The sequence below is a fragment of the Myotis lucifugus genome, unplaced genomic scaffold (assembly GCF_000147115.1).
Source record: "Myotis lucifugus unplaced genomic scaffold, Myoluc2.0 scaffold_265, whole genome shotgun sequence".
Classification (NCBI taxonomy): domain Eukaryota; kingdom Metazoa; phylum Chordata; class Mammalia; order Chiroptera; family Vespertilionidae; genus Myotis; species Myotis lucifugus.
This window is the reverse complement of record NW_005871313.1, coordinates 35,242-179,420: the sequence shown is the minus strand read 5'-3', so window position 1 is coordinate 179,420 and position 144,179 is coordinate 35,242. Positions and strand designations below refer to the sequence as shown.

The 144,179-nt window shown below is 42.1% G+C and overlaps 1 protein-coding gene across 3 annotated transcripts; it reads left to right on the top strand.

The window, feature by feature from the left end:
- Positions 1-39,223: 39,223 nt before the first annotated feature.
- Positions 39,224-141,391, top strand: WLS (wntless Wnt ligand secretion mediator). 3 transcript variants are annotated; one of them, XM_006099225.3, is made up of 13 exons: positions 39,224-39,571; positions 80,186-80,458; positions 107,216-107,340; positions 112,884-113,045; positions 114,294-114,430; positions 117,300-117,468; positions 119,045-119,142; positions 119,718-119,781; positions 122,602-122,745; positions 124,003-124,086; positions 130,805-130,958; positions 133,571-133,635; positions 140,390-140,538. In XM_006099225.3, exons 1-13 carry the CDS (start codon positions 39,466-39,468, stop codon positions 140,396-140,398), a joined length of 1,590 nt encoding a protein of 529 aa, XP_006099287.1. In that variant the 5' UTR covers positions 39,224-39,465; the 3' UTR covers positions 140,399-140,538. The 3 variants fall into 3 exon arrangements, with proteins under 3 accessions (XP_006099287.1, XP_006099286.1, XP_014320240.1); XM_006099224.3 differs by lacking the exon at positions 133,571-133,635 and having other exon boundaries at positions 39,225-39,571; positions 140,390-141,391; XM_014464754.2 differs by lacking the exons at positions 133,571-133,635; positions 140,390-140,538 and adding an exon at positions 132,495-132,638 and having other exon boundaries at positions 39,225-39,571.
- The last annotated feature ends 2,788 nt before the right edge of the window (positions 141,392-144,179 follow it).

Below are 144,179 nucleotides of genomic sequence, written 5' to 3'. Positions count from 1 at the left end.
AACTCACTCTGTAAGGCCCAGCTCCAATGCTTCACTTTTCCTTCATTTGGAGGAGTTCTCTCCTTCTGACTGTCCAGGAAATTTGCTCATACAGTTGACCCTTGAACAACATGTGTTTGAACTGCGCAGGTCCGCTTATATTCGGATTTTTTTTTTCAATAAATTCAGTTGACCCCGGGCTTTGCAGCTACAGGTCCAACCAACTGTGGATTGAAAACAGTACTTTCGCATTCCCAACCGCAGATTCCCAGCCACAGTTACTCAGCCAGTTTCCCAGCCACAGGCTCTCAGCCGCAGATTCCCAACTTGATCTGCTAATGCAGAAGGCCCATTGCAGACTCAAAAAGTATTCGTAGCCTGGCCAGTGTGGCTCGGTGGTTGAGCTTCAACCTAGGAACCAGAAGATCATGGTTCAATTCCCAGTCCGGGCACATGCCTGGGTTGCCGGCTCAGTCCTCAGTGTGGGGCATGCAGGAGGCAGCCCATCAATGATTTTCTCTCATCATTGATGTTTCTATCTCTCCCTCTCCCTTCCTCTCTGAAATCAATAAAAATATATTTTAAAAAATTATTTGCAGATTTTCAGCTGCTCAGAGATTAATACCCCTAACCCGCATGCTTTTCAAGGGTCAACTGTACTTTTTCTTTTTTAAAAGGAATCCAACCTATGAGCCTTCGTTGGGTGGGCTGATGCTCTAACCATTGAGCACACCAGGCAGGGTGAAACTCATTGTCATGGTGATTAGATGAGCTATCTCATTTAAGCATCTAGCATGGTGGTTCTCAACCTTGGCTGCACATTAGAATCACCTGGGAATCTTTTTAAAATCCTGATTTCTGGGCCTCATCCTCCGGGAAATTCTGTTTCTTTGTTACTAATGTTGTGGCCTCACCCCATAACAAGAAACAGAATTTCCAGAGGATGAGGCCCAGAAATCAGGATTTTAAAAAGATTCCCAGGTGATTCTAATGTGCAGCCAAGGTTGAGAACCACTGATCTAGCAGAATGTGTAGGACATCAAAGACTATCAGGTGCGTTCCTCTGCTCCCTCAAGCCTACTTGATCACACATCTGAACACTGAGGAAGCTCAAAGGTCTTCATATTTGCATCCTGAGTTTTTCTTTCAAGAACCAGCCATTCTCTCTCCTGCGCTGGGGAAAATCCCCCAAATAAGAGTTTCTCCTAATAGACAACAAATGCTGGGCAAAATTTCTTCCAGGCCCATAGAGAGTCAAAAATGCCAGGACTTCTGAACGCGGCCATGGTCTTGTTCTAGGCATACTGTTCGGTAGCTCGTCAGTAAGCTTAGTGTCTCCTGTGGCAGCTGAGAAAAAGAGGCTTCAATAGGGGTAGGGGTGGGACTGAGCAGATAGAATTGGGCTTAGGAGAGGGGCGGGGATGGAAGAGGTTGCCACACAAGATGGCTAGGCCAGCAAAGGGGGGCCTTCTGTAATGAGAACAATGTCCTCCTCTCTGAGAGTATATATGAACTTGTGTGATTTTTTTTCTTTAAAAAATGTTTTCAGCCCAACGGTCCCTGTGAGGCTGAGACGGTCCTGTGAGGCTGAGATGGCCCCTATGAGGACATCTACACAATGGAATACTATGCTGCGGTAAAAAAGAAGGAACTCTTGCCTTTTGCAACAGCATGGATGGAACTGGAGAGCATTATGCTAAGTGAAATAAGACAGTCAGAGAACGATAAATACCTCATGATTTCACTCATTTGTGGAATATAGAGAACAACATAGACTGTTGAACAGGGACAGATCCAAAGACAGAGAAACAGCGATCAGACTATTAATCCCCAGAGGGAAAGTAGGGGAGGGAGAGGGCAAGGGGAAGAGATCAACCAAAGGACTTGTATGCACGCATATAAGCCAAACCAACAGACATGGACAACAGCGGGATGAGAGCATGAGTGGGGGGCGGGGAAGAGGATGGGGGTTTAATGGGGGGGTGAGGACACATTTGTAATACCTTAACTAATAAAGAATTTTAAAAAAATGTTTTCAGCCCTAACTGGTTTGGCTCAGTGGATAGAGCATCAGCTTGTGGACTGAAGGGTCCCAGGCTTGATTCCAGTCAAGGGCACATGCCTGGGTTGTGGGCTTGATTCCCTAGTGTGGAGTGTGCAGGAGGCAGCCGATCAATGATTCTCTCTCATCATTGATGTTTCTATCTCTCTCTCTCCCTCTCCCTTTCCTTCTAAAATCAATGAAAAATATATATTTTTTAAAAAGTATTTAAAATTTTTTTTCAATTACAGCTTACATTCAATATTATTTTGTGTTCATTTCAGGTGTACAGCACAGTGGTTAGATAATCATGCTCTTTACAAAGCGTCCCCCTGATGCTTCCAGTATGCAACTGGCACCACACATAGTTACTACAACAGTACTGAATCTGTGTGATTTGTCCTCTGTGTGAATCCATGCTTCATGTGTGCGCAGGAAGAGATCCGTGTACCATTCGTTCATTCTTCTGTTCATTTTCATCCAATTAAATAAGCCTTTCAAAATGCTCCAGGTACTGGAGGGTAAAAGATGAATCAGATAACCTCTGCCTATGAGGAGCCTGACTACAGTCTGTTTACCGTCTGTTGGAGACCAACAAGTAAGTGCTTTACACGTGCTGTTCTGTGACAGGTTAGCAGGGAGCACCCGGAAACACCCGGGAAAGAGTGCTGGGAAAAGGCAAAGTGGCACTAGGCTGCAGCTTTTCCCTTCTCTGCAGGTTCTACAAACACATTCAGCTTCATTATGCTCCATCCCAGTCCCTCCTATCCCAGGACTTTGTTTGGAAATAGAAACAAATTTAATGAGGCTTTCCCCCTCCTCCTTTTGACACGTGCTGAAAAGCCAGTACGATGCAGCATTTCCTCACTGGTTTAGGGGCCACTCTTTTCCTCCATCATTTTCAAGTGAGCAAAATAAAAATGTGATATTTAGTTATAGCGTTTCTCCTTGTTAGTTGTGGTAGATTGTAAGCTCTCTGAGGCAGCAGCATAGGGCCTAACACATAGAAAAGGCTCAACAGATGTTCTCCAAATGGTGAGTGAGTGAGTGAGTGAATCAGTGAACAAATAAAACTATGTCTCTTGCTCAGCCGGCGTGGCTCAGTGGTTCAGCGTCAACCTATGAACCAGGAGGTCACAGTTTGATTCCCCATCAGGACACATGCTTGGGTTACGGGTTCGATCCCCAGTTGGGTGTGCAGGAGGCAGCCAATCAATGATTCTCTCTCATCATTGATGCTTCTATCGCTCTCTCCCTTTCCCTCTCCCTCTCCTTTTCTCTCTGAAATAAATAAAGTATATATTTAAAAAAATAAAAAATAAAAAAAATCTATGTCTCATTTGTAAAATGGAGCTATCTCCTCCTGTTTCTCATTGCTGTTGTGAGAGTAGCATGGCTCTGGGCCTGGCCCTGGAGAAGCACTTACAACATGGTGGGTATTATTGTTATTATTAGTGTCAATAAGTACAGTTGAGTGGATTATACCAAAACATTTAAAATATTTATTTTTTTCTTTTAAAGTAAAGAGAGAGGGAGAGAGAAGGAAAAAAAAATGTTCCAGCCATAATTAAAACCGCGTGGGCCTCTGCACAGTTCTGTTTGCCAGACCTCCGGGAGAACACTACATATTGTTTCCTCTCAGCCACATTCCAAGATCTGAGAGTTACCCTCCGGAGAGAACGTGCCATTCCCGGGGCTGTGGCCATTAGGGCTGTGGCCATTATATCTAAACAAACTGTCTCCTAGGCTCCACCGGATGAGTAGAGAACCACACCTGAGGGCAGTCTGCCATCTACCTAAGATTCCAGTCCCCGGGGCCACAGCCTCCTGCCTGAGGAACCCAAGGCCTGCCTAACTCAGGACTCAAGACTTTCATTCCTTTGCCTCCTAGGCATTTGTCAACCACAGGCTTCTCCACTGTCAGGGTGCCTGGCCAGTGTGCAAGCCAGTGTGGTTCCCAGATCTGATCAGAACTTTCTCTGCTGAGATCTAGTTCCGAAAGGCAGAAGGACCGAGTCATCTACAACTGCCACCTTTGGAGTTGTTATGGATAGGCGAAGTGGGTTATTCATTAGCCTTTGTGAGAAATGCCTGCAATGCCACCTCAGACATGGCAACAGATAACTTACTCTAGCTACCTGGATTCTCATTTTGAAGGACTGACTTCTGCATCTGGTGCTACACTTCTGCTCTCAGTACAAAGATATAAAGTGCACAAGAAATATTTCAATTAATGGAGAAAATGTCATTTGGCTCTTAACCGGAATGAGGACATTTACCTTGTCTGGATGGAGAATTTTGCTTTGCAGGATAGTTAATCTCTCAGGCTCCTTTCAGAGAGAATACCTCTAAGGAAATTCCACCTGGCATTAGGCACTTTTTAAATGTTTGCTTCACAATGGTTGGGCTGGAGGTACAAAACAGAGTATGTGTATCTATCTATCTATCTACCTATTTATCATCTATCTATCTATCTATCTATCTATCTATCTATCTATCTATCTATCTAGATCTGTGTGTATTACTGTATAAGTAAAAATTTAATGTAGACCTGGGTGTCGGGGGGGGGGGAGGTTAGGAACAGGGAAGAGGGGGGTAGGGGAGAAAATGGAAGATATCTGTAATACTATCAACAATAAAAAATATATTTAAAAATGTGTATTTAATGCATGAAAAAAAGACTAAAGCAAATATGACAAAATGCTAACATAAATTAACGTTACCTGTTGAGGGAATATATATTATCTATGTTCTTTCCTCTATTCTATTTCTATATAATTGTGGATGAAAAGGGGGTCACGTACTAAACCTGACAAGCTTGGAGGAAGCCTTTATGGTGGCCTTACAAACTCAGAGACCAAAAGTAAGCACATAGGATGGTCTGAAATTAAAACTTCCTAACTGAAAGCGAGTCATGGTGGGTAGTCATGTCCTAGGCTGGTATCTTTCTCGACAAAGGTCAGTCTTTACCTTAATGCCTGTCTATTGTGTTGTTGTTGGTTTTGGGGGTTTTTTGTTTTGTTTTTGTTTTTCATCTAAGATAACATACCTTTGGGATGTCTGAATAATCCCTTTTCCAGACACCTCAGGTCACAATTTCCCACCAGAGCCCAAGACATGGAAACCATCATTGTTGTCTTGTTCCCCATACCATCTCTACGTGCTATAAATGTTAATTGTCAACTGTCCTATACCCACTAATGTAAAAGAAGTATTTGTCTCTTTACTTTACTCTTTATCCAATCCTAGAGATTTCTCCTCTTTGCTTTCTCCCACCTCCCTAAACTATCACCAATGGAGTTCATGTAATCCCTCCATCCTTTGATAGTAATGCAGAAAATAAGGTGCAAAACTGCTATTATCTGGAACATTTTCTCAATCCATTGAGATTTTGTTTCCTGGAAATTGTCTCAAATAAACTCATATCATTTCTTACAGGCTTGGACATTTCTTACATTGACATAATCTATATTTTTCAAAATTTTCAAAATTTAAAAGAACAGTACGTTTACCTGGATTTGGACACCTACAGGATGTGGATTAAAGGGCACTGGAACATTCACAAAGGTGCAAGATGCTCCTGCTGACTTTTTTTTTAATGTAGGTCAGACCCTCATCCCTCACAACAACCTTAAATTCCAGGTATTACAATATTCATTTTATAAATGAAAAAAATAATAGGCACAGAGAGGTTAGTTAACTAAGTCAAGATCATGCAGCTGTATAAGGTTGATCTGGGCTTCAAACCAAGCAACCTGTATCAGAGCTCTTCTCTTTAACTATGACCATGATGAAGGACCCACCGAAATTGCCAGCATAGCATGGGGCACCAGGAATAGTCTTGTCTTCTGTCACCTGTCATCTTCCTGGAGTCAAAAACTGAGCTGGAGAACTTTATGCTTTCCAAGACAGTATTTCTCAACATTTTTTTTCATCACTCCCTTAAGAAACTTTTTTAAGACTTCTTTTTCCTAATTGTTCTCTTTTCATGAGCCTAGAATATCACAGATATACTGTATATCTAGTTATGTAATGCGAAGGATCATAAACCAGTGTAGTACCTGGTTTTTCTCACCCTCTAAGAACCAATGTTCATCTCCTTGGAAACATTGTCTTCCATGAAGAATGCATGTTCTAAGCCAATGTCAAGGATTCCTGTAAGACCTTTGATATTGCCATTGTTTATGCACATGTTATAAAGAAACTAGAGGCTCAGTGCACAAAATTCGTGCACTTGGGGTGGGGGGTCCCCTCAGCCTGGCCTGTGCCCTCTTGCAGTCCGGGAGCCCTGGGGGCATATCTGACTGAAGGCTTACTGGGCGGCTGAAGCCATCAGTCAGACATCCTTAGCATTGCCATGGAGGCAGGAGTGGCTCCCACCACTGCTGCTGTGCTCGCCAGCCGTGAGCCCAGCTTCTGGCTGAGTGGCGCTCCCCCTGTGGGAGTGCACTGACCACCAGGGGACAGCTCCTGTGTTGGGTGTCTGCCCCCTGGTGGTCAGCACGCATCATAGTGACCGATCATTCCACCATTCAGTCATTTGCATATTAGCCTTTTATTATGTAGGATCTGTATGGCCTGAAACAAAAACTCCCACATAGGCTGAGGTCACAGGGAACACAGTCATGGAAGAATTCAGTTATTTCCCCCCAGTTTCTGAGATGGTGTGTTTGAGAGGTGGCTGCTGGTGGTTGTTTTCTTTTTTTCCTTTAAAATCATTTTTATTTGTATGGGTGTGGGTGAGTGGGCTTGAAGTTATGGGAATAGAGGTAGGAGGCACCACCACTGCTTACTCTCTATCTGAATGTGCACATGGAGAGAAATAAAAAGGGTGTTTTAACTGGTGAAGGAGGTCGGAAGGGGGAGGCTAGAAGGAAGAGGATTTAAGTCTGCTTCCCACCAGAGCCTTCATTTCTTCCATTAGCAGAAATGATGCTGTTAAGCAATTCTGTCATGAAATCATTGCATGTCAGCTCTGATGTAGAACAACCATGTCTAAGTAGTCTGTCTTTATGACCTTGACAACTCTTAAATTCTTGACAATGACACAGCTTTATGTGAAAGGTGCTTGGATCAATAGGATCCTTTTCAGACCATTTTAATGTTGGCTGCAGCTGAAACAAAGTACTGAAGCTGACATTTTATCCGTTCTTCACCCTTGTTTAGAAGTTTGGAAGACTTCCCCATGCCCCCAACAGACATTAAAACACGGCAACAGATTTCTTAACAGGGATGATGACATCATAGACCAGGCAACATGGTTTTTTGAATTTGTCACATTTGGCAGAAATATTTGAAATAGAGTGTTTCTCTGGCTCAGGAACTGTTTTCATCAGCTTTAAGTAACTATTCTTCCCACAATTGTTGTGAGCTAATAGAGCACTCAGTTAAACTTATCTCACTAACTTTTCATTGTTAAGCATTGGAAAAAGAAATACCTTTGTAAAATCTCCTAAAATACATAAAGAAAAGATAAAGTAAAAAAATCTGAAATTATGAAAAGCGCAACATTAGTGGTGACTTGGATGATAGTGCATATTCAAATATGCAAGTAAATTCAGAATGTCCACATAAAAATGAATTAAGCAAAGTTTTCTTTTCCAATTATGCTTTTTTGAACCTTGGAATCTTCACTTACTATAGAAAATGTGTGACTCTACTAATATGTGGAAGAAGTAACTAATTAGTAAAATGATGGTTTAATGATGATTTTAGTACTCTATCAGTCTGATCCAATCAGAAAAGAGAAATCACATTGTAATTGGAACAGGAAAAGTCTTAATATAGTCAATTCTTATTACTGTAAGTAGTTATGTTCTATAAAGTCACTATAAACACTAAATTAGCAAACATTGAACCATTACTCTAGGGGAAATTCAGGGTTATGTTCCTATGAGCCTTTGGTCACACTATTTCATCAACTGATCAATACATAAGTGTGCTTTGTGTTTCTGTTGAAGGGTACCTGTTGATTCATTAACATTGCACTCTCAGCCAACCTTATAACTCATGCCTGAGCAAAGCTTATCTAACACCAATATTTTCTCCATAAGGCACCCCGCAACCTTCTCGCACTAGGAACACTAGACCGTACTTCAGAATGATGCTTGGGGGCCATTTTAAACAGAGAAATTTTTAATAAAAAGCACAAAAATTTGGGAAATGGGGCACTAAATAGACTGTGAAAAAAATACTTGTTTACAAGATGAGAGCTGCAACAAGAAGGCAGAGTGTTGCCTTGTTCAATTGCAGTTGGGAACATGCAAGTTCCATGTGTTAAAAAAAAAAAAAAGACAAATTCTGCCCTGCCTGTGTGGCTCAGCAGTTCAGCGTCGACCCAGGAACCAAGAGGCCACCAGTTCAATTTCCGGTCAGGGCACATACTGTTCCTCTCCCATCAATGTTTCTATCTCTCTATCCATCTCCATTTCTCTCTCTCTAAAAATCAATTTTAAAAATATATTTTTAAAGGGATTAAATAAATAAATAAAATCACTTAAAACAAACACAATCTAGCCAAGTAAATTTGAAGAGGTAATTGGCTTTATTAAGTGATTCTCAAATCAGTCAGCATTCCGTTTCTAAGAGATTGTACCACATAAAAGGTGTTTGCCATGGCCCGCATAGTTCAGTGGTTAGAGCAGTGGTTCTCAACCTTGGCTGCACATTAGAACCAGCTGGGAATCTTTTTAAAATCCTGATTTCTGGGCCTCATCCTCTGGAAATTCTGTTTCTTTGTTATGGGGTGGGGCCACAACATTAGTAACAAAGAACCAGACTTTCCGGAGGATGAGGCCCAGAAATCAGGATTTTAAAAAGATTCCCAGGTGATTCTAATGTGCAGCCAAGGTTGAGAACCACTGGGTTAGAGCATCGGCCCTCAGACCTAAACAGCTGTGGGTTCAATTCCCCACATGTACCTGGGTTGTGAGTTTGCTCCTGGCCCTGGTCCAGGGTGCATGTGGGATCTCTCTCTCTCTCTCTTTCTCTCTCTTTCTTTCTCTCTCAACACTCCTCCCGCCCCACACACACACTCCTGCTAGTGGGTTTGGGGAGAATGGGGAATGAGTAACACCAAAGTAACTGCCTCCCAGCTGGAGGTTCCAGTTGTCCTTATTATACAGAGTCAGTTTTCAATTACGTGTGCTAATGAGGTCCAGCAATGGGATGGGTAACTGAAATCCACAAAGAATTCCCAAACCTCATTTAGAAAACTATTTCTAGCTCCTTCTGTGAGCCTGTGAACATGGAAGAACCAGGCTGGGATAACTGTTCATTTTCCTCTATTGTTTCCAACCTCAGATGGAGTGGGAATAACAATCATGCCATGTTCCATTTGTATTCACTTGCTCAGGCCCTTCTCCCTACTGGGTGCTTGGTGAGGCCCCTTCTCTGAGGTGGCCATTTTAAGCCCAGAGGCTCTATATGGGGTAGGTATCATCCTTTCTATTGTAAAGATGTGAAAAAGGACTTGCCCCATGTGCTGCCAGTAGGAAAGGGCAGAGTCAGGGTTCAGACTCAGGTATTTCTAATTCCAAGTACGTTCCTTTGTGGTATCTTCAAAATCTTATGAAAAAGCTAGGAAGACCAGGAAAATGTTCAATTCAATTGAATTCAGTGTACTTTGAATTGGTAATCAGTTCAAATGTTAATTATTTTGATTTTAAAGTTAGACAAAATGGATTTATTTCTTTCTAATCATATGTCCACAAGCAAGTTTTTTTCCTTTGTTTTAAAATGTATTTTTGTTGATTTCAGAGAGGAAGGGAGAGGGAGAGAGAGATAGAGACATCAATGAGAGAGAAACATTGATTGGTTGCCTCCTGCAGGCCCCCTACTAGGGATAGAGCACACAACCCAGGCATGTGCCCTGACCTAGAATTGAACCGTGACCTCCTGGTTCATAGGTGGATGCTCAACCACTGAGCCATGCTGGCCGGCCCATAAGCAAGTTTCTTAATGGTTCTTGTGTTTCACTCATATTCATCCCAATCAGTAAAACTGTTTTGTAGGTTGGATTAAATGAAACAATATTTTCAAGTACTAATACAGCATCTGCATCACAATATCCTGTTTTTTCCCCATCCATGAACTTAGTCCTCAAATCATTTATTTGGCTCTTGTCCTATGGTGCCCGGCACTGTTACCTGTCATTTTACAGTATCTTCTGGCCTTCTTAGCTGAATTATAAGAACTTTAGGATCATGAGCTGTTCTCATAAAGGTGGTTCTTAAGTTTTCATATCTGTATCTCTTCAAGATATGAAATTGTATACATTGCACATTGACACTCCAAATAAGACAGTTCTAAGCTAATTTTAGACTTCTATATATCACCCAGTGAGCAAGAATTTAACTCTCAAATGGTGATGCCTTTTGTCAGGATGGCAGCAATTTTTATTTGTTCTATTATGTGAATAGTTTATTGCATTTGCCCTTCTAATGTTCTGAGTGAAAAATATTTACAAAAAAAGTGCTAAATAAAATTGTGCAATGATAGAAGATATCCTTTAAATGGCTGATCGATAGCCTCAAATGGACTTTTAATGGGTTTTATTTAGTCTATATCCGTGTTCAACTTTGAAGGATAAGAATAAAGTGAAAAGTCATCCATGAGACATTGGGAATCTATTTTCTGAATCTGCCTCTTAGGAGACTGGCGGTGGGAGACATGAGAAATCTCTAGATTATGACTTGTGAATCTGTATAAAAATTATTACTATGATTCAAATGCCCAGAGGAGTTCAAGGCTGAGAGAGATAGTGCCAGGGATAAAACTCAGATTCTTCACTCAAGGAGACAATGCCAGAGTTCAATTTCCTTTGACAAAAAATTTAAAGGATGATTATAAAAATTTTCATTATAAACTCCTGCTCAATCTCCTGCACAATTGCACTTGCAAATCCTTTCTCCCCACAGTGAAATGATTTGTTTTTTTTCTCTGTACAAGCTACCATTTTTAGAAAGTTAAGTTCCTCATGGGTAGGAATACCTGTTTTGTTCACTTATCAGTGGTTCTCAACCTTCTGGCCCTTTAAATTCAGTTCCTCATGTTGTGACCCCAACCATAAAATTATTTTCGTTGCTACTTCATAACTGTAATTTTGCTACTGTTATGAATTGTAATGTAAATATCTGATATGCAGGATGGTCTTAGGCGACCCCTGTGAAAGGGTCGTTCGACCACCAAAGGGGTTGCGACCCACAGGTTGAGAACCGCTGATTTAGGTGCTCCAAGCACACACATCAGTACCTGGTACAGAGTAATCACTCAGTAAATACTGACTGAATTTAATTCAAGTAAACTAGTTGACATACTAGTAAGATAGTATGTTAGAAAATTATTTGCTATATTCAATTTTCTCTGTGTTTACTAGTAATAATCATGTGAGCCAGTATAGCCTAAATATTTAAGAAAACCTAAAATGGAGCATACAATTAGTATTCATTATTTTAGCTATCCTGAGTTCAAAAATGTTAAGTACCAGGTCAGGTTCTGACTTGCATTAAGCAGGTAATATTGATCAAGTTACTAAACCTCCCTGAACCTGATTTATGATAAATAAAATATATATATCCACCTCGCAGCATTAGGAAAACTTATAAGAATACATACAATAAACCAAAACAAGTTAAATAAACCAAATAAAGAAATACATAAGTACATATAAGTTCCAAAGAAAAAAAGTTTAAATGAGAAGATATGATCAAGAAAAGAAGCCTCAGTTTTTTCAGTTGTAAGTTGACAATGGCACTAACTTCATGGGTTGCTATCTCAAATAACTTAATGTGATATTAACTTGTTAAAGTTAACACATTCTAGACCTTTCAGTTTTAGCAGTTGTAATCATAATCTTAAAGGTGAGTAGGGCAACTTCATGTTTTCTGCCTACACAGTGTGTGTGGCATTTCCTACCCCTCTCCACTGCAATCTTCGTGGGGGTGTGGATACTCAGTGGGTTGTCAGTGAGTATTGCTGAGGGTGACACACAGCGTGTGATAGGCTATATGCAAAGATGCCACCAAGAACCCCTCTCCTTCCTACATGTCTGCTGGGCCTCTCATCTAGAAGTGGAGTCTATTTTCTTTTCCCCTAAATCTGGAATGGCTTTGTGACTTGCTTTGACCAAGAGAATGGAACAGAAGTAGCACCGCACCAAGCTTTGAAAAGCTCTGAAACTTGTACTTTTACTCTCTTGGGAGCCTTGGGACACCATGAAAAGGAGTCCATCTATTCTGTTGGACAGAGGCCATATGGAGAGAAACAAGCCTGGCATTGCCTGGCCATTCCAGCCACCCCAGCTGGAGCTGCTGACAGGTGACTGAAGCCCTCTGAGATCCTCCAGCCCAGATGAGCTGCCCCAGCCAATACCATCTGGAGCAGAGATGAGCCGCCCCAACAAGCCTCACCCAAATTGGAGAATTTGGGCAAAAATATGGCTGTTGTTTTTTTAAGTGAGTAATTTGGGAATGGTTCCTCATGCAGATCAACAGTGTGGTTTTCTCTGGGCTTCAGAAGTGCCCTATTCAATAGTAGTTTGTTTTATTTGTCTCACCTTTTATCTCCTGTCTTGAGCAACTTCTTCTTTATTTCATTACCTAGTGGCCCGGTGCATGAAATTTGTGCACATTAAAAGGGAATAATTAGAGGAAATATTTTAATATTGCTATTTGACCTTTCTCTATAACAGAAGTGTCAGAGATGAAAGAAAATTAGTAAAATGTATATGAAAATCTCCCTCCTGTCAGAGTCTGGAGCATGCCGCAGGACCCAGAGTCAAGTCCCCACCCACCTGCGTGCCTCAACATCACGCGAGGACCAGACCTGGCCAGTCCCATCCCTGTCAAGCCCCACAGGGCAGGGGGTGCAGCCTCAGGTCCCCCAGCCTGGCCTCAGGTCCCCCGGCCCCAGCGCGAGGGCACGAGGGTGCGAGGGTGCAAGGAAGGGCATGATGACCATTTGCATATTGGCTCTTTATTATATAGGATCACAGCTCCACTGCCTGACCTATTCACTATCCCTGGATTTTCAAGTAAGATCACTGATATTGTGAAAAAGGCCTTGACCTTTGATTGATGCCTCAGAGAAGACTACCAGGTGTGAGCACCAGGTGAAAATAATATTTAAAACTCAGAATTGTTTGGTAATACAGAAATGGAATCAGGGCTTTCTATAGACCAAATACCAGAAATCAGATGTTTCAGTGGCATATTTGCCTTAGGCAAGAAGGAAGAAAATGACGCTGGTCAGTCCTGGTAGAGCCCATTGTGATGTTGGTATTTCACAGGAAATGCAACCTCACTTCCCTTCTACAGTGATAAAGAAGATCAACACACAAACATGCTCTTTTATTTATTTATTTTTATTTTTTAAAATATATTTTATTGATTTTTTATAGAGGGGAAGGGAGATGGATAGAGAGAAACATTGATGAGAGAGAAACATCGATCAGCTGCCTCCTACACACCTCCTACTGGGGATGTGCCAACAACCAAGGTACATGCCCTTGACCGGAATCAAACCTGGGATCTTTCAGTCCACAGGTCAATGCTCTATCCACTGACCCAAACTGGTTAGGGCCAAACATGCTCTTTTAATGCCCATTTTTAATGTATTGTACAATCAATATTTTAATGACACGGAAAAGAACAAAATAAGCCATAATCTTACCACCAAATGCAACTGTTTTTATTTTGCTAAGTTCCTTTCCAGCCATTTTCCATGTACCTTCACTGTAAACCCTTATTCTTCACTGGGTAATTATCCAACTTCTCTTGCATAGGTACAAAGACCAATATAAACACAAAGCAATAAGGGAGGCAGGAAGGGCAAAATAAGGCAACTGTGCTCCTTATCTCCTTGGAGGCTTGGAGAGAAGGTGTTAATGGTTAATTTATTTCTTCATTTATTTGGGCAATGCACATTCTTAAAAGTATTTAAGTTCTTTCCATTTCTTAGCATTATTCAGCTTTGTAATTACTTGTTATTTGTCTTCTGCCTAATTAGACTGTAAGCTATATATGGTCTGATCTGCTTTATCTTATTCACTATTATTTTTCCAGCATATAATATAATGCCTAGTTCCCTGGAAGCACTAAGTAAATATGTGTTGGACTGAAGCAGGGGAATTGCAAATCTAGAGAACGCATTTACCAAACTAGAGATAGAAAGGAAGGAGAAATGACTGTTGTTAAATTAAATAATGGGTGAATCTATACATTAAAAACAGAGCATGCATGCCCTAATGTACTTTTTTAAAAATTTTATCTTTATTGTTGGAAGTATTACAGATGTTCACCCTTTTCCTACCATTATCCCCTACCCCACCCCAGCTATCACCCCTCCCTCCAGGCCTTCACCACACTATTATCTGTGTCCATGGGTTATGCATATATGCATATAAATTCTTTGGCTAATCTCTTCCCACCCCCCTTGTCCCCCCTAATGTACCTTAAAATAAGTGTGGTTTATTTGATTAATGCTGATAGTTAGGATTTGGGTCTTCTGGAAAGAATAATGATGAAACCACCTCCGGAGACATTGTGTATTCACTTCATTTAATATTTATATCTAGTTTCTTAACTCAGCATCCTCAAGGAGACCAAAAATGATCATTGGAATGTATAGCACAATGCCCAGGAGGATGAGGTAAGAGCACTCCCCACTGTCCCAGTCGCAGGTAAATCAACATAGGTTGAGTTCAATTTAGGTCTTCTACTGAAGTGTGGAGGGAGTACTCTTGAATATTTGGAGGTAACATCCTTTCTCATCTAGTCCTCCACTAGACTCTGGCAGAGATTTAAAAAGTAGGTTTGTTATTACAAAAACTAAAGATCACATAGGTTAGGGTAGAAGTAAAAAAGTGACTCCAAAACTCAATGGCTTAAATGAGATAAACATTTTATTGTGCTCTCTCATAACACCCCACAGTGGCCAGACCAGGCCGGCAGATAGCTCTGCTCAACAAGATAATTGAGACCTAGATTCCTTCCATCCTGTTGATCCATCGTCCTCTCCTAAGGCAGTACTTCTCAGATGTTAATGTGCATTCGAATCACCTTGGATCATGCTAAAATGCAGGTTCAGGCTTAGTGGGCTGGAATGGGGCCCAAGATGCTGCATTTCCAAAATGCATGGAGGTGCTACAGATGCTGCTAGTCCAGGACTACACTTTGTTAACAGGGTCCTAGAGCACTGTCGTTATCTGCATGGTCAAAGCTGGGTGGTGACACATCTTGAGTCTAGTTCCCAGGAAGGGGAAGGACAACAGTCAAAAGCAGGCAGTTTCCTTTAAGCAAACAGTGTAGAAATAATATACACCTTCTGGTCACATTCAAAAGTCAAAGACTTAGTCAGATGGCCATGCCTGATTTCCCTGGGCTGTCAAATATGCTTACTCTCTAGTTTGCAGCATGTTACCCAGAAAAAAAAAAGTGGAATGGACGGAAAAAGCACCGTTACCATAGGAAAAGAGAGAATGGATATTGGGGAACAGTTAGCCATCTGCACCACAAAAACAAAGGAGACAAGAGCTTATTATAATTAAGCCATAGAGATGAAATGAAATGTGAAGAAGTAGGATGTGTCAGCTAGATGTTACTCTGAAACTTATGAAATGGGCTTTAGCAAATAGCTATTGGATCGCAAGGGCATTGATAGCATTTCATTCTCAGTTTTCAACTCTTGGCATGCCTGTCCTCTGTGACTTGTTCTTGGGGGGTGCTGACAATATGACAAATAACGGGGATGACTCACACTATTTTAGAGACACTGACTGGACTCTGACATCTGCCTATGGTTTGAGAAAATAAATGTAAACAAAAATCACGAACTTAGCTTAGATTCATTAAAGACATTAGGCCAAGTATTAAGGTAATCCAAGCATAAATTAGGAACTTCTAGCCTTTTTCTGATATCCACATTTCATTTCAGCATTTAATTTTCCTCTGTCTCACAATTAAGATCCCTTTTGCATCTAATTACTTCTGAGATTAAAAGGAGCATTGTTAATTATGCCTGGACAACAGGTGTAAACCAGGACTGCCCGGGTAGCCTAAAGGATATATATCTAATCTAGATAATACCTATCATATATATATATATATATATATATATATATATATATATATATATATATATATATGATTACTTTATATTACATGTTTTATATATATTGATTAAGTAGAAGTGGGAAACATTAATTGCATTTCTAAGACTCTTTAAGATTGCAATGAATAGTCAGTTGCAGATTGCCTTAGGTAATGAGACTTTGTTCCAAATATTTTAGGTGATAAAAGTAACCTGGAGGTGCGACTGGAGAACTATGCATTAAGTCACTGTTGACTCTAATCCTGTACTTTCAAGAGGGGGATGTATAACAGGTTAGAGTTCAACATCATTTAGGATATAGTCTGGGGTCCACTGTCTCCCCCTCTTCGTGTGCCTTTGTTGGGCAGAGATATTACCAAGTCCTCTCAAAACACTTGGCCTCCCTAACATCAAGACCAGCCACTTATTCACTGTGCATTTGCAATATGCCAGGCTCTATGAAGGATGCTACAGTGGATTTAAAAATGAACAAGATGCAGGTCCTTCACTCAAAGAACCTCCTGTGTGTTTAATAAAACATGTGCACAAATTAATACCTGGCCGCCAAGCAGCCATAGGAGCAAGCTATCAGTCATAACTAGGATGTGCTCAGAGTTTATAATTGTGATTTCCTATGGGACCACATGTTTGTTTAAATCCACAGAGAGTTCATGCCAAGAGCAGACAGAGTTAAACTAGGGAATTAAAGAAAGGCCAGATAAAACATAGTTGGGGAAGTAGAATAAACCCAGTTTTCTCTTGCAATTCCAAATTTCAACATTGCTAAAACAAAAACCCAACTCATCAAAAGTAGCTTAAACAAGATAAAGGAGTATTTCCCGCTCTTAGAACAGTCTAACAATTAGGGAAAAGGTAGCTTTATAGTGTTAAAGGCCCAAGTTCCTTCTATATCTGCCATTCCTGATGGTGTCGCCCCTTCCTTGTGGTTGACGGTGGATGGCCAATACATCTCTTCCATCAGCAAGCAGAAATAGGGAAAGGTTCAAGGGAAAGATATGCTTTTTTCTTTTTTAATTAAAAAAGTTGACAACTTTATTTTCACATTTCACAATACAAATTAAAATTACTTTTTTTGTGTCTCACTCTTGCCCTCCAAAATGATTCTCTCTTAGATAGGAAGAGGGAATGAGTCTTCCTGGTCATGCTGTTAGAAAACACCAAGTCACAGCACCATGGTCTCCTGGTGAAGTAGAAGAAGTAATAGCAACCGGTAGCAAGAGGCTCCCTCTCTCCTTATCTGTCTGGTCGAGTCATTCCGGGCCCAGTGGACTAGCAGCATAGGATGGGCAGGAGGTCTCATCATTGATGCCCAGGCATCATTGGCATGTGCCCTCTCATAGGCAGCCTCATTCCAGGAGCAGGTCCCACTGGCACCATCCCAGGAGGAGGACCCATCATTGGCATCATGGGAGGTCCCCCCATATAGGGGGCTGGCATCAAACCAGGGTGAGGAGGACCGGGAAGACTGGAGGGGAGATGGGATCATTGCCCCTGCATGAGGAGGAGCAGAGGATGAAGTGGGAGGTATCTCTCCTTGTTGAAAGGCTGCGATTGTTTTGTTAGTCAGGCTCTGAGCCTGCTCTTCCATCCATTTGTGACAGTAGTCTTTCACATTCTCTTTGTATCCTATCACTGCAGTGTGTCTTTCTTACCGGTTTGTAGGTCTGGGAGCCTGCTTCTGGCTTCAGATCACTGTGGGCTCATCTAGGTTTGTCTGGGTTTGCTCCAGACTATAGTTTGGGGAGGCTATTCTGCAGTTCTCATTTTTTTAGGATCATGGTTCCCTGGGAACACTCCCCCATGCTGAATTATGGAAAGGTCTGATGCAAGCCCAACCCAACCCCCACAAGGACATTTAAAACCCCTGCTCTTAACACCTCCACTCATATTCCATCAGCCAAAGAAAGTCATATGACCAGGTCCAAAATTAGGGAAATACATATATTTCAGGAGAAAGTAAGTTAATCATTTCTGTAACATATTCAATTTTATTATACAAATGAACAATTTCTTCAGTAAAACATGAATATATTCACATTAAGTGGAATAAATACAAATTATGAATAATCTTACAGTAATTTGGTTTTTAGAGCTTATTGGATTTCATATTTATAGGCAAGACATTGTGGATCAGTAATGTAAGCGTTATCAGCAGTTAGACAGACATGAGTAGAGCAAGGATGATGGGCCAGGTACAAAAACTCTTCAGGGCAGAAAGCCTCAGGTGTCTGGCAAGGGGCAAAACTGGGAGAACAAGAACCTCACCCTCAGGGTAACCTTCCATCCCATAGGATATGTCTGGTCATGCACTTTGGACCCTCTGACTTTTCCTCCCTAAAGATAACATCTAGGCCTCAGGTGTATTTCAGCTCCAGGCTCAGAAAAGTAGCAAAACCAGACAAGTGACGCATGGCTGCCTCAAGACCAGATGCATCGATTGATGACCCCCTGCCCTGATGATGACCAATCTATGGAGACCACAACCCTGAAAGAACACTCCTAGAAAACTGATGAATATTCCATTGAAACACTCCCTGAGATCTTCCTAAGATTTCCACCTCCAAGAGAGAAATAAATACACTCAGGATGAAGGACCCAGGGTATACTCTCCCTCAGGGGAGAATGCCCTCGCCATTTCCTTCCCCCTTTCTTTCCTCTAAGGTTCTACACGAGACTTGCAACCAGGGGAGCAATGGGCAGTGGCAACCTGTCCCAGGCTCACCCCCTGAACCTGTCTCCAAGGCCCCCTTTCCCCTGACTTCCCAGTGAGCCAAAGCAGCCCAGCCTAGGCTCTCCTGATGCTTCTTTTATGCTTTTCCTTGTTTCTCTATCCTAAGTGTATTTTTGCTATGGCCAATAAATTCTTACTTTGCTACACGTTGTCTCTTGATTGAAATCTTTCCTGCAAGAAGACAAGAACCAAGACCTCATCTTCCCACCAGTATAATATTCAAAAAACTTAACACAATGCTGATAACAGCCTTTTTCTGCGCTCAGGGATGTTTTATAATCTGAAGGTTACCTAGAGACTCTTAACTATTAAAAGCTTTCCCCCATGTTGTGGCAAGCCTATTAAAATGTGTCTCTAACCCTTGTAGATTTTGTTCAGTGTTTAGAGCATCAGCCTGCAGACAGAAGAGTCCCAGGTTTAATTCCTGGTCTGGGTATGTGCGGGAGGCAACCAATCAATGTGTCTCTCTTACATCAATGTTTCTCTCTCTCCCCCTCCCTTCCACTCTCTCTAAAAATCAATGGAAGAATATCCTTGGATGAAGATTTTAATTAATTAATTAATTAATTAAAAAATGTGTCTCTATTCCCTCTTGAGTATATGAATAAAATTAAAACTAAATTGAATAGATGACATAATTCTAGATTGTAATGATTCAAACATTATTTTTAGTTCATTTATTTTAAATTTTCTTTTTGAATGTTGAAACCAGTATGTTTCTTTAAATTTGAAATACATACATGTAAATAAAACATAGTGCTAACTATGAGTCAGGCACTATTAAACTTCACATGTAAAGCTAAATTAATCTTCATAACCACTCTGTGAGTTTGCACTGTTATTATCCTTATTTAATATCCTCTGATAAAGAAACTTGGAGCAAAGACATTCTAAAACTTTAACCAACTTCACATACTTAGAAAGTTGCAAAATTGGCATTCAAATTCAGGGGACCCCCCACCCTCCATTCTCTTCTCCTTTCTTTTAACCTTGTGCTAAGCATTTTTATAAACACAAAGAAGCTCATAGTTCCTCAACATTGAACCAGGAACCCACTGTGGAAAAGAGAAAAGTCACTGTTTGAGCACGAATCTAGGACTTCTCCTAGATTTGAAGATTTGGAAAACCTAGTCATTAGCTTACTTTTTGTCAAAGCCATTAATCTGCAGGCTCCTGGACGTCAGAAAGGTCATGTGACATATTATGATATTCCAAGGGTCTGGCATAATGCCTGACATATAACAGGCACCACATAAGTATTTGTTGAACAAAATGAATGACAAAATGATTAAGCTACATATAACTAATGCATCCTAAGCATGGGCCTTTAAGGTAATAGTTTGTAAAACCTCCATCAAATTATATGGTATTTCTTCTCTTGTCCTGTTAATTTGCAATTTTTAGTGCCTTGTCTAAGTGTTGCAGTAAGACTGGCCTCCCCTCAACTCACGGCAGGCAAAAGCTATCATTCGTGCCTGTTTCCAAAAGTTCTCCACTGGGCCTTGGCTGTTTCAAATTTCACCTACTTCTTTTGTTGCCCTCACAGGATCTTAACAGAAGCTTCAGGCCCATAGGAGGCCTAGAAGAGAAATGCTTATTCAATTGGATTATAATGTCAGTAAAGTATAGACCCCATGCAAGCCGATTGTGAGAAGGCTTGAGGAGTTAAGCCCCAGGGACATTCCAGTCTTTCAGTTAGTGCATCTCATCCACTCCTACTCTGTAATCTCTGCTTAAAGGACATCTGAGCAATTTGCAGGTGTGTTAATTAAACTTTGCATTCTCCATTTATTAACTATTTCATACTAACATGTTTTTAACCAGAGTTACTTAGATTCTACTTTTTTTTTTTAAAAAAAGGTTAGCATTAGAGTTATACTAACATCTAAGGCTGACTAATAATTAATGACTATACCATTTTCCTAATCCTCTAGTTATCCGAGAATCACATTTCTCAGGATATTTGAAGTAAGGCCATTGACTTGTGTTTAAAGTGGAGTATTTCCCAATAACATTGCTGTCTACTATATATTTATCACTAGCCCTTCTGGCCTAGCTTATAATTAAAAGAGAGGGTTATTACACTGCACAGTTATTATTTATTTCATGTTACAGTAGATTGCTTGATTTCTTCTTGAAAATAACTTTAAATTGAGAAATTTTTTCTAAATACCCCAGTGTAATCCTTGAGTATGCAAAATTATGATTTCTCAAGTTTTGGAAGAAGATGAAATAAATCCAAATATTTATGAAAGAAAAAACCATTACAAAACAATACTGCTGATTTTCTAGCAATTGAACCAAACAAAAGAATACAAATGAATTGCATTTATTTTTTGAAGCTAGATCACGAAGAAATGGCAAATTAAAGATAAATAAAACAAGAGAAAAACATTTTATGCTCTCAATGAAGGTTTCTGGACATTTTTCTGGAAAATTGACACACACAAACACACACAAATTAATTCAAATTCTTCATTGCTTAAAAAATTAACTAGTTTATTTTATCTTAGCAGTAATATAGGTTCAATACATAAAAATTAACAGAACAGAAAGGTATGAGGTAAAACAGAAAATTTCCTGTCTTCTGTCCTCCCTATTTTGTAATTCAACTTTCTGGAAGTAATCACTGGTAACATTTGCTTCCTTTTAAGCCATTGAAAAGATTCCACTTTCACTATTCATCTTAGTTTGCTGGTATTGCTATCACAAAATAACAGAGACTGGGTGGCTTAACAACAGAAATTCATTTTCAAACCGTTCTGGAAGCTGTAAGTTTGAGATCAATGTATCAGCAGGGTTGATTTCTTTTGAGGCCTCCCTCCTTGTAAATGGTTGTATCTTCCCAGTCTTCACATGGTCTTCCTCTGGGAATCTCTTTTGATTGGGATACCAAGCAAATTGGATTAGCACTCAAACCAACAGCCTCATCTAAATTTAGTCACCTCTTTAAAAACCCCTTCTACAAATACAGTCACATTCTGGGTTCCTGGGGTTATGAATTTGGGGGAGACACAATTCAACCCCTAACTCTATTAAAAGTTATGCCACAACAAAACTGTGGAATTCCTCTACATATATCTTTGAAAACTTTTGCAGGTATATGAATAGGATAAATTTCAAAACGGAGGTCAAAGGATATGCCCATTAGCAAGTTAGAAAGATACTGATAAATTTCCTATAAAAGGTTTATAATAATTTATACTATCAACAATACATAGAAATATTTATTACTTTTCAGCCTTGGGCTTACCTAACCTTTTAATTTTTTAATTGGATAGAAAAAAAAGTCCACTTATTTTTGTTTTAATTTCTATACTTTAAAATATGAATAGGGATGAGCATCTTTTATATGTTAATTATCTATTAATATTTTTTCCATGAATTGCCTTACCCATTTTCTCTATTGGGTTATTTATTTTTTAATTTGCCTATTTATGAAAATTTCTTGTGTATTAAGGATGCTTTGTTATATGTATTACAAATACTTTTCCCAATCTGTTGTCTTTTTTGCCCTTTTTATTGCATAGAGCTTTAAAATTGATAAAAATTTAAACTAGTATGATATAAATTTGAATATTAACTTTTCCTATATAGCTCTTGAGAGCTTTGAAAATTATTAGAATGGTTTTTCCCAGGCGAAAAATGTTTTTAGTTAATATTATCTCATGTTCTCTTCTAGGTATTTTTTAAATGATTTATTTTTTTAAATTAACTTTATTGGGGTAATTGGTTAATAACATATACATTTCAGATGTACAACCATATAATACAGCATCTGTATACTCCACTGTACACTTACCATCCAAAGTATAGTCTCCTTCTATCACTATATATTTAACACCCTTTACCCTCTTCATCCACCCTCAATTCTTCCCCCTTTGATAACCACCATTCTGTCATCTGTGTCTATGAGTTTGTTTGTTGGTTTGTTGCTTTTTGTTTTATGAGTGAAATCATACAAGTCTTTTCCATTTGACTTTTCACATTTTTCAGTGTGTTCAAAATTTTCAAATAGATGTTCATAAGAAGGACTACTGGCTTATATGGTAGCTCTATTCTTAATTTTTTGAGGAACCTCCATAGTATTTTCTATAGTGGCCATGTCAATTTACTTTCCTACCAGCAGTGTGTGAGGGTTCCCTTTTCTCTACATCCCCTCCAACACTTGTTATTATCTTATTGATAATAACCATTCGCACAGGAGTGAGGTGTTATCTCATTGTGGTTTTGATTTGCATTTTCATTATGACTAGTGATGTTGAACATCTTTCCATAAATATCTGTTGACCATCTGTATGTCTTCCTTGGAAAAGTGTCTATTTGGGTCCTTTGCCCATTTTAAAATCAGATTGTTTCTATGTTGTTGAGTTCTTTATATAATTTGGACATTAGCCCCTATGGGTTTTATTTTCACATTTACGTTCCTTCCACCTCCACATTCTAGTGAAAGAAGGAATAGAGGAAAGTTCAACTTTATGTTTTTAAAAATGTTTGACCATTCTTACCAATATCATTTATTCAAAAATTCATATTTTTCTCATTTTTTGAAGTGATTTTTATTATTTTTTAAATTTCTCTGTTTCATTGAGCTGTCTGTCTAATCTGAGATCAGGGAAACACAGTTTTAAATACTTCATTTGTTACTCTCCTCATGATTCTTTTAGAATTTTTTTCTTACATGAACATTTTTTTTCATATGAATTTTAGCATCATCTAATTCAAGTTTCAAAAAAACCCCTAAAAGCCCTGTTCATATTTTTAAAATATATTTTTATTTATTTCAGAGAGGAAGGGAGAGGGAGAGAGAGATAAAACATCAATGGTAAGAGAGAATCATTGATTGGCTGCCTCCTGGGTGCCACGCATTGGTTATCAAGTCCATAACCTAGGCATGTGCCCTGACTGGGAATCAAACTGCTACCTCCTGGTTCATAGGTCGATGTTCAACCAATGAGCACACTGGCAAGCATCTTGTTCATATTTTTGATTGATTCAAATATAACTGAGGTCTTTTTAAATATTGACTCCTCTACCCAAATTAATGTATTTTTTCATTTATTTAACTCTTCTTTTATGTACCACAGAGGAATTTTAAATTTCTGTGCTTTCTTGTTACATTTATTCCTAGAATTTAAACTTTTTTGTAGTAATTTGAATGAGACATTTCCTTCCATTCTACTTTCTGAGAGATAGTCATTATTTTAAAGTAAAGTAATTGGCTTTTATGTTAAATTTGTGATTAGCCACATTAATAAATCCTTTTATTGATTAAAATAATTTTCTTTTTTGTCTAAGTTTTACAATTATATCTATGCAAATAATGATGTTTGCTTCCTTTTGCTTTTCTTTTTATTCTTTTGTCCAATTGCACTGGTTAGCATTCCAAAACAAATCTATCTATATTAATAACAGGGTAATATGCAAGTTGGTTGGGACACCGTCACATAACAACCGATCAGCAGGTTGCATGTGCAGCAGGCGCAGGTGGGCGGGGACTTACAGCATCGGGGATGGGGGTGGGGCCACAGCAGAGGCTCTGTGCACCTGCGCCAGGGGTCCTGAGGCATACAAAGGTCTGCAGGCCTCCACCGAGTTCGGCCCAGAGGTCCGCAGGCCTTCCCTGGCTCCAGCCTACTTCTTTGGGGCAATCCATCGAGGAGCCTCGGATGGGTGGGCGGGGCCTACCTCTTTGGGGTGATGGATCACGGGGGTCCTGCACTGTGACAGAGCACAGGCCAGGCTGGGGGACCGCCCCCTGAGTGCATGAATTTCATGCACCGGGCAACTAGTCTATATATATAAAAGCCTAAGTGACTGGACGACTGGCTGGTAGCTATGATGCACATTGACCACCAGGGGGCAAATGCTCAATGCAGGAGCTGCCCCCAGGTGGTCAGTGCGCTCCACAGCCAACCTCCTGTGGTTCCTCCCCCTGGCCAGCCAGCCCTGATTGGCCCCTATCAGGACTGGGTGAGATGGCCCGGATGACCCCAATTGCCGGCCAGGCCAAGGGACCACACCTGTGCACGAATTTGTGCACCGGGCCTCTAGAATCAATAATAGTGGTGAATTTTTAATTCTACATTGTATTGGAAGAATTAGCCATTACAATAAGGCAAGAAAACAAATAAAAGCTACAAAGTTTGGAAAGGAAAAAGTAAAATTATCATTATTCACATATGACATAATTGTGCATGTAGAAGAGTCTATAAATATATTACAATAATAAATTAAATTTGCAAGGTCACCTGATAGAAGGTCACTATAGCAAATTCATTGTGTTTACAAATGTCAGTACCAAACTAGAAAATAAAAATGTTTAAATTACCATTTATAATTACACCAAAAATCCAAATATTTGGAAATAAATCTAACAAAAAAAATAGAAGTTCAAAAACAGGAAAAAACATATAAATGGTGGTAAAAGTGAAATGGGGTTATCACTGGAGGATTACTTGACTGGAAGAGAACACAGAGGAGCCTTTTGGGATGATGGAAATATTCTGTATCTTAATCTGGGTGGTTTTATATCTTATATATACACATTTGTTATGGCTGAATTGTGATTCCCCCCTACAAATTGATACGTTGAAGTCTAAACCCTCAGTACCTCAGAATGTAACAGTGTTTGGAGATACGGTCTTTAAAGAGGTGATTCAGTTAAAACAGGCCATTAGGGAGAGACCCTAATCCAATAAGACTGACATTTTATAAGAAGAGGAGGAGAAAGATACCCAGGGTACAAGCACACACAGGAAAGACCAAATAAAGAGGAAGTAAGAGAGTGGCCATCTGCAAGCCATGACGAGACCTCAGAGGAGTCCAACACTTCCAGCACCTTGAGGTTGTATGTCCAGCCGCCACCAGCACTGTGAGACAATAAATTTCTGTTGCGTAAGCTACCCAGTATGTGGTATTTTGTTATGGCATCTCTAGCAAACAAAGATGGTATTTCTTTTTGGAAATTCCTGAACATGTACACCTATGATTTATGTAGTTTACTGTATATAAGCTATATAAGTAAATAAGTAAGTAAATAAAGTTTTCTTTTGGCCAACAGTCCAACTTATTCCCAACACGTCTATTCTATTCCTCATCACAAACCTGTTTCATTCAACATTTTCTGCATGGCCCATCACTATTTCTGATTACTTTTTACCTCCACCCTTTTCAGGTACAGCATTTTAATCTATTTTTCCAAGACAAAGACAGAAAGGGGGTGCATAGAATTAGTATGATCTTAGATCCACTAATAACATTTTGAGCAACCCTGGATTTATGCCTTCCCTTCCTTGTACTTCTGCTTTCCCATATGAAAAATGATGACAATATAATTGGTCAGACCTCCAAGGTTGTGAAGATTACTGAGATATTATCTTAAAATTGTACAGAATTGCTGCTATCCAAACACATGGGAAGGTATTATTATTCCCAGTCCAATAATAAACATGCTTTCAAATAATAGCTTTTAAAGATCTATGATCATGATGAGAACTTCTCCACCCTTGTTATGTTCCTATCTCCCATGGCTATAGTTCTCTAATGGAATATGCTGGAGACAAATACATGTTATACCCATTGTCAGCCAGATATATGAGCTTTAGGAATTAAACTTTGCCCATCTATATTTTTCCTTTTTGTCTACCAGGAAAAGACCTACTCATCTTTTAAAACTCATCTAGAGTTATCTTTTGCTCTAAAGACTTATCTGAACTCCTACCTCTATTATAAAATACACACTCTCTTCACCCCTGTTTTCCTTTATTTAAAAAAAATATTTTTATTGATTTCAGAGAGGAAGGGAGAGGGAGAGAGAGATAGAAACATCAATGATGAGAGAGAATCACTGATCGGCTGTCTCCTGTACATTCCACACTGGGGATTGAGCCTGCAACCCGGGCATGTGCCCTGACCAGGAATTGAACCATGACCTCCTGGTTCATAGGTTGGTGCTCAACCACTGAGCAACACTGGCCATGCCATCCTTGCTTTCCAATGCCCGTGTACCTTTATATGGTAATACTATGACCACTACTAGCTGCCCTTCACTTAGTGTTACCATGTTCCATGCACTGAACAAAGTCTTTTATATATTTAAGTTAAAACTTAAAATCTTGGCAGCAATCATGTGATGTAGGTTCTAAGAAAAAAAAAAGAGGCATAACTAGTTTAACTGAATTTTCTAAGGTTACATTGGAGGTAAGTGGCAAAGCCAAGCTTTGAACAAAGTGTGTCTGGCTCTAAAGTCTGTTCTCTTAACCTCTGTACAATTCTAGCTGTCATACTTTATTGAACTAGCTAGGATGATTTCTAGGTCTTAATGTTCTTTTAAAAAATATTTATTGATTGATTTAGAGAGAAAAAGGAAGGGAGAGCGGGAGAGAGAGAGAGAGAGAGAGAGAGAGAGAGAGAGAGAGAGAGAGAGAGAGAGAGATTTATTATTCCACTTCCTTATGCATTCATTGGCTGATTCTTGTATATGCCCTGGCTGGGGATTGAACTGCAACCTTGGTGTATCGGGATGACACTTTAACCAACTGCGCTACCCAGCCAGGGTCTGTTTTTAATGTTCTTTTCAATTTCTAGATTTTTTTGAGATAAGAAATGTCCTCTGAAGTATTTAGTGTCTTTTGTATGGTAGATGCTGAATAAATGTTTGCTGAATGAATGGATAGTTGGATGAATAAAAAGACCTCCTACTCTCATACTGGAAAGTACTTGAAAGTCTGTGATAAATGATGTGAGAAATATAAAATTCCAAAGAATTCTGAACCAAGACTTTTAGAAGACTAAATGCATACTCTTTTGAAGTGCGTATTCATTTCCAGATTTTTCTGTGTTTTCAGTTTGAATTTTTATTTGGCAGTCTTTAAGCAAAGTTTATTTGCATAGGTAATCAAAGACAAAAGTAGCATCTAACTCATAGAAGGTGTTGTGAGGATTGAATGAAACAACACATGTAATATATTCAGAGCAGTGCCTGACACAGAAATCCTTAAGGGATGTTACTATTACTGCTACTTGAATCAAAGGCAGAAGAGTGTAACTGTTAAGTGCATGGACTTTGGTGCACTGATTGGGTTCAAAGCCCAGCTCCAGTGTTTATTAGCTGTGTGATCTTGGGTAAATTACTAAAATAGAATAATAGTATGTGTCTCAAATGGTTGTGATGAGGATTAAACATTCTTAGTCATATATACAAGAGTACACTTTGAGCATTTAATCCTCACCACAACCATTTGAGGTACATATATTTATTATACTACTTTAATTCTAAGTGTTATATTTTTCTACTATCTATCTCACTTCAAATAGTGTTTTTCACACAGTAAGTATGATATAAGTGTTTACTGTTATTATGATGGTGTATTATTTATGATGCCTGGCAGATAATATTATCAGCATCTGTTGACTACATTTATAAAGGAAACATCTAGGATGATTTCTAGGTCTTTATTTGGGCCTCTGGATAGCAAGCACTTTAGTTAGGTAATACAAGAGGAGGAATACCATGGATTTACACTTGCTGGCACTACTTTAGGGGTCAACTGGACTATCCCAATGATCATGTTACAAGGAGAAAGACATGAGGTAGACCATGAATCATATACAATCAGGTACAAAGAAATGCCTTGGTGACTCTGGGGACAAAAGGCAGTCCCAGCATCTTGATCTTAGAGACGTCAGTAAGCTTTGGCTAGATATGGGGTTTAAAAGGTAGGCTTTATTTGTAGGCAATTGCAGAGTTATATTCAGCAAGTGAAGGAGACAGATCTGTGTTTTACAAGGATCACACTTTGGAAACTGTGTACAGACTGTATTATTTATAGTTATAAACCAGAGATTAGAGATCTAATACAAAAGGTCTTCAACAGCCTCAGCTGGAGAGATGATGAGGGTCTGGACTTGCAAAGAGGTGGGAGGATGGAGAGGAGAGGCCAACTCATTATGAATAAGGGAGGTAGAATCTGGTCTGGATAACTGAATAGATGTGTGAGTAATGAATCAAGGATGGACTTGAGATATGTAACTTGGGTAAATTGTTGGAAGGTTAGGCCACTAAATGGAAGAGGGGAGACATCTGGTTGATTTGGAGGTGCACGTGGTTTGTCTAAGCAGAGATGTCTAGGAAGAGACTGGCTCTAGGAGTCTAAAGTTCAGTCAAGATATCAGGTCTTGCCCTGGCCAGTTTTGCTTAGTGGATAGAGTGTCAGCCTGTGGACTGAGGGGTCTCAGGTTCAATTCCTGTCAGGGGCACATGCATGGGTTGCGGGATCCATCCCCAGTAGGGGGTGTGCTGGCGACAGCCAATTGGTGATTCTCTCTCATCATTGATGTTACTATCTCTCTCTCTCTCTCTCTCTCTCTCTCTCTCTCTCTCTCTCTTCCCCTTTCTCTCTGAAATAGAGAGAGAGAGAGAGAGAGAGAGAGAGAGAGAGAGAGAGAGAGAGATCAGGTCTGAAGATATAGATTTTTTCCCCACCAAGTGTATGAGAAGAGAAGAGATAAAGGAGAGGATACTAACATTCAAGGAATGGGCAGAGGAAATGGGGCCAGTGAAAGAGAAAGAAGGGAATGTCAGAGAAATAGTAAGAGAACAGAGAATAAAGTGGGGAGAGATTTTTCTAAGAGGAGAAGTGTTAAATTTCAGAGACATCAAGTAGGAAGAACACCAAAGAGGTTGCTGGTGACCTTTGGCAGAGCAGTCAGTTTACTTTTGGGTCTGGAATCTAAATTGTCTGCTGGGGGTCAAGGAGGGGATGGGAAGAGAGGTTATAAAACCACCAACTGTGAACTGTTTGTTCCAGAAGTTTGATTTACAACCAAAGGAAAGAATCCAGTGAGTGATGAATTACGTAGAATACAGGGTTCAGAAGGATGTATTTTATATGGGGAAGATTTGAAAGTAAGATTGAGGAAAGGTATGAAAGAAGATCATTGAAGGAGCAAGTCATAGAAGATGATTGAAGGTAATTAATAATAGCTCATATTTATTGAGTGTATACCATGTGCTAAGTCCTTTATCTAGTAAGTACCCTTCACATGCTAACTCATTTAATCCTTACTCTCACCCTGGAGGCAAGGGCTAAACAGAGCACATGCTATTAACCTGAGGCTGTGCTGGCCAGCTGTCCACTATAGGTCTAAGAGCACAAGTAAAGGTATATGTTCATAAGTAAAGAGGTATGCTTTGCCCAAAAGGTAGACATTGCTTCCTTGGAGATCAGGCATAGGAAAATGATCAGCTTGGAAGCTGAAAGTGTTTCTCCTTGATGGCTCCTTCCCTCAACTTCCCTAGTAAAATAGAGCATCGGTTTTGAGAAGGAGATGAAGAGGCAATGATCTGGAAGGATCACCACAGAGCCTGGGATTCTACTAGAATTAAATAAAAAGACTTCTAAGCAAAACACAGCTCTATTATCTTAAAAACAAAACAAAATATAACTGTGATCTAACTGGAGTAGATATGACAAGTGCCCAGATAACTGCAATATCAGGTAGCCATAATCGATACAGCTGTATGAGTATCCCCAGGGAGATACTGTATCTTCTCAAAAGGGAGGAGGATCAAAACATATTTCAAAGAATGTGTTATATTTAAAAAATAGTTTCAATGAGTTGTCCTGGAGACTTAGTATCCCATTCTTTCCAAACCACAGCTGGATAGCTTGCTAAGACTTAGTCAGTTGTTCAATAAAAGAGTTGTCAACAAGGATTTCAGGAAACTGGAGTTGAGGAGAACCAGTGCAGAATGGGAGGGCAGGGGTTGAGGGCATTGAACCTCAGTTTTCTAACCAAATAATGGGTGTTGCCTCTGCAAGAATCCTACTCTTCTTCCTCTTTTTCCTCCTCTAACTCCTCCCTATTGAATGCTTATCAAATACTTGGCACTTTGCTAAGTTCTTTATACACTGACTGGATTCAATTCTCCCCACAGCTTTTTAAAAATATATTTTTACTAGAGGCCCGGTGCATGAAATTTGTGCACAGGAGGGGGGTGTCCCTCAGCCTGGCCTGCACCCTCTCCAATCTGGGACCCCTCGGGGAATGTCTGACTGCTGGTTTAGGCCCTATCCCACAGGCAGTCAGACATTCCTCTAGCAATCCAGGACCACTGGCTCCTAACCACTCACCTGCCTGCCTGCCTAATACCCCCAACGGCCCTCCCCTGCCGGCCTGATCTCGCCCCCAATGGCCCTCCCCTGCAGGCCTGATCTTTCCCCCAACTGCCCTCTCCTGCAGGCCTGATCGTCCCTAACCCCCTGCCAGCCTGATCTCACCCCTAACTGCTCTCCCCTGCCAGCCTGATCTCACCCCTAACTGCCTCTACCTCAGCCCCCACCACCATGGCTTTGTCCAGAAGATGGCCAGTTGACCCAGTCTAATTAGCATATTACCCTTTTATTAGTATATATTTATTTCAGAGAGGAAGAGAGAGGGAGAGAGAGATAGAAACATCAATGATGAGAGAGAATGATTGATCGGCTGCCTCCTGCATGCCCCCTACTGGGGATCAAGCCTGCAACCCAGGCAGGCATGTGTCCTTGACTGGAATCAAACCCGGACCCTTCAGTCTGCAGGCTGAGGCTCTATCCCCACAGCTTTTGTGAAGACACCCTCATCTTCATTTTACAGGTGACTTTGCTGAAGCTCTGAGAGCTCAAGTTACTTGCTCAAGGTCCCAGAATTCTACCCAGATCTGTTTAATGCTAAATCCTTGCTTCTTATACTGCCTCCCATAATTATGCAAACACATTTGGCATATAGGAGATGCCAAATAAATTAATAATGGATAATAATAATTACTAATGAATATATATTCAACAACATGTGATGCTTAGGGAATTTAGAAAGATTTAAAATGAATAGAACCCACCCGGCCAGTGTGCTCAGTGGTTGAGTTCAATTCCCCGTCAGGCCACATGCCTGGGTTGTGGGCTCGAATTGCAGTAGAGGGCATGTAGGAGGCAGCTGATTAATGATTTTCTCTCATCATTGATGTTTCTCTCTCTCCCTCTCCCTTCCTCTCTCTGAAATCAATAAAAATATACTTTAAAAAATAAATAAAGTGAATAGAACCCAAGGTATCCTTGTGGCAGGAGGAAACACTATTTTTTTTTTTAGCAAACAAATTTAACTTACTATATTTCAGGCACTATTTTAAGTACTTGACACAAATTATTCCATTTAATCTTCATGACAATCATATTTGGAGAGAGTATTATTATTCCCATTTTATAGCTGAGGCATTGAGTGACAAAATGATTACCCCTAACTAGCCTGGGCACACAGCTAAGAAGTAGCAAAGCCAGATTCAGACCCCAGTTAGTCTGTCTCCAGAGTCCATGCCCTTCATCACTACACAATGCTGACCCTGTGACGATCAAATGGAGCCAGAGCATGGAGTCCCTGTGCGCCCAGCCAAGGAGAGCACCCATGTCCTGTCCCTTTCTCAGAGCTGACGTCTCTTCCATGCCTCTTACACTAGTGATTCTTTAGGACTTGCCATCTTGGGTAACAGCCATGGCATCACCCAGACCCTTTTACATGCCTGAAATTATAAGCTTTCTGAGAGTAAGAGCGGATTCGTCCTTTTTGTATTTGCAGCCCAGCAATTGCCAAATACTTGGCATGTGGCATACACATGATAAATATTTATGAAATAAATGGAAGAAAGTACCATAAAATCATTCAGGCTTCCTGTATCAGATTTCTTAAAAAGATAAGACGTACATCAGAAACTGGGTAGATACCCAGAATTAGAAAACATTTATTCACAATGATGTATGCACTCCTATGTTCATTGCAGCATTATCCATGGTGACCAAGACATGGAGACAACCAAAGTGTCCTTTGGTAGATGATTGAATAAAGAAAATGTGGTACATGTATACAACGGAATACTACTCAGCCATAAGAAAAGATGAAGTGCTGCCATTTACGACTACATGGATGGACCTTGGGAATATCATGCTAAATGAAGCAAATCTGTCAGAAAGCCAAGACCATATTATTTCATTTAAATGTGGGATATAAAAATGAAACTCATAGACAACAGTAGACAATCAGGTTACCAGAGGGAAGGGGTTGGGAAAGTAGTGAATTATAAAGAAAGCCTAATATATGGTGGCAGAATGTGATTTTACATTGGGTGGTGGGCACACACTGCAATATGCGGATCGTGTATCATAGAAATGTACACTTGAAAACTATATAATCTTTTTAAACAATATCACCCCCTTTAAAATTTAATTTAAAAAATTATTACTGGGGGAAAAAAGAAATTGGGAAACTTTACCCTCATAAACTGTTACATTAAGATGGAAATATTGATAAAGCAACTTGAAATCTTTGGTAAATAGGGTCTTTATTCGGGTTTCACATCATGTCAACAGAATAAAAATATTTTAGCCATCGATTCCAGGTTAGCCATGCCAAAATTAATTTTGTGCACTGGATGTCTTTTGTTAACATGTGCTCCTCAAGAATGTCCTCAAAACACTTTGTGCTTAACAATTGCTTTCATGAGTCATTTGTCTTGAAAATTGATCTTCAACTTGGATAAAGCCTTAATGGCAAAAAACCTGCAAAGAAAGATTTGCAAAGATTTAAGGCTTAATTGGAGGGAGTTTGATCTGAGTGGGAGTAGGGTGCTCAGGAAGAAAACAGAGTTGAATGTATGAACAAAGGAGCAGCCAAAGAACACTAAAACAGTGCCTGTCTCAGAACTGGCAGGAACAGGAGTTTCTGAGTGAATGTCTCCTGAGAGCTCCTGGGGAAAGCGGGAGGGAGGCCCGTGGGCACGCCAAGAGGTGATTTCTACTCATTTCCACAGCCCTGCAGGTTTCTTTCTTTGTTGAGTTCGAAGGGCACAGCTCACATAAAGGAGGTAAGAACCGAGGCTCTGTAGTAGGCTTTCTAGCGTAGGCTCCATGAGGGCAAGGCCTTTGTTGGGCCCACTGCTCTTCCCCAGCATCTAGATCAGTTCCTGGCACTCGCACGCATTCAATCAGTATTTGGTAATTGAATGAATGATGTGTTGCATCTACCACAGAATCTGAACTCCCCAGGCTTCTAGCAGTGTGATCAAGAGAATATTCCTTAATTTCTCTGAACTGGCTTTTTTTTTTTTAATGATAAAAGAGTACCTACTGCATAGGACTGTTGTGTGTATTAATGATGATAACATACTTTGTAGAGCATTTCATGAGTCATTTGGTACAGTGCTTGGTACATAGGAAGCAATCAGTGTAAGTTGTTGTTGTTACTGTTATAATTATCGACATTAGTATCAGGCTGCTGTTAGATCTGACGTTCGGGGAATGACCTGCCCTCTGCACTCCCTGCCACTGCAGTTTCCTTTGTCTAATGCAAAGGGGAAATATTAAAGGTCCTTGGCTTTCATGTATTTTACCCTCACACAACCTTTACTTTCCCCCATTACATATAGGCACCTGCAGCTGATTTTATTGGAGATTACCCTTCATGGTGAGTTACTTAGTGATGATTCTGAGCTACTTTACAGTTAGCATGGGGAAAGGATTGGGCTTTGGCCCAAGTCAAGGCCTATTCTCACCCCAGATGGTCTAGGGCTGAGTGAAGCCTGAGTCCTTCTTCCTGACATTGGCCATTTGTGGGGGGGGGGCCTTCCTGAACCCCTGGATAGCCAGAGACTGGAATGTGTTCATTCATTCATTCATTCATTCATTCAACACAATTTCTCTGCTGACTCTGTGCCTCAGTGTTGGTTGCTGTCTACATATCACAGGATCGCTGTCCAGGGCAGGTGTTTCTTGGCCTGTTCAGGCTTCCCTCCCACCGCCATTCTCCATGGGGAGGAGCAGATGGAGAGGAGCTTATGAGCATGTCAAAGTACAAGGTGAGACGGGGAGGGAGAACAGTCAAGAGGGCATGGGGAGGGGGATCAGCCAGCTCAGACCCCACTAGGTTTATGTTAGGGAAACTGGCAGATAAAGGACCCTTTCTCTGACCCCTGCTCCAGAAACTGAGCACGTGCCATCTCAGAGGTAGACACTGGAGGCATCCCAGCTCTCTGCTGCAGCCTCTTTCAAGTCTGGAAAACAGCAGGAGGCTGGCTGGCTACTTCAAGTTGTCAGCTGCCTCCCACAAGAGGCCTCTGGAAACCGATCAAGATTTTTACCTTCCCCTTCCAAGTTGCCTGGGTTCAAAGAGGCAACTTCATAAGAAACAATGATTAGGGGGGTTATAGTTCTTTGCTTTGTTATGCTGTTTTGCTATTTGAGAACAGAACCCCTCCCCGCTTATAACACAGGAAACATTTGCTGAGAGCCCACTTGTCAGGCTCTATGCTAGTCACGTTGTAACATTATTTTTAAAAAAATGTTCACCACAATTTAAGGGGTTGGTATTAGCATCCTTTAAAAAAAAAAGAAATGAGAAAGGTAAGTCTCAAAAAGGTAAGTAATATTCTCAGATTTATATATACAGCTAGTAAGACTTAAAGCAGTGACTGAATAAGCCTAATGCGTGAAACGTAAAAGAAAAGGTGAAATGGAGTTTATTCAGGGTGGGTGCTGATGTGTAAAATGGGAGAAGGTGGTGGGGTATTTATGAAACAGTTTCATCTAAAGATCAGGTTGAAAGTAACAGTCTTCCCAGCTCTGGGTTCTGAACAGTTACTACTCAAGGTTAGTGTGCAAAAGGAGGTACTAGAAAAGGTACATATAAAACAAGACAAAGGAGCTCATAGAGAGAAATGGGAAGGGTGGTTCCTTTAAAAAAAAACCACATTTAAAAAAAGTTGTGAATGTATATATATATTCTTTGAGAGAGAGAGAGAGAGAGAGAGAGAGAGAGAGAGAGAAGGGAAAAGTGACACTGAATAATAGAGTGTGAACCCAAAGTGCCTGCTCACATTCACAGACACTAACTAGGAGAAAATACCAACACTGAAGGAGACACAAGGATGCCATTTATGGATAAAAGCTATTTATGAGAATGAGAAGCCTCCCAGGGAGATTATTACTCTCGTTAGGTCCCTCCAGGAAGTAAATTAGGTGTTTGAGGAGGTATATGCAATTCTCTTAGATCTCTACATTACATGTACTGCGGTGATGATAATGATATGCTGCCTTTGGCTTCCAACTGGGGCTTTCTCATCTCCAGGAAATGAGCCCTCTCTGTGCAAGGTGCTGCGCTGGGGCTGCGAGAGAGACAAAGGCTCGGGTCATATTCTCCTTGCTCTTAAGGAGTTTGCAAGCCAGGGGTGACAACAGGGCACATGTGCAGATGTAGGTGCAAACTACAGCCCGGGATAGACGTGCCAGTAAATGCTATACAGGAATGGGGAACGGAGGTGCGGGACAGGAGATGCAGTTACTGGTGATTGGGAGCAGTTTTTAGAATGTTTCTATGTTTAAAGTTCTCTGAGTGCCTTTTCAGCGTCCTTGTCAGTTAATTACTTAGACTGCTCCTGAAATATGATTCAAAAAATAATTATAGCATGATAAAATTTTAGAGCTGAGAAAGAACCAATGAATGATCATTTTTTTACTAGTTTTTTACACATGATTATTGATTTCCCTTAAGGGTTCCTAATTATAATAATTAATAATATCTTGCAAGAACACCACGAGCTAGATATTAGTTAATAATATCTTGCAAGAACGCCATGAGTTAGGTACTATTATTATCTCCACTTTACAGATCAGAAAACTGAGCCGTGGAGAAAGTAGGTGCCCCGGATCACATATAGCAAAGGTCAGAGCTGGGAGCTAGGCTCCACCCCAGATGCAGCCAACTCAAACACTCATGCTCTTTCCTACTTGGAAATTAAGAATCCAACAGTCAGTTTTAATGTTTAAAAAGACATAATGGAAACTGTAATTTTTAAAAAAGCTGTTCATGGTTATTAATGCTATGTGTATTTGCCCTCACTCAGTTGGCAATAGGGTAATCTCACACAAGTTAGAAGCACAGGTTAGCAATGAGAAATATCTCTTTTTAAAATTAAAATGTTAAATAATAAGTGCCCTTTCAAAACAGAGTATCGCCTTGGTGGGGAACCAGTATTTTATTCCAAGCGTTTCATTTCCAGACCTTGGAGAATTAGGTCAGTTACTCTGAAGACCTACATTTGGGAGCCAAGAGGATGGAGGGGTGTTGTAGCCGTTCATAGAAAAGTGAGTTGGGGAACTCACTAATCTTCAACAAATAAACCAATTCAGCTCGCCAAGAATTTCTTATAGATCCAATTCATATTTGAGGTGCATGGAACACCATTTCTTTCTTCCTTAATAGTGAAAAGTAGAATCAAATGAAGAGTAAATCTTAATATTGAATCCTATCAACTTTACTAAAAAATATCCCCTTGTGTTAAAAAAAAAGAGAAATTCTAACCCTAAGGCATCATTATTATTTAAATATATGGAAGTTGGCAGCTTGCTGAGATGAGAACACATAATGTAGAGTATACTAGCAAGAAAAGGACATTCTTTCTATTTATGATGCTCTGGAACTTACTCCTGTCAGGAAAAAAAAAAAAAGATATAAGTGTCTGAAAAGGCAAAGAAGGAAGGCAAAAGACAAAGAAGGAAGGCAAATAGGCCGCACTGGTCTATCTATGTTTGGGCACCAAACACTCTGACCATGAATGTTGACAAGAATTCCTCCTGCTTCTTCCTGTCTGATCTGATGTCCTCCACGGTTAAGGTTGTTCATCACTACTCAGTGGCTACCAGCTAGACTGAGGAGTCTAGGTGCCACGACAAGGACAAGTGTCTTCACATCTTGGTATCTAGCCTCCAGTGCTGAGAAAAGAGAGCATGGAAAGGGTTAAGGGCTCAGTGAGTGATGGCTGGTTAGGGGAAGAAGGCATAAAGAGCAAACATATCCCAGAACGGTTCAGGTTGTTAGTGTAGTTTTATATCCATAAAGTTTGATACCAGTTCAGCAAGAAGTATCTACTTGAACTTTAGAAATGAGCACCTCTATGATGTGTAAGCTGCATGGCATCTTCTGGAAGGGCAATACAAGTTCAGGAGCAGAGTAGAGGAGGAGACAGGACTTTCCATGTTCCCTTGGCTTAAAGAGGGTGTCGATGGAGGAGAGGGGCAAGAAATCAGGTGTGTAAGTGGTGGTGGGCGGTGGAAACCCTGCATGTGTGAGAGTGGACAGGAGAGGTTACCAGACCCAGGGTCTACTGGGAAATGTGTGTTGTGCTGGCCAAGTAACCAGTTTATGAAACACAGAAAAACCAGGCCCAGGAATTTATTCTCCATAGAGCAGGAAATCTCTTGTGTCTCACCCTCTGTTCCTCCCTCCAGGTTAAGTATAAGCATAAGTATATCCTCACTAAGAGAGAACAAACATTGCAATTTAATATGTGTACCATCTAAATCAAATGTCTCTTTTAGGCTTTTGAAATGCAAACGGTGGGCTTGTTTTCACATTCACTGATTTATTCAGGCCACAAAAGTTTATGGAGGACCTACTAGAGCTAGAATTTTGTTAGGCACCACGGGGGGTGCAAAGATGAATAAAACTCGGTCCCTATCCCCCAGGAGTTTAGGCTCCGCGGTGGAGACAAACGCCCTTACAAGTCCTTTACAATAGGAGCTAAGAATGTAAACAGGAACTGTAGGGGCTCAGTTCCCGGGGATGTTACAAAGATGGTTTGGAAAATTAGCAAGGTTCTTCAGGCGAGTTGATTTTTAAAGGATTAAAACTCTGATGGACTTTAAAAAACAAATTTTTTTTTAAATGCAAGCACTAGGCTCAAGGCTCTGGAAACACAGGGAGTGGGGTATCATGTAAGGAACAGCGGTCTGATTTGGCTGGAGCACAGGGTTCCTCAAGGGGTGCCGTGGGGGGGGGGGTGTGTGGAATTTAGCTGGGTATGTGCCTAATAACCGAGGCTGGGCTCAGGCATTAGGGAGCCGAGCCGAGACATTATTCCACATCTCTGTTCTTTGATTTAAACATTGTTGGGGTTCCTTTAAAAAAAAAATTCTCCTCCTCTTTCCTAAAGAGAGTTCTAGCAGTTGGGGGGTGGGGACCATTTCCTAAAGTCAACGCCTTAGTTAAAGGTCTGCAAAGCTATCCACGAGTGGTTTAAATCTCGAACCAGACAAGAAAGCGTGTAAGAGGCGGGGTAGGGGGAACCCACTTAACAGCAACATCAACCCCCAAACGACACGGGCCCCGGGCGGGACAAGCTGCCGGCCTGACTCGGGAGCTCGGAGCCCCGCACAGGCGGGCAAGGGGGTGAGGAAGAGAGGGAGGTAGGGAGGGAGGGAGGAAGCGCGAGAGGGAGGGAGGAAGAAAGGGAGGGAGGCGGTGTCATGTGATCCGCTTCCCTGCTCCTTTAAGCGTCCACAGGCGGCGGAGCGGCCACAATCACAGCTCCGGGCATTGGGGGAGCGCGAGCGGCTGCGCCGGGGGAATCCGTGCGGGCGCCTGCCGTCCCGGTCCCATCCTCGCCGCGATCCCACACCCCTGAAGTTTTGCAGCGCCCAGAAAGGAGGCGAGGGAGGCGGGGGGGAGCGTGAGAGGAGAGCGAGCAAAAGCACACCCTAACACATTTTATTTCCAAAAGAAAAGGAAAAAGGGGGGCGCAAAAATGGCTGGGGCAATTATAGAAAATATGAGCACCAAGAAGCTGTGCATTGTTGGTGGGATTCTGCTCGTGTTCCAAATCATCGCCTTTCTGGTGGGAGGCTTGATTGGTAAGTGCCAGAGCTGCAAACTTTTCCCCCTTTCTCTCTTTTCGGGCCCCTTCCCTCTTTGCCTCTCGGGCTACTTGTTACAGTATCACTGTCTTGCTTCTATGATCTAATTAGTCCGGCTATTGTGCTTAAGAAAGCAGAGCTCCATGGGGCTCCGTGGGGCACAATCCAGTCTAGTGGCTAAGAGAAAAGGAGGGGAAAAAGTTTTGGCCTAGTTTCAGTATCCACTTGAAAGGAAGGAGGGGGGCGGCGGGGGTGGGAATCTTAAGCATGGCGCCGGATCGCGGGCGGGAGCGCTGGGTTACAAAGTTGATTGCTGCTCCCCCCACCCCCGCTTTTTCCCGCGCTCCCCCCACCCCCTTTCCCCTCCTTTTCCTCCCATTCAGCTCCGGAGGGCAGCGTAATAGACTTTATTAGGAACAACAGAAGAGTCGGGGCACTGCGCCCCGTGCAAACCCGGAGCCCAGTTACAGGGTTGTGCTGGTTGCCTGTGGAAATGCATTTGGTCTTCGCAGCCAGGGGGGTGAGCGTTTGTATTTTGGGTCCCCACCTCCGCCCCCTCTGCTCCCTCGCCGCACCCTCTCCCGCCCTCCGCCGTTGCAGTCAGAAGGTCCGAGCGGCGGGCTGGGAGGCAGGATGGGGTGGGGTGCGGTGGGAGAAAGTCCTTGGCTGGCGCCGGTGGAAGTTGGAGAGGTCGGAGGGGAACCGCGTATCCGAAAGGTGTTGCTTTTGGCCCGGCGCCCTCTTTCGAATCTGCCCTCCCCCACTTCTCAGAGCCCCGAGAGCGGGGGAGTCTGCAGCCCGCGGTCCCACCTTGGCGGGTGGGAAGCTCCCCGCCACCGCCGCAGCCCCGCGCAGGTGACAGCTCCCGGCCCCGGCGACGAAGGCGCCCGCCCTGGAGACCTCTCCCGGTGCGCGCAGCCCGGACCTCTCAGAGCCAAAGAGGCTTCCTGCTGAAGAAGAAGGTCTCAAGGACCTTCCACTCGAAAAACTACCCCCCCCCTTTTTTCTTTTGCTGTCTCTTCGTCTTCATCCATCTTCCCGCCTCTCCACACTCTCCTGTCCTCTTCCCCCACGAGATTTAGGACATCCCGGCACAAACTTCCGCGCCAACTTTGCCGCCTGCGCGGATGGGAGATTTTGCTTCCTTCTGGGATTTGTAAAACTTTGTGGAGTGGGAAGTCCACGGAGGGGCTTTCTCCCCGCTTCCCTTTGCCAAGAGTCTGCACAGAACGGGCGTCGTAGTCGTCTTGGGAATGAGAGCTCGGGCGCTTTGAGTCGTAGGCTTGGCGTTTTGTTTCCATACCTGGGTTTGATGGGAACAAATCAAAGGGAGTCTGGTTCTGTAAATCACTGTAACATCCAAGATAATTGTTTAAACAAAGGGGCGCGGGCAAAGCTTCACTGAGGAGAGAAATTGCTGGAGGAGATCATACCTTTCTCGCTGTATGTAAGCAGAAAGGGGTTCAGAGTTTTCCAAGCTCGTATTTCCAATTTGGGCCAAACAGCTTAATCTTGTTATTCTTGGAACACCCCTTCCCCCAAACACACACACACACACACAATCTCTCTCTCTCTCTCTCTCTCTCTCTCCCTCTCTCTCTCTCTCTCTCTCTCTCTCTCTCTCTCTCGTTGAGCTTTCCTGTTATGAGCTCCTGTTTAGCTATGTGCAATCTCTCTGTTTCCTTGTATTGGATTTTTCGAGGCTCTTAATACATTCTCTGCTGGGAGCTGAAGGCAGCCTTTCCCTGTGCCCTCACAGTGATTATGCAGCGGTTACAATTACACCTCTTGTCTCCCTTGATGAGCAGTTGCAGTTAGATGCCATTGGATCTTGTGTGATTTCAGTGGCAGACCATAATTAAAATTTCTTGCACCTTGTGCTTTCAGAATTAAATTGGCCTATTATCCCTGTCTGACCTTCATCCTCTTTGAGGTTTTTGCACAGGCAGTGAACCATTACACATAGTTGTCTGGTGTTTGTTGGTGCACGTTTCTTTTTCTAAAGCTGATACTAACCTTGAAGAGCCCATCACCCACTGTTTTAGGTTTCTGAGGGCACTGATGGAATTAGTATAGTTTCTGGAGTCTTAGGACCAGGGAGATGGTTCCAGGACACTGGTGGGTGACGGCTGGACATTAAAGTTGCAGTAGAATCGGAACAGTTGCACGTTCAAAGAGGGGTTTGTCTAGATCAGTGGGGCCAAGGGCTGTTTTCCCCAGAGAACTTGGTTAGTGACCATACTTGGTAACAGTCTCAAAAAGTTTAGTGGTAGGTTCTAACTCTAATTAGATTCTCTTCAACAAATAAATGGCTTTCTCTCCAACTTTCCCTGAAAAAGAAAATAATTATGTTTAACACTTCTTGGGGGAAATTGTTGTGAGTTCACTGTTTAGCTTCCTTCCTTCCTCAGTTGTCACAGCTGTGTCCCCAGTTCTGGCTGGAAGACTGAAAAGATCAGATCCAGTCCATGTTAAGTACTTTGAACAGCGACTTAGCCTTTTTCTCGTCCATTTAGAGATTTTATTTATTTAGTTAGCTAGTTATTTATTACTGCTAAAGAAATCTAGGAACTTGGGTATACTACAAGACCCAAACATGGGAAATAAATATCAACAAATGGTAAATATGTTTTTCCACCAAACTTCCCTAAATTGGAAAGCAGGGGAAACCAATCGGAGAACAGAACTTCAACAAAGTGGGCCTGTGGAATCAATAGATGAAGGAGCATTTGTAAGCTGGAAGTTCACAAACTTCCTTCTCACTCTCCCCACTGAGCAAAGAACCTCACTTCTCAGTTCCACTGATGTTAGAAGTCAGGTGTCCTGGGTGGGACGTGTCTATCTAATCCTCAGAGGCCAAGGGAAAACGTGAAATTTTAGCGGTGAATTGGCCATAATATATGTTCCTTTTTGATCACTGTTGTCCCAGATGAAAGGAAACATGGCGACTTAGAAAGAGGAGGATCCGAATGGCAAAGCTCCTGGTTATCAGGATATAAGTACTACATACACATATACACAAAACAAAAACAAACACCTAAAACAGCAATGGCAAGCCATACATCCCAAAGTGACCGGGCAAATCAATGAACCAACAGGCTTCAGTTTCCTCATTGTTAGGTTAATGAGTTTAAGGATTCTTCCAGTTACAAAATTGTATGAATTTTTCCGTACTTTGAGAGATTTGGGTGGCATTTAGACTGGTGTTTGATTGCAGCCTTCTAAAATTGATGGGGACACTTTAAACATTAAATAAAAAAGCAAATAGAGATTGGGTTTTGTTTAGCCAGCTTAAACACTCCCCTTCCCCAAGTTTGTGTGTGTGTTCGGGTGTGTGCACTTATTTATTTATTTTTTCTTGTGCCAGTGTCTGTGTACTGCTAGATCTTCAATGGGATTTTGCAAAAAGGCTCTGGAAAGCAATATGTATGTGGCAGAATTTGGGGTATTTAAAAATTCACTAAATTATGCTGTGCTTTTGTAAAAACTGAGCCATTATAAAATCTTCCCTCTGATTGTCTTCTTATGTATTGAAAAGGTTTAAGTGGCTACCTTCTTTAGTATTTAGAACTCATTTAAAAATTTAAGAACCCCCTGAAGTAAAATAAAAATTTTAGAGACATAGCTTAATCTTTATCCTCCTTAAAAATAAGCCTGCAGAAAATTTTTTTAAAATAAGTTTCCTTTGATTTCATGGAAAGACAGGCAGCTGCAGGGGTGAAGGGGGTGGGGAGAAAACCATGTGCCCTGAAACACGAGTGCAGCCACTAAAAATCGTGAACTTGAATCCCTGGCCCATTATGTGTAATTTGCTCAGCTTCTAATTAGTCATGTCTGGGGGATATAATGGTTGAAAAAGCAGGTCACTGTTCCCACCTGTTCTAAAACTGTTAAGAGTATGGAGATGAGGACTGGATGAATAGAAAATTATTTCATTGCTTTAAGCATACACAGAAATGAGAATATTTCAGACTTAAACTACAAATAAGTATCAACAAATTACCAAAAATTGTTTCTTTAGGAAGCATTGCTCTTTCAAAAGCTCATTATGTGAGCATATTAATGCTGAGACTATTATGTGTGTATATATATGCATATATGTGTGTGCGTATATTTATGTGTGTATGCATATATATAATCAGTTTTCTTAATTTTTACATGGACTTATGTACTACCTTTCAATGATATAGCCAATACTATTGTGCTATTACTGTTTAAGAGGGAACTATTGGTGGTCTTGATTGTGGTTTAGTCTCGTGAGTTTTTGTTTTTGTGACTCATTTATTTAGAAGTTACAGGATTTTAAGAAATTAAATACAATTACAGTTATGCAGAGTACATAAGAGTTTGTTTCCCAATACATTAGGTTTTAAGCTTGTTGTGGTATTTATTTTATTTCAGCATATGTTAATAATGCAGCACTTTTAATCCTGCAGTGTTTCTCTATCTGGTGAGAATCTTGAAAAGAACTAATTATTTGGCCTTTGGTAAATGTTAGCCCACATTTTTCTGTATTTGATTCTCCCTTTTAGTTTATAAAATTTTATATTTGACTAAATAATGTCCTTTTCCCCTCTTTGTTAACTACTAGAGTATCTACTGTGGTTTATAGGAGCACTCTGCAACTTCAAAAATTTTTGTAATTGAAATTACATTATTGACTTAAGAAAGCTAAACTACCTACTTGGTTATTGCAACAAAATCATGCTTGTGCTAACAGTCTCTAATCATGCTTTCATCTGACTGTTCAGAGAAGCCTGTTTCGCTTTCTACTGGAACGTTCCCATTTCCCTATTAAAGGTGAGAAATATTTCCTTCAGATAATAGTGCGACGTGTGGCTTTGTAAGGTGTTCAAGTCCGCTGCCTGGAACCCATATCTAGACTCAAAGCCTTTCCTACCTAGTTGAAATTTTGCAATCACTTGGCCTTTAAAATTTTTAAAAATCCATATATACTGAGAAAATATTCTTACCTTATCTTCCTCATAAAAGTGTTTCTAATGAGATTTAGAATTTGAGATTTTATGAAGGTCCTTAGCTTAGTGCTCATGTGTGTCACCTGCCTAATGTGCAAAATATTGCTTAGAGCCTACTGTGTTCCCAAAACAGTGCTGCAATGTTGACTGGGGGTTAGGAAAGTGGGGACTTGAAACCCAAGTAACCTAGGAATCCAGAGTAGAAAAGAGCCCCTCTAAATACAAGTTCATCAGCGAAAGATTTCCTATGATAAGGCCTCTAGTGTCAAAATAATTCTCACTCATTACTGGGAATTTGAGAACATCTGAAATTAGAAGCCCTATTAATTATACCATCTAAGTCAGGGGTGGGCAAACTTTTTGACTCGAGGGCCACAATGGGTTCTTAAACTGGACCGGAGGGCCGGAACAAAAGCATGGATGGAGTGTTTGTGTGAACTAATATAAATTCAAAGTAAACATCATTACATAAAAGGGTACGATCTTTTTTTTTTTTTTTTTTAGTTTTATTCATTTCAAACGGGCCGGATCCGGCCCGCGGGCCGTAGTTTGCCCATGGCTGCAGTCTAAGTAATGTTTAATATATGTTAAATGTGCACAATGTGTCAGACATTATCTAATTTAACCCATGCAAAGCCTTGCCAAATTGGTACTGTTGTACCCAGTTAGCGCATAAACTGAGATGTAGAAAGGTCTAGTAAAAGTGCTCAAGATAACCTACCAGTAACTAATCAGGGTCAAAGCTGGGGCTCCAGGCAATCTGACAATAGAGCCAGAATTCTCAACTATTAGGTAATCCTGCCTCCACTTCCCAAAGTCTTGACTTCAGGGACGGAATAAAAACAGTTTGAATATAGAAAGACATGTGATGAGTTAACTATTACAGTATCTAATGTGGTTTGTAGGAGCACTATGCAACTTCAAAACTTTTTGTAAAATAAAAAGACAACTAATTTCTCATTTGTAATCACTGGGTAACATGTAAAAAGGAAAATATTTCAAAAACTATGACAAATGAAATGGAGTCCAGCTGTACCGCATAGCAGAAGAGTGTCCTTGCCAAGGCTAAGGGAGGACACCTTTTGATATTGCCAGTCCAACCAATTTCTTACAAGTTCTAACCAGTCTCCATAATTGTATGAATCATCCACTGCCTGAGCAGCCAAGTTCATTAACCATAATGTGCTTGAGCTCTGCTACTTTAAGGTAGATTACTCGATTTGGTTTTCTCTAGTTAGTGGTTTTAACATATTAATATAGTTATGTAGATCTGGACTTCAAAGGCAGAGGAGAGAAGGAGTCAACTGAGGTTGGAGAGGATTTTAGAGGGTGTGACTTGGCAGCGATGGTAGAGCAATTGAAAGAAGAGCCTCCTACTGAAAATTCTATTCCCCAAAGGATATTTTTTGTTTATATTCACACCCATACATAATAATGAGGGCATTTCAAACCAGAGACTTCCATGCTGACACCTTGAATGGGTACATTTTGTTCTTTGGAAAAAATGCTGATAGACTCAATTTTGACAGACTTTGAGAGGTGATGGCAGATGGGGAGCATTAAGACATGAAATGATCACGTCTATTGCATTTAGCTTTTGTGTCTTCTCTGAGCTGTTGTAGTGGTGGTCTAATAGACAACGAGCCAGGTATGGCTAGTTCTCAGAAAGCGCTTGGATGGGGATGGAGATCAGAGTGAAGAAGAGGAGCTTGAGGAATGTAAGTTCTCAAACTTGATGAAATGTTTTGCAATTTCCCTTTTCATCATAGGGCTAATCTAAAAGGATTGCTAAACAACAGAAAAGAGCAACTCATATGTTTTAGAATACAGAAATACTAAGGTTCTTTAGCTTTTTACTACTCTCTCTCTCCCACTCCCCACACCGCTAAATCTCATAGAGGAGCAAACACAATAATCAGATTGTCATCCAACCAGTAGTGGAAGATATGGCTTATTATGATTTGTTGCTGTGTGAGGACTTACTTGCTGACTATGGAAAGCATTTTATGTGTATAGATTTATTTAATGATCATAACATCCTAGAGAAGCTGGTACATTCTCCAGTTTTCAGATGAATCTGAGGCACATTTAAGGAACTTTTCAGAGGTTACAGAGATAGTAAATAAGAGGGCTGGCAGTCAAGTCATGTTCCTTGACTGAATCCTAAGCCATGATCTTAAATCTAATGCTACTCTCCTCCTACTGGCCCTTCAATTTCCATGGGAAACAAAGGGTGGAGTGTGATGATACTGGTTCTACACAGATTCAGTAGAAGATGAAAGCTGTCTCCCCTTTTCCTGCTTCAACCCTTTTCCCAGACCACATACCCTCATCACTGCATGGGTACTAAGCATGGACCTAGTTAATTCCTAAACAAATGATCCCAATTCAAATACATATTAACCTCTTACACTTGTCATTGTAAATGTTGACCGGTACTTGTAGATCATGCTGGGGGTGGGGAGCTGAACCTGAGAAAACTGCACCCCAGCTACCCCCTAAACTTTAGGGATCATTACACACAGCAAAGAGTGACTGAGAGTTGTACTTGAAAACATGTCAGAATTATTGATCTCCTGAATGCTGCCTGGACTTGGCATACACAGTCAGTCCTGAATATAGCTGTTGCATATAAGAGAGGGAATGTGGGTGTGGAGAAGGGAGATAGGAGTAGAATATGGACTCAGGAAAGAAAAACTAAGGACTTTGTGAACATATGAGACCATATCACTGGGACACAGCTTGTAACTGGATTTCCAAAACCTACTTCTGATGTCACCCACTCCCCACCCCCAAAAGGAACTAGTGTTTCTATCTGCTATGCCTGTTTAAATCTTGGGCCTTCAAGTACAATGTTCTCCTTTCTTTTAATATTCCCTGGTGAAGGGTTGTTCTTTCTTCACTGGCCCACAGGAATTATATAGGGCCTTCTTAAACTTCTGAGGTTAACTCGGAGGCTTTATCCGCAAAACACATTTCCAAGAAAGCAGAGGTAATTGAAAGAAGAGGCCAAATTATTACATTTGTTTTGGCAAGGCATTTTGATTTTTTCTTTAGAAAGAAGGTAACAAGTTTGTAAATGGTTGGCTCAGTTTTTTTCAAGCCCCAGATTAATAAGGCTTAGCTCATGAGAGCTGGTTGAGGGCCAGTGAACTGACCTTAGCTCTGGCTGAGCCCCTCCCAAAGAGAGAGTCCTGGTCTCAAGGCAGCATCATGTACTGGGCAGACACTCTGCCCATTGGGGTATCTCACTGAACCAGGCCCACCAGAGATGTGATTCCCGGAGGACTATTGTCTGAAACTATTTGATTAATTCCATATCCACCTCTCTTTCTCTGTTCTTCTCTGTTCTTAGATATGGAGGAACATAATCATGATGCTTTTTATTTTCTACTAGAGGCCCAGTGCACAAAATTCGTGCATGGGTAGGGTCCTTAGGCCTGGTCAGCAATCAGGGCCGATCTGTGAGGTGACCGGTGGGGTGAACAGAGGACCCCCGCTGGCACTTGCCTTGGTCAGCCTGGTGCCGCCCGCTTGCCAGCCCCACCCCCCGCCACCACCAGTCACCTCCCTCTGTGGGGCAACCGGCAGGGCGATCAGGGGGTAAGGAGGCCTGCTGGCACCTGCCTTGGCTGGCCTGGGGCCTGCAGGCTTGGGGCAGCTCCTGTGGTCAGTGCACGTCATAGCAACCCGTCATTCCACTGGTCGTTCCTCCATTCAGTCGATTTGTGTATTAGGCTTTTATTATGTAGGATTTCATGGATCTATCGAGATTGAAGAAATGGGAATGACCCAATGCATACTCAGTTTGGGTTTGAAAGTATAAAACAGGTCATTCCATCCTGCTCCCTAGCATTGATTACCGCGCTGTAACTGAATGCCTCATAAGCCTTCTCTACATAGTAGCTATTATTGCAGAAAACTAGTAAATAAGTTTAAATCATTCTCCTAAAGCCTGCACATTTCATGCACATTTTGTGCCTAAGAGAATCCCTCATACTTTTACTCAAGGTCTATACACACAATTTTAATAACGCTTGGTTATGCCATTTCTAAGGCTACAACAGTTGGGACAATTTGCCACAGAAACTCCTGGCAGCAGAGAGATGCAGGAGTGTGGTAGGTAACATGAGGACAAAAAAAGAGAAGGGGAAGGAAGAATGCCCAGGAACCTGGGGTCTCTGTGATATGAGCCAGTCATTTCACTCCTCAGTAGCCCCATTCACAGCATCACTACATTATTGGCTGGTCTGCTAGTTGATTCTCTTCTAAAGTGATCTTATTGCCATGAGTGTAGCTTTTGTGTGACTGTATCCACACACTTTGGTGCAGTTTGGTCTGAAAGGAAGCCCTGGAGCTTGTGACTATTAAAGTGTAAAGATTAAAGGGCCTTGTAGACCATCTTGGCCTACCTCCTTTAAGGAAGAATCAGTCCCAGGAAAAGGAAGGGACTCAGTTTACAGAATTATAGCCAGAGCCATGGCTTGGACTCAGGTTCTAATGCCAGTCAGCACTGCAAACATATATCACCTTCTGAGTTTCAGCATGAAGATTATTTGATTTCTGTCCTAACTCAAGAAAACTACCCACTTGTAGTTCTTATAGCTCTATTAATTTTTCTGCTATTTGAAAATAAAATAGCAATAACTTGAATGTCTTCTTCTTGCCTTTGTATACTTAATATTATTTTCTTAGCTAATCTCTTACGGAGCAATGTAATTATGTACTGTTATAAGCTGTTCTATGTGGATTTTAAAGGATACTACAGAATTTAAAAGCAAAACTAAATTCCTGCCTTGCTTGCTGAGGGTGTGGTACATTCCTTTCCTCTTGCTTAAGAAAATGTTGTAAATTTAAAACTTAAAAAAAAAATCCCACGACTGTGGCCCTTGCTAATCCAACCAAAGACCCATCCTCATGTTTCGTCTTAAGACTTCAACCTGTGGCTCCTTTGACTAAAATTCTGTGACTAACTTTTGTGCTTTTGGAGGATGTTTGTGGCAAGCATGATTCTGAAGTCATAATGAGTTTAAGGGAGGTGACATGCCCTATATTTTTAAGTCTGATTTACATACAAAAGAAACAACAAAATCCCTCATCCTTCCTCTCTACCATTTATTCAACTCTGAGGACAATTGCAAACAGAGATTTCAAATTGCCAGAAGAGGATTTAACTGAATGTTGAGGGCTCCATGCCACTGCGACTGACAAGCATATTTTTGTGATTCCAGAGGTGCAAGTATTACCCTGTAAATTCTTCCTCCTCCACCCTTCTTTTTGTTGAAATTAAGCAGAGTCACAAATCACTGTGCTTCTCTGCATCTTCTGATTGAATCCTAATAAATTTTGACTTTTCACTCTGTTTAACATGCTTGCCTTCTGGCGATCACACCCAAAGTTTGGGTTCCCGATTTATGAAACCCAGCCCTCTCTCAAGGCAGAGGAGGTCTTTTGGAGGCCCTCTTCCTTCGACTCTGGGTTCTTACATATTTCATCTGCTCCCAGTTGGGTTGTAACTTGCCCGGGAGCAGAATGCCTCAAATGTAGAAAGAACATGTTCCCACACTCCTTTCTTTTCTCTCTTCTGTTCAGCTAGTTCTGGCTTGTGTGAAACTTAGGGCTCCAGCGTTAGCCCCTGCCTGCTATCACTTAGGGAACACACCTCCTCTTAGATATGATCAGCTTGTTCAGAATTGTGAGGTGGGGTTATGGGCTTGGCTGTGACAGGTGACTCAGGCATCCTTTTCGTCACCTTTCCTCCCGATTTTCCAGAATTTGCAGGTCCCTGAGAGAGCAGCCGTTAAATCCCCAGCACCATTCTTTGAACATGTCTAAGCAGAACAGAGTTTTGCTCCAAGAGAACATGGTATTTATGGATAATAGTTGATGAAAGAGAAAGAAACAGGATAATTTGTAGATACCCAAGATTTTTAAGCTAAAAGGATACTAAGGTTACCTTTCAATTAGCATTTGTTTCCTTTTTAAAATAAACATCAGAAGAATTCCCCCATCCCCCTGCTCCCCTACGCCATCCACCTGCTTTTTTCAAAAAGAGAGAGAAAATATACTTTGGGAGAAGGATGAGCAGTATAGTTGAGATTTAAACAAAAGTGACATTAATTTGAGGCCATAATATTTGTAGGTCAGGACTTGGGTTAGGTACTGATATCCATTAACTCTCTGGGCATCTTACTTTAGAATGACTCTTCTGGCAAGCAGAGCTGCTACAGTAGTTTTGAAAGTTGCCTTTGAGGACTTGGACTTCTCATAGGATTCCTAGGAAACAGTCATTCTAGGTGCTGGCTGAAGTGTTTCCATATGATAATCCTTTTCAGTGACAAAACCTACTGATCCTTCCACCAAAGCAGACAGATGTCTAACTGATGGTTTTCTAACATGCGGTTTTATGGAGATTGATGGGTGGGATCTGGTTTGTTATCAAGCTTGCTTTGTAAACTGGATCACCACTTACATCTTTTGAACCCCTGTTTCCTCAGCAAAAGATTTCTCCCTCACAGGGAAGTTGTTGGGTTAAATGAGAGAACGTAAGTTACCTGAGCATATGTGTTAGACCACCTAACATATATTGGCCATTTCCCTGAATGAGAAGTTATCACTAATTAACTTTTTAAAGTTTTGTGTGTTTTCTTAGTCATTCTATACCTGGTTAGGCCTGTGGCAGATTGTTTCTTCCTCTTAGTGGATTACATAGAATTAGAAACCCAGCCACCCTGCTTGATAGCCTTCTATGAGGCATAATCCATGCTAACCAGCAGTTCAAGAAGCGTGTCCTTTACACATTTGGTGAATTAGAGTGGCTAACTTTGCTAAAATTGCTAATTTTGATCCAATTAGCAATTGTTTTCACCAAGGTTTACTTTGAATCTTAAATTTTGCCTTTTAAATTGCCAGGCCAGTATTCCTGGCTCTTTATATAGCACGGATAAACCCAGGGAGCAAAACTTTTAAATGGATATCACTCAGTTCGTGGAAGAGCTATATTCCATCCACACAAGCTGCTGAGCGAATCTGTTTTACATTAGAAAATTGAAGTCATCATCCATGGGGATTTTTTTTTTTGCTTCTAGATAATAATTTAAATGACAAAGACCTTTGAAAGTCAAGATTCAAGGGGAAAAACTGATGATGTTTTTTTGTCATGAAATATTATCCACCTCTGAAATATTAACTAAAATTGTGGTGCTCAAAAAACAATAAAGATGAAAATATAACCCCTCTAAAGCTACATGAGAGCAAGGATGGTCTAATGTGCTCACCTTTATCTCCACTGGTTATGTGGTTACCATCAGGGAGTGCAGTGTAGGTGCCTAGTAATACTGGTTGAAGCATTACTAGGCTCTTGCCTTGTGGACCTATTGCAGAGGTTAGAGGTAGCTAAAATGCCTCAACTTTAAGGTCTGACCTAAGATCTGTAATATTAATATTCCTGGCTATTCTTTTATAATTTAAATGAGAGGAGGTTTCTTATTATTTTCTTGAATTTAAAAGATTGTGTCACCTTCATGGTTTGCATGCTTAGATTTATAAAAACATGTAATTTTTGGAGTTTTAGAAAGGGACCTTCTCCTATTATATTGTGGAAACTAAGACCCAGAGAAATCACAGTGAGAGAATAAGATTAGAACCAAGACAACTAATGAAGTGTTTCCTTGCCTATGCCTACTGTTATGCTGATTACTATTATGTCTGATCTACATATTTGGTCTTTACTTAGCCATAAAGGCCAAGAGTTGACTGTGACTGGTTGTACATACTGTCTGGGAAGAAGGGAACATAGATTAGTACTATATGTATTTCCAAATTTGGATATTCAAATGAGAATGTTGACAGATGATGGAAATTTTGTGATTTATTGTCTTTAATAAATAAATGTTTATTCTCCCTCCGTGTGTTTTTTAGGGGCTCTTTAAAGACCACATAGTTTGCTTAATTTTCTGTAAATTTTTGAAGATGAAAAATTCACCTTTGAAAGTTTCTCTTGGAAGAATGTTGTAGAGGTATTTACAGTTCTTCTTGGAGCTCAGTAATGTGTTTATGATGCCAGCTTTTATAACTGCCCTTGACCAGAACGCATAATGTGTTCCAATAACCACCCACCTCTGCATTCCATTGTGTTCAGTTTGTGCATCCGGACGGTGGGGATGACCATATCTACATATTTCTCCAGGTTCCTGAGCAGTGCTGAAACATGCTGTGCTGAGTGTGCACCTGGGTGTGCACCTGGGCCTGTTGACTTTCTAGTGGAGCCGGTGGAGATGCAGGCGGAGATTTAAGAAGCAGATGTAAGCTGGAAGGGATAGAAGCAAAAGCCAAGGAGACAGTCACACAAAAGCTGATCTTGGACTTCTCTTAGTCAGACCTTTGAGCTAGAGGTGGGAATGTTTGGGCCAGGGGAGGAGGGGCGGACTCGGAGATGGCATAGAGTAAGGGGAGGGGGAGAGGGTGCTGTTGGAGAGAAAATAGGGACTTAAAAGAAAGGTGACAGGAGTTCCTCCTCAGCTGGGACAACACATCATCCATCATGCACCCCCTCCCTCTAAAATCATGACTTTTTTTTCTGTATAAATCCATCCACTGCTCCAAAGCCTACGTCAGTGGTTCTCAACCTTCCTAATGCCGCGACCCTTGAATACAGTTTCTCATGTTGTGGTGACCCCCAATTTCATTGTTACAAATTGAACATAATTAAAGCATAGTGATTAATCACAAAAACAATATGTAATTATATATGTGTTTTCCGATGGTCTTAGGCGACCCCTGTGAAAGGGTCGTTCGATCCCCAAAGGGGTCGCGACCCACAGGTTGAGAACCGCTGGCCTAGGTAATACTCCACTGGAGCACTAGCCGGTTTTGCTCAGTGGTTAGAGCATCAGATTAAAGGGTTACAGTTTCGATTCCCAGTCAAAGGCATGTACCTCGGTTGCATCCCAGGCCCCACGGGGCGCATGCGGGAAGAAACCAATTGATGTATCTCTCTCACATCGATGTTTCTCTCTCTCTGTCTCTCCCCCTCTCTTCCACTCTCTCTAAAAATCAGTGGGAAAAAATATCCTCTAGTGAGGATTAACAACAACAACAACAACAACAACAACATAAAAAACTCCACTGAAAATGGGAGTTTGCTGTTCTAAATGTAAGAAAGAGCTTGCCTGATATACATTAAATCTTGGTACCACCTCTTGTTGGCTATGTGGCCTTGAACAAATGACAACCTCAGAGCCCCAGTTTCCGCCACTCTCAAATGAGTAAAATGATAGTTGTGATGCTCGTGACATGATATGTGAAAATATTAGCTGAGGTAATAAGTATAGAGTGCCTGGCAAATATTAAACACTTAGGGCAGGCTAGGAACTATTTTACTCTCACTGGTATTCTTTTAACCCTGGAATGAGTTCCTGGAGTTAAATTACCTGGAGTGCCTTGGGAGGCTGGCATAAAAGTTTGTGTGCCTGCTCTGAACCTGGCTATCCTGGTTCAGAGAGATGTAGATGGCTCTAGACTCAGGTTTAGATTGCTTGTGTGAACTTAAAATCTAGCAACTAGAAATGTGCATTTTTTTGTCCCCTCCCAATTTTTATGTATGTTTTTGAACAAAAATAAAATGATGTTAAAGAATGAAAAACAGAAAGCAATTTCTGAAACTTATCATTTTAATACAATTCGGTTAGTTTTTTTTTATTCTTTTACCTTCTGCAATTGAATAGTTCCAACTTGATATAAAAGAAATATGAAAGCTTAGTTAGCAGAGGCTCAGAAGTTTATTGTTGATGCCTCTACCATTGTGTATTTATTTTGGAAATTCAACTGTCAGTTCCTCCTCGCCTCCTTCTAAACTCCTCTCAAATACTTAAATCAAGTTGCTTGTTGAACCATTGAACCATGGGAAATTCATTTTTTAAATCTGCTTAATTGCTGTGAGACTTTTAATTTGTTCTGGATGATGGTGCTAATGTCTGGGAACTGGGACTGAAGCCCTCCAAAGTTGTTAATTCAATCAGCCGCTGTGCCCTAGCCATGCCTAATGAAGTGGGGGGGGGGGGGTAGGCAGGGAGACAATCCAAATTCTTCTCCCAGAGGCTGGGGCTCTCCTGAACACCTTGTCAAAGATGAATAAGAGGGGCCCCACAGTGAGGTCAAACACTCGGGGCAAATTACCAGGGTGTCAGTCCATATTATCCAAAGCCCTGGGTTGTGCTTCCCAAAATAATTATTCAGGGGGTTTTATGTAGCACCCCCGAGTTTTAAGGCATGGGTTTTGTGTGCGTGTTGTTCACACCTGCTAATCTGCAAAATTCTTTAATTACTGAGGTTCTGTTGTGGCCCTGTCTGTAATATGTTAGATCATAAACATTACCCCCAGACTATTGATATTCCCGTTAACCACTGACGTTTTCCATGGCGAGACTGGTGAAAGCTTGCTCTGTCCTCATGATAAATTAGCTTGTTTATTCCTCTTCTGCTTATTTCTATCCTGCTGTTGGTTAGTGTAATGAAGCAGAAATCCATTGTGTATGTTCATTGGGTAGCGATCCTCTGGCACCAAAGGGGGTAATTGAGTAGAAAGGCAGAATGCTGTTGGTGCATGGGAGAAGTTAACACCACATGAGGTCACCAGGCTTCAAGCTTTAATCAATGTGGACACAATGCAATTGAGATTTTGAAAAGGGTTTGTTTATAGTGTGAGAATAAGGGTCAGTAGTTAATTTGAAATGCTGTAGGTGTGTTTTCCTTGAACCAAGAGGTATAGAGCATGTGTCATGGAGGATTGTAAATATCCTCAAGGGAAGGATGTAATTGGGATGGGGTTTAAAAAGAAGGGCACTTAGGAATTTAAGTGTACTTATTATTGACCCATCATGTTTTATTTAAACTTTACCAGTCTTCAAAATGAGAAAGAGACCATAGAAGAAACACTATTGAGAATGTAAGTCCATAATATAGAGGCACAACCCTACCAAGAAACAACTTTTTTTAAAGCAATGATTTCCTTTCAGAAGATAATTGAAGTACTATAAAATATTGTTAATAGCCGTACTGTGTGCTACTTCTAAAAGAAATCTCACCCTCAGAAGAAGTTCACATCTTCTAGGATTTTTAATTGCTGTGGCTTGAATGAGATAATATAAAGACCATGAACTCCTCTAGTTGTTCATGCTACTTACTGCCCTTTCCCATTTCAGACTCCAGTGTATACCAGGCATGTCTGTCTGCTCTTTGGAATATTTTTGCCGCCCACCCCCAATTATTAATTACCTATGTTTCAATACTTGGAAACACCATAAGCATTCTTTGGCCAATTTGAAAGTAGAGAGGGCTTTTATTTTTGTTGCAGGGAAACTACAGAACAACATCTGGTTTTCAGAAATGACTATAGGAAAAGAACGTGAAGGTTATGGTGGAACCAAAGGCTTAATATGGGCTCTCAGATGCTTTGTTCGGGGTATGTTAAATCCAGGTGATGAATTCATACTCCGAATCCTCACACTTGTATGGTGCTTTTCCCCTTCTCCAAAGCACTTCCACAGTAATCATCTCATTTGATGTTACCAACAGCACTACAGCACTCTAAGACAGGCCAGCCTACTAGGGATATTCACATTTTAAAGTTATGGAAACTGAGATGGAGAATAGCTCTGTTTGTGGTTAGTGGGGTTTTTTTGTGTGTTTTTTTTTTAAGAAGGTAATTGATTTGTTTGTGGTGGAAATTATTCTGGAGATTTGAAGATTGATTGCTATGGGATGACAGGGTAACGAACAGGAAAAGAAGCTTAGGTGTTTGTTTTTAGAGAGAGAAAATTGTTAACTATGGAAGTTATGTATGTTAACCAAACAATAATTTTTGAGCTATCTTCCATGCCATCTGTGGTCCATTTTCTTCACCTTCGTCATGTAGCACTCAGCATCTCTCATAAATAGTTGTTAACGATGTAAAGAATATCTCTGGTCCAACCAGTGTAGCTCAGAGGTTGAGTGTCGACCTATGAACCAGTAGGTCAGGGTTCGATTCCCAGTCAGGACATGTGCCCAGGTTGCAGGCTCTATCCTCAGTAGGGGGTGTGTAAGAGGCAGCTGATCAATGATTCTCTCTCATCATTGATGTTTTTATCTCTTCCTCTTTCTTCCTTTCTGAAATCAATAAAAATATATTTTTAAAAAAAGAATATCTCTGAAGGAACAACAAATTTTAGCCTGCTTAGGGTGTCCAGATGTTTTGATCTTTCCCTGGGCAGAATCTGGGTCTTTAGAACCCTATGTAAATCTAAAAGAGGGAGCCAGTGAGGGCTTAGAAGATCAGAGTGAAACTAATTTACTAGTGTTATGGTATGATGCTGTGGTATGGTCACCCACAATATTAACGCCTCTGTGGTGTGCCTTTCTCCCTTATCTAAGTCATGCCAGGAAATAGGCATTGGAAGATCATTCTTGGTGTTGGTATGATAGCACCAACATGTATGTATGTACCATATGTATGTACCATAATTAAATTACCCAACCACCTATTGTTAGACATGGATGATATTTCTAGTTTGGGGACGGACTATATAATAGTCATTCTGGGAAAACCTTCTTTGTAGTTAAATTCTTATTCATGCCTTAGCAATTTCACTTTTGTGAACTTATCTTAGGTCAAAAGGCATGCCCATGTTTAAATGTTTTGATAATAATTGCCAACCCTCCCTTCAGATCAGTGATAACCACCACATACTCTATCAGTCAAGTCTGGAAGAGGGAAGACTTATTGGGGAGACTGGTTCAGGCAAATTCTCACTGCATCGTGGCCAGTACCAGGCATTATGTTTAATTTTATTATTTTTGCTAGTGTTACAAGAATATCCTTTTCTTTTAATTTACATTTCTTTACTGGTGAGGGTGAACCTTTTTTCATATGATTACTGGCTATTTATATTCTTTTGTGACTTGCCTGGCTGTTTCCTTCCTTAGTATACTACTTTCAAAGTTGACCATCCCTATGATACACTCCTTAGAGATCAGGAAAGAGGGAAAACTTATCAGGGAGGATGGTTCAGCCCAATTCTATTGATAGAAGGATCCTGAGTTTTCTTTGTAGCACGTCTCCTTCCCCACTCTCAGTTCATGTGGTTTAAGAGAATCCTCACCTCTGACCCCAGTGATGGGCATGTGACCTAGCCACAGTGGACATGTGGCTTCAGTTAGTCTAATAAGAGTAAATTCTGAGGCTTGTGTGGAGGCTACCAGGAGGAGATGTTCTCTCTTTTTCTTACTGAACTTGAATCTTGATAATATGAGCCTGGAACTGCTGGAAGCTTTCCAATGAACCCTGATAATGAAGCTAAGCGATTGTAGATAAGTGAGATCTATTGACATAATTTGATTTCTAAAAATAACTCCTATCTAAAGACTGCTCTGACTCTGGATATTTTTCAGCTTCCCCTTACAAAATGATTGATTTGTTTCACTCAAGCAACGTTTAGCATGATTTCCGTTCGCTTGCAGCCCAAAGATCCCTGACTGATGTAATTATTACTATGTCTTTGGTTTAAAGATAGGTTGATGGAGACCACTAATATATTGCAGGTGTTTTTGGAGAGTTTTCTCTTGTTTGATGGAATAGGTCTTCTTTAACAATTAAAATATAAAATCAGCTGTGGAACCAACCTCTGTTAGACACAGTTCTTCCAACTAGAGCAGTGGTTGGAATGGGGTGTGTATGTGTGTGTGTGTGTATATATCACTGTTGGAGTATAGAGTGGCTAGTGAAAATCATTAGTGACAATTCCTGGAGCTAGGCCAGGCTGCTGGCTTTGAAACGGAGCTTATTGCCACATACTCCTGCTGAGCTAGATTTCTATGTGAAATGGATGGCAACAGGATGTCCCAGCATCTAAAGTGAAGTTCTTGAAGGCACAGGAGAAGCTTTAGTGACTGCCTAAGCAGAGCAGTATTTCTGGGGATGGTTGGAAAACTTGAGTAGATGTTGTGATGGCTCGAGGTTTCTTTGGGACATCCAGGAGTCTGTGAGGCAGAATGAGGAATGAGCCAGGACACATACTACCATTCTTGAACTGGATTAGTCATGGGCCTCAGAAGGAGTACACACATGGATCGTGCCTTTAAACAATTTAAATTTGATTGGAGAGATAAGGTCATTAAAGTAAAATAGTTTGTTGTTAAAGTCAAAGTTGGATGACATAGATTAAGTGTTCTAAGTATTTTTTAGATCATATAAAAAGATTTGTTTTTGAAGAATTAGTGAGTTTGGCCTGGGCCTTTGAAGATTGCTGTGATTATTTGAAGCACAATTTGATGTGCATAATCCAAGAGAAGATTCACTTCATTCAAGACATTGAATTAAAAATGAACTCAATAGAAAAAGCCATGAGTGGAGTAACAAGACATCTGGCTCTAGCCCCTTCTGCCTCCTTAGACATACCATTCAATCCCTCTTGCCTCTTCTTATCTTTATTATTTGCTAAGTAGAGATGACAATGCTTTCCCTTAGCAAAGAAAAATGGAGGCATGTCTTTCTCAAAGCCAAATATGTTCGCATTTCCCACCCAATTTCGTTTATTTTTGTTACTAAGGTAAACCCTCAGAGTCTTTAGGTTACTTATAGCTTAAAATTTGTTTAGATGGTGATGAAGGTATGTCTTAGCACTTTGCTAAGTTCTGGGGAATATAAAGAGACGCAACACATAATAATCTGCTCAGCTGTGATGTTATGGAAAGAAGGCCCTGGGTCTGAAATTAGTGAGTTGAGATCTTAGGGCATCTACCGTGTGACAGCTATGAGACTGGATTTGCTGTTAGTATCTCTTCAATAACCAACCTTAGATCTGTAGGCTTAAATATGATGTTATATGTGAAGGCACTTAACTTTTGTAATGCACCAAAGACAAATAAGGTGGCACTATTTTAGCTAAGTAGATAGGCAGGACATATATAAGAATATCTTTAAGTCCTTGCTCAGTTGGTTGAGCATTGTCCAGTGCATCTAGGTCACAGGTCCGATTCCTGGTCAGGGCACGTGTCCAGGTTGCAGGTTTGGTCCCCTATTGATGTTTCTTTCTCATATTGATGTTTCTCTTTCTCTCCCTCTCCTTTCCTCTCTCTCTAAAATCAATAGCAACATGTGTTGTTGTTTTTTAAAAAAAGAACATCTTTAATAAAACAGAGCAGCATATGATAAAATATTAGGTAATATTAATTGAGACTTTAATGTGCCAAGCAATGTGCTAAGTGTTTTATATGTCTTATCTTTTTTTTAAATATGTTTTACTGATTTTCTACAGAGAGGAAATGAGAGGGATAGAAAGTTAGAAACATCGATGAGAGAGAAACACCGATCAGCCGCCTCCTGCACGCCCCCCACTGGGGATGTGCCCGCAACCAAGGCACATGCCCTTGACCGGAATCGCACCCGGGACCCTTGAGTCCACAGGCCGACGCTCTATCCACTGAGCCAAACCGGTTCTGGCTATATGTCTTATCTTAACCTACATGGAAGTTGGAACTCAAATCTTTATCTCACTTGCTGTTTTCAGATTCAAAGGTCTTGAGAGACTGAAGGTAACTTAAAGCAGTGATTTGGACTTCTTTAACTTGTTAATTGTATTTTCTTTAAAAAACCCTCTGTTCTAGCCCTGGCTGGTTTGGCTCCGTGGATAGAGCATCGGCCGGGGGATTGAAGGGTCCCGTTTTTGATTCCGGTCAAGGGCACATGCCCACATTTAGAGCTTGATCCCCAGTCGTGGTTGTGCAGGAGGCAGCCAATCAAAGATTCTCTCTCATCATTGATGTTTCCATCTCTCTTCTTCTCCCTTCCTCTCTGAAATCAATAAAAAATATTAAAAAATAAAATAAAATAATAAACCTCTGTTCTAGCCCTAGCTAGGGTGGCTCAGTTGGTTGAGCATGGTCCCATGCATCAAAAGGTCTCCAGTTCAATTCTGGTCAGGGCACATGCCCAGGTTTCTGGCTTGATCCCCAGGAGGGAGCATGTAGAAGGCAGCTGATCAATGTTTCTCTCTTGAATCAATGTTTCTCTCTCCCTTTTCTTTCTCTCTCTCTAAAAATCAATAATAATTAAAAAACATTTTTAAAAAACCCTCTGTCCCAAAAGCAATGGATTTTGGGGGACAAAACCTGGAGGTGCTGTAAATTGACCAGAAGGTTTACAAATACCCATAGGGATGAGCATTGTGTTAGATACTGTGGGCAATCTCCATTCAGGGCCTTCCGTCTGTATTTCCCTTTGTGATTCTTTTGCTAAATGTCCCATCATCCTTTGTCAAGATGAGGTCCTGTTCATCCTGTCTGCTTTCACGACATAAATGTTTTAGGAACTCTCCACAGACTGGCTGGATTGTCTCTTTGGGCTGTGAACAGATTGTGTGGGTGATGAGACAAGTAGGAAAAGACTCAGCAATAAAAAAAGAGGGGTGGAGAGCCCTTTCTTTGGCTTTCAGAATGGAGCTTGGGCACAAAGGGAACTTCGTTAATCATGCCTCCTTTTGTAATCAGAATGGTGGAGGCATTTTTTTCCAACCACTATTATTTTGTCCTCTGTCTCGTCTGAGTTAAACCAATTGTTAATAGCTAATCGAGGGGTTAAAAATTTCCCAGACATGGCCAGGAGGAATCAACTTCACTGGATAAAGAAGTAGGTTGAGAACCAGGTTGGGTGAGGTACCACGCTTCCAACAGACATGGCACTAGTCTGGTAGGATACCCTTGGGCAAGATCTACAAGGTGATAGATTAGTGCTTAGATGCTGAAAATTTCATGTGTGTGTGTGTGAGAGAGAGAAATGGAGATGAGATTAAAAAAAACACACACAAAAACGGCTTAGGTGTTTACAGAATTCAATCACTTTGTAGTACCAAGTCCCTAAAGTAAGCACTGAATGGAAAACTTCAAGCATCTCAATTTACTGAACAATCTTGGACAACTTATTGTTTAGTCTTTCTGTAGTTGTCTTTTTGGAAATCAAAGCAGGATAATAATCTTTGGTATCCACTTAACTAACGGGTGTCCTGTAAAGTAATGAGACTGTAAATGTTTTGAGTGCCCTGGAGATGAAGAGATAGGGAAATTTTCTCTTAAGTATTATTCATATTTAATGTGGAAAGATGAATCAATATAAGTTGTTTTTTTTAAAAGAAAACGTATTATGCTTTTAGCACCTCCCTTTTAAAGGTAGGTTGTGTGCCTTAGCAGAGGTTGACTTTATAACCATTTTGTTTTCCAAGACAGGTCCTGCAGGTTTACAATGTGGTTGATTTTCTAAGAGGAAAGTTTGAGGATAGCCTTGTCCTGTTTCAATTCTGTGAATCTAGTGGTGAGATGATTTATAATGAATTGTTGGTTGAGGATAAACCAAAGATAGTGAAGCCAAAGGTAATATTCATGTTTAGGAGATATCTAATCAACTATTATTCTAGTTATTTCCTACCTGCATGTTTGTGTATTTTCTTTTCTTGTGTGTGTGTGTGTGTGTGTGTGTGTATTTAGTTCTCATTGGAGGATATTTTTTCAATAATTTTTTTAGAGAAAGTGGAAGGGAGGGAGTGGGAGAGAGAGAAACATTGATGTGAGAGAAACACCTCGATTGGTTGCTTCCCACACATGCCCTAACCAGGGCTGGAGATTGAACCTGCAACTCAGGTATGTGTCCTTGACTGGGAATTGAACCAGAGACCCTTCGATGGGAGAGCTGGCACTCTAACCACTGAGTAACACCATCCAGAGTTATATAGTTTCTTTTAAGAATTAAATGGAATTTGAAGTCAAAATAGTGAGAGGTGGCTGTAAAGTCCAAGGAAGAGGCATTACAGTATCTTAGGGTTGAAAGACAGAAGAAAGAGCTGCTTGATTCTTGAATTTTTTTTAAGCTCTATTGCCCTATCCCTTGGTCATCTATTCAGTACAGAAGGAAAAAATTCTCCATAAGGTTTTTCTCTCTTATGTCTGGTCTTACCTAAATGATATTTTCTTCCTCGGCAAGATTGGAATTTCCCACTCCTATTATGATGACGAGCTACTACTGGTATTCTCTCTCTGCCCAGTGGAGACCCATACATCCCCCACTCTCCATTGTCTGTTTTCAGCAGGAATTCACAATTTTCTAGTTCTTTAGAGAAATAGATACCCTTTTTATAAGGGGCCTGTGAATTTATCTAGTCCAGTCTCACCCACACTGGGATCTCCCAGCAGAGACACCATCCTTGCCATCCCCTTTCTATCCTAGTGATGAGTTGCTGTCTAGAGAATCCAGTTGAAACACTATGGTAGTTAAATGTTCTTTCTTATCATTCAGTGGAAAAGTGGCTTCCATTACCACATTGTAATTTCCACTCACGAATCCTGGATTTTCCTTTTGGAATAATTTAGATCATGTGCTTCCCTTCTGTTAGATGGTGGCCTTTCAAATAATTAAAGATGACTATCATTTCTCTCTTTCAACTTTCTCTTTTCCAGTTGAAAAACATCCCTTATCTGGTTTAGACTCCTGACCATACTTGCTGTCCCTATGTGGTGATTGTATTCCCCATCAAGATTAAGTTTACCTCTGCTACCATGGCAACCAGCTACTGATTATTATTTTTAGTTAGAGGAAACCACCATTTTCCTGTGTTTAGTAGATTGTCCATAATTCAAAAATCAACTTGTTAGCACCCTTAGAACAAAAACATCTATATTTTTGGTGGTCAGCTTACTCAGAGAACACTGAGTTCTAGAACAGTCCATGTACCGCCTCACCATTTTAAGTCATATAATTTATGCTAAATGCATTTCCCATGTATCTCTGCATTGATTTTTCTCAGTAGGAGAAATAGTATGGCCTAAGGCAAAGAGAGTTTCTGAGCTCAGATAGAGTTAGTGTTCAAACCCCAGTTCAACTACTTGTTGACCTTGGATGAGTTATTTACCTTTTCAGAGCCTCATTTTGCTCGTCTCTAAGTATCTAATACTATCTTTTCTACCACTCCCTGTTGTATAAGAATGGATATCAATCTAGTTAAATCCTCTAGCCCAACATAACAAATATCCAATAAATGTTACCTGTTATGATCATTTATAATTTGTTGATGACAGCCTGATGCAGCCAGTCCAGGATGTAAATAACTGTAATGGTAATGGATTGTTGAGAGCTCAACTACCCCTCTAGTTGCAAACTCTGCAAAGGGGCAGGGTCACAGACTGGCTTAGAGGGGTATGAATTTTTCTTCTAAGCCTGGGTTGTTAGGAAAAAGTAAGCGTTCTCAACCAGGAAGAGTCTTGCCCCCTGGGGGGATATTTGACAATGTGTGGAGACATTTTTTATTTAAATGTCTTGCTGGGGGAGGAGGGAAGATGCTACTAGCAACTAGGGAATAGAAGCCAGGGCTGCTGCTAATTATCCCACAATGCATGATGCAGCCCCCACAATAGTTATCCTGCCTACAATGTCAGTAGTACCCAGGTGGAGAAACCCTGGGATAGAGGGATGGGGGCAGGGCAGCCAGGAGGACTAAGATGGAATTGGCAAGTGTAGTGTTCTGTGAGGAACCTAGGCTTTGAATAAAAAATGGAAATAAGATGATCTAGTGTAGCTGTAGCCCTAACCTCATTTAGTCTAGCCCTATAATCCTAACGTGCCCGTGTTGATCCTTTCTATCTTCCCAATGTCACTTGCTGATAAATCCTGCCAAAGGTTTATATGACGTTTTTTCACCTGCTATCTTATTTTCTTATGTTGCCCTTATTAATGACATAACTGACTTCTCCCAGGCAAGACCATTCTTCTACCTGGTCCCTTTCTCTTGATTGTATATCATGAAAACGCAAAAAAATCTATCTAGCAATAGTTGAACCCTCACTGGAGGGCAGGTGAGGGTATGCAACAAAACAAGCAAAACCAGCATTCTCTTTATCTGTAGGGAGCACGGGAAGGAGTAGGTAAATTTTTTGGCCATAATTATTTTATAATAATTTATAAAAATAATTGTGAAAAAAATGTTATAATCCCATTTCACTGAGGAGAAAACAAGGGCTAATTCTATGTTCCCTCAAGCAACAGGCTGACTAGGATATCCCTGGGTTATTTCTCAGGGAAATACATCTTAGACACTCAAGTTAAAATTTTTATAGCATCATTTCTGATTATTGCAGCGGTTCTCAACCTGTGGGTCGCGACCCCTTTGGGGGTCGAACGACCCTTTCACAGGGGTCGCCTAAGACCATCAGAAAACACATATATAATTACATATTGTTTTTGTGATTAATCACTATGCTTTAATTATGTTCAATTTTTAACAATGAAAATACATCCTGCATATCAGATATTTACATTAAGATTCATAACAGTAGCAAAATTACAGTTATGAAGTAGCAACGAAAATAATTTTATGGTTGGGGGTCACCACAACATGAGGAACTGTATTAAAGGGTCATGGCATTAGGAAGGTTGAGAGCCACTGCTCTAGTACCTTAAGATTAACACATCCTTAGGGGGAAGAAGATATACTAGAGAGCAGGGATAATGTCCCCAACTCCCACCAGGTTATTCTTCTTCTCCATTTGCTGGCAGCGTCATTGTTATCAATACCTAACATAGATTGAAGCTCACTATGTGCAAGGTGATGTAGTAAGCTCCTTCTAGTAATTATTTTATATTCACAACTGACCTGTGAGATGGGTACTCTTCAAAAAAAAAAAAAAAATATATATATATATATATATATATATATATATATATATTATTGATTTCAGAGAAAATGGGAGAGGGAGAGAGAGATAGAAACATCAATGATGAGGAGAATCATTGATCTGCTGCCTCTTGCAAGCCCTACACTGGAGATGGAGCCAGCAACCTGGGCATATGCCCTAACCAGAATCAAATCAGGACCTCCTGGTTCATAGGTCGATGCTCAACCATTGAGCCAAGTTGGCTGGGTGAGATGGGTTCTCATAGTAAAATTTTATAAAGAGGAAACTGACATTTCATAAAGCTATGTATATTGCCCAACTAACCTGTTAGTAAGTAATAGAGCTGGGACTTGAACCCAAGTATTTCTGAGTCTATAGCCCTTGCTTTAAATTTTTCTTATTCTGTTTTTGTAGATGTCTACAGCCACATAAAGAGCCCTTCCTATGAAAGCTGCACTGTAATTATTGTTTTCTCTTATGGAGTATTTTTTGTAGAAGGTGATCTATGTAAAATTTGAAATATATTAAGAACCTAGATGTTTAAATGAAAATCTGAGTGAATGTTATGGATTGATGAATATTATGAATTGATTAGCAAATTTTGCCAATGCTCTTTTAGGTCAGTGTATGCCATGACTTCCATTTCTTCTGCATAGTAATAAACAGCTTTGTAGAGCCTATTTCTATCACTCTGAAAAACAGAGGTTGGACATGCTCCACATTATTTCATTGTATTGGAATGTCTTTGTGTTGTATTATACTGTGAATGCATGGGTCATCGGCTGGAAGCTGGAATGGATTTTTTTTAAATCTCTAAACATGTTCTTTGTGATTGGATTAGAGTCACTTCCCATAGTGCATATTATGGAGGTATATTTCATCATGCTGAATACATCAGTAAGAAATTTTACAGTTGGCTGGGGTTTGTCCTTGCTTTTTGGAACAGTTCAGTAATCTCACCCGTTCGTGGAAGATAGAAAACACCGGAAACCTATTCTGACCCCTCATAGTAACACAGTAGAGAAGGATGATTAAGGTCTTTTCCTCTAATAGATATGAAAATACAAGGAAAATGAGGGGAGAAGGAGCCTAGATAGATGAACAAGGTTTGGCAGCCTCTATTCTTGGCATACAAATCGACCCTGATATGAAAACATATTTTTAAATCATAAAAGAATGATTTTTACCATAACATAGAGTATATTACTTCCCTCTATAGTCATACAATTTCTAAGTTAGATGTGTGTAACAGTTACAATACTGCCTTTACATTTGAAAGCACTGGGCTCCAAGTTTGGTGGGATAATTTGCCTGGTTGGTGGCGTGTCCAGCAGGCCTGATTCCTGGGATAATTCCACCAAGATTCTTCTCCTCAAGTTCGCAGTAGTTCAGGAACAGCAGACTGATTTGTGGCCCAGACTGAAGCTCTAAGTGTGTGAAGAGGGTTCATAGAATGTTGGTGATGAAGAAGGGGGTGAAAGGCTGGTCTTTCACCCCCATCCAGTGCTCAGGTGTCCTCTGTACTTTTTTTTTCCATTAAATTTTTATTGTTGAAAGTACTATTACATATGTCCCCCTTCCCCCCATCAATCCCTTTAGCCCACCCCCACCCCTGCCCCAGGCCTTCACCACCCTATTGTCTGTGTCCATAGGTTATGCATATATGCATACAAGTTCTTTGGTTAATCTCTTCCCACCCACCCACCCACCTCCACCTTCCCTCCAAGATTCCATCCTCTGCACTTTTCGCACCACCCAGTGTTGCCAGCAGGAGCACCTTTATTCACACAGGTGTGGGCAGCTCATTGTCTTCAACTGGTCCGGTTGACTTTGGACCATCAGATTGTATCGATCTCAGAATTCCTTCCTTAGAACTTGTAACATTGGGACAACCTAGAATAAATCTAATTTCTCTTCCAATTCTTAGCCACTCACATATGTGACCTTTTAGCTGTAACCTACTCCCCTCAATGCAAACCCAGCTCTTTTCTTTAACAAGCCACATACCACCAGCTCCTACGTGTTCTACCTGTAACATGTCCTATCACTCATTTTTCTTTGATTCCTCTTCTAGGAAAATGACATTACTATCCATCTGCTGCTGGTACAGGAAACTTGGGGGACATTCTTGATTTCTCTTTCTCACTCACATCCCACATGAATCAACAGGGCCTGTAAATTCTTCTTCCTAAATAAGAAGGTCCCTGTGTTATCTTGAGACTTTGGATACCCAGGCTATGCCTCACAGATCCTTTCACACCAGAAGCCTTCCATTGCTTTTCTCTACTAGTTCTTTCAGAACTTTTGTATGTAATTCATTGAGCCAGAGAGAAAAACTCACTTAGAGCTGCTGGGTAAATAGAATATACATGCAACAGAAGGTTCCTCTGCCCAGGTTTCTGTCTGAACCTGTTTTGTAGATTTGATCTCAAAAGTAGGTTTGATACCTTTAGAAAGGGTGTTTACGTTTTTCTCTGGTAGGAATTGGTTTAAGATATTAATGAAATTGCTAGTTTTCCCCTCTGGGTGTTCTTAAGAATAAAGATTTTGTCATAAAGTTTTCATTTATGCAGCTACTCATTATATACATTGAAGGCTAAGAAATAAACATTTTTTCTTACTTTATTTCTGTCATGCAGGCCTTGATTCCCTCAGGGCAGTGCTGGAATAGGATAAATAATTGTTAAATTCTAACTTTGAGAACCTCAATTTCCAGGAAGTAGGCTAAAGAGTAGTTATCTAAACATGCTCCCACATTTTAATATTAGCTGTAAACCCTTTGGGCAAAATTTTAAAAATATTACCATGTTTTTGCTTGCCTGTTGTCTGTCTCCTACACATTCTTTTGATGTGTAAATGTACTTTTTTTTTTTTTTTTTTTACTGTGGATTGAGATGGTAGTGTTCCAGTTTAGAGATGTCATTTTGATCCTCAAAACTCAGTATTCATTGTATATATCGGTTGACACAGATCTGCAAGAGCCATCATAAATGGAAATGAGCCTCAACTAGGGCACATGTGTAACATTGGGGGGTGGGCATCAAGAAGGGGCATGGCTTTGTCCCACACTGAATGCCAGTCTTAATTGTACTTTGATGTAGGCAGGCCATGGGTCAAATTCATTATGACATTTTTTTGTAGTACCTAATATGTTTGATAAAAGTCAATAAGTATTTGATAAGTAAGCAAAAGGTGAATAAGTGTTTGATATATGTTAATTTCCTAACAAGTAACCTAATGTGCTTATTATGATATAATGTAAATAGTTCAGTTCAGGTTTGGAAGATCTGCATGTTTAAATCTCTATGTTTGGTGCCATAAGGAGGAAGAAGAACTGGCCTTTCAGGAGCTTATAATTTTGTATGCTTCAGAAGCTATGTTTGCAAATAAAATAGAACCCTATATAATAAAAAGCTAATATGCAAATCAACCGAACGGCAGAACGACCAGTCGCTATGATGTGCACTGACCACCAGGGGGCAGACGCTCAATGCAGGAGCTGCTCCCTGGTGGTCAGTGTGCTCCCACAGGGGGAGTGCTGCTCAGCCAGAAGCTGGGCTCATGGCTGGAGAGCGCAGTCGTGGTGGCCCCCCGTGGCAGTGCTAAGGACCCTTTGGGGGATATCTGCCTGCCGGCTTAGACCCGCTTCCTGTGGGCCTAAGCCGGCAGGTGGACATCCCCTAAGGGGTCCCGGACTGCGAGAGGGTGCAGGCTGGGCTGAGGGATCCCCCCCACCCCCCAGGGCCTCTAGTGCTATAATAAAAGCCTAGACTAGTGCTATAATAAAAGCCTAGACTAGGGAATGTGGGCATTAGAGGAAGTAAAGATAATTTGTTACTGAAGGGAAACTGGCAAAGGCTTGAGATGCTGGCACATTATGGGCATTTAGCAAACTGAATGAATGAAGGAAGTGGCACCTAAACTAGAACCCAGAGCTGATTAAAATTTTTAACAATTACATAGCGGTCTTAATTTTATTTCAGTGTTTTTTAAAAACCTAATACTTTCTAAGAATGTAACCGTTGAAACTGTAGTTTACCCTCTACCTCCAATTGACCTCTACCTCCAATTCTAGAGAATTTGAAATTATAAGGTCCTACCTTTTCTTTGAAAAATCAAGAAAGGGGATATGATTATCCCTGGCATTTGTGAAATTCCAGCTTGCACTTTCTAACACTAAATTGTTGGCCCTTCAGAGTGCCCTGTACTTTTTTCTGAAATGGGTCAGATATGGAGAAATAGTAATCAATAAGCTGCATGAAGCTCTTTCTTTGGGCCTTACGCTCTCCATTCCTTAGTATCCTACGTGTATGAATAGGAGACTCTATCATTTTGCTGTCACTGAGGAAAGCTGACTTAGTTCAGGCTCTTATCTATTCGGTTACTTCCTGAATGTCCCCATGAATGGAGACCTCGCCCTTTCCTGAGTCCAATTGTGCCATTGTTTGCCTATGCAATGTATCAGCGAATTCTTTCCTTAGGTTGCTCCGACGTTACTTTACCTCCAACTTGGAATCTTGGCACTTATTCTGCCCACAGGTCTGGCCTCGACTCTCCCATGGCAGGTCTGCCCTGTGTTCCCGGGTCAGTTATTCTCGTCTAGGTTAACTAAAGTCATAACCCCAAACCCAACAAATGATGGGAGAGTAGCCATTAGTTTCAAGTGAGTTCAGTGCATTTTGGGGAGCCTGTTATTCCACCATCTCTTTCTGGAACTCGGTGGAGGAACCTTGGCGCTGTCTGAGTCTCAAGAGAAGCTATCCTGCCGGGGCCCTTTGTGTGGAGCCCAGCCCAGTGCTGGAAAGTGCCCTGTATTTGGAGGTTCAGTAAGTTCCCCATGGCACCCTGTCTTCCTCATCCATTACCTCTCTGCTCTGCCATTACCTCTCAGGTAATTGGAGAGAGCTAATAAAGAAGCGAGCGATTGAGAGGCAGTGCAGTGCGGTGGAAGGAGCACTGGATATCGAGTCAGACTAGGGTGCTAGTTCTCGCTCTGCCACTTGCTGGTGGGACAAAACCCACCCATCTTCAGTATGTGCCGTGCAGGGGCGTTGGCTGTACCTGTTCACTGAGGATTAGATGATGCCAGTGTGTGAAATGCTTTGTAAACTGTAATGTGCAATTGGCATAGTTAACATCTGTGTTTATTATTAACATTGATTATATTGATAAAGGTAGAGGTCTGCAATTTACAAATAATAAATGCCTGATAAGAATAAATTATAAATAACAAATGTGTGAAACTTATAGAGTGGAACGAGTACTTCAGGACAAAGCCGCTAAATTTGGGGGTTTCTTCAACCTAAAATTTTAAGACAAAAGTGTGCCAAGCTTGCTCACAAAATAGAGTCAGTTGTCTACCTCTCTGCCACCCCTCGCCCCACAGCTCTGCCAGGGCAGCTTTGGGGCCTCTCCGAGGGCTCCGAGATTTCCCACAGAAGAGCTGGTCTGCCCTCCATGCTGGCTTTATGAAAGATCATAGCCAAGGCAGTAAATTATAAGGTGCCGTAATTCACTTTCCATAGGTGGTCTTGGCCGCATTCCACAGCCTTTTGGCTGAAAGGTGGCTGATTTTGAAGCCCTGGCAGAGAGTCAAAAATTCAGCCCAGACGACTGGTTTGCCAAGCAGTGAGCAAGCGCATCAACAGATGAGCCATTTGGTTTTTCTAGGGAGGTCTTTTGTGTGCGCTTCATGTGTATTTCATATTTACTGTTTTGAGTATTTCGGGAGTGACGGAGAAACAGTAATCGTAGGTATTTTTCAGGGGTAGCGGTTAGAATTCGTGATTTGATGTGACGTACTTTCCTTGAATTTCTTAATTTAGTCTCTCTCTGCTGCTGCATACCCAAGGTGAGGGTCCGTTTTGTCATCCGAATTCAGAATTCAGTGTTGCTCCCCCAATTAGCACGTCTGATGGTTGGCAGATTTGATGTGTTATGTCTCTGGCAGGACCCTTTCTGTGCATTTTATTATTTTTTCCTAAAGAGGAAAAAACTGGCACCAATCTTTTGAGCCTAAAGTAATGCCATGTTTACCACAGCATTTCAAATACTATGTAAGAGTTTGGCTCAGTGTCCCAAAGCACTCGCATTTTTTTCCCTCTTTGTTCCAACCCTCCTCAGTTCCACGGGATCTAAGCCAGGCAAGTAATGGAAGCCAAGCGGCGCTGCCTGTCTGCCGTGTCAATTCTGACAAATATAGAGTCATTCTTCTATTCTTCAAAGCTGTTACAGCTCTGGCTCCAACACAATTGAGGTTGCAGGCCAAGCAGCTTAAAATCCTCATCAGCCTTCGATGTAAACATAGAACATTTTTCAGTATTTTAGAAGTCAGAATGAATTATACAAAGTGTTTGCTACAATTTCTGAGACTTTGCTGTCGAAAAGTCTATGTCATTTTTTCACAAGTTTATGCTGTAGGGAACTATTTTTAAAGAAGCGCTTGGCATTTGCATGTATGGCATAAATTATTTTGCATTCAACTCGGCTGCGTGGTGTGTGTGTTTGTGTGTTTTCGTGGTAGTAGTTTAGGGTAGAGGAATGTTCTGCCGTGTTAAAAAATTTAGCTTTCCTAGAACAGATGTTAGCATAATTAACTACTTACTGAAAATTGCTGGCAGGAATGGATTACATTATACTTAGCGCACCCCATTACACGCACGGGGGCACGGCTGGGATCATTCCGAAAACCACTTCTCCAGTGTTGGCCCTGCAGACCCACTTTCAGTTCTCCAGTAATTGAGATCGAATTGTGAAATAATATTTCACTTGGTAATCTAGTAAGATTTAATTGGTCTGGTTGAAATATAGGAGAATTTTATCTTCAGAGTCGGTGGCAGAGGTAGGGTGAGCGTCTGACCATTATAACTTCAGAGCAATTTCAGAAAAGGAATTAACAGACTGAGTCAGTTCATTCCGAAGCACTAAGTTAGTTTAACACAAGTGTTACACTTTCTAGCTGAAAACTTGGAGGCAGTTATTATAGTGAGACATCCTAAAACTTAGTAGACACAGGCTGTGGTAGATACTAAGGAATCGTTTTGGGAACTGGCCTGGAGGGAACGGCAAACCGAATTGGCTGAAGGGATGGCTAGTTGTCTAAGACCTCACAAGTCAAGCAAATAATCTGGCTACATCAGTTGTACAGTATAGCCCACATGTTTCCTTTAAACTAGAATTAGAGTAGGAGGTTTTTTGAGCTTGAGAAAGCCAGGCAGACTCTCTGTGGGAACTCACATTAACACATTCAAAAACTAATTTCTAAATTTAGTCGAAGATTCTTTTATGTTAAATGAGTGCTTTGCGGGGGGCAGGACTTTGAATAAAAAGTGTAGTTGTATAAATAACAGGAATCCATCTGGTCTCATCGGTTTCTGCCACCCATGTTCCTCTTTCCTTCTCCTCCTTCCCCTCCTTGAGGCACATCAAAAGCCTTAGCAGCCCTAACCGGTTTGGCTCAGTGGATAGAGCGTCGGCCTGTGGACTGAAGGGTCCCAGGTTAGATTCCGGTCAAGGGCATGTACCTTGGTTGCGGGCACATCTTCAGTGGGGGGTGTACAGGAGGCAGCTGATTGATGTTTCTCTCTCATCGAAGTTTCTAACTCTCTATCCCTCTCCCTTCTTCTCTGTAAAAAATGAATAAAATATATATATTTTTAAAAAGCCTTAGCAAACCCTGGAATTCTCCAAGAGCTGAATGCCCAGTACATTTCCTAGAAGTTCTCATTGAGGCAAGCATAGATATGCAGGTAGGCAAAGATTAGAACCAACTTAAGTACAGAAGTCCCCCTTTACCCATGGTTTTAGTTACCCACAGTCAACCGTGGTCCGAAAATATTACATGGAAAATTCCAGAAACAAACAATTCATAAGTTGTAAATTGTCCACTGTCTGAGCAGCTTGATGAAATCTTGTGTGGTCCTGCTCCATCCTGCCTGGGACGTGAATCATCTCTTTATCCAGCGTATCCACCCTGTACATGCCACCCGCTCAGTAGTCAGTAGCCAGGCTCAGTGGTCGGATGGACTGTCTCAGTATCTCAGTGCTTGTGTTCAGGTAACCCTTATTTTACTTAATAATGGCCCCAAAGCACAAGAGGAGTGATGCTAGCAATTCGGGTATGCCAAATTGGGCGTTTTAGGCATCCACTACCAGGGGTCTTGTGCCGTATCCCCTGTGGATAAGAGAGAATAACTATATAATCTTAAAAATACCATTCAGAGCCAGGCAGTAGAAGTTTTCTCTACATTACGAAGTGAAATGAATATTGAGTCACTTAGCTTTATAGTTCAGGCGAAAGTTGTGGGGGCTAACATTGTCCAACTATTGCTTTTGTTCTCTAATTTTGTAGATATATACACAGGCCATGTAAGTCTTAAGCCCCAAATATTAATTCTATCTTTTAAAATTAGCCTCAATTCTTTTAAAAAAAAAAGTTTAATATTCACTTTCTAGTAACCCAAGACCTTTAGGGAACAAAGTAGAGGAAATTATTTTCAATACAGATTAATAAACTAGGCATCCATGCCTTTTCAGGTCCAGAGATCATGATAGCAGTTTTCAAACTGAGACTGGGGTTTAAGAGTTAAATCAACCTCCCTCTTGAGTCAGTAGCTAAATGAATCTGCTAGCCATTGCAGGATGATTATTAATGCTCATAAACATGCGTTATCCTTTTAACTGGTCTGTTCTCCACATTCCTTCCCCTTGTAGTCTGAAGCAGATTAATCTTTAAATATCATTTTTGTTGCAAGGCAGACATTCTTTTTGTAATTTAGGTGAAGGATGTTATCTGACGATCTAGACTTCAAAGGCTCTTTGGAGGCCCAGTTGCCAGAATAAGAGATGGAGTCTCTTCATTCCCTCCCCACACCCCCTCTTGCTTCTCCAACCTTCCAGTAGAGCTCACGTCTAGCCTTGTGGAAACTTTCCTACAGGACAGAGAGATAGGTGTCTTAGGAGGAAAGATCCCCCATGTAAAAATTCATTGTAGGTCTGTTTATTATTTCTTCTTCGTGTTGCTCTATAGACTGGAGCAGAGACTGTTGGGAGCAGAACCCAAGCTCCCTAGTAGAACTATGCCACTGGTTAGAGAAAGCAAAGAGCTGAAACGAAGTTAGGGGTGGTGCTGCATCTTCACCTGTTAAGTGATCTTTTTAAAAAATGTTAATGCTCAAACACAGACGTCTGCAGAACATACTGTCATTTCCTAGGTATCCTGTGATGGAGTACATGGTCTTCTTCAGAACCTTCCCCATTTGGCTGTCACCCTTTCCCCCTCTGGCTAACAAACACCTGCTCTCTTTCAAGGATAAGTGTGAACCTAAGGAACCTACTAGTAAGTCCAAGCCTTCTGCAAGCAGCTTCCCCCACCCCCTGCCCCCTTTCCAACTGATGTATCCTGTGTAAACCTCTATCAGAGCAAGTTTCCATCAGGATGTACTTCTCTGCCAACTTCTCAGCCTCCCACACCAGACCGTGAGCAACTCGGGATCTGGGACTCTCATTGTCTCTATCTTTACTTAGCACAGTGCTCACATAATAATAATGCTCCTAGATAATTGCTAAAGGAGTTTTTTTCACTTGAATAAAGCAAAGAAATAAGTAGTCTGTGTTGGCCTAAATGGAGACCATGTGTCATGTCAACATACTGTTTTAATTTTAACTTTTCTAGGAGGCAACCAAGTCTTGCATCTCTGTCCAACTCTTTAATTACAGGTTCTGGAAGGAGTAGGGGCTAATGATTTGATGTTGACTCAACTTTGAGCATGATAGCGGTAGTGGTTGGCTAGATAGTAATTTGTAAACTGGACTGCCATTTGAGAGGCCATAACAGGAAGCTGACTGGAGTCAATGAATATTCTTCCAAAAGAAGTGTGGGTTTAGTCATTGTTCACTTACATTTTTATTCAAGGTTACATTGTGATGAGGAATGGAATTTTTGCCTCATTCTCAAAAATTCAATTTCCCTGCCTCCCAAATATCTGACTATTGTCCTTTTTCATGTAATGTCAGGATAAACATAGTATTCATTACAATTATAATTACTTTTTCTTGTAATTATTTGTTTTTTTGTCTGTTTTTCCCATTATTTGTCCATTTGACATGGCTGGTGTCTATTAGGTTCACTTCACCCCTAACAGTGCCTAGTGCATAGTAGGCACTCAAGACATATTTGGTGAATGAAGTATGAGTCTTAGTAATGTGCATAGTTGAGAGGCCACTGAATTTTCAAAGGCTTCAAATTGTGTTTGTGCAGTTTTTCACAGCCTTGCATTAGAAGTCTGATTGATTTCATATCATTTTAAAATTAAACGCCATGTGGTATCACATTTCACAGTTTTTGTGCTATAGTAGAGAGGTGGAGGCCAAAAATTCTGTGTGGCAATACAGATAAGGAAAGAAAAAAAAGCCCTATGTTTGACATAGTAAAGAGAACTGAACTCAAACGGGCCAGTTTTCAATGAAGCAGCTTGTGGTTTTATGACTTCTGGGCATACAGAAATGCTGTCTTAACCCACCAGAAGTTAATCCATCCACAGCGCCTGGGCATATTCATTTTTGGCCAGATTGCTCTGTCTATTAAATTGTACTGATGTAGAGGTAAGTTTTGGCCCACTTTTTTCAAGTAAATGCTACGGGTGGATAGAGGGGACATTTACAAAGTATGCTGAGGCAGCTGGGTGGTATTGCATTACTATCCTAGGACTACTGAGGAGTGGTTATTTTTAGCTTTCACCCGAGTAAACATGACTCAGTTTGTTGACCTGAATCCATCCAGCCCCTTCTTAAATAAACACAGTCTATTAATCCCTAGAACCACACTGGTTTCTAAGTAAGACCTTCACTTCATATTACCTGTTAGTTGACTGTAGCTTCTTCAGAGGCTGCAGGTAATTTCAACTTCTTCATTTCACTCTGTTCCCTTACAATAAAATCCATCACACTTAAAAAAAATTAATGACAAATCAAACTTCTTTTAATTTTAGACACTGTTTTGTAATCCATGTAGTCACAATTTTGGCTACAATTTAATGAAACTACTGTAGGCAACCAGCCTTTAGGTATAAGCTTTATTTTTTAGTTTACTTTGATAGGCTTTCTACATAAAGAAACATCTGGGAGTAGGAAATTGTCTTGAGGTATAAATACATTACTGGGGAAACATTTATTGTCCATTTATGAATATCAGAATTTCTATTTACTTTCTCCAACAATGCGAGTATTTTGCCTTTTGAGCACTACTAGAAACATTGAAAATACTAAATTGTCTTCAGGTTTTTAAGTTATGCAAAGGTTTTTGAGTCCAGAAGACTAATTTATTCAAGTAAAGGAAAATGTTTGTGATTCTCATAGTGTAGCTGGAGATGCATTTGAGGTTTCTCCAAGTTCATTGTCATGACCTTTATGAAAAATATTAGTATTCCTGGGATTTTTTTCTTTATGCAAGAAACACTAGTCTAATGAAAGAATGAAAATGACTCAGGCTGCTACAAAGGCAGGCGTTCACTGTGTCCATTAAAAATGCAGCCTTTGTGCCCGTAAAGTGCTCAGCTTCTCTGTTATTAAGTTTGGAATGTGGTTTTGGAGTTTAGCTGAGGAACTCAGCTAGTTATTTCATTTTGGTCCAAGGGGAGAAAGGCTTGTTTTTCAAAAGGAAAAAAAATGAAAAAAGGTTAGGTTCATTTTGGAAGAATAGAAGTTTCAAAATGTAGTCACTATTTTTTGCCACAAATAGTCAGTTTGAGCATGTTAGCCAAAAATAGAATTCATGACTTTTGTCTCCCTGTTTATTTCTCCAACCACATTAAAAAGCGTTCAGTTAAATGTGCCATTTGGTCTTTTTAATGTCAGTGGGCTATTTAGCTGAGTCAGGATAACCAAAATTTGATTGATTCATATTTCTAATAATAGGCCAGATGTCTGATTGCAGATGAATTAGGTGTAAAATGTCTTTGTGATACAGTTTTGAGTTTTAAAGAAAAACTATCCTTGCATGGATTAGTGGTGACTCCGGGCCGCAGTGTTCAGGATTCTACACTGAAGGACTTTCAGCTAGAGTTTATAGTGCTGGGTTTTCGGGTACTTTTCATTAGGCATTGTCACACTTTCTGCAAACATGTTACTACTCAAAATTTAGGATAGATATTTAGGTGTAGAATAATGTGTATCTGATCCTTAGAGGTAGAGAACATATTAATAATACAAACTTTTGCCTCCTATGTTACTTTCCTCTTGCTTTACATATTTCTCCATTAAATAAGAGATGATTTCTGCTGGTAACAGGTCTGAGAGAACAGTATACTGAATATATTTACAGAATTAAACATATGTAAACCATGCACGTTAAACACAATTTATATAATGTTTTTCATTCACTACTAACTTTAGGAGAACATTTTTATAAATTGATTTAAAAAAAGATACTATGCTGGCAAAATCCATATGAAGAAAGCTATGAAAGAGATGTCAAAATGAAGTCCAGTTAATGGAGAAGCAATCATTGTTCTTGCGTGGGAACACTAAATGTTGGAAAAGGATACTTATTCTGTCCACTTTCATTTATAGACTTAAGGTAATTTCAATGAAAATCCCAGCAATAGGACATACATTTGAAATGGATTGGGGAGAGGGGATTTACTCTGTCAGATATTGATACACACCATCAACATACAGAATTCAAAACAGTGTTGTGTTGGGCCATGACTTGACAGTCCAATACATGAAACAGAACAGATTGTCCAGAAACATCTATTGTTATACATAAGATAAAGTGATGTCATAAGTCAATGAAAGTCTATTCATTAAAGAACAATGTCAATATTAAAAATAATAAAAAATCTAGAACCTCACCTCATCTCTTATATCAAAACAAATTCCAGAAGTTTCAACTATTTAAATATTAAAAAAATAAAATTGTTAAAAATAACTAGAAGTTAATAAAGGAGACTGTTTTTTGAATTTGGAGGTAAAGAAAGTTTCTCTAAGGAAAAAAGCATAGAAAAAAACAAATGAAAAGAGAGATTCTCTATATAATTTGGATCATCTCTATATTAAAATATAGACAGCAGATGCAAATGGTAAGATAAATTAGAAACAAAAAATATCAGGCAAAGAATTATTCTTATAGACAACCTTTACAAACTAAGGGGTGTGTAGGTAAGTTCAATTTGGTATACCATATGATTATTTTGTAACTGCAAGTTGAAAATGTTTAATTATGGAGAAATTATTTATAATATAATAAGTAATATTAGTTTTATACTTTTTATGTTCTCAAACACTATTCTTAGTACTTTTCATGCTAACTTGTTTCTTGTACACAATGACTCAGAGAGGTAGGTACTATTATTATTGCCATTAAAGAGATGATAAAACTAATAATACACAGACCGGTTTAGTAATATCACCCAAAACTTCCCTAGTGTGGCTTAGCAGTGACATGATGAGAATGAGAGGGCCAGGATTTGACATGAGGCAAGTTGGCTCCAGAGCTGGTATTATTTACCACTGTGCTGCTCTGCTTCTCTAAGTGAGTGAGAAGGAAAAGCTACAAAACTATGTATGGCATGATCCCAGTTTGTAAAATTTTTGTTGTTAATATTAGTATGTATTTTAAGGTCATACAATTTAATTCATGTATATGTTTTTATATAATTATACACTCATAGAAAAGAAAGATAGTATTTTGATATTTTCTAATAATGGTTACTTCCCTCTAGCAGTGGGTCGCAACCATCGGAAAACACATATAGCATATCAGATATTTACATTACAATTCATAACAGTAGCAAAATTACAGTTATGAAGTAGCAACGAACATAATTTTATGGTTGGGGGTCACCACAATGTGAGGAACTGTATTAAAGGGTCGCGGCATTAGGAAGGTTAAGAACCACTGCTAGTGGGATTTTGGGTAAATGTTTCAAACTTGAAAATTTCTATATTTTGAAAATTTCTACTGTAATCATGTAATCATTTTGTAATCACAAAATAGTGTTTTTTCAATGTTATATTGTTCAAATCTGATGTTCTCTCTTAAAATGCGTGGATTATATTTTGTACACTTTTGAAGTATCAATGTTTGAGTTCTCATCCTTTGAAAGGTACCACTCTAAGTGGGGACCTGAGGTTAGCTTAGTTCTTTCTCTCAATCAAAAGCAATTTTGGTCCTAGCTGGTTTGGCTCAGTGGATAGAGCCTTGGCCTCCGGACTGTAGGGTCTCGGGTTCAATTCCTGTCAAGGGCACATGCTACGGTTGTGGGCTCAATCCCCAGTAGGGAGTGTGCAGGAGGCAGCAGATCAATGATTCTCTCTCATTTTTGATGTTTCTATATCTCTCTCCCTTTCCCTTCCTCTCTGAAATCAATAACAATATATATTTTTAGAAAAGCAGTTTTGTAAAACTTTAGAGTTAAGAATCTTAGAAACCAGCTATCTTGGTTGAATCTTAGAAACCAACCATCTTGTTTCTTAGATGAGGGTCCTGAAGCCACTATAGATTTAACCAACTTACCCAAGATGAACTGAGAGGAAGTTGTTTAAGCAGGTTTCAGACCCTGGTCTTCTGACTTGAGACACTCGTCTATGAAGCACCAGAGACCTGAGTTCACAGACAGGTGGGAACCTAAGCACTGTGCATTTTTGTGACATTCATTTTAGAGTGAGGAGGTAACTGAACCAAACAGATTACAAATATATTCTTTCAATAAATACCAGTGATTTAAAACACACTGGGTAGGCTCTTGGGGATACTTTAAGACACCTACAGAGGTCAATGAAGGATTCTCACCAAGATTTGGGAGATCCATAGGTATTACTGATCCCAAATTATAGAAGACAGTACAAAAAGAATGGAGAGAAGAAGGTAATAAAAAGAATGTTAGCCAGAAATGAGCACCTCCGTGGATGATTTTTCTAAAATAGGAAAACATTTTCTTTTCAGCTCCAGGACCCACCACGGCAGTGTCCTACATGTCAGTGAAATGTGTGGATGTTCGTAAAAACCATCACAAGACAAAATGGTTCGTGCCTTGGGGACCCAACCACTGCCACAAAATCCGAGACATCGATGAAGCGATTCCAAAGGAAATAGGAGCCAACGACATTGTGTTTTCTGTCCACATTCCTCTCCCCTCCATGGAGATGAGTCCTTGGTTCCAGTTCATGCTGTTTATCCTGCAGCTGGACATTGCATTCAAGCTGAACAACCAAATCAGTAAGTGCACTCTGCTTTTTCCTCTCTGATCTTGGGGAATTTCTCTCTTCAGGTTCTTTCAGAGCTAGTCCTACTCACAGTAAAATGATAATATTAATAGCAGACAGTTATCAATCCACCAGTTTCTACAGGAAGGTCTTTTATTTCATCTTACAGTTAAAAAACTTGGGCACCAGTGAGGTTGCCTAAGGTTTCAGAAGGCTGGAGAGTGGATTCAAATTCAGGCAGCCTGGCTTCACAGCCCTGCCCTACCCACCAAGCTTTGTTAACTCTCCAGGAGGTGGGAAGTGTTCCCTCTTACCTTGGCTGGTCTAATGATTAAATTGACATAAGACATATTAACAGGAGAAAAAAATAATTTCATATGTATGGTAGCCCTAAAGATATGAGACACAAGGGCAAGTTGGAAAATCGAAGCTTAATATGCCACCCTGAGCTGAGGAATGAGAGGCCTAGAGCTCCAAAGGGCAAAAAAATAGGGTAATTCGCAGGATGATGAGAAAGCAGATGTTTGGTAATTAGAAGTTTGCCCTGCCATGCAGGTAAGTCTTTCAGATAAAAAGTTACCTCTGATTAAGCTCTCTTTCTGTGCTAGACCCACTCATTATCTAAGTTATTTTAGGCAGTGAAGAGAGTGGTAAATTTTTTTCTTGAGTCTGCTAGGTCTCAATGGCCTTCAGCCCAAAATAATCCACATGCCCAATGGCCCATTCACCCCTTCACCTCTGTGGTGCCACAAGGGAGCTCATGCCACTGCAATGACTAGAGGATTTCTGAAAGGTCCCATGTTTCAAATGTTTTTCCCCCCACTGGGTTTTGAGTAAAGCCATTGCCTTAGAAAAAAATATCTGTCAAAATGGGAACATCAATCCTTGAGCACCCTTTTTCCCACACAACTGGGTTATATTTTTGAGCTTACTCAGTTGTGATTCAAGACTCTGAGGACATGGGGCATATACACATTTTGGGAGGAAGAGATCATTGGGTGATTTCTGGGAAGGAGAGCCACATGTGGCATCTGGGGATAGTGTAGGGAATCCTAAGTTGAAAAGGAAAAAAGCATTTTTTTACTGACAAGGGATCAGGGGTGAGAGGGAAAAAGAATGTTGAAGATAATTCTGCTTGGGTCCTTCCAATGAATTAAAGCACTTTTTCTAATTGTAATTTTCCTGTATAAGCAATAATCTTAATATACAGTCAAATTAATTTTCTCTGTTTAGAAGTTGAAATAGTGTATCTACCTGATTGACACCTTATCAAAGAAGTTATGCTGAGATACTTTTCCATAAAGTAGACTTTCCCCTTCCCATTCATTTACTCTTTTACCCATTACTTCTAAATGTTTTTGAGTGCTCACTACTGGGAGGCAGTGTACTGATGGCTGGACATGCAGATACAGATGAAGACTATCCTTCAAGTGTAAATGACTAGGAAATAACCAATCATTACAGTATGGTGTAATAGATACTCTGGTTTCTCTTCAGATCGCATAAATCTTTCACCTTTTACAGTATGGTGTGATAGGTGCTGTGACTAAGGTATGCCCAGGAGGCTGAGGAGCATCAAGAAAAGGTTTTAGAGCAAAAAAAGGGAAAGCCGCCTTGGGGTGTGTGTGTGTGTGTGTGTGTGTGTGTGTGTGTGTGATTGTGCGCGCGCAGATATTTGAGGTGAGTGTTAAAGAGTGAAAACCCTGACAAGGAGTTGGGGGTGAGGATGGGGACAAATAGGAGAGCATTATAATTAGAAAGAAAAAGGAAATGTTGATATGAAGGTCTAGATTTGAACAACAGCTGTAAGCATTCAAGTGTTATTTCCCTTGTCCCATTCTCTTGTATATAGACTTATTCATTGGTTTTATAACAAATTTATTTGATCATGCATTCAAACTTTAAGTCCCATGCCTGTGTTAAGCATTGGTACTGAGGATACAAGACTGAACAGAAAATGTGCTTATAAGGGATTAGGGAAGATGGTGGTTGGGAAACAGATACTTAACCTACCAAAGAGAAATATATATGCTATAATGAGAGGAATAGGCAATATTTTGAAATTGTGATTTATAAGAAATAGTTATTAGGTCATTCAGATGACCCAAAAATACTTCTCATATACATTTGGCCTTTGTCTACAGTTCCTGGCTCACAGCCCCCTCCGCCCCCCCAACCCTTGGAATGTTGAGCAATAAAGGCATCAGGGAGCATCTATTGTTGTATTTTGGCTCTTGTTCTTGGATTTTAAAAATGCTTCAGAGTCGTAAAGGTGAAATGTGTGTCTTGTGATTCATAACAAGCCTCTTTCCACCACCACCACCGGGCTTATGTTAATGAGGTGACTTTTAGAAAACAACTAAGGACAGGGGCAGGTTGTCAAGGAAACCAACCATAAATAGAGGAGTGAAACTTTCACTCACACACAAACACACACACCATTTCTAGGGAGGAAAGAGGTTGAAGGTAGAATCAATCTCCAACGGCCAGTGATTTCATCAGCTATGGCTATGTAATGGAGCCTCTACAATCCAAAAGGAGGGCTTTGGAGAGCTTCCAGGTTAGGGAACCGGAACACTTCCATGTGCAGAACCCCAAGTTCCACAAGGATAGAAGCTCCTTTGTTTGGGATCTTGCCCATTGTTTCTTTTAATCTGGCTATTGAGTCATGTCTTTTGTAATAAATCTGTAATCTAGTGAGCTCTGTGAGCTGTTCTAGCAAATTAATTGAACACAATGAGGTGGTCGTGGGAACCTCTGATTTACAGCCAGTCTGTCAGAAGCCACAGGCGACAATCTGGGCTTACGATTGGCATCTGTCGTGGAGGGTAGTTCTTGTGGGACTAAGCCCTTAATCTGTGGAAGCTGCTGCTATCTCCAGGTACTGTCAGAATTGAGTTGAGTGGTAGGATACTTTACTGGTATTCAAGAATTATTCAAGTGTGGAGAACCCCCCTACACACACCCGCATACCCTCTCCACACACACATCCTAATTGGTGGTCAGAACCTATTACTTACATACCTTAATAACTTTACAGATAAATTACTTCCCAGCAAATATTAATCCTAAACATCAAAAATGTCTATGTTGGTGATGCTTTGATAAAATATCCTATATAATAAAAGGGTAATATGCAAATTGACCCTAACAGCAGAACAACTGGGAATGACTGGTCACTATGACACACACTGACCACCAGGGGGCAGATGCTCAATGCAGGAACTGCCCTCTGGTGGTCAGTGCACTCCCACAGGGGAAGCTCTGCTCAGCCACAAGCCAGGCTGCCAGCTGCCAGCACAGCGGTGATGGCAGGACCCTCTCCTGCCTCCTCAGCAGCACTAAGGATGTCCGACTGAAGCTTAGGCCTGATCCCCGCTGGCAAATGGACATCCCCCGAGGGCTCCCGGGCTGCCAGAGGGATGTCTGACTGCCAGCTTAGGCCCGATCCCCCGGGGAGCAGGCCTAAGCCAGCAGGTGGACATCCCCCGAGGGGTCCCAGACTGTGAGAGGGCACAGGCTGGGTTGAGGGACCCCCCTCACCGCCCCCCCAAGTGCACAAATTTTTGTGCACCAGGCCTCTAGTTTCTATATATTAAATGAAGTATGAATGTATGTATTCAGGTTCCAAAATATATTTTATCCTCATGTAGAAAAAGATCTTAGTAAAGGTCTTATTTTTTAAAAAAATCCTTAAATTTCTTGTAACATGAGGTCCTGCACTTAATAAAGGCACACTGAAATATTGACAAGATAGATAACTAAAGGTTCTGTCAGTAGCTGTTTAAAATAGCTGAAATCATAGAACCTCAAGAAAACCAGACTTAAAAAATACTTTTTTTTCTTAAGCAGGAGCAGTGGGTAGGGGCTGTTAAGTTTAATATGAGAGGGTTACATGTTGGGTTTGTGGGAACATTTTTTCCCTTAAATTTATTCTCTATATTTTTGTTTATGGACAATGAAGACACAGATTTAAGAGTGATGGTATGTCTTTGCTCACTGATATAGATATGTACATACATGTATTTTAATTATAATAATATTTATAAGACATGATCGATTTTGCTCTGACTTATATTAGGAATACATGAGACTGCATGTCCACTTCTTATATTTTATCATTGTTTGGATGTATTTCTGACAGCAATAAATGGGGCAGGAGAAAAGAGACTGGGAACATGGTGAACAAGATCCCATTATATGTGGATGACTTCCTATTTATCAAAGATTCAGCTGTAACAATATTACCTCCAATGTAAGGAAAAGTCAGGACCAGTCCTATTTTTTCTTTAAGCTTTCCTAGGCAGTCTATGAAATGAATTTCAAATTCCAAATTAAAAAGAGATTTCTCATTTGGACTATGAAATTAAAGCTGTATTTAAAGGGTCTTTGAATAGGTACAGTAATCTGAGGGCTCTATATTTTAAATGAATTTTAGTTATTTGGGTTAAATGTTTATTTCCTTAAAGCTTTTTAATTTAAGGATTTTGGCTAGGATTTGAGATCTTGATAAACCCTTAGAAACTAGAAAAGTATTAACTTACTATTTAAAAGCTAGTCATTGTTTAATCAATTTTAAGATATTATCAGGCTGATCCTTTAGAGGGAAAATGGTGACATTAAAGGGTAATTCATAGTGATAAAAGTGGTTAAGAGAATATGTATATTATATTTAATTATCGAGAAAGAAGATATCCCACGTATATTATGCAAAAAAGTAATCCACATTTGAAAAAGTAATTTTAAACAGAACCCCTACTTTTCACCTTTTAAGTATAAACATTTTTAACACCTACACTTGTCATTTGATGATAAGTATGAATAGTATTAGCCAGTTCAACTTTTAAATGGTGATAATTTTAAAATAATAGTCTACAAGATCCAGGGAAGAAAGTCCAATTGAAGAAAATCCAGACTTAGAGATACCTAGACATGGGGGTAATTGACCTTTCAGCAAATACCAGTTACAAATTCTGAGCAGACCTATTTGTGGAAATCTATGATTGGGTCAGTGATGACTTTTTCTGAACATTTTAGAGGCATGGAATTAACCAGTTTGTGGTGTTTCTGTAGAATTGCAAGGGACATAGATTTCAGTTTCACTCCAAAGAGTTAGGACTTGGAGGGAGAGTGAGTAGACTGTAAAGACTGTCAGAAAAATGTCAGCCTAAACATCTGGCATCTGGATGTAGGTTAATCACTGGGAAAAATATATGCTTATCTATGTGATGGGCTTAGATTTTTCTGTAACATCAAATTCTGTACTTGAAAATAAATATCCTCTAGAGTGGGTGTATCTCATTCATTTTAAAGTGTATTGTCAGTCACTCACTCAATTTATGTGTGTGTTCGTGAAATATAGGCTTAGGTTAGCTAAAATGGTGCCCACTTGTAATGGAATGTTGCTTTACTGATTATAACTGCAAGTCACATACTTAGCATAACTTCAGACTCTCCATGGGGCTCCTTTTGAGTAACTTGGGTGCAGAGATCAAAGACGTTTGTGGGGGTTTTTTGACATGTCTTAACACAGCTTTCAAATCTACAGACTGTTGAAATAGAAATACTGAGATTCATTGGCAGAAAGTTTCAAGATGGATTGCTGTGTTGAGTAGTAAATCTCGGATTTTCAGAGGTCTAAAAATCCCTTAGGCTGAAGAAATACTATAAATGGTATGCAGTGGGGGAAGCCAGGGTGTCTATTCTCTTCTTAGGTAATGAAGTTGTTTTACCTTGAGCCCTGCACTGAAACTCTACAGTTGAATATTAAGTCTAACTGGCTTGTTTCATTATTGCAAATGACTACATAAAATGATGGAATTACATATTTCTATAAATGATGAGTGATTTTTCTTTTCTCAAACTGGAAACATTGCTGTAAACTTCCTTTTAATAAAAAATATATAATTAGGATGATATCTTTCAAGTTAAATGGCTGAGTGTCCTGGGAGAAAATTGCCAAACTTTTTATGAAGTGGTTGTGCTCTTCCATTTGTGCCCCTCTTATGGGATTAAGTAGATACTTCATGAAAACAATGAAAATAAAGGAATAATCTGTTAACTGTAAAAAATAAACTGTCAGATTATCCAAAATTATCAGGGGTGAAATACAGAAGGAAGAAAGTCAGGGAATCCTTTTGTGAACTCATTGTTGGCCATCAGCAAGAGTGGTTCTTAATTCGTTTTCACATGTTTCTTGGGAAGCATCCATAAAGAGAGCTGAATGGGGCAGAGGGTTCCATACATCATCTGACTATAACTGCTATGATGGAACAAACCACTGGTAATATGGTATTCACATGACTGGAATTTCATGCTTCATCAGATAATCCTCTTTAACAAAATATGTTGAAGCAACTACTGAGAAAAAGAATTCTACCATCCCATTCCCCCGCAGCAGACATTCTTTGATTCATGACCATGTTATTATCTCTCTTTATAAGAATAACATTTCTGATTAAATGTTTTTCCTTGTAGGCTAGAGTCACTAAGATTTTCAAAGTTACCTTTTAAGTATCTTTACCTACCTCAGTCAGAGTTAATGTGAACAAAAATAAAAACTTCACATTTTCTCTCTACCCTCATACTTCTCCCCCTCAAAAAAAGATAAGCCCCCAAACCTCAAAATATACCAGAATGATCAAGGAGACTTAAAAAGAGTGGGACTTGTAGTGGTGGATAAAGGGAGGTTGTCAGTATTCAAGATGGGTTTATGTGACTAGTCCTCTTTCTTTGGGAGTCATGTGCCCCCTTCAAATGAAGGCTAGAACTTAGAATTTACTAGTATGAATTAGTCTTACCTACTGACTTGGAATAGAAAGAAACCAAAATCACGGGAGAACACTGTATTTTCATGATTAACCCAGAGTAGTGAAGATTAGGGACATCATGTTTGTTCACTCTTATTTATGAATATCTTTCTCTTTGAGGGAATCTTCAGGCATAACTTTGGAACTAATCATTGTGAGCATGTTTATATGGGCAGGAATGTGAGAATTTTTGGCTTTGTTTTATTTTGGTGTGATGATTTGTAAGCCCTTCACTTGGACAATATCACTATAAAGCTGTCTGGATCTCTCTATCTAGTTTGATGGTGTTGCATTGTATTTTCAAATTAAAAAATCCAATTGAGGAACCGAGTTGGGCTCCTCCAAAACTTTCCCAAGATTTGTTTTTATTAATGTTTTTAATATCCAGTCCTTCCTACCTCCTTCCAGTTGTCTATTGGCTTACTGGTCAATTTAACATTGGAAAATAGATCATATTGGCTTGGTCTCTAGTCTTAACAAAACACTCATCTATGGTGCTGAATAATTTGCAGTAGTTGTTACTAAGCATTGGCTGTGTAATTGCAGACTCTGAGCACTGGAAGCAACGGTAGAGTACTGCTGGTCTACTAATCTTCAAACAGGAGTCTATGGGTAGATTCCAAGGACCAAGTGAGTCCCCTGATAACGCTATGTAAAATTTTAGTTGTATAAACTTATTGACTTTTGGGAGTTAGAGGGTTTGTGGCTTTTGTCAGGTTTCCAAATAGGTGCTTGACCTCCAAATGTCAAAGACTAGTCCTTTAATTTACCAGATGAAGAAACCTTATAACCAGTGATACTTGCCCACTGTAGCGCAGCTGGCTGGAGACATAGCAGAATCTCCCTGTTGTATGTCAATCATTTAGGTAGGCAGATGGTACATAGCAACAAGTACACTACACTGTACAGGTCAGTGAGCCTTCTACCAAATAGAGGCCTCTAATTTTTGGACTGAAGTTGCTCTGGTCTTTCTAAAATGGTGTATTTTTCTATTTTAAAAAAATCTCCCAATCTGTAGTTAGTTCAGGGATTCCAGTGTAATCTCAAACCTAGACTAGGAGGTAGGCAGGTCCTGTTTATAGTACCACAGCTGCAGATCACCCACATGTCTCATTTCCTGCTTTGAGTTTAGAATATAAATGGGGAGATTCTCTTTGCATCCATAATAAGTATATTCTGGTTACTAAAATAAAAGCCTGGTGACATCAATGAGAAATGTGAATAGCAAAGCAGCCAGCAGCAGATGATTCCTAGATGGGGCCTCCAGTATATATAAGGTGTTTTTGTGTTTTTACCTCCTCTTCTAACTTTGTGTTTTCTCCTTACTATTTAAATGCAGCTAGCCATCACATAGCTAGTGTGAGGTTACTTTATGGGGAATTATACTTTTATTGTGAGTAACCTTAGGAAATATGAAGTAAAATTATTTTCTGGATTATGTTTTCCGAAGCAAAAGAAAGTTAGATGGGAAGAAAAATCCTTTATTAAACAAAGCAGAATTCTACCCTCAAAAGTGCCAGGGACTCTACGTTGAAAAAACAACAACCCATTTCTTTCAACATCTACATACTGTCTACACACTGATGCCAGAAATAGTTCCAGTTTCTCTTTGGCTTTAGTAAGTCGATATTAATAGTAGAGGGAATAGAAATTCTTTAAAGGAAGAAGAGGCTCTGGTTTTTTAATTACTCTTGTCTAGGTTGTTTCCTAAAATAATTGTCCAGTGAACCTATCCTTTCTGCCTTACTGGTTATTCATATTATGACCACAAAGGAAAGCCCAGGCCTAACCTGACAGGCAAAATTATGCTGTCTTTAAAAGTAAGGTTTGGGGAAAATTGAAAATATTTAAATTTAGTATCTTTGAAAAAAGTTGCTGTCACATAGAAAAGAGTTCTAATAATTGGAATTGTTCAGCAATGAAAAGGCTCTGTCTTCAAGTAGTGAGCACCTTGTTACTTGTAGTAATTAAGCAGAAGCTGTTTGTTTGTGGGGAGGGGGCCTGGATGATGATGACCACAGTGATAGCTTGCCTGGGTAGAGAGAGAGAGGGGTGGGAGGAGAGAGAGACAGAGACAGACAGACAGACAGACCGACAGAGAAACATCAATTGGTCACCTCCCATACATACCTCAACCAGGGATCAAACCCGAAATCTGGGTATGTGCCCTGACTGGGAACTGAATCCATGACATTTGGGTGTGCAGGACAACACCCCAACTGACTGAGCCACACTAGCCAGGGCTACCAAGTACTTTTGTACAAGAGATGTTGGTGGTTGTCTTTGCTTCTAGCCATTTGCTTTGGCCTCACACCATTTTCTTACAGAACTTGCCTATTTCCCCTCCCTCAAGAGTGGGCTTCTACCACTCCTACTGATTGAGCAGCTGGTCACTGGATCAGCCCTCTAACCTCAGATGATTGGATTAGGATGGGCCCTTGACCCAAGGGGCAATAATCAGATTCTCTCTCTCTTTTTTTTTGGAAATTGGAGTTCACTGTTTCTAGGTCCACCTTCATTAGCACTGAAACTGAGAAGTCTTGAAGGCTATCTGGGCAGCCATCGCTCACCACATACGTGGAGAAGCAGAAGTTGGTTGAGATCAGATGCAAAGAGAAAATGGAGATGAAGGAAATGGGGTGTAATTATGATCGACTACAAGTGATAACTTTCTTCTTGGCAGATTTCTCTTCCTGGTTCTGTTCCCTCAAACTTGTCAGAACTTTCTGTCCTTGAGTTCCTTGAGATACCTTTATATCCCTCCAGCTAATTTCTGCTTAAGCTTATGTGGGTAAAATCCTGTTACTTGCAACCAAATCATCTCTGTTTAAAACGTAACCTGTATTTCATCTGATCATCTCAACCATTCTTCCTGGCAGAATGAGGAAACTGAGGATGAGAGCAGTTAATTGATTTGTCCAAAGTCTCCAAGCTGGGAAACAGAAGGTTGCAAGTGAAAGGGATCTTGTGGCTCCGGGCCTGGATCCCACCGTGAGTCTATCAATAGTGCTGTGAAGTGGTTTCCTGTTCTGACTGGGAAATTATCCTAGACGACCCCCAGAGTCCCAGCTACTCTAACTCTCTTTTGCAGAGAGTTCATGACTCACTGAAAATCCTTTGGCTCTATAAAAATCTCATTTCTTCAGCTTTGTAAATGGGTGACTTTGGGGACCTTCAAGTGTGAACCATTTTAGAAGACACCCCTTTGTTATTGGGTGAGCTCAGTGTTGAAATGAGTGAGTTTTCTTGTGTTTTATTTTGTTACCTGCTACCCTGTATTCATTTCTAGTCCTTGGGTAGGCAGACAGGGTTGCTGTACTGGAAGTGTATTTTTAGTCTGACATTAAAAAATGTATCATAGACACCAACACAGGAAGCAGTTTTTAGGTGAGTCAGTGTATAAATAACCAAAGAGTTTTCATAAAGGGATGGTGGATCTTTTAATCTTAGAGTCCAACTTCTGAGCCTTCCTTCCCAACTTCATCTATTGGGCTTCTACTATGTGCTGACATGTTCTTTACTTAGGATTTAAGATACAAAGATAAGTCCTTCATAATACAGTTTCAAAAAACATCATGGCCCTTCTATGTTTACTTTTCTTTATTCTGCAAGACTAAATTTTGAGAGCAGGGACTGTACTTGTTCATTTTTGTGTCTTCATACTTAGCACAGCTCCAGGCACAGTAAATACTCAAGATGCACTCAAAATAATTAGTTAGGAGCTCACAATCTAGTTCAGAGATACAGAAACAAAAACTAAACCAGTGTGTTCAGTGCTAACTATCCAATGAACACAGACAGGGAAATGATTAACTCACTTCTGAGAAAGTAATTTTTTAAGAGTCTTTATGGGTGGAGTCTTAAAAGGTGGAATTTGTGACAATCTACTATCTGATGGCAAAGAAATAATTCAAAGGCAGCCTCATTTTGTTATGTTGAAGCCAAAGTGTTTGGGCTGAATCCCAACCTGCCACTTACAAATTACATGACCTCTTGTAAGTTTCTGAACTTCCTTATACTTTATTATCTTCATCTAGGAAATAGAAGTAATAGTAGTCAACCCGTATAGGATTGTTTTAAGGATTAAACTAGAAGAATATATGAGGCTTTTACATAGTAAGTGCTTCGTACATAATAAATGCTCAATAAAGGTGAGTTATTATTCTTGGTCTTGAGTAGAGAAGAGGAATGTGAGTTCTGGAGAGAAGATAGAAGCCCAGAAAGGTGGGCAGCAGGGCTGAGTGTGTAAAACAAGGACCCAGGTGGATGCTGCCACAGGCCTTTCATTACTTCAGGACAGTAGTTCTTAACTTTGGGTCAAGGATCGCAACCTTGGGAGAAAAATGTACACAGGCCCCATTCACACTTACTGTATTCATATTTCTACTGAAGCCCTGAAAGTCATTCGTGGAATTCAGAGGTTCGTGAATCTCAAAGTAAGAGCTCCAACTTCATGGTATAGGTAGACCCCAAGAGTGCTAAATATCATGTTGATCAGCACCTTAAAAACATGGAGAATACCCTTGTAAAATGGAAGATATTATTAACATATAAATTAAGATGTTTTGGAACAGAATAATAATTCAGGTTGGGAGCAGAAGTATGTGGGAGACAACCTCAGAAGTTAAGTGACTTCTCCTGGTTTGCAGGTAAGAAAGTCAGGACTAACACCCATATTTTTCTACCGCGAAAAGTTGTGAAATAACATGTTATATGCAAAGGACAGTAAGCCCATTTGTTAGGCTGTAGAAGAATTCCGTATTGGAGAGGATAGATAAGCTCCTGAAAGACAGGGGTCAGTTGGTGAGTTGCCTTGCTGACCGGGCGAAGACATCCAGAGTTTGATCCTTCAGGAGAGAATCGAAGATCACGTGTCTAGTGCTGAAAGGAAATGTGGAATTCAGGATTTGAGGCTCATCGCTTACCCTTTGAATTATACAGCAGCTGGAAATCGCATTTCTTTTTCTTTCCTTTTTTTTTTCCATCTGGACTCCTTGCATGGTGGTATTCCCGACAGGAGGGCATCTGTGAACTTTTTAATGGGAGAAGTCATAAAGCTGGGTTAGGGCTGTGTTTGCACAAGGCTGGCTTCGGAGGCAGGTAAAATCTGACTCCCTTTCTGCTTTTCAGCTGCAGACACAGCATCGCTGCCACCACCAGCTGAGTGACTCGGAATCGAGGGGTTGCCAGTAATTGTGGGTTTAAGTCACAGAGGAAAAAGATAAGAGGCTAGCAAGGCTGGTTTTTCCACAATTAAATGTTGCCTCTCAGGCTTCTCTGACGGCAGGAATCCAGGAGGTCAGGAACCACCAGCCATATTATTTTTCTCCCCGGCTGCCTGCTCTCATTTGTATCCCCTCCTCATTCATGGGAACTAAGAAAAGATGGGTTGGAAATAAAAAACTTGTTCTAGCCTACTTTTTCCTTTATGAAACTTGTCAGAAACAAAGCTTTCCCACGAAACAGATGTGATCCCTTCTGGTGGCGCGCTCTTTCTGCCGGCAGCACAAAGATATCTTGGAGGGAGGGGGGAAACCCATTGTTGCAATGCACGGATGTCTTTTTATAATTATGACTGTGTTTTCTCTCCCCAGTGCCATGTACTCTGGTATTTTTGTGTTTTTCACTGTTTAACTCTTACATGAGTCAAAGTCAAGTTTTCATCCCTCATCACTCCAACTCTATTGTAAGTGCCCTGAGGGTAGGAATTGTCTTACTGTTCTTTGTTTTTGCCAGGAGTGCCTCAAGTGTAGAAGGAAGTTAAATAGGGGGTGGCAGTTTGGATGTCTACATTCATGAATTGTTAGAACTAGAAGGACCTTCGTCATCTTAGGATTCAATTTCAGTATTTAAAAAAAGAATGCCATATGTAAAGCAACTTACTCAAACTGTACAGCTAATTAGTGGCTTTTTTAGAGCAAGAAACAGGTCTCCTACCTGATGACTTAATGGGGAAGAACTCGAGCTGTGGAATCAGGCAAACCTGTGTTCATATTTCATCTCCCTCCCACATGAGTGGTGTGACTGTGGCCTCAGTTCCTTAGCTTTGTGCTTGTAGATGATCGTTTACAGCTGCCTGGCATCTATATGTGGCAAAAAACTTCTGCACATATTAGGCACTCAAAAATGTGAAGTCTTAAGGATCATTGTTTTATTTATTTTTAAAATACAAGACCCTCTATAAGAAACCCACATTTCTACGATCTCTTCAATATTAGAAAATGTAGTCCTATTGCTTTTGGTGAGAACTTAGGAGGGAGAGCAGGCTAATAGAGCTCCGAGGTGGAGGCAGCTTATAATGAACTAGAAATAGAAATGGATCCTGCCGACAGGTGCAATGCCTTCTCCCTTCTCCTGCCACCCCTCAATGGAAGGGAGTTGGGTTGGTTCGTTCAGCAGTTCGTAGTGGAGTGCCTACTATGCTGAGAAAGAGACTAGCGATGTGGGGATGTGAGGTGGTGGGGGAGAGGAACAAGCCAACAGGTCCAACTTGCTTCGGACGTGATGACAGAGGGGAAGGCCATTGGCTAAGGGAGGAGCAACCGGGAGGACGCTGCCCAGACTCAGTAATTGGGGGCAAGTTTGTGGAGGTGCATGGAGAGACCCAGGCAGTTGGGGTGCCAATATTACCCAAAGGGAAAGAGAAGCTATTCTAAGCAAAAGACTGAAGGAGATGGCTGGTGAGAGAGAGAAGAAAAGGGCAAGGGCTTATCCTGTTCGTGTAGGTGGCTGTTACTGAGGGAGGGACAGTGGAGGTTTTTCAGGGCTCAACCAAGGGTCGTGGTTTTTATTATGCTTCCTTCTGGCTCTCAGACACACATGCCTTCTGCACCCTGTGTTATTGCGAATCTATCCATACTTTGGAAGCCTGGGAGGGAACCCAATATTGTCTCATTGCTCCCCGGAGCTCGGGTCCAGGGAATGCCCTGGCTGATGGATCAAGGGAAGGACCTGACCTGCAAATAGAACCCCCAAAGCTGAGTGCAGTCATTCCCGCCCCCACTCCCCCCACCACCACCTAAGCCTACGAAACAAATACTCTGTGTGAGTAACACTGGCCTGACTCCAGCAATAACACAGCTGTTGAAACAGCTTAGTCACCAGGGTGATGGAGGGGGTGTGCGCGGGAATGCTGGGGTGCAGTGATCTGACATTTAGCGGGCTGGCAGCAGCCCGGAGAGCCTCCACAGGTCCGTGGGAGAGTGCAGAGAGGACCTGCTTCCTGTCCACAAGCATCCCCTTGTTTCTTTTGAAGCCCAACCATAATCCTGGGCAGAGCAGACTGAGGAGAGGAAGAAATGGGTCACTCCTTTTAGACACCTGGTCTCTCCCCCTTCATGATCCATGTTTATTTCCTGAATAACTTTTGTTTTCTGCCCCAGGCTAAGCTGGGTGTAATTTAGATGTGGTGAAGGGGGGAAGGTGCTCATTTATCTTATCTAGAAATCTTAACTTCTGGATATCCAGGTGGTGTCTGAAGAAGTTACAAGAGCAAGCCCTGGCATTTCTGCCTGACCTTGCTTGGATGCCTTTAGCAGCTGCAGCTGCCAAAGCTCTTGCCTAAAGGACTTTGGGCAGATCTGGGCAAAATACTGAGCCAGTTTCACCAGGATCTGGGAGGGCTGATAAACTGCCGCAGAATGACCCCGTTCCTCGGCCAGCCCTTTGAAGAAGTGACCTTTGCGTTTTCTCCTCATCCTGGGCTTCGTCTGCACTGTTTGTTTTGGAAGCGGTTAAGGTAAATTAGCCATCCCTCTCCCTTCCTGGTGACTGTATGAGAATACAGCTATCAGTCTGTGAACTCTGCCATCATCGATTCTATTTTTAGCTTCAGTGTGAATAAGCTCTCTTCTCTAATTGCATTCAGAGAGAGAGGGAGGAAGGGATGTAGGGCGGGAGAGCCAGAAAGAGCCAGAGAGAGAGAGAGGGGGAGAGAGAGAGAGAGAGAGAGTTTCATAACCATCAAGTCAACCATTCTAAATGCGCTGTGCACTGACAGTGTCCTGGGGAGAAAGCGCAGAAGCCACTGTGTGTTTTCCTCCCTGGGCTGTCAGGATTGTTTTCTCTCCCCATTTATGTTGATTATAGTCTTATAGGAAGAGCTGTTGCCACACTGGTTTCCCAGTGTTAACACTTGCCGCTTGGATGATTCTGATTTCTCTAGCTTTGTTAGGAAAAGATCGGTTCATTGTGGAGTTCAGATTCCATGGAAAACAGGCAAGGTGATGTTTTCTATGAAATTAAATAATCTTAAACATGCTGAGAACTGTGTAAGGACAATGGGCTCAGTTCCATCTAGATCACTCTAGCCGACCCCAAGTCCCAGTCTGCCTTTCCCACAGCTTCCAGATCTCCTTGCTTAAACATCCTTCTAATAAAATGCTGCCACTCAGAGCAAACTTCTTCCCTTTGTCATCAGGTTCTTCCTGCTCTCCAGCCTTGCCTTGTCTCGCCACTCCTCCCTGGCAACACTAGGCTACTTTGAGCTTCCATGACTTTTTATCCATGCGGCTTCCCCTGCCTATAATTCTTTCTCCGACTTTGTCACCTAGTGAACTCTTACTCGCCAGTGATTCACAGGGGACCATCATCTTGCCCAGATGAGGTGATGTGGAAGATCGTATATTCCACGCTACAATCCTTGTCCCCCTACCTAGCACTTGGGCACCTTTGTGCTAACAATGTACTTTACATGTACTTGTGATGTAGTACTACCCACAGGGAATTATACTTTTTTATGTATATGCCTGCCTTCCCCACTTTAGTGTGAACAATTGATGGCAATGACTTTGTCTTTTTATCCCCACTATTGTGCATGGAGGGGAAAAAATGAACTGGATTGGATGGTCCGTCTAGTGTTAGGGTTTTCAGAGGTAGATTGATTCCATCTTGGTGGCAGCACCAGTTGTTGGGGCTTCTGAGGTCCTGATGGGTTTCTTTTAGTCCTGGAAAAGGAGGCCTGAGTAGATAATCAGAGGCGTGACATGTTATACCCAAATGAATGCTGCACAATTTTCCTTCTCTGGAATCTCTTGCCTGTAGTTCCGTTTATTCTCTTATTCCTGTAGCCTTAGACAGGCATGATGCACACTTCAAAAGCTCCCCCTTTTATTGCTTTACTTCACCCTTTCACTCTAGACCAGGTCGGAGAACTTTGGTTTCTAGTCCCTGTAGTTACAGCCTGTCTCCTTTGCACCCAGTAGCCCTCTTAAGTAGAAGGCAGCCCCATGTTATCATTCAGATGTGAGGGATACAGGAGACAGTGCCTCCCTCAGGACCGTGTCCCTTAAAAGCTCCCTTTGCACCCAGTCCTGGGGAACAGGCACATTGTTTCTTGGGCCAAATTTGAGGAACATCCTTTTCTTCTGAAGGGCATGTGGGCGTGGGTAGGGAGAGAGAAGCAGGGAGTGGGAAAAGAAAGTGAATGCCACCAAAATACAGCAAACCATAGACCACACATGTGAGGTGTAGAGGCGAGGAAGTGACGGAGGAGATTTGGGGCTGTAGGAGTATTTGGAGAAAGAAGGATGATATTTGTTAATTTGGCAAGTGTTTGATGGGTAGCTGTTGTATAAAGACATGGGTGATGGAGCTGTGAACAAGACAGGCAGTTCCTGGTTCTCAGCAACTTCTCCACCCAAGTGGGAGGAGGGTAGGGAGAGAGAGACAGGTGAGTAGCAGGTAGTTGCCCTGCGGTAGGAAACATGTTACAGAGCTGGGCACACAGGTGCCGCGGGAGCAACAGCAGGGGCACTTCATCGAGTTTGGGGGCTGAGGGAAAATGGGAGTGAATCTGCAGATGTCTTGAGGATGAGAAGGAGTTAGTTTGGTACAGGTGGGGATGCCAAGCACCGTATGCAGAGGACTGTCTGCGCCCCAGAAGAAAAGAAGCCCTTTTGTAATTCACCCTCACATGAGCACCGTTTAAAAACTCAGTGTGCTAGTAGAGACTCTGAGTGCACCAAGAGTAGGTAACCTTGAGCAGCAGCCTTAAGACTAGCAGTCAGCATTTACCGAGTGCTTACTGTATGCCAGGGCTGTGCTGCGTGATCACCCATATTATCTCATTTAATGCTGTCAGCCATAGGAGACAGACATTGCTGTCACCCCCAGTCTATGGGGGGAGAAGTTCGGTGACTTGCCCACCGTGGCGCAAGCACCACTGCCAAGGTGGGCCGCCATCCCAGGCTGCCTCTCTCCAGAGCCTGAGCTCTTCCCCATTTTCCACAGCAGGAGGCGGTGACAGGCTGTGTTCAAGGTGACCAGCCTTGGTGGTGGCAGGAGCAGGGGAGGGTTCATGAGATAGGAACCTGGGAGCCAGGTTAGCACCAGGAGCCAGGTTTGAGTCTCTTAATGCTATTGAAAGAGTTTCAACATTAGATGGAGGACAATACAAAGGCATTCTGGAAATTATCTCTCTGGCTACAGAGTGAAAAAACAGAGAGGAATGGGGCATGGGTTTGAGTCTAGGTCTGAGGCGATAGTGGCCTTGAACAAGGGGAGAGGCAGTGAGAGATGAGAGAAGTATAGTAGAGACACACACAGTGGGAAGTGAGCAAGCAGATTCGAAATTCAGGAGGGAAATTTGAACTTGAGAAGGTGACTGGCATTCCAGGAGCAGACGAGACACCCTCAAAGCAAGTGTGCTGAGTTAGAAGGGGAGAGAGCTCCTCTCCAACCCGGTGAACACCAGCGATGTCATTTATCTATATTCTGTGGTGGTTCAGATGCATTTGCTTCCAAAACAATTGATGTCCCAGCTCCTTGTCCAAATGAATGTACAAGTGCAGTAGGGTACCATAGGGATACATGGATGTTTTCTAACTGAGATGTCACTTTGCAAAGGGCCAGATGTGAGCCATGATCCCCCTGTCCTAATCATGTTTCATAGAGTGGCATTTTATTACGCCCAAATGACTTTGCCTAGGAGGTATTGCTTCAGAACTTAGCAAGGGACCATTTTGGTGATGCTTAGAAAAATGTCTTGTTACATGTGGAAAATATTTCTCCACAAGGCAAATGCTTGACGTGATGGGGACAAACGAGAGAGGTAGTGTGAACTAAACTGTTAGGCTGCTTTGCGAAATCATTGTACTCATGCATTTTCATAAGTGCTCACACCCAGGCCTGTAGGTCATCTTAAGAAAACAGCCAGGGCCAAATTTATAATTGGCTGAGTCCATTTTTGCCAGACCTAACCATGGATAGAGGACAGGGTTTGTTTTGTTATTTCCTTAATTAAAAGCGTCAAGAAAATGCAAGCCAGGTCAGAGAGTTTTTGATTGGGGAAGGAACGCTGGCATAAATAACCCCAGATTATATGTCTGCTGGAGGCTGGGAGGAGGCTGGTCTGGGCGTCCTCCTTCAGAGGTTACCCAAACAAACCCTGGTGACTGACAGGCTCCCCTATGGAATGTAGGAATGCATAGGAGGATTTCGAAACCTCTTTAATTTTTTTTTCCCCAGGGCAAGGGCCCAGGATAATCAAGGTTTCGCAGGGAACCTCTGACAGCCATAAAATAATTCTTTATTTTCTCTAACCCTTTCCCCTTTATTTCCAGTTAATTGGTCAACAATGTAATCTAACCATCCGGGGACTGGCTGGAAAGGGAACTTTTTAAGTGTCTGTGTGCCCAGTAGTCCCGTAGTTCCGTAGTCCCGTCAGCAGCCCGGGGCAGTAGGTCCCGCTATTTCTATCTTGCAGAGGTGGAAACTGAGACTTATTCAAGGTCTCTTAGCTAGAAAGACATACAGATAGCAGATCTCTTTGGCCCCAAACTCTTTGTACTATCCTAGCTGGCAAATGCCCATTTCAAAAATGTAATGCCTTCTAGGTCCATTCATGCTATTGCAAAGGTTAAGATTTCATTTTTAAAAAAATATATACTTTTTTATATAGTACAGAAAGGGAGAGGGAGAGAGATAGAAACATTGATGAGAGAGACACATCAATCAGCTGCCTCCTGCACGCCCCTTACTGGGGATTGAGCCTGCAACCTGGGCATGTGCTCTGACTGGGAAATCGAACCCGGGACCTCTTGGTCCATGGGATTACGCTCAATCCACTGATTTCATTCTTTTTTATGGCTGAGTAACATCTGAAACTAATACAAAATAATATTGAATATAAACTGTAATTGAAAAATAATTTTTTAAAAGTGTAAGCAAAAGCCCTGACCAGTTTGGCTCAGTGGATAGAGCGTCGGCCTGCGGACTCAAGGGTCCCAGGTTCGATTCCAGTCAAGGGCATGTACCTTGGTTGCGGGCACATACCCAGTGGGGAGTGTGCAGGAGGCAGCTGATCGATGTTTCTCTCTCATCGATGTTTCTAACTCTCTATCCCTCTCCCTTCCTCTCTGTAAAAAATCAATAAAATATTTTTTTTTAAAAAAAGTGTAAGCGAAAAGCATTTTGATTACTTCCTCTGTAGCCTCATCTTTCATCACTTCATTCTCCCCCTCCCCGCCCCCAAGGGTTGTTCTTACATTAAACAGCTGCCCTAACTTCTTTTCTAGCTCTTTGTCCCCCTATCATCTTTGGCTCATTCAAAAGGACTTGCTCTCCTCTCTGACTTGCCCCTGTCTTCAGAAAACCGATGCACAAATGCTTTTCTCCTGAGGGCAGGGCAGTGTAACTAGTACAGAGGTAAATGCTCCGACGGATATGATTGATGGATGCTCCCTAATCCGGAAAGGCACAGGTCTTTCTGCCGGGAATGGTCCTCTGCCAGCTGGGTCTGTCTCCCCAGAACCCTGGAGCGCAGGTTTCCTCATGTTGGAGCACCGCCCCCATCACAGGCTGGAAATAGTAAGTGTGAAGAGCCACAGTGCCTTTCCACACCTCCCTTCCCATTCTGGATGAATTTTCCACCCCACAGAAACATGTCTCCAAAGCCATTTGAGAAAAGTGAAGCTTGGACAGCCCACAGTAGAGCAAGGCCACTGCTCTGGTATATTGTGGAAAAACCATGCATTTCCAACCTATAAATGCCCTATGCTGACACCTTACTACTTTCCCCACCATGGAACTGGAATAACCAGTGTTCTCATTTTATAGGGAAGGTTCTCCGGGTGCCAGACATAGCCTTGGCCTTCCTGCCATTCTCCCAGGGACTGCAAATTGGATCCTTCACTTTCATTATGTCCGGGCGTGGGGATGGGGCAGAGGGGAGTATTGCCCACGCAGTATCCCAGGAGTCATGAAACTGGTGTTTTATTACATGCAACGTAGTCATTAAAGATGAACTTTATTTCCGAGTCCATTGGAGGCAGGAGGGAAAATGGTTCAGGTGGCTGACGTCACAGCTTTGCTGAGCTCCTTAGCTCAGAGCTTTTCTGTTTCTGAGTTCTATGTCCCAGGTTTGGATAGGAGTTCATAGCGGACATTTCCAGGTTCCTGAAACCTGGTAATTATTTTGAGTCAAAGGTAGGTATGAGAGTTTCACATCCCCAATAAAATGATAACAATAGTGAATCCTTTCTGCTTTTGGCAATGCACTAAACATTTTTTTCTTCTTAAAAAATATGTTTTTATTGATTTTAGTGAGAGAAGAAGAGATAGGGAGAGAGATAGCAACATGAATGGTAAGAGAGAAGCATTGATCAATCGGCTGCCTCCTGCACACCCCCTACTGGGGATTGAGCCTTCAACCCAGGCATGTGCCCTGACCAGGAATCGAACTGGGGACCTCTTGGTTAATAGGTCGATGCTCACCCACTGAGCCACACTGGCCGGGCTGTACGTATTCTGATGCAGTAACTGATTTAGTTATCACAGAATCCTAGGAGACAAGTCTTATTCCAACAGAAAGGGAGCCTGAGCATTTGTCCCAGAGTGATATCACAACATCCATTGATGGAGAGCTGAAGGATCACTTGAACTGGCTATTCTTCCTGTGGTTTCTATTTACAAGTCCACCTCGAGAGACAGTAACGCTGTAAGACTGTAGGCCATAAAGCTCTAGAACAGTGGTTCTCAACCTTGGCTGCACATTAGAATCACCTGGGAATCTTTTTAAAATCCTGATTTCTGGGCCCCATCCTCCGGAAATTTTGTTTCTTTGTTATGGGGTGAGGCCACACATTAGTAACAAAGAAACAGAATTTCCGGAGGATGAGGCCCAGAAATCAGGATTTTAAAAAGATTCCCAGGTGATTCTAATGTGCAGCCAAGGTTGAGAACCACTGCTCTAGAAGCTTGAGGCCAGTGTTTCTAGGGGTGTGACTTTCGAGTCTTGTCTTCTCTGTCTCATGAACTGGAATGATGACACCTGCTGCCAACTGCCTAGGAAATAAGCAGGTGATGTGTGAAGTTTAGGCAGAGTGTGGGGTCAAGTTCCTGAACAATCACAGAAAGCTTTAGAAAGATCTTGCCTCGATGGTGGAATGGAGAGAAGGGAATGGTGGTGTGGAAGAAATGTCCCCTCCACAGAGTGACTCAGGCCGCCTCCTGTTCTGTGAGCTGACCTGCGCAGAGATTGTCTTTCATTTTGTTTCGGTTTAGTTTCTGTTGTTAGTGAATTAGAGTTGTTATGAAGCTTCTCTCAATTAGTCTGGTAAGAACAACCTATACCGCCTCATCCTGTCTATGGACTGGAGCTCAAAGCAGCTGCCACCAGCAGACGGGGCTTAGTCCCCTATCTAAGCCAAACCTGCCCCTGGTCACACCTGTGGTTAGGGGCAGAACCACGGCATGAACCCAGGTGTCCCCAGGCTCCCAACTCCCTGCGGCTGGGATCACATCATGCTTCCCTAGTCAGTTTTTTGAAATGACTGGAGTTCCAGCAGTTCTCCAGTGGGTTTCAGCAGTTCTTTGCATCAAAGCTCAGATTAGGGAATTCCAGATATATTACACGCCATGCTGGCAGCTTCCCAGGAACACTGGGTATTTCTCTCTTACAGAAATCTGCAAAGGGTGCTTGGTCAGTGTTGAGTGGCCCCTTGCACACAGTGTGATTGATTCAACTGTTGTGTTTTTTTGAAGTTTACTAGTTTCTACCAAAAAGGTGGTAGAGGGTAGGGGGACTTTGGGCTGATCCAGACCAAGGCTTACATCCCACCTCTGCCATGGTATTGCTATTACTGCAATGTATTACTATGTACTCTTGGTATTCTTGGGCAATTTATATAACTTCTTCCTAGGATGGCTGTGAGTTTTTATTAAAGACTTACATATTCATATTTTGTGACTAGTTTGAGGGGCTTCTTTCATCAGTTAGACAGTTTTCTTTAAGCAATACAAAAAAGATGATTGTTGCCCAGCTGGCATGGCTCAGTGGTTTAGCATCGTCCTATGAACCAGGAGGCCGTGGTTCGATTCCAGTTGGGGCACATGCCTGGATTGCAGGCTCGATCCCCAGTGTGGGGCATGCAGGAGGCAGTTGATCAATGATTCTCCCTCATCATTGGTGTTTGTATCTCTCTCTCCCTCTCCCTTCCTCTCTGAAATTAATAAAAATCTATTTAAAAACCACACAAAATGATGATTGTCTTTTAAGACAATTTCAAAAGAAATTGTCACTCTCCTGTTACCAACAACAATATGACTTTAAGTTACTTAATATCTGAGGACCTTAGTTTATTTCCTAATCAAAGGAAATACCCATGCTCATTTAATAGAGTTGTTGGAAAAATTAAATGAAAGCAGGGGAAGTCACAGGGCTTCATACAGAGAAGTTGTACATGAACACAGTGTTTTAAACTTTTGTTTTTAGCAGCATATGTTAAAACGGTTTGGGGATTCCCAGCAGATGGGATGAACTCAGAGCTGGGAGCAGGCCAGGAGGCAAACCTGTCTGGCTTCTTTCTCTCTCTGAGGCCCCTGTTCTGAACCAGGCCCATCCCTAATATTTGTGGGGCCCAGGGCAAGAGTACCTATGAAGGTATGGCTGCCATATGTCTAAATATTTAAAAGTGATAAGTAAGGCCAACAAATTGTTAAGATAAATAAGGTCTATCATCTAATTGAAACAAATTTGCCTGCATAATGGACCGGAAGGCCAGGTTTGAATTTAGGATTCTTGGACTCCTTAGAATTCTGTGCCAAAATGTGACTGACCAGGGAGTGTGGGCCCCTGGACGCCTTTTGTCCCCACCCCTGGATCCATCCTGTGCAGAAAGGGGCCTTGTGTGCTTTGTGTGGATACCCCAACCTCCACGCCCACTCTCTGTTCATAGCCTCTTACAGACCCCAGCCTTTGACCACCCTTGAGTCCAGGGGTACATGTATGCTTGTGCAGTGAGTTCCCCTTGGGAGGCCAGATCTAGGGAAGAGCCCCCACCCCACCCCGACCCCCACCCCAGGCTGTGGAAGTGGCTCAGGGCAGTTTGAGTAGGATATTCTGGGGTCCCAGGCTCCTGGCGTATGCTCTAGAAATTAGGGGAGGAGTTGGACTCTGGTTGGGCACATACCCTTCTCTAAGATTTTCTCATCCTCTGAGGAAGGGAACAGCTGGAAAAGGTCCCCTCCTACTTGTGGCTAAGGCTAGTGCTGCGCTGAACCCTAGTGCTCCAAGGAGCCCAAATCCTGAATTGACAGCTTCTTTTACAGCTTTTCAGATTTGTATTCTTGACCTATATGGTTCCAGAAGTGCCCTTTCAACAGATTGAAAGCCCTAATTTCTAATCCCAGTTAGAAATAAAAAAGATATCCCTTGGTGCCTAGCACTAAAGCTCTGGCCAATTCTTTCTATTGACCACTAAGGCTGCCCAGTAGGGAGCAGTTGCAGCCAGCCTTGCCCCTAACCTAGAGGAAAAACAATGGTCAAGCATTGTTTCTGCCCAGCTGGGCACCCCACAGTTCCTCCTACAGACTCTTCCCCATTTTCAGCCCTGGGTCTCTGTATTGCCTGGTATCCCCAAGGCCAGAGTCTCCCCTCAGACTGTGTGGTGATGGTGATGGGAAGATATAAGGGAACTGGGGAGCCCAATGATTCTATGTACAGACTGACCCACTCACCCTGTTGTTGGCACCAGGCCTCATCTCTGTCTTCTGCAACATCTGGTGCTTTCAAGTTCAAAGTGCCCGGGGCGGTGGGGGGGGGGGTGTCTATTGGGCATGTTTGCTCACTTTGCCAATACTCCTTCTGTGGCAGTTTAGGCTGTGCCTGTCTCTATGGCTGTCAGGAAACCCTACTTTATCTATTTTTCATCTGTAAGAAATTAGTTGAGACCTCTGGCCCACTCATTTATCTACAGTTTCCCCTTGTGATTCAATAGTCTTTGGTTTTCTTTTCTGGTGTGTGTGTGTGTGTGTGTGTGTGTGTGTGTGTGTGTGTACTGTAGTGTGTGGAATTTCAGGAGAAAGAGGAGGAAGACAAGTAGCCAATTCACCATGTTTGACTAGATTTAAATACTAATAAAGTAGCAGATCCGATGTTCATGGAGGGTTTCATCTACATTAGAATGGCCTCAGATCCCTTCTTTTGTGCATCATTTCTTTCCCTTTCTGGATATTTTCAGAGAAGCGGGGATTTATGGCACTATCATATCGACCTCAAGCCACACGGGGCCCGTGATGGAAAAGCCCTAAGTTTCCAGACAGCAGTTATTCTTATCGGATCCCCTGTGTGTGTTCAGGTTCCAGAGCCTAGAATTGAGTGCAGTCTCATAACCCCAGTGGGAGCCAGCTCTCCAATCATTTTGGAAATGTGGTCTGTCCTTTATTCATTCCCCATTATAGCCCCTTTGTTCTTGAACTTGTTTAAAATAGCATAAAACAGACAAATGAATAGATGCAATCTTTATGAATCTAAACTCCTTAATGAGTTCTTAGGTGATTTAAACCTATTCATGGTCCTTCCTGATATGGAATAATATGTGAACATTCCTGTGCATAATTGTGTACTCATTAATGTATTCCTACCTATGTATAAGTCATTAATTTTGGGGAAAAACCCTTTATCTTCTGGATTAACATTGTCCATAATATGAAGAAGGGGTTTTACCTTTTAGAGAAGTAGCAGATAATATATATCCTATATAATAAAAGGCTAATATGCAATTGACCGAACGGCAGAACGACCATTTGCTATGACTCACACTGACCACCAGGGAGCAAAGGCTCAATGCAGGAGCTGCCCCTGGTGGTCAGTGCGCTCCCACAGGGGGAGCACCACTTAGCCAGAAGCCGGGCTCATGACTGGTGACCATAGCGTTGTGGCGGGAGCCTCTCCCGCCTCCACGGCAGCGCTAAGGACCCCTCAGCGGACATCACCCAGGGGTCCTGGAATGCTAGAGGGCACAGGCTGGGCTGAGGTGACCCCCCCCCCAGTGCACAAATGTCATGCACCAGGCCTCTAAGATAGATAGATAGATAGATAGATAGATAGATAGATAGATAGATTTCAGAGAGGAAAGGAGAGGGAGAGAGAAATATCAATGATGAGAATCACTGATTGGCTGCCTCCTGCATGCCCCTTATTGGGGACCAGGCCTGTAACCCAGTGTGCCGTACCAGCACAGCCAAGGGTTCGGTGAACCTGATGGGGGGGAGGGGGGCGGCAAAGGATTAAAGACAGACAAAGAGAATATAGCTGGGGCGTTGTGGATCTCCTGTGCCTGGATGAGGCTACAGAGAGGGATCCAGCCAGCAATCTGAGGCTTTATTTAATAGTCAGAGAAAAACAAGGTAGTGGTCAACATAGTTACAATGTTCTTGTGAGTTTCACTTGTTTTGGCAGCACTTGCTGCACTTCCCACAGTCCATTAGCTACCCAGGAAGGATCTAGGGAGCTTATAAGGTCAAGCTTAATTATGCTAAGAGGGCTCTGCCCTCTAAGCTGGGACTTGTTTGTGGCTCTGCCACAGGTCAATCCGAGGCTTAATTCTAGAGCCGCTCCCTACAATCCAGGATGTGCCCTGACTAAGAATTCTGGTTCATAGGTTGCATTCTGTTCAACCACTGAGCCACATAGGCCAGGCCAGATCTTATATTTGAGAGCTTATTGCAAATAATGTTAACAAGGGTTCTGTTAGACTAGAGTATGTCCAGAAGAAAGCACCAAAGGTTCTTAAACCATGTCTCTAAGGGGAGTTGAAAAACCTGGTCACGTTTCTCTCAGGGAGGAGAGAAAACACAGACAGATGAGGTATGGCTTTCAGGGCCTAACAAACTTCTGCAGAAGAAGTACCTTATTTTCCGTGTGACTCCTATGGGCAGACCTAGGACCTGTAGTGCAAGTTATAGGAGGATAAGTGTTGAATGAGTCAGAATATGACCATCTGAGCTGCCTCAGAGAGAGGCCCCCATCTCTGCACAGAGGTTATAGAAGGGGACACAGCATCCAGCTAGACATTCATCTGATGACTTTTAAGTCTTTAAATTTAGAATTTCAGATTGGGAGTTTGATAGGCACTGATATCTATATACTAGAGGCCTGGTGCACAAAATTCATGCACTGGAGGTGGAGGGCCCCTCAGCCTGACCTACGCCTTCTCACAGTCCAGGACCCCTTAGGGGATGTCCAGCAGTCGGACATCCCTCTCGCAGCCTAGGATCCCTTGATCCTTACCGCCCGCCTGCTTGCTGCTCCTTACTGCTTAGCTCGCTGCTCCTTAGTGCTGCTGGTGCTGTTAGAGTAGAGTATGTCCAGAAGAAAGCACCAAAGGTACTTAAACCATGTCTCTGAGGGGAGTTAAAAAACCTGGTCACGTTTCTCTCAGGGATCCTCTTCCGCCACCACCGCTGCGCTCACCAGCCATGAGCCCAGCTTCTGGCTGAGCAGAGCTCCCCCTGTGGGAGCACACTGACCACCAGGGGGCAGCTCCTGCATTGAACTTCTGCCCCCTGGTGGTCAATGTGCATCATAGCGACCAGTCGTTCTGGTTGTTCCACCATAGGGTCGCTTAGGCTTTTATTATATAGATATTTTTGTCTTATTGGTTTCCACAGCAGAGCCTATAATAAGAATTTTTTAGCTGTGTCCAGAGCCATTTAGGAATTGTGAGTTCTTTCTCTTGCAGGAGAAAATGCAGAAGTTTCCATGGACGTTTCCCTGGCTTACCGTGATGATATGTTTGCTGAATGGACTGAAATGGCCCATGAGAGAGTGCCTCGGAAACTCAAATGTATCTTCACATCCCCCAAGGTAGGATTCCTTAACGTCTAATTTGTTGGAGTTTTTTGTTTGTTTGTTTTTAAACATATTTTATTGATTTTTTACAAAGAGGAAGGGAGAGGGATAGAGAGTCAGAAACATCAATGAAAAAGAAACATCGATCAGCTGCCTCCTGCACACCCCACACTGGGGATGTGCCCGCAACCAAGGTACATGCCCTTGACTGGAATCAAACCTGGGACCCTTCAGTCCGCAGGCCGACACTCTATCCACTGAGCCAAACCTGTCAGGGCTGTAGTTTATATTTGATTTCCAGTTATGTGAGAAGATTTGCTTTACAATTAACAGATATGTTCCTTATTTCTTAGCATGCATAACCCACATTATCCTTTGTCTTTGTAGAGAAAAGGGCTGTGTAGATATTTCCTATCCCGGCAAAGGAGGAAAGAATAGAAGGAATGTCTGTCTGAAGTGATTTAGTTATTTCTCTGAAATAGCTCCATAAAAATAAATTCCTCATTCTTTGGTTAATAGCTGAATGTGTCTGAAGAACATTGCTAAATTACTTTGATATATAAGAATCTTGATACTGGAGTAGTGCCGAGTCTACTTCTCTTTTTCTTAGGCTTCTCTTTGCTGTCAAAGTTCATGTGTAGGTATGAAGACTAAAAATCCCAGTGACCACAGATAGAAAGACAACCTCAGTCTTCTAACCTATCTTTAAGACACTCCCTTCTCTGGTTCTTCCAGAAGGACTCAGTCAACCACCCATGGGAGGGAGATTACTATCCTGCATTGAAAATATGGAAACATTTTCTTTGGGGCAAAGGCCCAAAGATTGATTCAATGACCTCCATGGATAGTGGGATTTGATGATTAAAGGACCAAATCACAGTGAGCTGGAGGCCCTTTATAAAAGCCAAGTGCTGCCCTTACACATGCCTCCATGACATTCTGGCCCCTCACCCTTACTTACCCCTCAGCTCTTGAAAGTCTCTGTGAAGGTGAAATGGAGCCATAGTTACTGTTACTCACGGTTACCCACAGTTCCCAAGGGTGCTGACGTGGTGCACCATCAATGATAGGTGATCTCTGGTGGTCCTTCAGGTATAGAAAAGGTCTCGTTTTCTTTGTGTTAGTGGATGAGAGGCCAAACTTTGTGAGAGCACATTGTTGAGTATGTCATTTGTCACACGGCATCTCCAGATCAATTGCTCCTGAAGGATTTGGGTAGCTTTGTAATATCCACTCCATCGTTTGGTTTAGTTCTTTTCCTCTCCTAGCATTGGCCTTTTGCTTTTGCCGGTAACTATAACATTGGGATTCCCTGTGGAATGGTAAAATGGCAGGTTGAAGCCTCTGAGTACCATGCCCCTGCCCTGTCCGTCCTACCTTGAGGAGGAGTAAGACGGGGCAGGCTCACAGAATTAACATTAGTTAAAAACATGGATTTGGAGCAAAACATGTGTCTTCAGTTCCAGGCTGTGTCACTTACTGTCTGCGTGACCTTGGGCAAACTTACTTACTCTGTCTGAGCTTCAGTTTCCCTTCTGCAAAATGGAATAGTAATGCCTGCTATGGGAGTCTTTATAAGGACTACATGGGATAGTGAACATAAGCAGAATGACCTTATCATGTAACATGTAGTCTGAGACACATTTGAGAATGAAAGAGGATGTTAATCAGATGGGCCACTAGAACTCTCATGGGCATAAGCACCTATTGGGGCACCTGACACTTATTAAGTCTCTCTTCCAGGTTCCATAGACTAGAGCTACAGAAAGCATGATCTGAGGACTGCCAGCTTCACATCATCTGAGAGCTTGTAGGAAATGCAGATTCCCAGGTTACACCCAAAACCTAATGGATCAAAATCTCAGCATGCAGAAGCAAGGAATCTGTGTTTCAAGAGGATTTCAATTTCTTCTCTTAAGCTTGATAAAATTTGAGAGCCACTGCCCTAGACCAGTGGTCAGCAAACTGTGGCTCGGCAAACTGTGGCTCGAGAGCCACACGCGGCTCTTTGGCCCCTTGAGTGTGGCTCTTCCACAAAATACCGACATCTGCACATGGGCCACGAAGTTTCAATCGCACTGTATGTGCACGCCCGCACGTGGTATTTCACTCAAGGGGCCAAAGAGCCGCATGTGGCTCATGAGCCACAGTTTGCCGACCACAGCCCTAGACCCTTTGCTGAGTGCCAAATATAGTTCCACTTGCAACCAAAATAAAGCCATCTGGAATTGTTTGGGGAGGCCCTCAGGGGACAATCAGTGGGTAAAAATGAATGGTGGAGGGAAACTGGAGGTAGCAGGAGAGGGGACTCTCTAACATGTTCAGATCTTTGTGTGCAACAGAGAAAATTATTTAAAACCTTTCTAGCTGTTGCTGCAAGTTGCCTGCGTCTTTCAGAGGTGAGACTGGTTGGATATCTAATCTAAAGGCTATAAAGCTTCGGGATATGGAATTTCATCCTCAGAAAAGGGAAAAGTCATTTCTCACCTCACTCACACACTTGCAAGGCACTGAGAAGCAGAGTGAGGGGGAGTCATTAAGAAGCCTGCAACTGTTCCTCCGTGTTGGCTGCTTAATTATCTTTAGGATGTGTTGATCCCTTTCAAGAAAGATATTAAACCTTGAAAAGTGTGAAGGAAAATGAATCATCAAATCTGTGCTTTCTGATTGCAGTGAAATTTAGTTTTGAGTCTGAAGATTAAATGAGAAATTGCTGTAAAGGGTTTTAGTCCCTGGTGGCTTGCGAAGTTAAAAAAAAGAAGTCAAGTTGCCACCTGCTGTAATTTGTCCTAATTAGTCAGTCTCATGCTGGAGTTGGCTGGAGCTGGGGGAGGGCTAAGGGGGATGGGAGAAAGTAAAGAGAGAGGGGGGATTGTCTGTCTTTCTAAATGTCCTAAATACTGGCAGAGGCAGAACTTCAGTGTGTACGGAAAAGTCCCCAACAGGATGCAGTGTTTATCTTTGAGACAGGTAGGCAAGGCGAGGATCCCAGAATCCGGTGTATCCAGTTTCTTTAACTTAGATAAATTTTTTTTATTGATTTTTAGAGAGAAAGAAAGGGAGAGGTATAGAGAGAAAGAAACATCAATGAGAGAGAACATCATCAGTCAGCTGCCTCCTGCACACCCCCTACTGGGAATTGAGCCTGCAACCCAGGCATGTGCCCTGACTGGGAATTGAACTGTGACCTCCTGGTTCATAAGTTGATGCTCAACCACTGAGCCCCAACGCCAAGGAAACGTAGATAAATTTGTCTCATGGGTTGGTAGCATTAGCCTCTGTAGGGACAGGGAAGTGGAGGACACCTAGAGAACAATGAAAGGGGACTAGAACCCTGTAGATTATCTTATTTTACCTTCTTGTTTTACTTATGAGGAAAGTGAGGCCAAATGAGGTGGATGACCTTCATAAGGTTCCCAACAAGGAGCAAGGTCAGGTCATTGCCATCCTCATCACAGCACAATGCCTGTCCTTAGGCATGTCTGACGCAGTGTCATTCATTTCTTCCTGCTGTACTCAAGTAACCTCTTCCCCATCAGAGCTAAAGGCTGGACTTGGAAGGCCCAGGCCCTCAACTCCCATACTACTACTTTTGGGACCACGGCATTAGACTAAATAGAGTTATGTTCTCTTCCCCCTCAAACTCTCAATAAAACAAGACTCTGATTGGAAACATATCAGAAAACCCTCCTTGCCGCTACCACAGGGGGTCATCAACCTCCTCAATGCAGCTTAATCTGAGGCTGAATCAGAGCCTATAGTGGTTTTAGTTGTTCCTGCAAGGGCCTACTACTAGCCCTGATTTGTACGTATAAGAGAGAGAAAGGAACAGGAAGGAGAGAAAGACAGCCTATACAGAAAGAATCATCCAGCCTGCAGATGAAGTGTAGATAAAAAGCAGGATTCTTTCTGCAGAAGAATTTTTTTAATTCCATAAGCCAAGTCTAATCAACTGATAGTTCTGATAAGAGCCCCTCAAACCTTAAAGGATAAAAAACGATCATGATTGATTAGTGATGTCTGCTCTGAGTAGGGAGTGGAAGCAAATAAGCCAGATATTTGCCTGCTCTACCTCTACTTTGCCATGTGTGTCTTTGGTCTGTTTACAGAGTTCTGTGTTTATTGCACTCTAAGTTCTGACTCTCCAATAAAGAACTCCGCAAGATCACAGAAGGGGCAGAAGACTCTTAATATACTAGTTAGTCTGTAGACTCCTTATTATCTTCCTTCTGATTTTTCCACTAGACTTTTTACTCTGATGAGTCATAAAAAATTATAGAAATTCTGAGAATTTAGGCTTGGGAACAACAAATTAGGTCTTCCCTATCATTTGATCAGAAAACATGGAAGCTGGCATATAAACCCAATATTGATGGCAGACACGCATCTCTTTTATTAGGAAAAAATCCCTGGCTGCTAAAGCTTACACCTCTACATGGCCATATTTACCTCAAGCCTCTACCCCTTGGTAGGAACACAAAGCCAGGAGTCCTGGTGCGGGAGAGCAGAATTTAGTTTTCAAAACAACCCGTGCCCCTACTCTCCAACCTCCCACTGCCATGCTCTGGGCAGTAACTCTTCAATTGCTTGGCAGGAAGGGTGAGAGGCTTCTTTTAAAAACTGGGATTAATTTTTGTTTAATTAAAATGTCTGCTCCCTCTGCCATCTTGCCTCTTGGGCAGTTTAGAAGCTTTGAGATAGAAATTTCCAACTGGGCATCTCAGACTAATCCCATTACTACCTGTCATCCCTTTCTGTCTTCCCCAAGTCTCAAGGGTTCCTGGAGTTGCTTCTTTTTCTGTCAAATCAATAAAACAGATGTTCTCAGCTCCTTGCAGCTTCTCCTGCTGGCCAAAACCATGTAAGTAATTAGCCGTTACCTAAGACTGTGCGGCGTGTCAGCAAGAGCTTCCTCCTGAACATTAAGAAGTTGACTGTTCCACAGAGCCCTACAGGTCTCCAGTGACAGGCTGCAAATAAAAAGCATGCAGTACTGGTAGACCAGATGAACCTGATAGGAGGCTCCAATGAGGATTAAAACGCTGAGAAAAGTGAAAGGACATAGAAGAGATTTTTGCTTTTTACCTAACATTTTAGGTTCTACCTCAAATGTGGCTAATGGCTGTTTGTTTTTTGAAGGGAGGAAGGGCAACCGGTAGATACCATGCCTCCAGTGTGCCCTATTATCGATACCTCTAAGGAATACCTTTAAGCATTAGCTAGGAATACCTTCAAGAATTCGTGCTAGGGCCCTAACCGGTTTGGCTCAGTGAATAGAGCGTCGGCCTGTGGACTGAAAGGTCCCAGGTTCGATTCCGGTCAAGGGCATGTACCTTGGTTGCAGGCACATCCCCAGTAGGGAGTGTGCAGGAGGCAGCTGGTCGATGTTTCCCTCTCATCGATGTTTCTCTCTCTCTATCCCTCTCCCTTCCTCTTTGTAAAAAATCAATAAAATATATATTTTTTTAAAAAAGAATTCGTGCTAGGAGGCAAAGGTAAGACAGTTCAGACAGTCCATTGGCGATACTGACCCTGCCTCAAAACCTCTGTTCTTCCAGACCCCAGAGCATGAGGGCCGTTACTATGAATGTGATGTCCTTCCTTTCATGGAAATCGGATCTGTGGCTCATAAGTACTACCTTTTGAACATCCGGCTGCCTGTGAATGAAAAGAAGAAAATCAACGTTGGGATTGGGGAGATAAAAGATATTCGGTTGGTGGTGAGTGTATCTAATTGGCCCAAGCAGTCTGCAGCACTAGAACACAGGCTAAGAACACTGGTTATGGAGCACGTGTGTTGAAAAGAAGCACTTGTTATCTCTAAGCCTCTATTGTCTCACCTGAGAAATAAGAATAATAACACATACCCATGATGGCTGAGATCAGAAATTTGTGCGAGAGATTACAGAAATGGAAAATAAAGCGATTATTGTGCCCATTGAAGATGTGTTAATGATCACGATTGCATAATGAATAGCACCAAAATAAAAGCAGTTATTTGTTACATGTTTCACCTTGCAAGCCTAAATGTCAACAGGAGCAGTGGTGTTTTAGGTTCTTTCCATTTATTTGTTTAATGGGAAAAATTAGAACATGGGGCAAGGGGACCATTTTTTAATCAAAAACATAGTTACACAAGAAATACATATATATTGTAGAGAACTAGAAAGCACAAGTAAACACATAGAATATAAAAATTACCTGTAATATCCTAGCATATAGAAATAACCACTATTAAGGTTTTGATGTCAGATTTCTTCTATACATATATTCATATATAATCCTTCATGTACAAAAAATAGGATTATACTCAATTGACACTTTTGTTCCTCGCTCTCTTTTTAAAAAATATATATTTATTGATTTCAGAGAGGAAAGGAGAGGGAGAGAGAGATAGAAACATCAATGTTGAGAAAGAATCGTCAGTCAGAGCCCACAACCCAGGCATGTGCCCTGACCAGGAATCGAACCATGGCCTCCTGGTTCATAGGTCGATACTCAACCACTGAGTCACACTGGCCGGGCCTTGCTCTTTTAATTTAATGGCATTTTGTGAGTATGTTAATGGTATATTGTGAATATTTTATATATACAGTGAATGAATATTAAATACACACACACACACACACACACACACACACTCACATAGATTTACTTTAACACATTTTACCAATCTTAACTTGGGCATCTACGATTTCTCCAATTTTTCAATGAAAGCCATACAGAAAAATCTTTAATCATATTCTTGATTATCCCCTTCGTATAGAGCGGGTCCATTTTTATGCCTTCGGATTTCTATTTCTACAATGCCTGAGAAGGGGTCAGGGAGAGTAGGCGACAGTATATGCTCTGAATGTGAAAGCTTTTGATCTGGACAGTTCAGCAGACAAGGTCTCCCCTTACCTCTCTCTGCTGGTAGAAAATAACACCAAGATATATTCACTTTCAAAATGTTGGCCTCTCTCTAGGGAATCCACCAAAATGGAGGCTTCACCAAGGTGTGGTTTGCCATGAAGACCTTCCTTACGCCCAGCATCTTCATCATTATGGTGTGGTATTGGAGGAGGATCACCATGCTGTCCCGGCCCCCGGTGCTTCTAGAAAAGTAAGGGTTGAGATGGGAGCACCCTGAGGGAACACAGCATTGCATGATCTAATTGCCTGCTCCTGTTTAGTGGGATCTAGGTCAAGTGGTCAGTGTAGTACTTGGGCTAGTGATTTGACCAGGAGTCATTCTGGACTTTTTTTCTCCTCCAGCTTTCACATAGAAATTATTATTAAATGCTGCAGGTTCTCTCTCTTTCGGCTCCTTGTTCTGTCCTTGCTCCTCATCCCCATGGTCTGACTCAGATACTTCTCCCTGTTACAGGGGGTGAGCTGCCTTTCTCCTAACTAAGACCAGTCCAGAAGGACAATGCTCCTGTAGACGTATTCCTTTCTCCCATATTATTGACTTTTTCCTTTTTGCTGAAATCATTCCCACTAATGTACGAATACTCCCTGTTACCTCTCATTCTTGAACAAAACTTTTCCTTTTCCCATTTCCCCTTGAAGCCATCACACCATTTTTCTTTTTTACAACAAAACTCCTCAAAAAAATTTGTCTGTATATCTTCTCCTCCTAGTTTTTCTTAAGCCCATTTCACACACCACTCCCTCCCCGAACCCCATGAAACTGGTCTTGATAGGATCACCAGTGACCTTCACATTCCAAACCCAATGGTCATATCTCAGTCCTCACTTTTCTTGACCTGTTATCAGCATTTGACATGATTGATCACTGCCTTTTTTTTTTTAGCCTTTTCCACCCTTTTTGTGGTCATTCTCCTCCTTTGGTCATTCAGTCTCCATTGCTCTTTCCAACCAAATTCCAACCTCTTAAACTTTGGAGTTAGGGCTCAGTCTTTGGAACTTCTCTCTTTATTAGCTGTGCTTAGTCCTTAGATGATCTCATCTAATCTCATGGTTTTAAAAATCACCTAAATGATGACTCTTAATTTATAATCGTCAATCTCAGCCTCTCCCAACTCTCGATTCAAATATTCCAACTGTTTATTCAACATCTTCACTTACACAGAAATGTAACACGCACAAAAAACAATGGATATCCTCCCATTTCAAACCTGTTCCTCTCCCAGGCTTTCCCATCATGGGAAATGGCAACTCCACCCTGTCCCCTTTACTTCTGGTTTTCCACACTCCTCATCTGACCCACCAAGAAATCTCACCATTTTCATTGCTACTACCCTAATCTAACCCTCCACCATTTCTCACCTGGTTTATTTGAAAGAGCCTCTCAACTGTTCTCCTTGCTTCCACCATTTTCCTCCCTATAATCTATTCACACTGCAGCCAGATTCCCTTTCAAGTGTAAATCAGATCATGTCACTCCTCTGCTCAAAGCTCTCTATTGGCTTTGCACCTCCTTTGCCCTAGTTTATAAAGCCCTGGATATTCTGGACTCTTACTACCTCTGATTTTATCTCTTATCCTCTTCATCACCTACCATCCCCTTGATGGTGCTCAAACATGCCTAACCCCAGGACCTTTGCACTTGCTGTTCTCGTTATCTGAGATGCTCTTATCCAGATAGATCTGTGGCTCAATTCCTCATTTCCTTCAGGCCCTGCTCTTATGTATCTTATCTTAAAGGCTTTTCCTGCCCATCATATATAAATAGCACTACTCTCCATTCTCCCACCTTGCTTTATTTTTCTTTATAACAATCATTCTCTATTTACTATCTTTCCTCTTATATCCCTCCTCTAACCCCATCTGAATGCAGGTATCACAAGAGTGGGATCTTTGTTTTGCTATCTGTTACATCCCTAGTGTCTAGAATAGTGACTGGTACATAGAAGGAATTCAATAAATATGAATTTGTTGAATGAATGAATGGATGAATGAAAGAATCATGTCACTCCATTGTTGAACCTTTTTTATTGGTTCAGTTCTTTCAGGATAAATTGCAAATTCTTTAATGAGGTATTCAAGTTTCCTCATGAGCTCACCCCTTTTCACTTCTCTGGTATCATGTCCTGACGTTTCCTGATAAGTGTCTCATGCAGATCCCCAAATGCTCAGGCTGTTGCAGGCTGCTGAGCCTCCATCCACGCATTTCCCTCTGCTTGGAATGCCCATCCACCTCCTTATCCTTGGCTCACAACTCACCTCAATTTCTGTCAAAGTTAGAGGTGACAGTAGCAGCCTGTGCACACACTTCTATCATACCACTTATCACACTTTGTCTCTTTATCTGGCCGAGGCACTAAACATATTTCCAGGAGTGGAAGAACTGGTCATATTTATTTAGGTATTTATAGCCCTAACAAAATGCCCAGTGCATAATCTGTGCTTAATAAACATATGTATTTCATTAATAATGAATGAAAATAGGAATAAATCAGTGACTCAATGAATAATTTGGTAGAGAAATGGCAATTAATAGTGTGATGGGGGAAGCAAAATACACACTAAACAAGCCATTAAAAGAATGTGCATTTCATACTGTTTGGAGTCACTTATCACCGAAACGAATATGCTCATATAATTCACAGTTGCTGAGGAAAGCATTATAACAATGAATATTCTTAGAGATCAAGTTAGTGATAACCTGAATAGATAAGAGAGGATCATTATGTTCAAGGAGGTCTGATTAAGAAGGCAAGGGAGGGTAAAAACATTGTAGGAAGCTTTTAATCTGAGCTGGTACCAAAATAAAATTCCAGGGGTTAAGGAGGTTAGGTTCAGTGATCTAGAAAGGTTAAGGTAACATGCCTTCATTCTGCAATGGTACCACAAAAAGAAGACATTTTGTATCTCTGTGTAGAAACTCACTATGAGAGCTAAGAAAATGGGTCATATGGCTTCATTCCCAATAAGTAACATCTCATTCCCCAAAACTGGCTTCTGACGTTTGAAGATCTGCTTCCCAAATTGATCAAATCATTTTCCTGATATGTTCTTGCCATCAGAGTCATCTTTGCCCTTGGGATTTCCATGACTTTTATCAATATCCCAGTGGAATGGTTTTCCATTGGGTTTGACTGGACGTGGATGCTGCTGTTTGGTGACATTCGGCAGGGCATCTTCTATGCAATGCTTCTCTCCTTCTGGATCATCTTCTGTGGCGAGCACATGATGGTAAGAGTCAGCACCTCTCGGGGAAGGGACAGTGGCTATGGCAGAATAAATTAGTGGCTACAGGAGTGAGTTCTGGGATCAGGCTCTCGGTTCCAATTTCTGCTTCACCACTGGTGAGCTGAGTGGCCTTAGGCACGTGACTTAATCACTCTGAATCTCAAGTTCCTCATCTATAAAATGGGATTTGTGCATAGGGTTTTTGTGAGATGTAAATGTAACATACTTAGCAGGGAGTCAACACACAAAGGTTAGCGATTATTATTATTTCTTGTCCTTTGGCTTCTGCTCTGCTTATGCCCAGGACCAACGTCACCACCAGAGAATGTAGTGTAGGCCCAGTTCTTTCCAGCTGGCAATTTGTCCAGGTGGCCTAGTAACCCCTCTTACCCTGAAACGCTGTCCTCCCTGGTCAGTTTGTACAGACACCAAATCGTATTTCAAGAGGAATTGACGGTACCGTGGATAAAAATAAGAATGGTGCCGTCAGCACGTTGTGGCTAAAATGACACGCCAGCTGTAGCTTGGGCCCCGGGTCAAGCACATGGGCTTTGTGGTTGGGTGGGCTGTTTGTGAATTCCATGATGGTTTGATCATTGCTTCCGAAGCCGTGCAGCCCTTCCAGGAGAACAGTGAGAGGAGAGGAAGGCTTTGCCTACTGCCAGGGGAGGCATGAGGGTTCGCCAGCAGTGACACATGGAGAACGAGCCCTCAGCAGCAGGGACAGCGAGTGGAGTGGGCTCAGGGGCAGCGGCCGGACAGTGTGCCGGGGTGCACTGCCCAGAGTGAATTGGTGTGGAATGTCCCACCGGGATCCCAGCCTGGATGCTAAACTATGTCTTTTGCCTTTCTCTATTTTCTCAGTTTACTCGCCTTTATTTTCTTTTGTTTTTGTGAAATTGTTTTAATGAAGTATATTTTTTAAATTTTATTTTATTGTTTAAAGTATTACAGATAGCAGTACATATGTCTCCTTTTTTTCCCCACCTTCCCCCGACCTTCCCTACCCTCCAGCACATGCCCTCACCCCCCAACCCCCGCAGTGTCTTGTGTCCATTGGTTATGCTTATATGCATGCATGCAAGTCCTTCAGTTGATCTCTTAGCTCCCCCACCCCAACACTCCCCAGCCACTCCCCTTTATTTTCTGTCTTTTAGTATCTTTGTACATGTATCAAGAGGAACCATTCCTGTTTTGAATAAAGACAGGGAAAACATGGATTTATTTTCCTAACCTTGAGACCTCTTATATTTGACATAGTTGAATACCTTAGAGCCTTTATTCAGTCCTCTGGGGACCACCCCACCTTATCAAACACAAAGAATAAGTCACATACGAATTTAATTCTAAATGATTTAACCTATAAGGCCTTTCTTTGTGTTCCTGTAGCACCCTGTTGTTATTACTATGAGAGTTTTAGGAACAGATTTTGGTCTCACCCATTCTCAAAGCCTAGAGTCTGACACGATGTTTGATACACAGCAGGTTGTCAGCAAGGATTGTTCGAATGACTGACTCACCTATAGAATTGTTTTGCTCTCCCCATCTTTATCTCATTTCTCAACTTGGCTTTCATCAGGATCAGCATGAGCGGAATCACATAGCAGGGTATTGGAAGCAAGTCGGACCAATCGCTGTTGGCTCTTTCTGCCTCTTCATATTTGACATGTGTGAGAGGTGAGCAGATGCCTGTGGGACTCTGGGCTGAAATGCACACCAGCATGTCCACTGCCCGCTCTTCAGGAGGAGTTTTCAAAAGGGAGAAGGGTAGTTGGGAGACTGTGGACATGGTCACATCCTCAGATAGGGATTGGGATTAAATCAAAGGTAAAGCTCTTTATAGATGCAAACGATTTGGGCTGATTATTCCTTTTTTTTTAATTGTATTTTATTGATTTCAGAGAGAGGGGGAGAGGGGGAGAGATAGAAATATCAATGATGAGAGAGAATCATTGATCAGGTGCCTCCTGCACGCTCCCTACTGGAGATCGAGCCCACAACCAGGGCACCTGCCCTGATCATGGAATCAAACCGTGACCTCATGGTTCCTAGGTTGAGGCTCAACCACTGGGCAACACTGGCCGGATTGGGCCGATATTCTTCAAACTCTTTTTCTATTTAAGTCCTCTGTGACATTTCTAAATACACCCTCCACCCCTCCAGCTGAAAAGCTAAGACTCTATAGAAAGGAAAGTGCCCCTTTGCCTCTGTATTAATTGTTTCTTGCTTTTCCATCTCGTTTCTCTTTGTAGAGGGGTACAACTCACGAATCCCTTCTACAGTATCTGGACTACAGATGTTGGAACAGAGCTGGCTGTATCCTTCCTGGATGGTCTTAGGGTTTTATTTCTTCCCATAGCCGTCCGATCCCCAAGATCATTTTCTAATGATGTTCTCCATATGTGCTCAGCCAGAGCTTTGATCCTTAGACCGAAGATAACGGCACAATTAAAGCAAATAATGAGAGGAATTAATGCTTGCTTTCAAGCCTGGGTGAGAGCAGGCAAAATAAGGAGATTGCAGCATGTCCCTACGGCGGAAGCATCAGAATTGCTGGTCTTATTGCACCCTGTCTAAATTATCTATTCCACCCTTGTTTACTGCAGACCGAAGCATGACTAGCTTTTCCCTGGAGCCATGGAGGTTCATTTCTGGGCTCCTTGTGGGAGAGCCAGTTTCTGAATTCCTCTGTGTGTGAGACTTCTTACAGTGACCTTGGTGTGCTGGCATACCATGCTGCTGCTATTCATTTCCAAGACCAAGAGGAGATAAGGCTAAGGTGATTAGTTCCAGAGGCGTTGCCCAAGGCCTCTGGTTGGTTGTATAAACTCTGTCGGAGTCCTCTTTATGAAGCAGAAGTGACAGTATTAGCTTATCCCTTTTAGGATGCTGGATTTAAATATTTTATCTTCCTGAATAATGAGTTAAATCCTTGGGGAGAAAAAGACTCTCCTCTAAAGAGGGGAGAAAGGCTTGAGTTGTATTCTTTCCTGATGGATAATATCTTGTTATGTGCTGGCCAATATGCTTTGCCTGGCCATGATATTTATATTGGCTTTGGATTATCACAAGAAGTCTGTGAGCACACTAAATCTGTGAGCTGCACCAAACGGGGAATATATATCTATATATATATCTCTATATATAGATATATATAGAGATATATATATAGATATATATCTATATATCTATATCTCTATAGATATATAGATATAGAGATATATAGATATATAGATATATAGATATATAGATATATATGTAGATATATAGATATATATATAGATATATATAGATATATAGATACACACACACACACACACACACACACTCTAGGGGCTCAGTGCACGAATTCGTGCACCTTGAAAGGAACTGTGGCCTGTGAGGCTGCAGTAGGCACAGGGGCGGGTCTTAGCCCATCCTCCACACCCCTGCCTGGCCCCTCCTGCTGCAGCCCCCTGTTCCCTGTCTGCCAGCAGCCCCACTCCCACTACTGCTGCTCCCATGCGCTGACACCGCCAGCCCCGCTCGCACCCACCCGCTGACAGTGCGGAGCGATTGGGGCCGCCGCCAGCAGTGGGTGCGAGTGGCGTCTGCTGCCCTGGTCTCCCCTCAGGAGCAGGGGGAGGTGGAGAAACCCTCAGGGGCAATCAGGGCCAGCAGCAGCCGCCGCTCGCACCCACTGATGGCGCTGAGTGATTGGGACTGACGCCAGGCACTGGCAGCAGGTACAAATGGCGGCTCCAGTGCTGGTTGCGGGTGCAAGTGGGGCCGGCGCCAGCGCCGGCAGCAGGTGCAAGTGCCAGGCGAGACCACGGTGTGCGGGAGCAAAGAATTTTTAATAACCACCAGAGGCTCGCCCCAATGACAGCAACTGGCGCCCCTCCTTGGTCTTGCGCCCCCTCTCACATGCTCCACCATCCCACCGCGGCCAACACCCGCCATGTTTCGCACACACACCCTGGTGGTCAGCGCACGTCATTGTGATCGGTTGTTCCGCGTTCGGTCTATTTGCATATTAATTAGCCTTTTACTATATAGGATATATATATAATGTCACATCTACTCCAGCCCTTTTGTTCTATGATATGATGACAATTTAGGAAGGCAAATAACATTTAGAGTCCTGAAGCAAATAATTATGTTCCCTTCATTCCAGGGTACTATTGATTTTAGGAAAGAAGGAAAAGCTTCATTAAATATATTATTTAATGAAATATACATGCTGAATTCACACTTGTTAAACAATTGTTAAATATGTAACTTGGGGTAGAGTTGTAGCAGAAAGGAATTAAAGATCAGGGCACCTGTCTCCGAGCCAGCTCACTCTACCCCAAGCCTCAGTGGTTCTCAGACTGAACTTTAAAGATAGGTCTTAAAGTCGCCCTGCTTGGTCTGAAAGTATATTGCCACCCTCTCAACTCCCACCTTGGCCATGTGTCCTCCTGGTCCCTGTTCCATTTGACACGATAGTTTTTGTGGTGGACAGGAGATTGCAAACAGAGCTTCACCCCTGGTTTTACTTATAGACCTTCATTCCCATGGCCAGCCTCCCTTAGCAGCTGCTGCACCCAACCCCACTCCACCCGCTCCTGATTCCAGGGTATTTCAATCTCCTTCCAAAAATCCAGAGTCTAGCCCAATGGTTCCAAATATGGTTATTCTTGGTGTCCTATCCCTTGGAAAATCTGATTCCATATACCTGCAGTGAGAGACCTGGGCCATCTGTATTTTAATTCTGGTGATTTTAATGCAGCTGTCCACTTGATCAGTATTATGCAATCAACACCTAATATTTTAGTGCTTTTTAAATTTATTGTGTATATGAACCTCCCAAGGACCTTGTTAAAAGGCAGATTCTGATTCAGAAGGTCTAGGTTGGGCCCTGGAGTCTGCATTGAAGAGAAATGAAGGGAAGCTTCATTTCTCTTATTTGGCTTAGAAAGCAATTTGGAATGTTTCTCTCTTTGCTAGATTTGTGGCAGAAAACCTATCTCACTGACATTAGAACCAGGTTTTAATATTTTATACCCCTGAAAACTACCTACATATTTGGAGAGAAAAGGTATTACCAATGGAGCTGGGAGAAGGGCTTGTGTGCTTGCCTACCCTGCTGTTTCCTTCACCGAACACCATCAGATGGCCTTCATCATCGTGGCTGGGATCTGCCTCTGCCTGTACTTCCTGTTTCTGTGCTTCATGGTATTTCAGGTGTTTCGGAACATCAATGGGAAGCAGTCCAGCCTGCCAGCCATGAGCAAAGTCCGGCGGCTGCACTATGAGGTGAGCAGGTCTCTTGGCTCATTCAGGAAACGGTACTCAGTATCCCCTGCTTGCTGTATAAACACACACACACACACACACACACACCACACCCCACCCCACCCCACCCCACCCCACCCTACACCTGGAGATTGGAAGCCTTTATTTCAAATACACATACACATTGAGAGATTTATGTGTACTAGAGGATCTCTGGGAAAAATAAGAGGCTAAATCCTACGCCGAGAGGCATGTAGCTGGACTATCTAAATTTTGGAGTTTTCTGAGGGTATAAAGGTATTTCTGTCCCCAGTGAGTAGTAAACTTGTCCCACAGGTTCTTCGGCTTTGGGGTGGAATGTAGGTACATGCTCAGTGGGAGATTTGAGTTTGATAGACTTGGGATTTGGCTTGGGGTGAGGCATTGGTTAAGGTTCCCTGGCTGAGAATCAGCCTTAAGACTGGGTGGGGTTCAGCCCAGGTGATCTGATTTGCAGACTCAAGGAAGCCACAGTTCCCCCTGAAATATCCAGCAGGTGCTCAGATAGAGTTCAGTGATCTCTGTTTATAGATTATGTGCCTCATTCAAGAGAAACACTCAAATCTCTAATGTGGGTAACACGTTCTTGATTTCTCAAGGATCCCTTTGGGCTCACGCCCAAGTGGCTGAGCTTGGAGACATGGACCTAATTCCTCTCTGAAGAGAAAAACAGAAACGGCAGAACCACAGGGTTCCCATATGCAGTAGATCTGCAGAGGCGTCCCTTCCCAAAACACAGGTTCCCTTCAACCCTGCTCTCAGAAACCAGGGGCACTTCTAAAGCTTTGCCTGTCTCTAGAGCTAGAGTGACACATGAAAAAACTCAACCGAGTCCACTTGATGTTGATTAATATGCACGTTTCTTTTTGTTCACTGGAGCAGAATTTTATTTCCACTGCAAAAAAAACAACAACTTGGATTTGGTAACTTTGAACCCTTACAGAGAAGCATAACCAGCTTAGCAGGGAAATTAGCAGCCTCGTGATGTGCTGTGAATATAATTTCCCAGGCTCTGGTATTACTGTTTCATGAGAGATAAGCACATAGGACATATTTGGCCCAAGACATTTTTTTTCCCTCTGCAGGAGAAAGGTTACTATGTGAAATTATTTCACTATCACTCTTAGGGATTTGGTTTTATAGATTTCTTTAAAATTCGATTTTTAGAGATTTATATATTGAGATAAGGATTGATGGTAGCTGGTGGAATGTTAAGCCACTCTTTCTCTCTCCTAATAGGGGCTGATTTTCAGGTTCAAGTTCCTCATGCTTATCACCTTGGCCTGTGCTGCCATGACCATCATCTTCTTTATTGTTAGTCAGGTAAGTGGACCCTGAGAGGTCAGGGTGAGACTGTCCCTGGAGAGGCGCTTCTACTCTGCACAGAGAATTCTGCAGAGCTACTGGGAAAGGAGCAGGGAAGCTCTCATGCTGGGCAGCAGAGCAAGCCATGTTTTCTAGGCTTCTTTCTGGGTCTTGTCATTATCCGGCCAGAAGTGGACTGAATTTTCCCTTTCAGTACAGGGGGGGAACAGTTGCTAAGTAAATTAACAGCCTGCAGCCATATTGAAGAGCACTTGTTTCATTTACTTCAGAGAATAAACTTTTCAAGCCCTGTAGCAGAACACCAGCAAGCAAGTATTAATTTGATTTGATCCTTATCTAGCATTAGCGTAGATCCTTTTATAGGCCATCAGCCATTCTTTTTAATAATTCTATTGCCACTTAAACATGAAATGAAATTCAAAAGTCCCCTTATCTCTACTGGTTATTTTCCAAATCTCAACATTTTGCTGTGCTTCAAAATCTTAATGCGAATTATTTTTAAATATTGGTATCTTGTTTTTGGAAGTTACTAAGTATTATGTATCTTTCATTCATCTGAACTTCACAGAAATCCTATGGGTAGGATTTGTTATCCCAGTTTGCTAGTTTGCTAGAATATGAAATCTAGTGGCTGTAGAGACATATCTTACCTAATAATAGACAAACATGTAAATTGACCGCCCCTCCACTACGCTCACCAGCCAATCAGGAGAGTATGCAAATTAACCCAACAAAGATGGTTAATTTGCATACGTAGGCACAAAGTGACAGAGCGAAGACTGAAGGCTCCGGCCAGAGTGAAGGCCTGGGTCCCAGGTGCCGGAGGAAAACTGGTGCCGGCAGCCAGGGGAAGGGAAGGCCTATTGCACCAATCTCTTCATGCAATGGGCCTCTAGTCCTATTTATAATGTTTTCCACTTGGGTGGGACTATGGATGGATTACTTAAAAGTTCTAGGTTCAATTTTCTTATCTGTTAAATGGATGTAATAATAGAACACTGTAGAAGGTGGCTATAAGGATCCCATGAACTAATGTTTGCAAAATGCAGGTGTTGTGAGCATGCAGGTGTGCCTTATGAATAGCAAAAAGTGTGAATGTTGTGCTAAAGGACCTAGACTAAGTTAGGGACCAGAACCCAGACCTTTTGACTATTTTTTTTTTACCAGGTCCTCTGCCATCCCTGTATTTGGCCAAAATTGAAAATGTTAGGCATGCTCACAGAGCCTTAGGGCAAGACTTGCCCCGTTCTGCTAGCAAGTTTCCTTCCAGTACAGGGGCTCCTAACTTTTTGTGCCATGAACCCCATGGGTATGCTGGTGAAAGCTATGGATCTCTTCTTTGAATGTTTTTAAATGAGTAAACTAAAACGCTTTGATTTTCAAAGGGAATCAGATAGATGATATATATGTGCAACTATACATAACTATAAGTGTAATTGATATGAAAATGTGATTTCTATTGGTAACAAAATTATAGGCAGTGCTTCTATTATGGGGGTTTGTTTTCTCTAGTCATAATTGAAAGAAACAGTAACTTTCAATTAGAGACTGGTGAAAACAAAGATAACATATTTTTCTCATTTCAGTTCACATACCCTTTGAATTCCATTAAGGACACCAAGTTAGGAGTCCCTAGAGTTCTGTTGGCCATGCCCAGTGGGCAGTGTTAGTGTTGCTCCTGAAGGCTGAAGTGAATGTGGGAGGAAATAACGAATATATACATATATATCTTCATAAGATCTGTTCACCACATCTGCTGTGACCTACAACAGTGCTGTGCTTGTATCAGACTGTTTGTTTATAAAACCTTGGAAACTTCATTCTCCACTCCAGATGCAGTAAAAATATTTCAAATTCTGAATGAGTTTTTTATTCACCTAACTGAGGCTCAAACAAGTTGTGTGGGAGGCCCGACGTATCCCTTGGCTGAGTCCCTCGTGTGACCAAAATGCTTTGCAGCCCTGCAGTGCCTTGGTCATGTGCTTGTTAATACAGCCAGTTCTGCCAGCCTGAGAGAGCAGCGTGCACCGCTTGGAGATCCGGAACCTCACGTAAGATGAGCTGAGAAATAGAAGGCAGTACCAAGATATGCTCCCAGGACGGGCACATTTGGTTCTAACACGTGCTCCTGCCGCTTTAGAAAGCTGCAGTCAGTCTCCCACAGCCCCTTCCCCCTTCCTCTCTTGTCTCTGCAGAGTCCCTGCTCCCTGAAGTCAAGAAGGGACATTGGGCTGATGTTTAAGGCGGTTATATGTTGTCCGAATTTAACCTTGTACATGTTTAATGACTGCACCTTTTTAGAGCAAAGGAGGTCAGTCTTCCAAGGAGCAGAGTCTGTGGCTTCTCTCTTAAGAAAAAGATTAATATTCCATCGCCCCAGTATTTTCTAACACAGCTCCAGCCTGTGGGTGGCTTTTTATATCTGCTGTGACAGTCGGTCCAGAGTGGATTTGAACTCTAAGGGGGTAGCAATGAGGTCTTTTGGATTCCCTTAGCTGCTCACATTCCTCCTGCTGGGTGGCTTTTTTATAAAGGTTTATTTATAGATTTAAGACGTTTTCAGGCATAACTCTCAGTGTCCCAGGTACTGTATTAATATAGTGATCAGAGGATTTATTTTTTAATGTCATGTTGGAATGTTTCAGCAATGAGCTCACCTGAAAGAAAATCTACTGGGTAACTTTTTGAAATAGATCCCAGCCTTAGGTAAAAGGAATGTATTAAAACTTCCATTATACACTCGGGCTTGCTGGGAGAGCTTGCATTTAAGCCCCTGAAATATAATGCGAGGGGTTCTCGCCAGGACATTGAAGCTGGAGGCCAGGAATGAAAGGCCGACGGAAGCTGTGGAATGCAGTGACCTTGAGGCTTTGTAGCTGGGCACTGAGGTGCAGCCTTTTAACGCCTGCCATTTTAATGGCCTCAGTCCTAGCAACCGAGAGATGGCACATCACAGTGTGGTATGTTAGCCCCTTCCCTCTGGAAAAGAAAGAGGCGTTCCATTTAGGGGTGACGAGCAGTCGGGAACAGAAGTGCAATGCAGGGGAGTAGGTCACCAACCTTCACTAAGGGAACCCCCAGGTGCCTGACACGCAGGTCAAGCCATGAGCAGCAAACTCCCAGAGAGCCTGTCCCCAGCTCTTCTTCTTTTGTTTGTGTGATCACTTCATTCTGCTACTTGCAGAGGAAATGTTTCCAGTAAGAGAGCCTGCGTCTGGGATTTGGAAATCTTATTGTGAAGTGGAATGCCGGTTGTCAAGACTACTGGGTGTAAAAGGATTTGACCTTCACTTGGCTCCAGGAGTATAATTGGGTGGTTTCACACAAAAGTAAATTGTTCAAATGTTAAATCAGGAAAAGCAGGAACCTTTAGAAAGAGGAGGTATACAGAGGGGAGATGATTTTCTCTTTTTGTTTTTTTGTTGGGGCTACCTGATTTTTCTCCCCGAAAGTTAAAGCGGGGTGACTGTCACCTCTCTGCGTTGGCATTAATGAGATTTTTGGATTTACAAGGCTGCTCTGTGGAGGCTGCTGACTGTGGTGCATGGTGGTGGGAATGTGCTCAGAGCCCAGGATGGCTCAGGCATGAATAATTGAGGGAGGAGAGGGGAAAACACAATTGAGTCCCCAACAGCAGAGTGACACTGTATACAATTTATTTATGCAAATTCAATTCTTTGCCCTCAGCAGGAAATAACACATTTAGAGATTACAAATTAAGTAGTATGGGTAATTCTGCAACTCTATCTTGACGTGCATGTGTCTTGAAGCAAACGTGAGAGTTGCGCATGAAAATGCTATTTCCTCAGCTCCTCCGAGTGGGCTGTGGGCCCCTCCGAGTATGAGCATGTCATTTGAGTGGTTCTGCTATAAAATTGTATTTTGCATATACATCCAATTTATTATATGCCATGCATTATATCTAGGATATATAGTGCATATGTTTTACTGTACAGATTTGAATAAACACACCTGAGTGTACATATACTAATTAACCAGTGTGCATCATGGCCAATTAAGTGAGTTTTCAAAAGAAATTTGACCTTATACAATAGTTGCCTCATAATTTAGCTTAAGAGACCCACCCCTGTTTAAGATAATATTCCTACTCTTGTGTTGTATAATGGCTAAGTAGATCTTCTTTTGGAGTCAGAGCCAGGACTTTCTGGCTGAGCCGTTTTAGGCAAGACATTCTGTGTCACAGTTTACCCAGGTGTTGAATAGAAATTTTAACCACCTATTTCATAGATTTGTTATTGAAACAAATACCTTCCATGTAAAATCCTTAGCATACTTCCTGACAAACCACTAGCATTAAATAAATGTTAACTATTCTTATCCTTGCTATTATTTTTTAAAATCTTAGCTTTGCTAATACCTATTAACTATTTTTTTAATTGACCTAAAAGGATGCAATAGGCATAAATGTTTCAATGAAATAACACTTATTACCTATTGACCTCTTACTTTTAAGTGCAATTATTGGGATTTGTGAAGGACTTCGGTATTTTCTGCTGACTCTTCAGTCAGATATTTCCTAAGCTTGACTGTTTCTATCCCCCTTCCCATGTTTCTACACATCCCTATCCTTTTGCCCATATTCCTTCAACAAACATCTGTCTGTTGAGCACCATTGTGTACCAGGCACACAAGTGGGTATTTTTTTTAAATCCATCATGCCAACCTCAGCAAGAATCAACTTCAGCAGAATTGTCAATCCTGAGTATTTCTAGCTTATGTCACAGGAAGTAGGCTCTCTGACAGGTCCCCTATCTTAATAGAGTAGAAGAGGATAAGAAGTGTTTGACCCTGTTTTACCTGTACTTCTCCCAGCCTAGCCGCCCCTCCTTAATCGCATAGAGAGGAGCTCCCTTTGCAAGGACAGCAGGTACATGTGGTATCTGCTACATGGTTCCGGAAACTATCTTAAGGCTTCCCCTCCCCTTCCATTAAAAAATTATCTTAAGTATCTCTAAGTACTGTGACTCTTATAAAGTTAGGCTATTCTGTACTTAAAAATAAGAAAAAGTGACATTTGGAGACCTTTCTACAAAGTAAGCCCTAAATAGCTTGAATGTTGGTGCATTGCTCCAAAATCAGTAATGGTTAAGAAATCCTTCTTTGGCCAAAACCTTCCTGAGCACGTCATATAAAATGAATTATTTCCCCCAAATAAATAAAAGTTCATGGTGGTGGTTTGTTTATGACTCACAGAAATGAAAAAAATTATGTATCGCCAATGTCAAATTAAAACTGGTAAAGTCTGTAATCACTTAATCTGGTTACAGGAAGAAATACCTGTCATTACAGCTGCGCTATGCCTGGGGCCCTAGTGCCGTGGTCGGCAAACCGCGGCTCACGGGCCACATGCGGCTCTTTGGCCCCTTCAGTGTGGCTCTTCCACAAAATACCACGTGCGGGCGCACACGTACAGTGCGATTGAAACTTCGTGGCCCATGAGCAGAAGTCGGTATTTTGTGGAAGAGCCACACTGAAGGGGCCAAAGAGCCACATGTGGCTAGTGAGCCACAGTTTGCCAAGCCACTGTTTGCCGACCACTGCCCTAGTGGATTATGGGTTATAAAGAGGGCACCAAAGGAATATAGACCCACGGCTTCAAAAACAGGAGGTGGAATCAACCTGTTTGTTAGTCATTAGTAGTTAGATATGGCTTGCCCTCTTACACTTTAGCTCTTAGAAGAAGGGGCTCCTTAGGGATAGCTTATATAACCTCGCCTCATTAAACTATCACAGGAATATATGTCCAATACTTTCTTTTACTCCCATGTAAGATTTCCTGTGGCAGGCAGAAGCGGTCAAAATCATTTCATTGATCTCACAAATCACCAGCCATTCACCTCAACAGTTCTGTTGACAATTCTTCCTATAACACATATGTCATCAGACAGCTCTTACAACAATTACCAAGTCATTAACATAGACAAAAGCAGCCTCAAAACATTCTTGCAGGATTGTAAAGCACATGAAAGCTCATAATTACTTTTGTGAGTGACCTACAAAGAGAGACAGGATATAAAAAAGATTTATTGAGTGTTTACTGCATGCCAGGAAATTTCTAGAAATATTTTTACTTAATTCTCCTCAATAACCCTGCAAGATCTTCTTTTGCACTGATGGAAACTAAAGTCCAGAGTCTTAGCCTTTACTTCTCTTACATTAAACAGAGTACGTGGTGGAGGCTGGATTTGGATCCAGATCTCTGCGGTGCTTCCCCTCACCGCCCCTCTAGGGAAAACTCCCTCTGAGGATTCACTTGCCTTCTCTGAGCCCCAAGGCACATCAGGGACTGAAGATATGGCAGTAAACGAACCAGAGCTGGCCTCTGTCTGTGGTCAGTTTACAGTGAGCTGGGAAAACATACCAGAGGAGGAGTTGTACTTGTGGATAAGGGTTAGGCTCAATCATAGTTTCTTTAAATGAGGGATAATGGTGTGCTGCTGTTTTAGGAAGAGACACTTCCCAGGTGATTCTGGTGTGCAGCCAAACGACAAGCAGACTTTGTGCCTGACACCTATAGTAAGCCCTTAATTAATCTGTTCAGAGTGTGATTCAGATAAAAAACTGGAGTCCTACATCGCCCTACACTTTTCCCACGTGTAGAAGAGACTTGGTTTTTGTGTTGGTTGGTTGGTTCCCGTGTTGGTGTTGTGTTTCTTCTCGGCTCTAATTCCGTGTCACTGTCTTCTCTCCACAGGTGACCGAAGGCCATTGGAAGTGGGGTGGTGTCACAGTCCAGGTGAACAGTGCCTTTTTCACAGGCATCTATGGGATGTGGAATCTGTACGTCTTTGCTTTGATGTTCCTGTATGCACCATCCCATAAGAACTACGGGGATGACCAGTCTAATGGTGAGTGCCAGACTCTTTAGTGTAATTTTATTTAGGATAAGTAGGCTTCTGTCTCCACAAGACTTAAGGCTAGCAAAGGCTCTGGGTTTCCCAAACTTTCCCTCCTCTGAGTGAGAGTGAGCACCCTAAGGACTGCAGAACCATAAGACAAAAAGCCAGCACAAGGCAAATGCTTCTTTAAGTTCTCATTTTCAAAAATACCTTGAAAATACATTGGGAATATTATATTCTAGTCTAAAACATGTCCCAGTGTTAGTACAAAAATTAAATTTGCTTTCCTCAATTTTTTATTTTTATTTATTTTTTGCAAAATTGACTGTTGAAAAGTATACCACATTCACTCTTCTGGCATGAGAAGCGTGATCCTAAGATATCTGGTGGAGTGGGACTGGGCCCTGGGCGTTGAAGAGGGAGCTGGCTTCATTTTTCTCCTGCTCACTTTTTCTGCAAGGCTGTTGACATGTATCCAAACTAATAGCTATTCACCAGACCCCACAGCCTGTTTCTCCTTAAGTGCTGGTGTTGCTGTCTCTGATGTTGATGCTGCAAGAGCCTTAGAGAACTTAGCCAGTCTGGTCTTTTATAGATGAGAAAACTGGGGCCCATAGAAGGGAAGGGCTTGCCTGAGGTTTCTCAACCAGCCACGGCAGAAACAAATGAATATTACTGTCTGTGGCAGAGCTGTTAACTTGGAATTCGTGGCCTGGTACACATCTGTCCTGATAGCTCATTTTTTCTTGGGATTCTTGATTTATTGTTTCATTCCACCCTTATTCTTTCATCTTTTTCCGACTTGCTTTACCCAAGCCACGTACTTGCTATTCCCCAAATATAAGAAGCTCTTCCTCAAATCAGAACCAGTACCCTCTACTCTGCCCCAGAGCAGAGACCAGGGTTCAAGGTCTGCCTGTCCACCATGGCACCAGGGGTTGGCCTTGCTCATAGGAAGTGCTCAGTGAGTGTGTGGTGAATGAATAGATTTATATCCTGCCTTCATCTGGGCGTAACAAAACCCTACCTATCTCTTAGGCTTATTCAAAATGCATCTTCCTTCTTGAAACCTTTTCTTGATCACACCAGTTGGAGTTCAGCAAATTAGATTCAGTAGAATATTGTCGCTGTGGGATGTTAATAGTCAAATATGTTTGATAATCATTGGGTTTTTAATCAGCATCAATGGGGTTTTTACTAAAAGACATCTTAATGCCTTTAGCACATTAATATGTACTGTAAGTCATTTAAAATGGGTGGAGGGTAACAGCATTTCCCCAAGTGATTACATCATTTGGTCCTGGAACCCTAATTCTAGGCAGTGTATCTTCTGGAACCGGCGTCCTAGGGAAGAGGCCTGGGGAACAAGGTTACGCTTCTCACACGACACTCACTGTGCAGCTATGCATGAGCTCGCCTGGCCCTTCTCACTCCTGTTGGAACACTGACTCCTTAAGGGCGAGGACTGGTTAAGGTGCTTTGAAAATGTCGAGTGAATTAATGCTTTAGAAATAAGAGTTCTGAATTAGCTTTCATATTTCACAGATGAGCGATCTTGAAAGTGGGGTTAAAAGAGGTGGATGGTGACATGAGAAATGGGGTGAGGAGGGGAGGCCTCTGTGCTGAGGGTCAGCGGTAGAGGAATGGTCTCAACCAGCATCTGTCTCCGCACTACACCCGCCACTCTGTGCAAGAGCATCCTAGACCTCAGGCCTGCCTTATTTCCGGGTCCTCGACTTCATGTCACACTCAGTACCAGGTTTACCTTTGGCTGTGGGTCCTGGGCAAGAATAAAGACTTTAAAAAAAATTATTGTTGTCACTATTACAGATGTCCCCCATTTCCCTCCTCTTTGCCCACCTCCACCCAGCTCCCGCCCACCCCCTCTCCTAGTCTTCACCGCACTGTTGTCTGTGTCCATGGGATATGCATATATGTTCTTTGGCTAATCTCTTCCCCTTCTTTTACCCAGACCCTCCCACACCCCTCCCCTTTGACATTCATCAAGTCTGTGCCATGAATCCATGCCTCTGGTTCTATTTGGTTCACCAGTACCTTTCGACTTACCTGCCCAGCTGCCCAACTCTGGGTTTGATTGACTTCCTCTCTAGAAAGCTTGGGAGCTAGGCAGCATTCACTTCCCGCAGCTTCCTTTCCACTGCGACCAACTCTGTTTTACTCTACGCATGGCCTGTGGAAGCATGCAGCCTCTCCAACAGGGGGCCTCCACAGCGCCCGCAGGAAGGCATTCTGGGCTTGTGAACAAGAATCTGATTTCATTTCATGGACATCCCGTTGGACTTTGGCACAAAGCACATGGGCCTGTTCTTGACTTGAGAATATTAAGCAGGAATCCAAAAGATGGAGCCTCCTGCCTTCCGGGGAAATTCCACATAAAAGCAATGGCTGGACTTCCCAGGATGTGGGGACGCTCATTCGAATGGGTAGGAATTATGGAGTGCTGACCTGTGCTTCATGCACACACACCATGCTGGTTGTTTTTGCTCTATGGCTGTTGGCAAACTGCTTCACTCCCCTGTGCATCACTTCTCCCGATTGTAAGTGATTTCCCGGAGTCTCATGGAACCATGAAATTCTATGGTTTTCTTTCTTCCTGATAGCAAGGAAGGGGCAGAGGAGCACCTCCTGTCATAAAGTCGCAGCCCAGGGCGTGATTCTGTCACAGGTAAGGGGTCTCCAAACACCGGTGAGACTTTGCCCAGCTCTGGCACTCTCAGGCACGCGGGAGGCCAGAGCTGGAGCCACCCCTGCAGAGACAGCATGGCTGCCTGCCACCTGCAGGGCCAGATGGTTGAATTGCAGCCAGGTGTTAGGCAGCTCCCAGTAGGACTTCTTTCCCTGCACCATGGCTGCCCTCCTGGGCTTGCAGCCTTGCAGTTGAGAATAGCACTTGATCTTTTTCTCATCATATGTTTGTTGTTGTTGAAGACAGCTTGAACTGCAATTTCACAGAAAGCTCAAAAGCTAGTTCTCGGCCCTGGCCGAGTAGCTCAGTTGGTTAGAGTGTCATCCTGATACGCCAAGGTTGTGGGTCCGATCTCTGCTCAGGGCACATACAAGAACCAACCAATGAATGCACAGATTAGTGGAGCAACAAATCGATATTTCTCTCTTATTCTCTCTCTCTCTCTCTCTCTCTCAAATCAATTTTAAAAAATGAAAAAAGCTAGTTCTCAAGAGGAGGTCACCTCCCCTGAATCTTTTACCAAGTGGTATTTGGAAATGCTCATGGTTGTTTTAGATTGTCTGGGACATGCCACTGGCATTTAGTGACCAGGTTATAGGTATGACACTGCATTGAGCGAAGCAGTTCCTTGAGTGAAGAACTGTCCTGCCTCTAATGTATTAGGGCCCCCGGTTGAGAAACATCCTCCAAGCAGTTTAGTGGGCAGACCCTTTGGGACCCTGTCTGATCATAAACACAAAAGAGATACCATTTAGCAGGTCTGCGGTGGTGATATGGTCAACTGTGACTTCAGGGCAGCCCTTGAGCCCTGGGCAGCTGGTGGTACCCTTGTCCTGCATGGTGCTGTGTCTGTGCCCCTGACAGCTGGTGGCACCCTTGTCCCTCATGGCGCTGTGACTGTGCCCCTGGCAGCTGGTGGCACCCTTGTCCCTCATGGTGCTGTGACTGAGCCCCTGGCAGCTGGTGGCATCCTGTCCCGCATGGTGCTGTGTCTGTTCCCCTGGCAGCTGGTGGCACCCTTGTCCCGCATGGTGCTGTGAGCTGAGCGTTGGAAGGGGCTCTCCATGTTGGGTTCTCTGATCATTTTTCTTCTCTGCTCCTTTCACTTTTCATCTCTTCATCTTCCGCCAAGCCACACACTGTAGCCTAGGAATTATGGTGTCTTTGCCAAGATTTTGGAGCTCCTTTGAAAGAGCTGGTTTGGAATGTTACATGGAAACCTAGAAAATGAACACTGAGGGTGATATACTGTAGTTTTAAATTCTCTGGATGACATTTCTTCTCCCTCCCACCCCAGCTTATTCATGCTCCTTTTCCTTTCTCTTGGAAAGTTTTTATTTTTAAATTGGCTTGGACTGCTCTCCCTACCCCTTGCTTTTATGGTCCAGAGCCAAAACTTCAGCTCTCTCTTGCTGTGGAGAATGAATCACAGGTGTGCCATGCTTCTTGCCTGCATGAGGTGGATCCTGGATAGGCCTCTGGAAAAAGATAGACCTCTGCCAAAGAAAGAACCTTGGAGAAGGGCTGTTTTGTTTGGGAGATGGAGAAGGATGCCAAGAAGTGACAAGAGGAAGTGGGAGCAGAGAGCATAGACGTTTGCTTCTCCCTTTTGGTCAGGGAATGGACAGAGGAACAAAGTGGACAGCAGGTGCGAGCGAGGGTCAGTTTCCAAAGAGCATTTTCTCTCATATATTTGTTTGCCTTTTATTGCTTGGGTCCAGTGGCCCTTAGAAATGAACCACTGAGCACCTCAGTATCAGCACTGTGCTAGGTGAGATAAGGTGGTGTGATGTAAAGCCCACAGACAGTCCTTGTTCCCAGAGAGCTAGACATTTGGGATGGGAGACAAGACTTCCACAGCTGCCTCCTGAAACACAGGGTGCGCAGGACAGCGCCCAGCCAGCACGTTCTCGTGTCTTCAGTGGCTGGTTGGTGCTGCAGGCACGTGGAGCTCTGACTTCCTTCATGTTGGTTGACTTACCGCAGTGCAGTGGTAAGTCATGCATGGTTTTGCATATGTGTGCCCGCCTGTGTGCATGGATATGTTTATATCATCATTTTATGTGTGTACATGTACACATAAATATGCATGTATTTTTTTTTTACTTTAACAAAGGTATTTTAGACCTCGTTCTTGCAAGGACCACTCACGTTTTCTGCTCTGCTCTTGCTGCCTTTTCATTAAAATCGTTCTTTTTTCCTGTTCCCATACCAATCTGTGAGTCACTATGGATATCTTCCTAGGCAGAAACAGATTTCAGCTGATGCTTGTCAGCCCTTAGCTTGGAGTGAGGGCACGGTCTCCCAGGGATACGATATGAAGGCCCTGTACACACAGCCAACCATCCCAACTCCCTGCAACCAATTCATGTGGGGAAAAGGCTGGTGCTGCTTAAGAAGTCCGACAATTCTTAATGACCACTTTCATTTTTGTATTCTTTCATCTAGAGAATTCTTGTCAGAAGGCTTTTAAAAAAAGGAGAAACGGGATTCCTGACTGGATGATGATGAAGGGACCAGGAGACACTCTAGTTGCCCACTGGTTTCTTTCTGTGTCTACTCACACTGAATGTCTTCTGTCTGACACCCTCAGGCTGCCGGAACCACGGCAGCGGCCAGGTCCCATGTCCTGGTGGTTGGCTACCCCGCTGTGGCCGTTTTACTTCCAGAAGCCTCTAAGGTCTCATGCTGCTGGGTTCACAGGGAAGGTGGCTTTGGCTTTCATTGCCTCAGTAAATGTTTGGTTTGAGTCATGAGGCTTCGACAGTGGCTGCCTTTTATTGAGGTCTTTCCTCTGGTTGCCTGTTAGATGACTCACCCTGGCCAGCCCGGCTTCTCCTTGATGTCTAGATGGAATTGGTCTTCCCACCAGGGCGGGACTCAGACTCTGACATGGGCCTCAACAGCCTTTTCCCACTCCCTAGTGACGATGGGAAAGAGGTGACAGGCAGGCCATCACCAGCCTCTCCAGCTTCGCCAGCCTCACTCCTCCTGCTCTGCTATTTGTAGTCAGGCACTTTCTGCTCCTGCCTCTCCTGCCTACCAGTGGCCTGATCTTTCCTTACCCAGGCACCTAAAATCACATTTTCTGAGTCTTAAAATGACTAGCACCCCACTATGATAGAAGGTACTCAGTCACCTGCTTGAGAGGACCTTTCTGCTTCCTAAAGGTATCAGTTGGGCTGGGCTGCTATAACAAATAGCAGCCTAGGTGGCTTAAATAACATAAATCTATTTATTTTCTCATGGTTCTGGAGGCTAGACGTTCAAGATCAAGTTATCGGCAGGGTTGTTTCTTCCAGGGCTTCTCTTGGCTTATAGGTCTTCTCCCTGTGTCTTCGCATGGTCTTCCCTCTGTGTGTGCCTCTATCCTAATCTTCTTTTCCTATAAAGACACTGGTCATATTGGATTAGGGCCCATCCCAATGCCTCACATTAACGTAATTACCTCCTTAAAGAACCTATCTCCAAATACAATCACATTCTGTGGTACTGGAGAATTAGGGCTTCAACAAATGATTATGGGGTATGAAATACAAGTAAGCCCACAACACTAGGATTTCACTCAAAACTTCTAGATTTTATTGTGTCCCCTCCTTGCAGTTGCCTGGAGTTGAGTGTCTGGAGGTGGGTAGGAAATACCACACCCCGAGCCTGGTATAGGCTATGTTTGACGATTGAAAGGGATTGAGAGATGGCTGGACCCAGGACTCTGAACCCTGTCCCACCAAGACTACTATGCCTCATCCCCCCAGAGGAATCACAACAGCAGAGTCATCCCACGGCATACCTGTTTACTGTGGGCCTAGCCATGCGGAGTAGAACAGGGAGGAGCTAGACTGGCCTGTACCAGACAAATCTTAGTGGTTGTTGTAATGAGCACTTACTATACCAGATCCTGTGCTGCATGTTCACATTCTTTAGAAAAGAAAAAAGAATATTGAGACCTACCATCCACTATTTTATTAACATGCAACATATAGGAAGGACGTAATCTGAGAGTAAACAACAGTCATGTGCATGGAAATAATTTTGCTTTACAAATACTGTACTCACCTTGATTTTCTCATCCTGCTGTGACCAGGGACTTCTAGGGAGTTATCATTTGATAACTTAGCTTTGAGGGTGAATGGAAGGAAGTCAGTGAGGGATGAGGAAAAAATCCCACAGAAAAGAATGAAGTCAATAATGTTACAGAAACAACCAAAGCTTTGGAGGTGGACACAGATAGATTGGAATCCTGGCTCTCAAGAAATGAACAGGAGCTCGTGTTGTGTGACCTCCCTGGCCCCCATGTTTGGGTAATGGGGTGTTAATTTGTCTTAGTGGTTGTGAGGAAAGAATTAGGTGGCCCTTATTAATATTAGAAGACCACTGATCTCTTCCAGATTCTGTGAAACAATCTTAGAATTATTCTTCTTTTTACTAAAGAAGTCACAGATACACAAATAATTGTCACTTAAAAAAAGCTGCCTGTCTTTAAAAGCTGTGCTTACCATGATGTCATTATAGTTCCATTTATGTAGGTTTCTGGGTCCGTAGTATGCATGTCAGGCAGTTAGCATTAAGCAGCAGCTACCTCTGGCCATGATACCAAAAATATGGGCCCATCAGTAGTCCTTTGAGATGAAATCCTGTGCCAGAGATCAGCCTCATTTCACAGAGGTTAGAAAGAAAGAAGCCTTTGTCTTATTAATTAGCGGAGATGAACTGACATCATAACCAGAGAAAGAGACATATTGCAAACCGAAGAATTCTCTTCCTTCCATCATTTATTCTTTTTCCTTTTATTCTTCCCTCTCCTCCCTCAGTAAGAAACACATCACATTTTTTGAAGGGTTTTTTTGGTCTTGAAAGGGAAGAGTCTTCGAGTGTGTTTGTGATGGTGCCGCAGAAGCCAAGAGAGGGAGAAGAACAGATGGAGTGAGACCTTGGCAGGAGTGGGGGTCCCTGGAATTTGGAGACAAATGGAGGGATCCCCACTCCTGCCATGTTACCGCCACCTTCCCACATCCATTCCCTGCAGGGAAAGAGTTGGCCTTTGAGGTACAGTACAACCACAGGTGAATCAGAGATCCACTAGCCAGAGGTGCGTAGATCCGGGTCCTCATCCTAGCTCTGCTGGGAGCAAGCTGCATCCCATAGAGAAATTAATTGCCTACCTGAGCCGCAGTGTCTTCACATCTTATAAGGAAACACAGTAAGCCCCTACTGGTGCATATGGTAAATGCTCATAGGTAACAGCTCTCCTTACTGTCAGTGCACTGATACTTGGTGCTATAAATTCTCTTTCATCAGACACAAAAGAGCAAAATGAACGTCCTGAACCATCTATCCAAATTACTGTGTATATGTATTTCTGACTGTAACACATTGCATGTGAATTTATGCTTTGCTGGCAGTCTCACTGGCTGTTGGAAACTTGAATATTTACAGTGTCAGCATAGCCTAAAGGTTGAGCACTTGGATGCTGGAGTCTCATAGCTCCCCCTTGAATCTCTATGTATCAACTCGGGCCTTGGGCAAGGTGCTTAGCCTGTCTGTGCCTCAGTTCCTTCATCAGCAGAATGGGAATGATGACAACAGCACCCCTGTCAAAGGACTGGAACGAAGATTAAGTGTATTGATATTTGTAAAGTGTTTAGCACAGTGTCAGGCACATCCTGTAATATAGGTACTTGTGAAATAAAGAAGCCCAAGTAATTTTGGCTGTTTCTTCAAATGTTCTGTAGGATCAGATACATTTTCTAGGGCCTGCTAACTGGAATCACATTTTAAGCTTAAAGAATTCCCATCTTTGGTTCAAAACCTGAAGAAATTGCACCCTGGCATCTATTTCTAAGAAGTCTTCAATGAAAGGGATTCCTTGGGTAAACACTTGGAGGTGCTAAGCGGTTTCCTGGGGTGGTCAGGACTCTTTGAAATGCTGAGGACTTTCAGACATGCAGAGTCTGAAACTGGCTTTGAACTTTTGATGGCTCTCCCAGATATGCAAATTAAGAACTAGCTTTGACCAAGCACCCTGCGGGGCCACTGTGTGGGGTGACCAAAACAATGGTGTTGTGTACAGAATCCTGGGGGTAGCAGAAAATTCAGTGTATTTCTCGTCCTTTTTCCTTGAGAAGAAAACTCCTAATTGTTCTTAAAAGTACTATACGTAGTACCCTGCCCAATCGGTTGGTAATAGGCAGGTCTTGTTTGCCTTCACATGGCATAGCCACTTTGTCAATTATTCACAACACGGGTGTGTGTGCCTGCCTTCCCATCGCAGGGAGGCTTAGGCCACAGCACAGCCTTCCTTCCTCGGCCCAGCTCCTGGCCCTGCTGTGTGTCTGTTCCGTCACCTGGGGCAGTCACCTTCCCTCCACCCCAGTTTCCTCATCTGTGACGCTGGCATGATCAGCCTCGAGGGCTCTTGTGAGGATAAATACGATCAAGGATAAAGCACTGAGAATAGCGTCAGGCACCAAGTAAGCTCTCATTAATGTTAGTAATGACTACAAATTACATAAGCAGTAAGCTGACTCATCTCTCATTCATCTCTCTTCTCTGGGAGACAAAAGTGGATGAAATTACTGCCAAGTTTGAGTGAAAAGGTTGGGCGTGAGCCCTGGTGTTCGTGCCCAGGTTTTCGCTGTCAGCTCAGAATGTGAAAGGGCGGTGGTTACAGAGATGAACCAGCTTTCTTCTCCTTCCTCCTCCAACACGTCTCACCCCCAAACCCCTGTTTCAGGTGATCTGAGGGTCCACAATGGGGAAGAACTCCAGCTCACCACCACTATCACCCACGTGGACGGACCCACCGAGATCTACAAGTTGACCCGCAAGGAGGCCCAGGAATAGATGGCGGCAGCACCTGGCTGGGACTGTTCCCCACATCCCAGCCCTTCTGACTGGAGTGTGGAGCACGCCAGCGAGAGCTCACTGCACGAACCAGCCCTCCACTGCTCCCGTGTCTTAGCTGTGGTTTCTTGGAACAGTGGTGTGGACGTTGTCACTTTACCTTCTGACCACAGCTCTTGGGGGAAGATTCCACAGCCACTAAGGCTTTGTGTATAACAAAACCTCTGGTATGACACATTTTCTGTGATCATTGTTAATTAGTGATGTAGTAACATCTGTAGCAGGTGGTTAGTAAACCTCATGTGTTGGGGGTATACTCCTTGGGGGGATGATGTGGGCCAGATGGGGTCTATATGGAGTGGAATATTTGACTTCTTTTCCTGTTTTAGATTCTAGGATAGGTTTTTTAACATCCTTTGCAGTCCAAGAGAGGCTGATGTCATAGTTTCTCACTCCTAGTTCGTGACCACTTTTTTTTTCCTATTTATATCACCAGGTAGCCTGTTGAGTTAATATTTAAGTTGTCCATAGACATGTGTCCCTCTTTTTTATGGCATACTATAAAATAACTGAATTTCGTGAGACGGTCTATTTCAGCTTTGGAACCAAATCTGTGTATCCAGTACTGACCGATCTGTTGGATGTGGGTTGGGTCTGAAAAGCTTTTTTTACCTCCTGCTTACAATGTGTTTCCTTTTGATAAGATGCTTCAAGCAGCCCCCAGAAGTGTAGATCGGATCAATGAAATAAACCTGTATGTATATGCATATATGTACATGCACATGTCATCCTCCTGCTCAGCCAGGACACACGCATGCAGATTCTTTTCCATGTCAAGTCCACGGGGTGGGGGAAGTGGCTTTATGAGAAATTAAAGTATTTTGCCATCAAATCAAAGTGTTTGGGGGTAGTATCTGTTTTTGGAAATAGGATAACCTTTAGTACTGGTGGTTAACCTGCCTCGCTGTCATGTCTGGCAACAAGGGTGGGGAAAATGTGACATGATTTAGAAGCAGATTACCCCCACACACACCTATTCCCACTTCCATGAATAGCCTGTTTGATGGTGTTTTAACTCTGCCACTGGAGAGGCAGGCAACGGTATAACAGAGGGAAAGAGCCTGGATCTGCGGTGAGAAGGCAGTCTCCCATGGAAAGTCTGCCCTTTATGAGTGTGACCTTGTTGATGCCTCCTCCCCCACCAACTGGCCTCCATAAACATTGACTGCTTCGCTGGGTTGCAGCACCTAGTAAGTCAGGTAACGTATATGGAAATGAATTTTAAACGCAAAGGCCATATGAATGTGCTCTTCCTGGAATCAAAAACAACTCCAGGAGCGTCCTGCTTTTCAGACACGGATGCCAAGAAGCCTGGGTCACATTCTAATTCATCCACTCAGCACCCACCACCCGTCTCCGCCAACACATCCCCTGATTTTGGCTAAAAGCACAGCAAGCAAGGGCAGAAGGAAATACTTTGGCTTTGGCTGTTCTCTCGGGCCTTTTCCTATCCTGGTAAACATCTGATGGTGTTTGAATGAATTCACTCCACATCCACTTCTGATCATCCACGGTGGTGCCAGGAATTAAAGGTAGCCCATGCCTCCCCATCTGGAAGGGGAGATGAACATGAACTTAAAACATGGCCAGGGATCTCCAGTCCCAGAGGGAGCAGGGAGAGGTTCTCCCAAAGAAATGGGGAGATAGACCTTTAAAAAAAAAAAAAAAAAAAAGATTTTACCAGGGCCAAAAGGCAAAGGGACCAGAAGTACAGGAATCATGGAGGAAGTGAAGATGGAGGCTGTTTAGATTAGTCTGCTCGTCAGGCCTGCCTGGCACCAGGAGTGGAAATAGCAGGAGGTAAACCTGTGCACCTGGGAGGCGGGAGGAGAAGGGTCGTCATGCTGTGGTGAGAGCCATAAGACAGCCTTTGGGTTTTAGAGAAGCGATATGCTCTGAATTACCTACCACTGGAGGCTATGGAGGCTGGACACGCCCAGCAAAGAGACCACAGGCCCGCACCTAGGGCAATACTCCAGGATGTGGAGAGGAGGGGACTTGTTTAGGAGGTAAAGCTGGCAGGGCTTGAGTATTCTGAATGTGGGCCTCAGGAAAAGCCAGGGCAGACTCAAGTTTCAAGCCTGGCTGGGAAGGGAGTGGCGGGGCCCCGACAGAATTAGAGATTCCTGGAGAAGTGTAGGTGGTTGTGTTACTTAAAGGTCTATAAGTAGCAAAAGCCAACTCAAGCAAGCTTTGCCAAAAAAAAAGGGGCCTCACTAGACTTCTTCTAGAATATCTCATGAATCCATGGGACAGTTGCATGACCAGAGAGCTTGGGAACTGGGACAGTTCTAAGAGACCCCTGCACCGGGGACTCAGGGGCCTTTCCCTGCACGGTGCTATTTATAATTAGCCCAGGTCTTTGTCTCTCTCACTTCAAGACTAGGGGAGGCTCAGTGGCTCCGCCTCAAGCAGGTGCCTGTCCCTGTGGCAATCAACTGTGATCAAGAAGCCAAGTGGCTTTGAGCAGCGAACCCTGTGGATTGGGGTCAGTTTCCAAAGGATGGTGGCGAATCCATTTAGGCATGGGCAAACAATCAGAAAAGATCTACCACAAGGAGCGAGATGATAGGTTTGGATTTGTCTGGGTTGGGTTTTAAAAGCCATCCTCTGGAGGAATTGACAAGCTGACAATTAGAAATGAGAGGTTGAGCGGACCACTCGGGGGCAGGAGGTTTGGCAGCCTTTACCCCTGAGAAGAAGTGCAGCTGGGCAGCTCATTAAAGCCTCCGGGAAGATAACCAGGAGCCGGCAACCAGGCCTGCCCACATTCAATAGGTGAGAGGAAGAAAATGAGGTAGATTACTCAGGATAACGTGAAGTGTTAAAGAAGCCAAAGAAAGAACCGGATTTATGGGGGAAAGATGAGATATCCTGAGAGATTCAACAGTATTTAAGGATTGAATATAAAGCCTGTTGGATTTGGTGGTTTGAACCTGGCCTTCTGAAGTGGCAAGGCCAGAAGTCAGAGGTGGAGCTGTCAATGGCAGTCGTTATAGGAAGGAAGGAGGTAGGGTTGTGGTTGGTTATTGGACGAGCCAAAGGCTTGCATATATTAGTTTGGGGAGAGAACTGGACTGAGTTGGTGAACCTGAGGGGTGAGAGCCAGCCAACAAGTCAAAAGGATGATGAGATAACATAAGCCCCAGGGAAGATTAGTGACTTTGGGATCTAGGACACGAGTTGATGTGTTCATTTTGAAAGAGTGAAAGGACATGTTCATCCTGAGATGAGAGAGAAATAACTGATGGATGTTGGAGAGGAAATTTTAGGTCAAAAGGAGAAAGGTTGTTGCTCGGCCAGTGTTGCTCAGTGGTTGAGCGTTTACCCATGAACCAAGAGGTCACTCACTGGTTTGATTTCCCAACAAGGCACATGCCTGGGTTGTGGACTCAATCACCAGTAGGGGGTGTGTAGGAGGCAGCCAATAGATAATGTTTCTCTCTCTCTCTCTCTCTCTCTCTCTCTCTCTCAACATGTTGGTGCATCTGACTTTCACGCGTCTATACCTTTGCCCCTGTGTTTCAAGACCCTCCCACCCTGTGGTGCTAGCGGAACCCAGAAGCTTGCTCACTGACACCTGTAAGCTTGCTCTCACCTATCACGTGTTGATATGTGAC

What these genes read in the sequence shown, in the direction of transcription:
- WLS (XM_006099224.3), top strand. Translation starts at nt 39,466, where the DNA reads ATGGCTGGGGCAATTATAGAAAATATGAGCACCAAGAAGCTGTGCATT. An exon ending in CCCCCGGTGCTTCTAGAAAA is followed by an intron (nt 114,431 to 117,299) that starts GTAAGGGTTGAG and finishes TCTTGCCATCAG; the next exon opens with AGTCATCTTTGCCCTTGGGA. An exon ending in ATGTTGGAACAGAGCTGGCT is followed by an intron (nt 119,782 to 122,601) that starts GTATCCTTCCTG and finishes GAACACCATCAG; the next exon opens with ATGGCCTTCATCATCGTGGC.